The sequence below is a fragment of the Microcaecilia unicolor genome, chromosome 8 (genome assembly GCF_901765095.1).
Source record: "Microcaecilia unicolor chromosome 8, aMicUni1.1, whole genome shotgun sequence".
NCBI classification, from domain to species: Eukaryota; Metazoa; Chordata; class Amphibia; order Gymnophiona; family Siphonopidae; genus Microcaecilia; species Microcaecilia unicolor.
Genome location: NC_044038.1, coordinates 128,649,017 through 128,793,195, shown reverse-complemented (window position 1 = coordinate 128,793,195; position 144,179 = coordinate 128,649,017).

The window sequence follows — 144,179 nt, the reverse complement described above, 5'->3', positions numbered from 1 at the left end:
TTGAAAATATGCCTCAACGTCAGATAACACGGGATCCCCTCTTGTTATTAAGCCTAGATGCCGAAAAGGCATTTGATAAAGTACAATGGGCCTACTTATTCCGTGTTCTTACACATATCGGGCTGGAGGGATGGTTCATGGAGGCCATTGCAGCATTATATCACTCGTCCTCAGCACGTATAGTGGTAAACGGGATCCAGTCCTCAGCATTTACTGTGCAGAGAGGGACCAGACAGGGCTGTCCCCTCTCACCCGCGCTATTTCTTTTGTATCTAGAGCCACTCCTGAGAACTATTTTAGCAGATCCCGGAATAAGGGGGATTTCCCTTCCTCAGCAGTTGGTGAAGGTATTGGCCTTTGCCGACGATATCTTGTTGACACTCACCCACCCGACCCAATCAGTGAAGTACTTGCTGGAAACATTGGCTGAATTTGAGTTCTTAACGGGATTCACTTTAAATTTCCAAAAATCCATAGCTTTGCCCATTCAGCATGAGATCCAAAAAAATTGGAGAAGTAATTTCCCATTTCAATGGGCAAGGTTGGAAATTAAATATTTGGGTGTTTATATTCCAGCAGACCTATGAAAACTTCATAGTTTAGATATGGGATTTTTGAAACAGCGAACAATCGAACTCTTCCACAGGTGGCAGGCGCTCCCTATTACATTGACAGGCCGCATTGCACTATACAACATGATATTATTTCCAAAATGGACTTATGTGTTTCAAATGCTGCTTTTGTGGTGGCGGGGCAGAGAAGATCGGTGGCTTGGGAAGCAGTTAAACTTGTTTCTATGGCAGGGTAAGAGAGCTAGGCTGCCTTTGGCATCAATAAAGCTTCCCAGGACCAAGGGAGGGTTGGGATTGCTGGACATACGCCTGTTCGCCATTGCCAGTAGTCTCAGGCACATCTCGGATTGGTTATGTGCCCAATGTTTTTTCTTTTGTACAAATATTGAGACCTCGTTATTTAAACCACTATACTTTGCATATTGGCTACAGGCTCCCCCGGGGAAAATGCCCAGTCTGGGCCCCTACAGATATATTTTTGCACCTTTGAGAGCCTCTTGGAGGTGGGTGCGTAAGAGGGGTGGTAGAAATGGGGAGATTTCCCTGTTGCTGCCGATCCAAGGAAATTTGGCTTTTCCAGCGGGAATCTCCTCAGCCACTTTTCGGAGGTGGGCCTCCGCTGGAATCCATTATTTATATCATGTGGTATCAGAGCAAGGGGTCATTAAATCATTTAAAGAGTTGTGTACTGAATACGGTCTGGGTGCGCAGGACCTTTTTGCATATTATCAGATTCGGCATTATATTGGCTGCCTTCTTCAGGCAGCGCTGAGTCAGTAGTCCTGGGAAGACCTGGATGAACTGTTGGGTCTTGAAGCACAATTACGGATTCCTTTGAGATACTTTCACAAACATCTTAGAGACTCATTGTGTGATCTTGATGTATCTAAAGCGACACAGGGGTGGAAACAGGAGTTGGGCCTTCACCTGTAGCATGAGCAAATAGCAGCGTGTCTTCGGTCTGCATTCGGTCTCACCGATAATGTAGCATGGTGTGAGATCCAATACAAATTTTTGTTACGTTTACACATCTCCCCACATAGAGCATATCGGGCTGCTCTTTAGGCGACAGACACCTGCTTGAAGTGCGGGAGGGGTGAAGCCAATTTAGGGCACATGTTCTGGCACAGCCCAAGTATTAAATCTTTTTGGAAACTGTTGTGTTCCCATGTGTCGCGGATGTGGTCCTGCAGATGGAGTCTTTCCCCAGAACAACTATTTGATATTTTTCAGATTCAGAGCCCAGTACCCCCAGGATACAAATCATTTTTAAAACTCACCATTCTGATGGCAAAACGAACAATTCTCCAACAGTGGTTAGCCATTGAGGGTCCCAGCGTGGCTCACTGGAGGATGGCCATGATTCAATGTTGCTCGTTGGAGAAGAGGGGAATCAGAGACTTAGCCTCCAAGAGAGGTGACATGTTTTGTAAATCTTGGTCTCCATTTTGGGATACTCTCACTCCAGTAGCCAGAAGTAAAATTTTGAATTGTTAATTAATGGGTCGGGAGGGGTGGAGGGGGGCCAAGGAAGGGGGGGGGGGGGGGGGGAATTGAAGATAGGCATATCAAAAAATTATCCAGCTCATGTTTAACCTGTTGGTTCAATTTTGTATGATGTCACTTGTTCTGGTTATCAATAAACAGATATATAAAAAAACATAAACAATATTTATTAATTTTCAAGCAAATGATAATAAAACAATTTCCACATTAAAAATGACTTTACACAACATTGTGTTTTGGCCAGATGGCCTACATCAGGAGTCTTGATGCTGATGACAGCAGTAAAAATAAGATCATCAGGTGACGTGATAATGAATTTTCAAATCACAAATAAGAGGTGTGCAGATCAGGATATTAAAAATGGTATAAAAATGCCAAAAGCCAGCTTGTGTTGTTGAGAAGTTCTTGAAAAATGCTTCAGAAAGCTGAACTTTCTGGCTGACCCCTCCTTGCCCGGCTGGCTGGATAGGCGCCTAGGTGCGAGGCGAGCTCCGTCTGTCTGCATGTTAGCTCTTAAAGGAGCGAGGCGAGCTCCGTCTGTCTGCCTGTTTCCACCTAGGCGCCTATGTTAGTTGGAGTTAATTGGCATTAATTTGGATTAACGTGTGCACCTGCCTATGCGCTATTCTATAAAGTTGCACACCCAAAGTGTCTCATGTGCACCCGAAAGGGGAAGTGGCCACGGGGCATGGGCAGGTCATGAATGTTCAAAATATTTAGGCGCAGTGTTATAAAATACCAGGGTTATGCTACTCCCTCCTCCATCATTTCAAGGTACGGGGGTGCTAGACCACCATGGGGGCACTAGACCACAAGAGTGGGGGGTGCTAGGCTATCGGGAGGCCTGGAGGTTCACTGAACCTCCAGCCTTCTTGTCTGTCGGGGAAGAGCTTGCCCACTGAGCCACTAGGGACATTTTTTTGGTGTTGGGGGGTGGGGAGTCTAGAGGTCCTCAGGACCTCCAGCCCCTTGTGCCCTTGTGTCGAGGAGGGGACCCCCAGGATCGATGGTGGCAGCCTGGGCTGCCTGGCTTGGACTGGGGGAGAGGAAGAGAGGAGCTGCCCAAAGTGTGTGTCGGAAAGTCAATATGTTAAGTAAAGCCAATACTATAGGTGTGGGAGAGAAACTCTAGCCAGATTCAAGGAAAGAAGGTTAAAATCCGTTAAAAGAATCAATGGCGGAAAAAGAAATGCTGAGTTCTGCAACAAAATACATTTAATTAATCCCATGAAGATGTAGCATTGGGGGGGGGGGGGGGGGGGGAGGGGAGAGGTGGAAACTAAGGGCCAGGTGGAAACTATTGGCTCTGGTCTTAAAGCAGAGAATATCGACATCCAAAAAGGGCAGCGATTGAAAAGAGCAGTTGAAGGCAGAGAATGTTGATGAATAGAAGAAGAAACATGCCTCCCCCGCGCCGAGCTAGGCACAGGAAGTGAGTGAAGCAATAGTTAGGGAGACAAGCATCAATCATAGAGCATAGGAGCCAACTTTTCAAAGTGATTGGGGGTGCTGAATTTTTTTTTTTTTTACAGGCAGTGCGTTCTCTCTCCCCCCGCCACCTTAAAATCCTGTCTGCTGCAGTCTTCACCTGGGCAGTGGCAACGCCACTCATAGGCTGCCTGCAACCTGTACCAGGACTTCTTCCCTGAACAGTCCCACCCCTCAGTCCCCCTGTACTGTGCAAATATAAAGAGATGCAAATTTCAAAAACTGACATATTTCAATCACTATACTATAGGTTAACAAATACAAATAAAACAAAAAATGGAAAATATGATAATATCATTTTTATTGGACTAAATACATTTTTCAATTAGCTTTCAAAGGCCAAAACCTCTTTCCTCAGGTCAGGACAGTATACTGCTGTTATGGTATTCTGTTCTGACACGAGAAAAGAGGGTTTGATCTCCAAACATTAGTCAAAATTGTATTAAAATTAGTCCAGTAAAGATATCACCTTACTTCCATTTTCTGTATTTATTAACATAGCTACCACACTATCCTAAACTAAAAATAAAATTCATTTTTTCCTACCTTTGTGGTCTGGCTGTTTACTGTTTCTAATTGTGTTGGTCCCAGTCTCTTGTTTCTTCTTTCCTCGATCTTAACTCTCCCCCCATTCCATCCAGCGCCTGCCCCCCCTCTCTCTCCCCTTTCCATCCAGCATCTGCCCCCTCTCTTCTCCCTTTCCATCCAGCATCTGCCCTCTTTCTTCCCCCTTTCCATCCAGTGTCTGCCCTCTTTCTTCCCCCTTTCCATCCAGTGTCTACCTCCTCTCTCTCCCCTTTCCATCCAGCATCTGCCCCCTCTCTTCCCTCTTTCCATCCAGCATCTATTTTCTCCATCCATGTGTAGTTTTTCTCCTCTTTTCCATTTCCCTCATCTCTGTCAGTATGCATCTCCTTCCTCTTTCTTCACTCCCCTCCATACATATGCATCTCCTTCCTCTCTCTCTCTCTTCCCTCTCCTCCATCCATGTCTACCATTTTTCCTCTCTCCCCTCCATCCATGTACATCGCACTTCCTGTCTTCTCTCCCCTAAATCCATGTCCAGCAACTCTCCTCTGTCCCCTCCATCCATGTGCATCTCCTTCCTCTGTTTTCCCTCCCCTCCATCCATGTGCATCTCCTCCTGTCTTCCCTCTACTCCATCCAAGTCCAGCATTTCTCCCCTCTTCCCTCCTCTCCATCCATGTGCATCTCCTTCCTGTTTTCCCTCTGTTCCATCCATGTCCAGCATTTCTCCTGCCCTCCCATGCATCCATGTCCAACAACTCTCCTCTCTCCCCTGCCCTCCCCTCCATCCATATCCAGCAACTCTCCTCTCTCCTCTGCCCTCACCTGCATCCATGTCCAACAACTCTCCTCTCTCCCCTGCTCTCCCCTCCATCTATGTCCAGCAACTCTCCTCTCTCCCCTGCCTTCCCCCATCCGTGTCCAGCAACTCTCCTCTCTCCCCTGCCTTCCCCTGCATCCATGTCCAGCAACTCTTCTCTCTTCCCTACCCTTCCCTCCATCCATGTCCAGCAACTCTCCTCTCTCCGCTGCATCCATGTCCAGCAACTGTTCTCTCTCCCCTGCCCTCCCCCATCCGTGTCCAGCAACTCTCCTCTCTCCCCTGCCTTCCCCTGCATCCATGTCCAGCAACTCTTCTCTCTTCCCTACCCTTCCCTCCATCCATGTCCAGCAACTCTCCTCTCTCTGCTGCATCCATGTCCAGCAACTCTCCTCTCTCCCCTGCCCTCACCCATCCACGTCCAGCAACTCTCCTTTCTCCCCTGCCCTCCCCTCCATCCATGTCCAGCAAATCTCCTCTCTCCCCTGCCTTCCCCCATCCGTGTCCAGCAACTCTCCTCTCTCCCCTGCCTTCCCCTGCATCCATGTCCAGCAACTCTTCTCTCTCCCCTACCCTTACCTCCATCCATGTCCAGCAACTCTCCTCTCTCCCCTGCCCTCCCCTCCATCCATGTCCAGCAACTCTCCTCTCTCCGCTGCATCCATGTCCAGCAACTGTTCTTTCTCCCCTGCCCTCCCATGCATCCATGTCCAGCAACTCTCCTCTCTCCCCTACCCTCCCCTCCATCCATGTCCAGCAACTCTCCTCTCTCCCCTGCCCTCCCCCTCCATCCATGTCCAGCAACTCTCCTCTCTCCCCTGCCCTCCCCCTCCATCCATGTCCAGCAACTCTCCTCTCTCCCCTGCCCTCTCCTCCCCTGCATCCATGTCCAGCAACTCTCCTCTCTCCCCTGCCCTCCCTTCCATGTCTAGCGATTTCTCCTCTCTCCCCTCCCTACCATCCATGTCCAGCGATTCTCCTCTGCCCTCCCCTCCCCTCCATGTCCAGCAATGCTCCTCTGCCCTACTCTCCATGTCCAGTGACACTCCAAACCCCACCTGCCCCCGAGTTCCAGTTCCACCCCCCCGCCTGACCTGCCCACCCTCTTCTCCCTCAACAGCCCTCCTTGCCTTCCTGCAGCCCAGCCAGCGCTTAAAACTCATGTTACTTGACTGAAGTCGTGACTGCAAAAGAAGCAGAGTACAGCAGACTCACCTTCAGCCTTCCCCTTCTCTCTCAGCATCCCGCCCTCATTTCCTGTTTCTGCAAGGGCGGGACATTGAGGGGGAAGGCTGAAGGCGAGCCTGCTCTATTCTGCTTCTTTTGCAATCACGACTTCAGTAAGGTAAAATGAATTTTAAGCGCTGGCTGGGCGGCAGGAAAGCAAAGAGGGCTGTTGAGGGAGAAGAGGGCAGGTAGGTTGGGCTGGGGACCTTGGAAACGGAACTTCGGATGGCTGATGGCCGAGAAAATATTGGGGGTGCTCAAGCATCCACAGCACTCACGGAGTCGGCGCCTATGACTGACGGCCGGGAAAATATTGGGGGTGCTTGAGCACCCACGGAGTTGGCGCCTATGTCATAGAGGACGTATCTTCCGGCTGCAGCCATGATTCAGTGATGCAAAGAATAGAAAGTATAGTACTGGAAGGCAGATCTGAGACTAGAAGGCCCTTATGCCTCAGTAAGAGAGAGTTAAAGAGTCTGGGAACTTGATATACTGCCTGACATGCTTTTTTATGGCTCGCAGTCTTGAGTCAGTAAACTGGTCCACACCACCGTTACCCGCAATTACATACTGGAATGTTCCCATGGTAAGAAACTGCAGGACAGTCAGTAGCTTCACCAGCCCAGGTACAGCATGAGACCGAGCTCTTGGTGGATCAGTATCAGCTCTGATCTCCTCTTAAAGGTCATAAATAGCAGTGCTGTTTAAACGGTAATCCTCAACTACTTTATTGTCCAACATTTGTTCCAAGTCCACCTATGTGCGATACAGGGCTGGGGCTGGGCATCCAGAAGCCGAATCACTGGCTGCTGTACCTCTCTCCTATCCTCATCCTCTTCCCTCGGTACACCATCTTCACGGTCCTGTAGAAAGTGCAGGAAGAAACCTTCATTCATGTTTTCTGCTCCAGGGGAATGTAACCACAAAGTACATGTGGAAGACAAAAGCACATGATGCACTCACAAACACATTTGTAAACCATAGGCTTCTATTGTAGCGCTTTTTTCATTGGCGAGAAAACAATCCTATAAGCCTTTGTGGCACTGTGCCATTATAAAGAAAAGTATAGACGGACGTCATATTTTGCGCACCCATCAATGTGATGTCACATGGGTTTTTGTTTTTTTGATGGATACCATGACAACTTTCACATCCCGGGGAGAGGCGTCTACTAATGTTTATGAATAATACTTCAGAAGTACCACAGATCTCTGTCAGGAGGTTTTTAAAATATGCTACTACAGTTTCACCTCCTGTTAACTATTGTTTAACCAAAGACCTCAACGGTTCCAGTTACTGAAATAGATCTCAAAAACAGTAAGGTTTATGCATCCACTTCCTCATCGGTCTAAGGTGTTAATGATTTTTTAATTTTTATTTTCTCTTTCCTTTTTTCTTTTCTTTATGTTGTAATCAAAAATTTCTCAATCTATTGAGCAAGAATACTCAACTTAAGGCGAAACAGCCTGTCGGACTAAATAATCCCCTGGCTGAGAGTTCCTGTATTCATCTAAAGATGAGTATTCTTGCTTAATTCATCTTATTGAACGGTGTTATTTATAAATAGATTGTGAAATTTTTGATTACAACATAAAGGAAAGAAAAGAACAAAGGAAAGAGAAAATAAAAATTAAAAAAATCATTAACACCTTAGACTGATGAGGAAGTGGATGCATAAATCTTACTGTATTTGAGATCTATTTCAGTAAGTGGAACTATTGAGGTCTTTGGTTAAACAATAGTTAACAGGAGGTGAAACTGTAGTAGCATATTAATGTTTATGTGCATGTATGAAGGCCACGTGTGTAGCTTTTGTTTCAGGAAGGAACACAACTGTGTGTGCCATGGACGTTCCTCCACAACATGCTTCAGCCTTTTTTTTTTTTTTTAAAGTTCCAGGACAACTTTTTTACAGTTTCTTTTTTTAGGGTTCCATGACAACTTTCACGCTGCAGTGTGTGTGTGTGTGTGTTTATTGTTCATATGTTCATGTATAAAAGGCATGTTGTGGATGATGGATGAACATCCACAACATGCTTTAGCCTTTTTTTTGTTCCATGACAACTTTTTCACAGTGTTACATGCGGGACACATGCACGTGGCATATTTAACACACAAATACTGCTCTACTGAGAAGTCGCTGTCATGCTACCACAGCTCCAGACCTCCCGAAAAATTTCACAGATAAAGGTAGGCGCTCCTTTCTGTGCATCACTTGGAATGCACATTTTAATACTAATCAGTTCGTTGTCATACATTTGCATAAGATTATCGTTGGCTGCTACCGCGAACAGTAAGATCAACACAGAACCCCTTTGTGCACTACTTGCTAAATAACATGAATGCTAAACTGGCTAGAATCAGTCTAAATCAGACGTTACAAGCATGGTAAGCTTTGTGCATCGGCCCCTAGGTGGCACCCTCATGCATCTGCTTTGTTGTTCAAATATTAATAAATAGCCTGTCTAACTTCATAGATTTTTACAATAATGTATCTTTGGTTGACAATTAGAGAACCAAATCATAATGACTTTGAAGTGGAAGAACACTCACATAATGTGGTGACACCTCAGCTATTTATTAAAACAAACCTCACTAAAGATGGTAAATCTGGCTGACTCAGAAGACAAATGCACCATTTTCAAGGTTGGCACAGCATATGATAGATCTTTTATACTTTAATGAATGCGTCTATGTGCTTAGAAAGATGATAGTTTTTTTTTTTCATTTAATCAGTTCCATGTTGAATTAACTGTTCACATCTCTCTGAGGTTAACAGGTGAAGGGAAACTAAGTTGCCCTACAAATACAACTATGCACAAACAATCCTGGAGAGCTGCATACATAATGATAAATTTGAGAAGTCTTAACTCTGCAAGTGAGACAAAGTTATTGCCAGGGTGGCAAATTATCTAGATAGTGGCCACTATCTGGCCACTACCTGTCTTAGGTTATTCAGATAGTGTTGGATATGGCACATTATCTGGATCTGAACATTTTTTTTTCTAATCAATATCTGGATACCATGGATGGTGACCGTTATACTCTGATATTCAGCGCTGATATCCATATTTGGCCATAAGTGAATATTTATATTTAAATGGTGTAGTTGGCTTTTAAAAGAAACTCTGACCACTGAATTTAACTATTACCTCGACTATTATCATTATCATCCTAATTTGCATAGCATATACCAAATCTATGCAGCACAGTGGAGATTCCTCTAAAGCTAGTAAAGACAGACAAACAATGAAAAACAAGTAGGAGGCATTGGATAAGATAGCAAACATTCATTGTGGTTCTCCCCTTGCAGGTAGTGGTCCTGATTTGTGGATCAAACTACCAAATAGTATCAGAACGACCAAATGCTCAATCCAAAAATTTATTTGCATGATTCTTGGAATGAGGATATCCAGAGAAAGTGATTCAGAGAGCATTTTTTGAGAGCTAGGGGGTCCTTTTACTGAGGTGCGCTGAAAAATGGCCTGCGCTGGTGTAAACACATATATTGGGTGCATGTAGGTCTATTTTTCAGCGCACCTGCAAAAAAGGTCTTTTTTTTTGCTGAAAATGGACGTGCGGCAAAATGAAAATTGGTGTGCGCTCATTTTAGGCCTGAGACTTTACCGCCACCCATGACCTAGCGGTAAGGTCTCATGTGTTAACTGGGTGGTAATCATGAGCGCACATATAATGCCAATTACTGCCCGGTTAGCACTGTGTGACGGAAAAGAAAAAATATTTTATGGCGCATGTAGCGGATGTGGGTCAAAAATGAAATTACCACCTGGGCCACGCGGTAGCCAGGCAGTAGTTCAAAATGGATGCGCATAGTAAAAGGGCCCATAGATTTGCTCAAAAAGATCTATTATGTTACCAACAATATTAAATATAAATATAAATATAAATATAAATATTTATTTATTTATTTATTTGTAACATTTGTATCCCACATTTGCCCACCCACTAGCAAGCTCAATGTGGCTTACATATTACCGTAAAGGCGATCGCTAAGTCCGGTGGGGGTAAACAAAAATGATTTGAAGTAAGGGTCAGGTAATGGGAGGGTATTAAGGTACAATAAGGGTCAAAGATAGTAAGGAACATATAACCTACTATAATAAAACTCACCCTCAACGTTCTGAAGACAACGTTCTGAAGTCACTCTGTCACTCCCTGAAGGGTTCATGGATTCATGGTGGTGAAGCCACAACACTGACCATGTCTCTCTGCCCCGCCCTCGCATGACGGACCAATCAGAAAAAACACCCTCAACATTCTGAAACACAAAGGACCATCACAACACCGTTCCCAGGCAACACTAGGCAACGGACCAATCAGAGGAAACTACGTGACAGTAAGGGAGGAGCATTCCCCAGCAGAATGGCTCATTATCTGTGCAGCACGGAGAGCACAGAACCACCGCTGGAATGAGAGAAGAATATTCCTGCTGTGGGTATGTGCAAAAATAGACCGGGGGGGGGGGGGGGGAGAGAAATTTTTAAATGCCTAATGCCAGTACTGAAGAGTGCCAAAGGGCCTATAGCACAGACTATATTTGGGATCGCTTGACATGGAGTCAGAGGAGCCGGAAAACAACGTGCCCGTCACCATCTGGGACGTGGGCAAACAGGATAAGCTGTGGCTCAGCTGGAAGGATTACCCGCGACCCAGGCAGCAGCAAACAGCGACCAAGGACAGCACAGCACATCCCCCAACCCCCAAGCAAAAAACAAAACAAAACAAAAAAAGACACACATCAACAACCTGCACACACACCGCACCCTCACACACTCACACACACACACACACAAACACAAAATAACTCTGTGACACATACACACACACACACAAAAAGCCACATGCTAGCGCCCGTTTCATTGGTTTCGGAAACGGGCCTTTTTTACTAGTGTCCAATACAATCTAAGGTTTTGTTGTATTGCAGAGTTGAGGCATTTAAGTTGGGTCGGTTGAGTAGGCCTTGTAGAACAGGTAGGTCTTTAATGATTTCCTAAAGTTTAGATGGTCATAGATCGTTTTCATAGTCTTTGGTAATGCATTCCACATTTGTGTGCCTAAATAAGACAAATTGGATGCATAAGTTGATTTATATTTGATTCCTATGCAGCTTGGATAATGGAGATTCAAATAAGTACGTGATGCTCTGGTCCTGTTTCTGATTGGAAGATCTATCAAGTCAATCATGTACCCTGGGGTTTCACCATAGATAATCTTGTGGACCAAAGAGCAAATTTTGAAGGTAATATGGTCCTTGATAGGGAGCCAATGCAGTTTTAATCGGAGAGGTTTGGCGCTATCAAATCGTGTTTTGCTGAATATCAACCTGGCAGCTGTTTTTTGGGCTGTCTGGAGTTTCTTCATAAGCTGTTCTTTACATCCTGCATATAATCCATTGCAGTAATCTGCGTGGCTCAGAACCATAGATTGAATCAAGTTACGGAATATTTCCCTCAGGAAATAAGGTCTTAGACATTTAAGTTTCCACATAGAATGAAACATCTTCTTTATCATGGAGTTAACTTGGCTCTCTAGTGTAAGGTAGCGATCAATTGTAAAACCTAAAATTTTGAGGCTATCAGAAATAGGAAGAGAATGATCAGGAGTGTTTAGGGTTGCGGATTTATAATTATTGTACTGGGATGAGAGGATAAGACAATGTATTTTTTCGGTGTTTAGTTTCAATTGAAATGAGTTTGCCCATGAGTCCATGATGTTCAGACTTCACATGATATCGTTGGTGATTTCAGAAAGGTCGTGTCTGAAAGGGATGTAAATTGTGACATCCTCTGCATAAATGAACGGGTGAAGACCTTGATTGGATAAGAATTTGTCCAGAGGGGACATCATTATATTGAACAGTATTGGTGATATGAGACTGATAGATTAGTTGCAGTACTTCCTTTTTCTCACCATGAGCTTGAAAGTTACAGAGTTAATATATATTCATTGGAAGGTGCTACAGATATATGATCATTTTGAGGAACATCAAATTTGTGCATTTAAGCAAAATAAGACATTAGGAGAACATTTGTCTTATAGATGTTAAATTATTTGGATACATCTGAGATGGTATTAGAACAATGTGATAAGTGCCAATAGTGTTCTTTAACTATAGAAGGAATGGATAGGGTGTGTCCATCCACATCACAACGTTTAACATCTTGTTCACATACATTTAAGAATATTGTATATATTATTGTTTGCCCCTGTAATTTGATATACGCGGGGTGATCAACCAGATCAGTGAAAACTCGTCTAACAGAATATAAATCAAGGATCGTAAATACGATTATGTCTGCCCCTTTGGTTCAACACTGGTTGGATTATCAACATTCTTGGCAAGATTTTAAATGGTGAGTGATTTGATAGTGTTCAACTAGGGTGGGCAAGCTGAACAACTACTCAGTTATAAGAAACAATGCTGGATCTATCAACTGAAACCTATACATCCTTTTGGATTAAATGCAGAACTGGAATGGTGGTCACTAGTGTGAACTTCCACTTAGGAATTGTGAAAAATTAAATAACAAGGACTGTCTGGAAATTGTGATGTTGTGTCCAACCAATGATGTTTCTGTTTGCTGATCACGTGATGACAGAGTTGTATTTTAGGGCGGCACAAAAACCTTGCCGCCATCTTAGCTGTTGCGAAGTTATGCTGCAAGAATGCTATCGTATGTTTTGTCACTGTGAAGTTTATTTTTGAACGTGGAAAGATTTTAATGTTTGATATTTCTAATTTCAGCAGACTGCTACCCTGAGGAAGTATGTGAAACCTGACCATGTTGGCAGTAGGTCCATTCTGATAGCAGCATAAGCTAAACATCATTTGGAAGTAATTGTGTTTTAAGCAAAATAGATATTAAATCAAAAAATAAACCAAAGTAAAGTATGAAGTATATTATCAGGACCAATGATGACTGGGCATTGATTGCTTAAGAAAATTGAAGATGCTGTCTAATTGCCATATTTTCAGATGGTCCAAATTTTTTTTTCTATTATAAATAGTAACCCTATATTATAAGCAGTGACATTTGAATTGCTATAGTAAATAAATTTCTGCTGGGAATATTTGTATTACTGCACGCATGAAAGCAGAATTAGAACAAGAGGGGACAGCCGCAGCTGAATGTAGGTGCTCCAGCAAGAGAAAGAAGCAGCCACCATTGAAGTCAAAGCCACGGCCCTGGAAACGGGTATAAGGCAGGATGGCGGGGAGAACCAGCTCAGACACATAATTGCAGAAGATTCTGCCCAGTGAGCAGCAGCATATGTGAAAGTTCACACGGAATCACAGAGTCACAGTCTGACTCAGAAGAGTCATCAGATTCTGAGCAAGCACATTCCTCTAGACCAGAGTCTTACTCACCTGAGAGGAGCAAGCCAAAGGCAAAGTATGCCATGGAAGCGAGCCATTTGAAGATAAATCGCTGTTCCTTCTGTAGCATTATTACGGAAAGAACAGCAATTTATCTTCAAATGGCAAACTGTATCACCCAGGGGTTTAAATAAGGAGACTGAATGGCCATAAAATGAGAGAGGGAAAGTGTAGGAGTTTAATAGCGCATGCGCCAGCGTTCTGCTAGTGTTTGTGGAAGAGAGAGAGAGAAGCAGTCTCCATTGCAGGTCAGCCAACAATGTATTTGATATTTACAATGTAAGACTGATATATTTTTTTCCTTTATAGTGATACAGTGGAGGTTAAAATCATTATGGTTCATTTTTAGCTAACGTTCTCCTAATGACGCCATTCATGGTGAAACATGCCAGCATGTAGAGGATGAAGAGGAATTAAACGACTGAAGACGAGTCACAGGAATGAGCACTTTTTCATGGAACACTATTTTGAGTGCAGTTTAAAGAACCCAATTCAGGAGCGGGGAGAATTGATTATTGAAACTGCACGAAGGATAAACCACACCTACATATAAGTTGAACTTTGACAACAGAATATCCATAGATTAGTTGAATTATTTATATTTCTTTACATATTATTATTATTTTTTTGTTTGAAGTGAATACGATGCTGTCATTATTTATTTTGCAATTTCTTTTTTCTATTGATGATTTTTATTGATGTATCTATATATATTTTTTATTGATGTATTTATATGTTTTTATTAATAGACCCCTGAGGCAGGCGCCTTTTTTCACGGCCCGTGTCGGGTCTTTGGTTAATAAAGTACTCCTGTTGTCCCATTCTTGAAGGCCCAGTGTTGCTTTTTTCTTTTTAGTTTCTCTGATTGTATACTGTATTACCCTCTCTGTCTGTACTATAATTACTGGTGAGGGATGGCCTTTAAGAATTGGGACAACGTGTTGAGTTATCCGGAAGAAAGGCTGCACAACTTCCTGCAAGAACCAGCATTTTTTGAAGAGGAGGATGAGGAATCCCTTCAAGATCAATGGAATCAACTCATTGACCTTAGACAAAACTCTGTCAGATGTGAATTACATTATGCAACATTAATTCAATATTGTAGAGTTCAACGTATTCCAAGAGGTCTCAGAATTAATAAGGAACCTCAGCTCTTTAGAGACAACAAACCTTTTATTGAAAAATGGTGCTCTATTTTAAATAAGTGCTCTCTCGATCTAATGATACTCCTTATTGAAACATCTAAAGAAAAATTGGATGACAACAAAAATGAAATAAAAGATAAAACAGATATTCTTAAACGTGAAGATCCAAACTTTGATAGCAATGTCACAGCACTCGATGCTAAATTAGATAGCTATAAAAGGGATATTAAAAAGACTAAATATGACAAATATAAAAGGGATGAAGAAGACTATAAACACGGTTTTGTGTATCCATGGGTCAATAAGATCAAACCCCCATCAATCAGAAATAAGAAAAGATATCAAAGAAAACCGTCAGTTAACTTATACACCACTGAGGATCGTATGATGGAAAGAAATCCAGAGGAAGGTACAAGTTACAACAGAGAAAGAGCACGCAAAAGAATATGAAATGACTCAGATGAACTCTTCATCTCACCATGTTCCACTCCCATCAATGATTCTACCATGATACCAGGTAAGCAAAGTAGTTCCACTTTTTTAGACACACTATGGGATTCAAAATTCAAAAAGAAAAAAGAAGAGAGATATTACTCTCAACATCCACAGTATCAACAATACAAGACCAGAGAAAGGTACCAGGAGCACGAACACCATCCGATTCCCAGGATGGAATTTCGAGGAAGAGGGAGAGGACGCGGCAGAGGAAGGGGCAGGACATATTACCAACGTCATCAATCACACAGGAATTAGATATTCCAATTATCAACCTGTCAACAAAAACCTTAACTAACGCAGAAATCTCAGTTCTCAGAAAAGGATTAAAATTTGTCCCCTCATGCAACTATGACCCGTTACAGACAAGAATTGACTTGAACAAATTTGAAAGGAAACTTAAGATCCAACATTTTTTTGGGGACAACTCCACCAATCCAGATCCCTCCATTGTCAAACCTCCATCAAAATGGCTTCCCCCGGGACCCACTGACCCAATTATATCAACATTCAATCAATGTGTTCTTAGAGATATCGAGATATTAGAACATAAGTACATAAGTACATAAGTACATAAGTACATAAGTAATGCCATACTGGGAAAAGACCAAGGGTCCATCGAGCCCAGCATCCTGTCCACGACAGCGGCCAATCCAGGCCAAGGGCACCTGGCAAGCTTCCCAAACGTACAAACATTCTATACATGTTATTCCCGGAATTGTGGATTTTTCCCAAGTCCCAAGTCCAAAAGAAGAAAAGACAGTTCTACAACCTCTCTACAGCTGAAAACAAAGCATTACATGACCTGAAAACCAATGAAGAGATTACAATAAAACCAGCAGACAAGGGAGGTGGAATAGTCATTCTTAATACAAGTGACTATATCAGAGAAATCAATCGTCAATTATGTGACACTCAATATTACCAAAATCTGGATAATGATCCAACAGAAGAACTTCAAAAAGAAATTAATTTTTGGGTCAATTTTGGGTTTGACTCGGGATACCTCACCAACAAAGAAAGAGACTTTCTTATTACAAAACATCCTACAACTCCTGTCATATATACCTTACCTAAGATTCACAAGTCTCTAATCGATCCCCCAGGAAGACCGATAGTATCAGGTATAGGCTCAGTTTTGGAGCCCCTCTCTATTTTCGTGGATACCTTTCTAAGACCCTTCATCCCGCAAGTAAAATCTTATATCAGAGACTCCTCCCATGTGATCAATTTCTTAACAGAATATGATGATGACCTTTCAGAATTAACCATGGTCACCCTGGACTTGGAATCACTCTACACTAATATCTCACACCAACCGGTTTTAGACATTATCACTGATGTACTAAATGATAGAGACAACAATCTTAGAGTACCTACGACTTTCATCATTCAGCTGGCATCCATAGCATTGCAAGAGAATTTTTTCAGTTTCCAGAATTCTTTTTACAAACAGATAAAAGGCACAGCGATGGGAGCAAGCATGGCTCCCGATCTGGCAATACTCTACATAGCTTTTTTTGAGCATCAACACCTGGAAGATCACCCCTTTAAGGAGGAGCTCAAGCTATGGAAACGCTATATAGACGATATTCTTATCCTCTGGAAAGGAAGCACCGCTAGACTTGAAGAATTCCACGGGTGGTTAAATAACCTCAATCCACACTTACACTTCTCTATGAAATATGATAAAAAAGAAATACCATTTCTAGACATCCTCATTAAAAAAGATACACATCACTTCGCAACAACGATATATAGAAAACCGACTGACAAGAACCATTTTTTGCATTTTCAGAGCTTTCATAACAGAAGTCTGAAAAAGAATTTACCATATTCACAATTTCTCCGATTAAGAAAACTTTGCAGTAACTACAATGACTTTGAAAATCAAGCAATACCCATGATGGAGAGGTTTCTTTCAAGAGGCTACCCTGAGACACATGTTAACAAAGGACTCAATATGGCAAGAATGTCAAATAGAAACACATTGCTACAAGGCCAAACACAAAGAAAAAATCCTGACATAGTATGCAGCCTTAGATTTTCAAACCTGTCATCCGATATACAAAGAATTTTGAGAAGACATTGGCACATCTTAGAGAACCTAGACTGCTTCAAGAACAAACATCTAACTGTAGCACACCCGAGAAACAGAAACATCAAAGAAATTGTAGCTCCCTCTGCCTTGCCCATCACAAGATCAATAACTAATCCTCCAACTGGACATAAATCATGTGGATCATGTTCGGTATGTGCATCTTCTATGAACATCAGTACTTTTATACACCCTATCACAATGAAGCATTATCCATTGAACCACTCATCAGATTGTAATACAGAGGGTGTAATCTATTTAATCTTATGTCCTTGCAACCTGATTTATATAGGAAAAACAATTCGAAAAGTGAAAACCAGAATGATAGAACATAGAAGCAATATCAGGCGTATGGACACTTCGGCACCATTGGTAAACCACTGTCTGGAACAATCTCACAGCTTCGCTGACCTCCGTTTCTGTGTCTTTAAAGTCATATCAAAACCGTGGAGAGGTGGAAACTTAGACTCAATGCTACTAAAACAAGAGCAAAAAACTATTTTCCAGCTAAATACATTATATCCAGTAGGACTCAATGCAGAATTGGATCTAACAGTTTTCTCTTGAATTTTTAATTTTTATTTATTATTTTTTCATAATTATTATTACTTTTTTCGCATCCTTTCTTCCCCCTTGTTTCAATAAGGAATATCAGATTAATAGACTCATCTATAATTACTTCACAAAAATACCATTTATCCCTTATTTCATCATCATTCCATGAAGCATCGTATCCAATCTTTTATGTATCAAAATATGACCTCTGATCATTGTTCTATCTTATTATTTTTTCTACTTCAGTATTCTATTATCTCTTCTTTCTAAATACATATATCATGATTGAAATCTTCCTTATAACTCTTTCTTCATATAATACGTTTGATTAATACTTTGATTTTTACTAAATTAAAAATTTCCTCCATTATTTATATTCATTATGATATGCAATATATGTTTCATCACATTTATTCATGCTATATTATCTAATTGACTTTATTTTCATTGATGTTTAGCAACCTAAATTAAGTACATTTATCAATAGAAAACTATGTTTATGGTTACAATTGTTTCACAATTGCATTATAGCTGTTCATGTTAAAATATAATCATATGCTGTACTGATAATCATTACATTTGCAAACGCCATGCCTGACAGCTCCCCAAATGGTGCTCTGTCTCTTTTACAACTCACTTCCGTATTAGAAAATGTGACGTCATCACGTTAACGTCTTTATGACGTTCACGCAACCCTTCACAAACGTCTTTTCCTTGGCGTTCTCTTTTTGCCGCCTTTTTCGCCAGTTTATATAGAAAGGACCAGACACCAAATACCCATTTATCTCTCTGGACCAAGCAGGAGAAGGCTCCCTCGCCGGAGCCCGCTTTTTTCGCGCTATAGCGAAATCAACGCAAGTCACCCAGGCTTTTTAAAGGTAAGAGATTTTATTAATCAGTCCAATCGGCGGTTTTTTCGCCTTTGGCGTTTCTTTTTCTTTCCCATTTCTTATATATGTCCAAAGCATGGTATCTGTAACAAGTTAACCAAATATCGGAATTCCCCTTTAATTACTAAGGAGCGCTCCATCAATCATTAGGAAAGGCACTGCTATTTCTGCACGCTATATAATTAGATACCTTTTCTTGAGGGGGCCATGAGCACTTGCCAGTTCCCCTTCAAACATATATATAATCCTTCAACTTTTATATATTTTAAACTCCTGTTTATTCATTTTGTAGGCACTGACAACCTCAATTCCGAACGATTGCTATATTTACAAATTTGGAAAGAGAGATTTTCTTTACACATACACATTGTTAATCATACCGATGACGTTGCAGCCATTGCACATAATAAGATCGGATAAACCACATTATCTTACTTAATAGAACCACTATATGATATATGCTTTCAACAAAAAACATTATCAATTTTTACAGTTTTGGAAGTATATTTGTGTATATATATCTATGTATCTATATATGTGTACGTCCATCACCATTACAAAAATTTTTTAAAAAAACACAACCTTTTTTAAAACATTACTACATGTCTGCCCATATCTTAAAATTGGTTGACATTACGCCAGCTTATATTTTAAAACATAATTTATCGAAGCTATCTCTATGATTATCATATGGTTGCTGGAAGATTAAAAAAGTCTTTAAACTTTTAAATTAATATAATTTTCTGTAATATCAACGTTGTATTTTTTATATTTCTTTACATATTATTATTATTTTTTTGTTTGAAGTGAATACGATGCTGTCATTATTTATTTTGCAATTTCTTTTTTCTATTGATGATTTTTATTGATGTCTATCTATATATATTTTTTATTGATGTATTTATATGTTTTTATTAATAGACCCCTGAGGCAGGCGCCTTTTTTGGCGCCGAAACACGGCCCGTGTCGGGTCTTTGGTTAATAAAGTACTCCTGTTGTCCCATTCTTGAAGGCCCAGTGTTGCTTTTTTCTTTTTGGTTTCTCTGATTGTATACTGTATTACCCTCTCTGTCTGCCATTCATGGTGAAACATGCCAGCATGTAGAGGATGAAGAGGAATTAAACGACTGAAGACGAGTCACAGGAATGAGCACTTTTTCATGGAACACTATTTTGAGTGCAGTTTAAAGAACCCAATTCAGGAGCGGGGAGAATTGATTATTGAAACTGCACGAAGGATAAACCACACCTACATATAAGTTGAACTTTGACAACAGAATATCCATAGATAAGTTTGATTAGTTTGAATCATTCCAGAATATAATTGTTTATCTACTGTGGATTGTGGATATTGGCAGGGTGGTGGATGCTGATTCACTATATTTAAAGAAAAGCACAAAAAGATATATGTGAGAGGTTTCTATGGATGTTCATTATCAAATTTTAACTGCCAGACCCTCAGCCATTCTTCTAATGCTTGGAGATCCCTTCTCAATGTTTCTACTCCCTCCAGGGTATCCACTCTATTGGCTATCTTTGTGTCATCCGCAAAAGGGCAAACCTTTGCTTCTAACCCTTCAGCAATATCTCTCACAAATATATTAAACAAAACTGGCCTCAACACCGACCCCTGAGGCACTCCACTGCTCGTCTTCCTTTCCTCTGAGTGGATTCCATTTACCACCACCCTCTGCAGCCTGTTGGTCAACAAGTTTTCTATCCAGTTCACCACTTTGGGTCCTAAGTTCAGTCCTCTCAGCTTATTCATGAGCCGTCTGTGAGGGACCATATCAAAGGCTTTGCTGAAATCCAAGTAGATTACATCTAGCACGTGTCCTTCATCCAGTTCTTTGGTCACCCAGTCAAAGAAGTCAATAAGATTCGTTTGGCAGGATTTTCCTTTGGTAAAGCCATGTTGCCTCGGATCACATAACCTGCTGACTTTAGAAAGTTAACTATCCTGTCTTTCAGCAGTGATTCCATTATTTTTCCTACCACTGATGTGAGACTTACTGGCCTGTAGTTTCCCACTTCTTCCCTGTCTCCGATTTTGTGAAGGGGGACCACATCCGCTCGTCTCCAATCCCATGGAACCTCTCCCATCTTTAAAGATCTATTAACTTCCTTTGTTAGTTAAAGAAAAAAGAAATGTCTCTAGAAATCAAAATCACTGCTGTATGTAATAAGTACATAAGTATTGCCATACTGGGACAGGCCAAAGGTCCATCAAGCCCAGCATCCTGTTTCCAACAGTGGCCAATCCAGATCACAAATACCTGGCAAGATCCTAAAAATGTTCAGTACATTTTATGCTGCTTATCCCAGAAATAAGCACTGGATTTTCCCCAAGTCATTTTAATAATGGTCTATGGATGTTTCCTTTAGGAAGCTGTCCAAACCTTTTTTAAACCATGCTAAGCTAACTGCCTTTACCACATTCTCTGGCAACGAATTCCAGAGTTTAATTACACGTTGAGTGAAGAAACATTTTCTCTGATTCATTTTAAATTTACTACTTGGTAGCTTCATTGCATGCCCCCTAGTCCTTGTATTTTTGGAAAGAGTAAACAAACAATTCACGTCTACCCGTTCCACTCCACTCATTATTTTATAGACCTCTATCATATCTCCCCTAAGCTGTCTTTTCTTCAAGTTGAAGAGCCCTAGCCGCTTTAGCCTTTCCTCATAGGGAAGTCGTCCCATCCCCTTTATCATTTTCGTCACCCTTCTCTGTACCTTTTCTAATTTCACTATATCTTTTTTGAGATGCGGTGACCAGAACTGAACACAATATTCAAGGTGTGGTCGCACCATGGACTGATACAAAGGCATTATAACGTCCTCGGTATCCTGGGATGTATCCCATCTGGCCCAATAGCTTTGTCCACCGTCAGATTCTCAAGCTGTTTATAAATACTTTCTTCCGTAAACGATGCAATATCCACTCTGTTCCCAGATATTCCCTTGGCAGCCGATTGTGGTACTTCTCCAGGATTTTCTTCCGTGAACACCGAAGAGAAGTAATTGTTTAGCATGTTCGCTTTACCCTCATCACTCTCCACATAGCTATTCTCATTATCTTTCAGTCTTGCGATTCCATTTCTATCTTTTCTACTTTTGCTAATATATCTGAAAAAGGTCTTGTAACCTCTCTTTACTTCTTTAACCATTTTTTCTTCCATCCGTGCTTTCACTAGCCGTATTTCCTTCTTCGCTACTTTGAGTTTAATCCAATAATCTTTTCCGTGATCTTCTCTTTGCATTCTTCTGTATTTCTTGTACGAAGCCTCCTTTGTTCACGGGAATAAAGTTTGAAATATCCACTATCAGGTTTTTATTTATTTATTTTATTTGTTACATTTGTACCCCACATTTTTCCACCTATTTGCAGGCTCAATGTGGCTTACATAGTACCGTCAAAGGCATTTGCCCAGTCGGATGATAACAGATACAAGGTTGTGTAGTGATCGAATGAGGCAGTGGCGTTCCTAGGGGGGTGGGGTGGGTGCGGTCTGCCCCGGGTGCATGCCGCTGGGGGGGTGCTGCACGCCTGTCTGCTCTGTTTGTTCCGTGCTCCCTCTGCCCCGGAACAGGTTACTTCCTGTTCCGGGGCAGAGGGAGCATGGAACGAGCGAAGCCGACAGGCGTGTGGCAGCCCCCCAGCAGGTAAAAATGCACCCGGAGGGGGGGTGCGATGTCATTTCGCCGGGGGAAGGTGTCGTTTCGTGGGGGGGGGGGGACTGCACCCAGGGGGGGGCGCATCGGCGATCCGCCCCGGGTGTCAGCCGCCCTAGGAACGCCACTGGAATGAGGTATATGTGGAGGGTCGAAGGGATGAAGACTGTGTTGTCCAGTACGAACATTAGTCATGCTGTGTTGCTGGGTGAAGAGGTTCACATGGAATTTGTGAGGATTGTGTATAAGGCAGGGCTTCCCAAGTCACAATGAATGAGTTCAGTTTGCATATACTGAATCTCTAATGCGTGTAAATTGATCTCATGCATATTCATTGCGGATATCCTGAAAACCCGACTGTCTGTAGAGAGATCAGATCTGGAAAGCCTTGGCATAAGGTAAAAAATAATGGGGCCAATATTCAGAACACTTTTCAGGGATGGAACAGCTCCTACCAGACAAATCCAACTCACTGGGTTCATATACAGATATTCAGTCTGCTAACCAAGTAACTTGTTTTAATTACCCCTCTCTAGACCTCCGGGGGACCCGTGCCCATGGAGGTGAAGAGTGGGTTTCAGAAGGCTCAATTTAAGTCTGTTATCTAGGACCTCGGCTTTCTGATTCCTAGTGTCTAAGTATATCTTTGGGCATCTATCCTCCCACATAATGCACTAATGAGCAGGAGTTTCCTTGCTTATATGTATACTATGGGGAATAATTTATGTAGGTGTGCTCACAGAAATAGGTATGCAGTCAAGAAATTTAGGCACAGATTAGGAGGATAAGTGTTAGAAATGATCTTTATTCTCACCAATTGGAACTTCAATCAATCTGGCACACTCATCAGTCAGAATCTCAGATGGACCGACCGTAGTTCTGCCCTCTGGGTAGAGTTGGGGAAAATTCCAAACTCCGTCTAGATTTGCAGATCTTAAATACTTTCTTCTGCCCATTAAACTCAATGGGCACACAATTTTTTTCATATGTGAATCATACTTTCTGACAGTTTGTTTAACCGCAGATCGAATGCCCACCTTCTCCCTCCTTTCACCTATTTCTTCATAACTGTAACTTCCTGAAGTGTAAACAACTTTCCTAACATGCAGAGAATAGTATTCATATCTCATGAACAGGACGCCATCTTTACAAAAGCAGACTCCATTTTATGAACCTAACTTCTTACTATTTTTGCTATTAATTTCTCCATCTTGGCCCTTACACTGTATTTGAATGTCACACCAGATCCTAATAAGGCTTGCCAAGCGGTCCTGCTTCCGCAGGCACTCAGCTACAAGGCCATCATCAGATTTTCAGGCCTAGTCAGTGCTTTTCAGCAGTCTAGGCTATAGAGCTCGGCCCACCACTATTCCAGTGGAGGGGTCTCAAGTTGTAACACATATTAACATTCCCCTCTTCACCCTATCTCATAGGGTGACACTTGAGTTGTCTTGCTTGGTACCATCCATTCCAGAAGGTATCCTGTAAAGCTATCAATTTAGAGAGTCTGATTGAAATCTGGTATGGCAAAAATTTTGGAATCCTAGTCACAACATGGATACCATCTCTGTCTCATTCTAACCCCTCTTGGGACTAACCCATATCTGCGATTGAGCAACAAAATACAATTACAAGGGTAATATCTTTTAACCTATTAACATGCAGGTTTGATTATATTCTTCTCTAACAGTATATGCATATATTGCTAAAAAGTATCAAGCTGATTAATACATAGGTTATGTACTGATTATATGCTGATTATACATTTGTATTGGTTACATGATTATATTTCTTCATTACCCTCTTAGCCTCAATCATGATGTCACCCCTCTTGAGACTTGCTCTGTCTCAGTGGTGTTGGGAAGGAATTGCAGTTTCGATTAAGCATTGTTATGGACTCAACAAATATACGACTAGTGCTCTGATTGTAGGCCGTCTTAGGTTGCAGGTATCCAGAATCCCTAAGCTGGTTGGAATGATTATGAAACTGTATTGGAAGAGAACCTAGGAAAATGTATACTAAGAAGGGCCATACATAGATCTTGACATATGCATAATAACTTGGGAACCTGGGAAGCATTTTATATATCCCTTACCCCACTTGGAGCTTAGCCAAACCTACAGAAAGATATGCAACCGAGTCTATAAATATCTACTCTGTTATACCATAGTATTATAGGTTTTGGTGTTATCCTGATTAAAGCAATATCAGTTTGAATTACATAAACAGAAATAACGGGGAAACTCTTAGAAAAACGATAAGAACAATAAGGAAATAATAGGAAAATAAAAAAAACCTTTTCAATATATAGACAGGATTACTGCTAAACTAAAATAAAACCAAATATGAATCTATAATATCCATAAACAGCAACTGTGAATCTCAAATTTAAGTATCTGTTGGTTCTGAATTCTCTTTTGTCGATCGTGGTTGAAGCGGTAGAAGTTCTGAAGAATCTAGATGGAAATCTGGAAGATCTAACAGGACTGGATTTTCACAGCGACTTGGGCAAGGAATCAGTAGAAGTGACAGTCGCTGCTGGCCTGCTGAAGGAAGTGGCTGGTCTTGAGATGGTTGGGCTGGTAACATCTGGTTCTGCGGCTGGGTAAACCCGTATATCTTTCACATGGACCCAAGACTTGTGGTCCAGTAGTTTGCAAGATGTAAAGATTATTGTCACGACCTTGGGAGATCTAACATCATTTGGGCCTGGATAGATCTTGAAGACGGAATACTTGCGGTGTACAAACTTGGATCTTTCCATGTCATTATCCTAGGCATGCACAATCATAATTAGTCCATCAAGAGTCAGAGGTTGGCAAAGGAACAAGTTAGTCTCAAGGCATTGTATGATTGAAAAAGCAAAATAACTGTATGCCTGAATGATACCTAAATATCTATAGCCTCTATAACATGTGATATCTGCTAATACATTGCTATCTCTTGGTGGACATTGGCAGCCTGAATTGAATAAGCAGAAGTAATACATATATTTCAAGAAACATGCTAACATGAAAATACACTGTTAATTAAATGTAAAACCAAAAGGGAAACCATAAAGGCCATTTACAAAGGACTCGACTGAAGTAATTAAACATGGGAAAATAAAATTGAAGGAAAGATGAGTCCATTAATAGCAATAATGGAAATGAAATTATTTATCTCCTGATTAATTGGGGTCAAAAGGCAAAGTCTCATATTGTTCAAGGAACAGGGGTTTGCAGACAGGGATGGAACAGCTCCTACCCAGACAAATCTAACTCACTGGGTTCATATACAGATATTCAGTCTGCTAACCAAGTAACTGCATGGATAAAGTCAGGACAACAATTTTATCTGGTTATTTATCCGTGTACTGGTGCTGTATATCTGAGTATAAAAACAATGCTGACCATGGGCTGAATATCGGGGGACCTTGTTTCTTGGAATGAGGATCCACTACATCTGTGGAAATATTCCATTCTTTGTAACTTCAGATCTATTCTAGATAAATATTTCTTATATTTGAGCCTAGTTATTGGTAAAAAATAATAATAAAAAAAACTACTATACAACACACAGTTCTAAAAGAGTAGTCAAAAGTGAGCCAGTACCTTAGCAACAGCCCAACATAGCAGACAATCCAGTTAAAGAGGCAGAAACGTGACTGAGGGCCAAGCTAAGTTTCAAACCAGAGAATAGATCTGAGATGAAGAAGAGAGGAGAGCAAACACTAGAAGAAAGGAGTGGAGAAAGAGCCTAACAGTTAGAACAGAGGGTGATGAGCAGGAAAGCCAGGGTTCAAATCCCACTGACCCCCCCCCCCCCCCTTAACACTTTTGTGCAAGCCATTTAACCTGTCATTGCTTCAGATAAAACTTAGGGCCCTGTTTACTAAGGTGTGCTAGCGTTTTAACACTAGAGACACCCATAGGAATATATGGGTGTCTCTAGCGTTAGTGCATGCTAATTTTTAGCACACGCTAAAAATGCTAGCGTACCTACAGCACAGCTTAGTAAACAGGGTCCTTAGATTGTAAACCCTCCAGGAATAGGGAAATACCTAGTACAACTGAATGTAACTTGCCTTGCGCTATCACTGAAAAAGGCATGAGCTACATCGCAATAAAATAGGATACCTACACCAGGCCCGTAACCTCCGCTCACAGGACAAATCCCTCCTCTCAGTACCCTTCTCCACCACCGCCAACTCCAGGCTCCGCTCATTCTGCCTCGCCTTACCCTATGCTTGGAATAAACTTCCTGAGCCCCTACGCCAAGCCCCCTCCCTACCCATCTTCAAATCTTTGCTCAAATCCCACCTCTTCAATGTTGCTTTCGGCACCTAACCTTTATACCTTTCAGGAAATCTAGACTGCCCCAATTTGACTGCCCCTATTTGACTGACTGTACATTTGTCCTTTAGATTGTAAGCTTCTTGAGCAGGGACTGTCCTTCTATGTTAAATTGTACAGTGCTGCATAACCCTGGTAGCGCTTTAGAAATGTCAAGTAGTAGTAGTAGTAGTTCTGGGAGTCAGAGCCAGACAGACTTTCAGAATATCCACAATTAATATGAATGAGATACATTTGTGTACATTGGAAACATGTATGTATAATAATTGTGGGCATTTTGAAAACCAAACTGGTTCTGGGATCCCCCAGAGCAAGGGTAGGATGCTCTAAGCCAGGGATGGACAACCATGATCCTTCAGGGCCACAACTCAGTCAGGTTTTCAAGATTTGCACAATGGGCTTGATTTGCATGTACTGCTTCCATTGTATGCAAATAGATCTCATGCACATTTTTTTGTGGAAATCTTGAAAACGTAACTGGGTTGTGGCCCTCAAGGACTGTGGTTGTTCACCCCTGCTCTAACCCATACAAGGTGTATGAGCAGGAAGTCAAGCTTGAACTGGAAGGTTAGATAATTCAGTCATCAATGCTAGCCGAATGTATTGTCAGAACAGGCAGGTACATGTAGCTTCAGTTAGAAGACATGACAGTGGTGGGAAACACAGCCATCTAGCAGAGTAGTACATTGCTATACTAACTGTACTGGGAAGCCCTGGGTTGCCAGTTTAAGGTTAACTGGACCTAACAATCTATGTATATTTTTCTTAGATATTTGAGCAATTCACATAATGTAATTTCCTTTGTTGTTCTTTTAATATGTTCCACGTATCCTGCTTACTCTGGGACCTAGATGAAAAACAAGCTTTTCATTTTAATCTGGTGTTCCCAGTCAACAAAAATGTAAATGGAAGAATTAATTAATTAATTCTTCTTATCTTAGTGTGTGAGTTGGGGTTGCTAAATGGTACTTTGTAAAGTAATCAGTTACACACCATTAATTACCAGCTTAAAAAAAGAATCTGCTCCATACTACATGCTTTCAAAAAGCAAGCTCTTAAAGGCTGGTGATTACTTTTCAATTGCTTTTTGTGGGAGAGATGCAGGATGAGGAAAGACACTAAATCTTGGTGGAGACATTTATTCAATTATGATTATATCTTATCAGTACTGGACTTATGAGCAATTCCAGGCAGATTTCAGCTAGGCTCATCTGTCAGAAAATTGGATTTTCCACAGCAGATTGGGAGCAAATCCAAAGTGGATCTGAAAAGTCCACTGAGGATTTTCCAGAGATCTAAAATGGAATTTCTGATGATTCGACACAAAATCTGAAAATTCTGCCTGAACTCACCAGCAATTCAAAATCCATTAGAAATGACACACAAAGGGGGCAATTCTATAACTGTGAGCTAAAGACAGGCGCCTGGACCCAGTGGTGCTCAGTGCGAATTCTATAATGGCGTCTGAGTGCCATGATTCCATTTTAGAATACTAGCATAAATCAGCATTTGCATGCCTACAATTGGGCTTTTTATTAGACTTGATTTTTTTTATTTGTTCACATTATATACTACTTATCACAATGAAGCATTATGTTTATTAAACTCTTGATATGCTGCCTTTCAATAAAAACAAGAAAAGTGGTTTACAAACAAAAATGTCTTGAAAAAGGAAAAGAACTACAATAACCAAATGACAGAGAAAAGACGAGGAGAAAAAGGCACTGCCTCTGGTGGGCCACAACTACCAACATCAACTGGTCTCCAAAGGCTAGAATGGAAAGAAGAGTTTTCGAGGCGGCCCAGAATTTCAGATGTGATAATTCAGAACACAAGGAATGAGGATGAGAATTCCAAAATGAGGGAACGATTCAAAGAACGCACTGCATCTGCTCCCTCTCTTCTCCTCTCTCTTCTTTCTTCTCCTCTACTCATCTTTCTTCTCGTTCACCAACCTCTCCAGATATTTTGTTGCTATAAACTGCATACAATAAATAAAGAGCAAAGAGAGTATATAGGGGCATAAGGATTACATAGAGGGGCATAATCGAACAGAAACGCCTATCTCCATGGGTGTTTATCTCTGAGAACGGGTCCGTGAAGGGACGGGCTGAACCGTATTTTCAAAAAAATGGACGTTTTTGAGCTGGGCGTTTTTTTTTTTAACGATAATGGAAATTAAAAACGCCCAGCTCAAAAACGTCCTAATCCGAGCCATTTGGTCATGGGAGGGGCCACGATTCATAGTACACTCGCCCCCATGACATGCCAGGACACCAACTGGGCACCCTAGGGGTCAGTGCGGTGGACTTCAGACAACGCTCCCACATGCATAGCTCCCTTACCACGGGTGCTGAGCCCCCAACCCCCCTCCCCCAAAACCCACTACCCACAAATGTACAACACTACCATAGCTCTTAGGGGTGAAGGGGGCACCTACATGTGGGTACAGTGGGTTTTGGAGGCCTCCCATTTACCAGCACAAGTGTTACAGGTAGGGGGGGATGGGCCTGGGTCCACCTGGCTGAAGTGCACTGCGGTACCCACTAAAAGTGCTCCAGGGACCTGCATACATGCAGGCCTCTAGGACTTGTTGCTCTTGTATAACATTGGCACACCAGTTGACACCTGAAGACTAATCTCTCCGAAAACGTCCTTTATTGGAATAACCGCCTTTACTCACAGTTAACTGCAGATCAGAGGTTGTGCCCCACTGGCAACGAGTCTCCCTGGTACAGAGATTAGCAGTAGGTCAGAGCTGGCAGAATGCTGTACAATGCCCTCTTTCTGCCACATTCAAGGTAAGAACTAAGTTCTCTAACGTGGCTAACACAGGAAAGGGAACTAAAACTGGCTTACAAAAATGGCCACTACCGTATGGACTACAACAGGAAACACAACAGGGCACACTCTGACCCAGTAGGCAGGCGGAAAAGCACCATGGGAGAAGAGCCTACCAACTACCAACATTGTGAGACTGTAACACAAGCTAATGAAATCACGGAGCTCAATACCCTACACCCACCACAATGCAATGCTGATGTGACCCTGTAGTGCACCCGAGAGCCACATCTGACCCAGGGAAAGGCTGTGAGAGGATCAAACACATTCTGCTGTCATGGAGGTGGGTACGGCATTTGAGGCTGGCATAGAGGCTGGAAAAAAAGTTTTTAAAGTGGTTTTTTTTGGTGGGAGGGGGTTCGTGACCACTGGGGGAGTCCGGGGAGGTGATCCCCGATTCCCTCCAGTGGGGCACTTTTTTTGGGACCTGTTCGTGAAAAAAAAGGGTCCAAAAAAAGTGACCCAAAATCGCGGTACAAACGCCTTTTTTTTCGATTATCCTTGGCCGATAACACGCCCCAGTTCAGCCTTCACCACGCCTATGACACGCCCCCGTCAACTTTACCCGTTTCTGAGATGGATTGCAGTTGGAAACGCCCAAAATGGGCTTCCGATTATACCGATTTGGGCGCCCACGGGAGAAAGACGCCCATCTCCCGATTTGGGTCCCAATATAGGCGTTTTTCTCTTTCGATTATATGCTGGAGAGTAACATAGTAAATGACAGCAGATAAAGACCTGTATGGTCCATCCAGTCTGCCCAACGAGTTAAGCTCATTTTACTTGGTATGTGATACTTTATATGTATACCCAAGTTTGATTGTCTTTGACATTCTCAGGGCACAGACCATAGAAGTCTGCCCACCACTCTTGTACTAAGTTCGGAAGCTAACGTTGAAGCCCCTTAAAATTTACACTCCAGCCCACCCATATCTATTCAGTCATGATCAGGGCGTAGACTGTAGAAGTCTGCCCAGCACCAGTTTTGTTTCCCAATTACTGGCATTGCCTCCCAATCTCCGCTAAGATTCCATGGATCCATTCCTTCTAAACAGGATTCCTTTGTGTTTATCCCATGCATGTTTGAATTTCATTACCGTGTTCATCTCCACCACCTCCTGCGGGAGGGCATTCTATATACCCACCACCCTCTCTGTGAAAAAATACTTGCTGACATTACTCCTGTGTCTGCCCCCCTTCAATCTCAATTCATGTCCTCTAGTTCTACCACCTTCCCAGCTCCGGAAAAGATTTGTTTGCAGATTAATACCTTTCAAATATTTGAACGTCTGTATCATGTCACCTGTTTCTCCTTTCCTCCAAAGTATACATTTTCAGGTCGGCAAGTCTCTCCTAGTGCGGTTTGCAACGCAAATCCCATACCATTTTTGTAGCTTCTCTTTGCACTGCTTTCCATCTTTTTACATCTTTAGTAAGATACGGCCTCTAAAACTGAACACAATACTCCAAGTGAAGCCTCACTAATGACTTGTAGAGGGGCACCAACACCTCCTTTCTTCTGCCGGTTATACCCCTCTCTATGCAGCCTAGCAACCTTCTGGTTACGGCCGTTGCCTTGTCACATTGTTTCTTCACCTTTAGATCCTCGGACACCAACACCCCAAGGTCTCTCTCCTGAGTCGAGCTTACTTATCTCTCCCCTAATCTCTTACAGATGATAGATAAAAGGGAATTCTTGTGTAAAGAACTTTATGGGAGAGTGTTAAAAGTTTATGCTGGATTCGGAAATCAATGGGTAGCCCGTGATAATGGACCAGGAGGGGGGGGGGGGGGTGATGTGGTCAAAATGTTTAGCACGAGACAAGAGGCATACTGGGTTTGATTCCCACTGCAGCTCCTTGTAACTCTGGGCAAGTCACTTAATCCTCCATTTCCCCAGGTACAAAATAAGTACCTGTATATAATATATAAACTACTTTGATTGCAAGGTGGTATATCAAATCCCATCCCATTTCCATTTGAGGAGAGCAGAGTCCTGCACATAACATTACAGTAATCCAGCCAGGTGGCAACGAGCATAAAGCAATGTTGCATAAGCCAAATCATCATTAATATAATTGTGAATAGTGCCAATGTGCTGAGATATCAAAACTCAGTTTGAAATCCAGGTAAATCCCCAAATATTTAAAATAATCAACACGAATTAGTTGGGAGCCTCACAAAGTAGGTGTAAGTATCAAATTCAAAGGGCTGCTAGTTATTCATGAGGCAACTGTCTTTGCAGGATTAAGAAGTAAGTTATGAGACCATAGCCACCTACGAACCCATCTCCCCAATACATATTCAGGAGACAACGACATCGACCCAGACTATCATCTCCTACCTTACTCCCTTTTACATTGCCTATCTCTACCTACTTATTTATTCTACTATTCTGTTATACTTAATTTTTACTTTCTCTAAAAATATTCTGTATTCCCTATTACTATGTAACAAAAACAAAAAAGCACCAAGGGCCTTCAAGATAAAAGGGAATTAAAGTCTTTAATCATATACATGGATAAAACAATGCTTGAATGGACCCAACACGGTCCGTTTTTCGGCACTCAGCGCCTGCGTCAGGGGTCGCAAGAAACAGCTGACAACATTCAGTAGTATTGTAAGAACAATACAATGTACTGCTACGCCGTGTGATCCCCTTCACATAAATTTGAAAAGATAGTTAGATTTAAGGAAACGCAGTCCTTCAGTCGTGATTGAGTCCACGACTGAAGGACTGCGTTTCCTTAAATCTAACTATCTTTTCAAATTTATGTGAAGGGGATCACACTGCATAGCAGTACATTGTATTGTTCTTACAATACTACTGAATGTTGTCAGCTGTTTCTTGCGACCCCTGACGCAGGAGCTGAGCGCCAAAATACGGACCGTGTCGGGTCCATTCAAGCATTGTTTTATCAATGTATATGATTAAAGACTTTAATTCCCCTTTATCTTGAAGGCCCTTGGTGCTTTTTTGTTTTTGTGTCTTGGCTTTCTGTGCTTTGCTTCCCCTCTCTCTGTTATACTACTACTATGTAAGCCGCATTGAACCTACTTTGAGTGGGAAAGCGTGGGATACAAATGTAATAATAAATAAATAAATACATAAATAGCCATGCATCAATTCTGTCTAGACAGATCTGGGTTACACAGATTCTGTATGGACACAAGAAGAACATCATCTATGTAAAAATAAGCAATGACAGCAGCTTCTTCAATTAGAGCAGCAAGAACATAAGAATAGCCATACTGGGTCAGATCATTGGTCCATCTGGTCCAGTATCTTGCTTCCAACAGTGGCTAATTCAGGTCACAAGTACCTGACAGAATTCCAAATATCAATGAAGAAAAGGGGAAACAACCATCAATATGATTTACATACTAATGTTCCTCAAAAATAATCATATATCAAAATGTAACAAAAGATCCTGTGATGCGAAAAAAGAAGGAGAAAAAAGAAGGAGGAGAAAAGGAGCCAGGGGCATCAGATGTATATCAGTTCAATTTCAACTAGATCCACCCAATAAATGTGACAAAATCAGAAAATGTTCAGACTTAGCTTTTTAAACAGGACAAGTTGCACTTTTGTTCCTGTGAATCATTCACACCAACTGTGGCCAGAGTTTCGCTATTTCAGCTGTCTCAAGGCATGAAAAGACATTCAGCATATTTTGGCACAATCTTCATATCACTCGGATACGTTGACAATTCTGACCCAACATGGGCTGTGTGTTGGCTGAAAGCATTCCTCAGGGGTCCTTAAACATACACAAGCAAAATAAACAAATATGCAGATAACACAAAAGTGAATATTATCTATAGTATGTTCAAGAAGAAAAGGGGGTCCACTCAACTTCCACAAAAGTAAAAAGTCACAGCAACGAGGGGTGGAAGGAAAAAATACTCCAAAAGACTCAGACAAACTGTAAAGTCTTGAGTTTTAAAAACAGTTTATTGCCGAGGAGTCACGTGACGCTATGTACGGGAGCGGTCGCTGATAGCTCCGCTCTGTGTACCTCTTTCAAATCCCGTTATTAAACCCCCGAATCGAGCAGCTTTGGGGAGCAGACTGAACATTGGCGTCTTCCCCAGATTTGTTGCACTTGAATTTGAGCTGGTGGGGAGCGATGGCAGCTAAGACGCTGCGAAAAGACAAAGAGAAAAGCAAGGCTCTGGAAGACAAGCACCAGGCCACCCACCCAGCACCAGGCCTCCCTCCCTCACACCACCAGGCCTGCCACCACCCAGGCCACCCAGCACCAGGCACCAGGCCTCCACCCACCCAGCACTCCCACCCAGTACCAGGCACCAGGCCAGCCTCCCACCCACCCAGCACCAAGCCTCCCTCCCACCCAGCACTAGGCCGGCCTGCCTCCCTCCCACCCAGCAGCAGGCACCAGGCCACCCACCCAGCACCAGGCCACTCAGCACCAGGCACCAGGCCACCCAGCACCAGGCACCAGGCCTCCCGGCCACCCAGCACCAGGCCACCCACCCACCCAGCACACCCACCCAGCACCAGGCCGGCCTGCCTCCCTCCCTCCCACCCAGCGGCAGGCACCAGGCATACCTCCCTCCCACCCAGCACCAGCCCACCCAGCCTCCATCCCTCCCTCCAAGCACAAAATTTTAAAGTCTTCCCTTGTCCGCGTTAAGGCGGCGTCAGCAGTAGCAGCAAAAAGCGTGCTGCTGGCTTGGCGTGCCTCCTTCAGCCTTCTGTCTCTCAAGCTCTGGTCCCACCCTCATTTCCTGTTAGGGCGGGACCAGAGCTTAAGAGACGGAAGGCTGAAGGAGGCGCGCCAAGCCAGCAGCACGCTTTTTGCTGCTACTGCTGACGCCGCCTTAACTCGGACAAGGGAAGACTTTTAAATTTCATGCTCGGAGGGAGGGATGGAGGCCGGGCGGGCTGGTGCCGGGTGGGAGGGAGGAAGGCCTGGTGCTGGGTGGGTGGGAGGGACGACGGAGGGCTGGAACTAGCTGAGGCGACGGCCAGCGTGCGTGCCCTCTCCGGCACGCATGCCATAGATTCGCCATCACTGTACTAGGGAGTGATTGACATGGCTGAAAGGGATGTGCAGTGCTAAGGGAGTGTGACAGGATAGAAGGAAAGTGTGGGTTGGGAATATTTGAAAGAAATTCTGAGTGTTTGGAAAGAAAATTGGATTGCTTGGGTTGAAGTAGCCTGGAGCTGTGTTGTGAGTGGAAAAGATTTAATGGTGTGAGTTGATAGTGAGAGAGTTACAAAAATCTGTATGTTGCTGACTGGATTGGTTGCAACAGTGTATACAGGCTGAGTGTGTCTAATAGAATAGGGAAAACAAAGTACAGACTAGGTTTTAGGTTTTCCCACTACTAAATGGACTTGGGAAAAATCCACAATTCCAGGAATAACATGTATAGAATGTTTGTACGTATTGGGAAGCTTGCCAGGATTGGCCGCTGTCGTGGACAGGATGCCGGGCTCGATGGACCCTTGGTCTTTTCCCATTGTGGCATTACTTATGTACTTATGGAATTGTTTGGTTACTTTTATTTCCTGCAAGTTTACTGAGGCCCAGTATTTCTGAAAAATAATTAAAGACACCTAGGGAAGTGATTGTTAAGGCTAAGGAGTTAGGGTATTGCCTCCATTTCATTTGGTTAAAGTTGAGGTGAAGGGAAAAGAAACCGAACAGGAGGACGAGAACCTGGAACCTATCCTGGGCCCCCACACAAGAAAGATTATAGCAGAAAACAACCTAAAACAAAATCAACTACAGCTAAGTTGCAACACGGTTGAATGACAATGAAAAGACAGATACTTACCTGAGTTGAGATGTTGGGGTTTCACTGAAGTTCTGTGAGAAAAACAAAAAGAGTGCACAAAGTATCAATTTATTTCAACTAAGATAAACTTAAAAAGTTGAGAAAGGAGTTAAACATTGGGAATAGTTAGGGTCTTATACTTATCTGATAGTATTCCTGGTAGCGGTTACTGGGAAAGGATTCTGTAAAGAAAGAAAAGTCAAACAAAACCTGTAATATAAATGGGGTATTGAACCAAAGTATAAATGTTGAGTTTATATTGAAATATTGGGAAATTGGAACATTGGAAAAGAAGAAATATTGATGAATCTAAATGCTATAACTTACTCACCCTTGGTGATAAAGGTTGATTTGAATATATAATTATATCACTTTGAGCAAAAATTTTTTTGTTACATTTGTACCCTGTGCTTTCCCACTCATGGCAGGCTCAATGCGGCTTACATGGGGCAATGGAGGGTTAAGTGACTTGCCCAGAGTCACAAGGAGCTGCCTGTGCTGGGAATTGAACTCAGTTCCTCAGGACCAAAGTCCACCACCCTAACCACTAGGCCACTCCTCCACTCCTAATATTATTATTAACTAATATTATTTTTAACTATTATTAAGTTTGGTTCTTCCAGAAGCAGGACAAATCCTAATTTAGTTTATTTTCCCCCTTATTCTTCGAGGTTGGGAGGCGAGGTTAGTAAATTGTACACTCCGCCGTCCTCAGTGAGGTGACTCTGGGTATTGAGCATGATTGCTGGTACTCAGAGATACATCCTACACTGAAGTACGGGGGGGGGGGGGGGTGCATAACAGGACCCCTGATTATCGAGCGGGCACATCGTGTAGGCCTGATGAGGCCAAGGGTGGTGATCTGTCGGCTGCTAAACTTTGCCCATAAAGTAAAAATCCTGCAAGCCTTGAGAGGAGGAATGGGGCTAAACTATAACAATCACAAAATACTCTGTTTCCAGGACTATTCAACAGCAGTAGTGGCGTAGAGACAGAGTTTCTCGCCAATCTGTTTGCAGCTGGTGCAGCGTAAGATCAAGTTCGCTTTATTATACCCGGCGAAGCAAGAAGCGCAGGAGTTTATGAAACAAATCTTCAGGGGTAGAGATGAGTGAATTACGGAGGTCTGGGTATGATCACAAAATCTGGAAACCTGAGGCAGCAGCCTACTTTGGATTACAATCGTCTGCCGACATAAAATTAATACAGGTGTAAGTAAGACAAAGTTGTTTGGAATACGTTAATACTGTGTGGAGGGTGAATAATTCTTGTTAGGAATCACAGATGTTGGGCAGAGCAAGATTGTGAGGCTGAAGGGGTTCGGTGGAATGAGCTGACCCTGGAGAATCCAGGCTGATGTGTGACCCAGAGGTTGTTGGATAGGCTACGATGACAAACAGGGTGGTTAAGATGCTGATATAATCGAGGAGCCCCTTTCATCATGGACATACACTAGAAATAATCTGCTGAAGGAGTGGGCGTAGACCCATTGGCCGCTGAGGAGATGGCTCTGAAGAGGCCAAACACTGGACAAGGCGCTCTGGCAGCTAATATAAAGGTCCGGTGTTTAGCCGGTGGCAATGAATGTGAGGTAGCTGCAGCTGTGCTTGGTAAGATGGCAAGCCCTGGTTTATTCTCTCCTGATAATCAAAATAATCTATTCCAATCAATATTATGTGCGAATGGGAGTGGGAATGGTGAACTGATGTAAGAGCGTGGAAGGATGAGAGTGTCAAGCGTGGGGGGTGCCTGGTGGGATTTCACTCACTGGCAGTGGAAAAACTGGAACAGTACACTTCCAAACAAATATGTGCAGCATTTTGAAGGGTCGGGTGGTGTTTGGGGTCAGAGGGATGTTCTGGTTAAAAAGAATTTACTGTTCACAAGTTGAGTGCTGGTTGCACCTATTGAAGCAACGGGTAGACTCGCTGCAAGTTGTAACTCTGATTTAAAAGTTATGCATGGTTATTTGAATTTGCTCCAGTGGTAAAAGATTTGCTGGGGACTTGATCAGAAGGACATGCAGCAGTAGGGAGCATAGCAGGGGAGGGGAAGGTAGGGCTACTTCATTTAGGAGACTAGTTAGTGGTTAATGAGCACATTTGTGGGGGTTTGGGAGGAGGGGCGTTAAACGTGGCTTGTTCAATAGGAACAGCGAGGAGGGTGACTCAATGGGGGGTAGAAGAGGGGAGGGGAAGGGGGGCAGTTGGTGGAGATAGGGGAACTGGCAAGGAGTAAAAGTCATAGTAGGGATGCCTGGTTTAGGGGAAGAAGGAAGGGTAACAATATTCAGAGGTGTACTAGAGTCACATATGTGAACGGGGAAGGGGAAGAAGGGGGAGGTCATAGGCTGGGATGGCTTCCTCAGGAGGATGGGAGATAGGTGTGGCAGCTCGGGTGCTTCCATGTTCCATGAGATGATTAAAATAGTTACCTGGAACGTGGGAGGCATTAACTCCCCTATAAAACGCTCAAAAATGTTGAAATACTTGCAACGGATTAAGGCGGATGTAGCCTTCCTGCAAGAAACACATTTATCGGACATTGAACATGCTAAGTTGGTTAAGTGGTGGGTAGGGGAGTGCGTTGCTTCTCCTACAAATGGGAAGAAAGGTGGAGTGGCTATTCTAATTAGGAAAGGAATAGTGACGCAGATCAGTAATGTTGTGAAAGACCAAGAGGGCCGATATATTATTTGCAAAGCCTTGCTGGCTAAACATAAGGTGGTATTAAGTAGTATTTATGCTCCCAACCACATAGATGCCAAATTTTACAAGCAACGTTTAAGTCATCTAACGAAAGTAGACTCGGCCCCTTTGGTCATAGGAGGGGATTTCAATATGGTATGGGATCCGCAGATGGATAGATCTCACGTTACTCCCACATCAGCTCTCTGGTCAAGTACAGGACTCCCAAATTTTTGCTCAATGCTGGGCCTTTTGGATGTCTGGAGGGTCTTGCATCCTCAAGATAAAGATTATACGCACCTGTCAAGGGCCCACAACACACAGTCGAGGATAGATTACCTGCTGGTGTCACGATCTCAGCTCATATAGGGCCGTATGCAATATCCGATCACGCTGAAGTATGGATGTCATGGCAGCCAGTTGGTATGGGAGCTAAGGCACGGCAATGGTCATTCCCAAGCTACCTAGTCAAAAATGCTGGTTTTCGGGATCACTTGTTGGCCTGTTGGGCGGATTATAAATCATTTAATGAATGCTCAACCCTCAACGCGGTGATGTTTTGGGAGGCGGCGAAGGCGGTGATGCGAGGCGAAATAATCAGCTATGTCAGTTATTTTAAAAAGGTAAGAGACAATGAAATATTGTGCTTAGAGAATCACACTAGAACTTTGCAGAGGAAATTCGGCGAGAGGTTGAGCGTTTCCCTGCGGAAGGAGCTCTTAGCTGCTCAGGTGGCTCTTAACTCACTTATTCATGAAAGAGAGATAAAATCCCAGACATATTATAAATTTCAACTGTACAAACATGGGAACAAGGGAGGGAAAATGCTGGCTAGATTAATAGCTCGGAAACAGGCCTCTCGAGTGGTGATATCACTGAAGGACCGAAATGGGCAGCTGTGTCACTCTGATGCCGGAATCCGAGACGTTTTTAAGGAATTCTACCAGAAGCTGTATGAAGGGGGGAGGGGATCAGGTCTTCAGAGTAATCTTTATTTGGATGGGATGGAGCTCCCGACTGCGACGGATAAAGAACGGAAGCGGTTGGGTGCTCCTATACACCCAGACGAAGTTCGGTAGGCAATAGGCAATAGTCAGCTGGGGAAGGCTCCTGGGCCAGACGGCTTTCGGGTGGAGTTTTATAAAATGCTGGGGGAGGCTATTGTGCCATCACTTGTTGGAACATTCAGCGGTTGGGTGGAGGAGCGAGCACTGCCTAGTCTGCTGAACATGGCTCAAATCATACTAATTCCTAAGGGAAGGCGAGATCATACCTTGCCAGAATCGTATCGGCCGATTTCATTGTTGAATTGCGAGGTGAAACTATTTGCAAAAATTTTAACTAATAGAATGAGTCGTGTGTTGCCAAACATTATACAAGAACCACAGGTCAGATTTGTTAAGGGTCGGTCAATCTCAAAAAACCTAAAGAGGATCTTGACATCATTGGAGGGGCTTGGGAAGAGGGGCGTCCCAGCCTTCATGGTCAGCTTTGAGGCTTTCAACCGTGTTGAGTGGGACTTTTTATTTTCAACATTGAAGGTGTATGGATTTGACGGCTGGTTTTTGGAGGCAGTGAAGACACTTTATACTGCGCCAAGGGCGAGAATTATGGTAAATGGGTGCTGTTCAGGGGACTTTGAGATCGGACGGGGTACTCGGCAGGGTGTCCCCTATCCCCGCTACTGTTTGCATTATATCTGGATTCGTGATTCGTGATATACAATCTACTACAGACATACAGGGGGTTAAACTTGGGAGGCATGAATTTAAAGTGGCTGCCTTTGCAGATGACCTTCTGGTCATAAGTACATAAGTAAGTACATAAGTAATGCCATACTGGGAAAAGACCAAGGGTCCATCGAGCCCAGCATCCTGTCCACGACAGCGGCCAATCCAGGCCAAGGGCACCTGGCAAGCTTCCCAAACGTACAAACATTCTATACATGTTATTCCTGGAATTTTGGATTTTTCCAAGTCCGTTTAGTAGCGGTTTATGGACTTGTCCTTTAGGAAACCGTCCAACCCCTTTTAAACTCCGCTAAGCTAACCGCCTTCACCACTTTCTCCGGCAACGAATTCCAGAGTTTAATTACACGTTGGGTGAAGAAAAGTTTTTTCTGATTTGTTTTAAATTTACTACTCTGTAGTTTCATCGCATGCCCCCTAGTCCTAGTATTTTTGGAAAGCGTGAACAGACGCTTCACATCCACCTGTTCCACTCCACTCATTATTTTATATACCTCTATCTTGTCTCCCCTCAGCCGTCTCTTCTCCAAGCTGTATAGCCCTAGCCTCCTTAGTCTTTCTTCATAGGGAAGTCGTCCCATCCCCGCTATCATTTTAGTCGCCCTTCGCTGCACCTTTTTCAATTCTACTATATCTTTCTTGAGATGCGGCGACCAGAATTGAACACCATACTCAAGGTGCGGTCGCACCATGGAGCGATACAACGGCATTATAACATCCTCACACCTGTTTTCCATACCTTTCCTAATAATACCCAACATTCTATTTGCTTTCTTAGCCGCAGCAGCACACTGAGCAGAAGGTTTCAGTGTATTATCGACGACGACACCCAGATCCCTTTCTTGGTCCTTAACACCTAACGTGGAACCTTGCATGACATATCTATAATTCGGGTTCTTTTTTCCCACATGCATCACCTTGCACTTGCTCACATTAAACATCATCTGCCATTTAGCCGCCCAGTCTCCCAGTCTCGTAAGGTCCTCTTGTAATTTTTCACAATCCTGTCGCGATTTAACGACTTTGAATAACTTTGTGTCATCAGCAAATTTAATTACCTCGCTAGTTACTCCCATCTCTAAATCATTTATAAATATATTAAAAAGCAGCGGTCCTAGCACGGACCCCTGAGGAACCCCACTAACTACCCTTCTCCATTGTGAATATTGCCCATTTAACCCCACTCTCTGTTTCCTATCCTTCAACCAGTTTTTAATCCACAATAGGACATTTCCTCCTATCCCATGACCCTCCAATTTCCTCTGTAGCCTTTCATGAGGTACCTTGTCAAACGCCTTTTGAAAATCCAGATACACAATATCAACCGACTCCCCTTTGTCCACATGTTTGTTCACTCCTTCAAAGAATTGAAGTAAATTGGTCAGGCAAGATTTCCCCACACAAAAGCCATGCTGACTCGGTCTCAGTAATCCATGTCCTCGGATGTGCTCTGTAATTTTGTTTTTAATAATAGCCTCTACCATTTTCCCCGGCACCGACGTCAGACTCACCGGTCTATAATTTCCCGGATCTCCCCTGGAGCCTTTTTTAAAAATGGGCGTTACATTGGCCACCCTCCAGTCTTCCGGTAGGGTGGCCAATGTAACGCCCATTTTTAAAAAAGGCTCAGGGGAGATCCGGAAAATTATAGACCGGTGAGTCTGACGTCGGTGCCGGGGAAAATGGTAGAGGCTATTATTAAAAACAAAATTACAGAGCACATCCGAGGACATGGATTACTGAGACCGAGTCAGCATGGCTTTTGTGTGGGGAAATCTTGCCTGACCAATTTACTTCAATTCTTTGAAGGAGTGAACAAACATGTGGACAAAGGGGAGTCGGTTGATATTGTGTATCTGGATTTTCAAAAGGCGTTTGACAAGGTACCTCATGAAAGGCTACAGAGGAAATTGGAGGGTCCTGCTTACACAACCGACAGAGTCATTATTAGCCTTGCTGGAGGTATTTAAAGAGTACAGAGATTATTCGGGTTTTATATTGAATCTGGAGAAGTCTAAAACTCTGGCCACTGACCCTAACATCTGTTCGGCCTGGCCGGGGCGCTTCCCATTGAGGTGGGCGGAGAACTCCTTTCAATATTTGGGTATCCAGTTGACACCGGGAGTAACGGACCTTTATAATCTCAATATTGGTTTCCTGCTGTCACAGACCAAGAAACAATTGGAGAGCTGGAGCGTACTGCAGTTGCCTTTGATAGGGCGAGTGTGCCTTATTCGCATGATGATATTCCCGTTGTGGTTATATGTTCTGCAAACCCTCCCCTTATATTTGTGCGTAAAGACCTAGAAGCATTTTACAAGATGATGATGTGTTTTTGTTGGGCAAATAAGAAAGCAAAAATGAAATACCATCTGTTGATGGGGGGTTGGTCGCAGGGGGGACTTGGCCTGCCTAATCTGAAGCTCTATAATATGGCGTGTCTTCTCAGACATGTTAGGGACTGGATATTTGGTTTGAACCACTACACGCTACTAGAGTTGGAAACAGCATTGTTTGCTCCTTTCCGATTGCGGTCTCTCCTGCAGTTGGGGGGAGATCAGACTCCGACCAATTGTAGGAATAGCCTGCTGTTGCGGCCACTGAGGGAAGCATGGTGATTTTGGGGGGAAAACTTACGGGTGGGGTCGGGTATCACAGAGCTAATGCCTATACGTGGAAACCCCCTGTTCCCGCCCGGTACGGAAAACACCACTTTTGGAAACTGGGAGGAGAAAGGAATGGATTGTTTGGGGGCAGTTATTGGAGAGGACGGTAGAATTAAACCGTTGGAACAACTGTTAGGGCAGGGTAACATTAAGTGGGGGGATACATTCGCTTACTGGCAGTTAAAACATTATATTCAGGCCTTAGATGGCGACAGACTTCGCCAGAAACCGGGAGCTAAGGTGAAAAGCTTCTTTGAAGAGATCTCGGATGCGGATCCCTCCATTTCAAGCCTGCACAAAGCACTGCGTTCTCACTGGGTTTCTAGAGATCTAGCGCAACTTAAAAGTCGTTGGGAGAGAGACTTGAGTTCCAGTTTAGCATCGTGGGACGTTCTTTGGCAGTTGAAGGGGATACCGCTGTTGGTCAGTGGAGCCCAATACAGGGAGTGTGTCTTTCGGGTCATACATAGGGCATACCTAACTCAAGTCCAGTTGGCAAAGTTTGGGGGGTTAAATACATCTTTGTGTCAAAGGTGTAAGCAAGCCGATAACACATTCTACCATGCCTTTTGGAGCTGCAGCTTGATACATGGCTTTTGGAGTAGAGTTACTATTTATTTATCGCAGTTGTTATCTAGGGAGGTAACGGGCCCGGCAGTTCAATTGCTTTTAGATGTGCCCGGTTCCTTTAGGGGGGCCTCGCCGGAAGGGGCCCTGTTGTTCCGGAAACTATGTTTACTGGCAAGGAAGTGTATCTTGAATTATTGGATGTCAGATTTGGCTCCAGAGTATTGGCATTGGCGTAACCTCGTGCACCAGTTGATGATGTGGGAGGCAAGAGAATCTAAGAGTTCACCATAGCGGAAAATTAGGAAGTGATTTTTCCGCTATGGTGAACTCTTAGATTCTCTTGCCTCCCACATCATCAACTGGTGCACGAGGTTACGCCAATGCCAATACTCTGGAGCCAAATCTGACATCCAATAATTCAAGATACACTTCCTTGCCAGTAAACATAGTTTCCGGAACAACAACAAACTTTTAGGAAGTTTGGGGAGCTTATATTGATACACTTACACCCAGAGGGAGGAGTCTGGTACTTAATGTTCTCTGAGGGTAAGGGTGGACTTAACGGGCACCTCATCGATTGGTTGGACCTACTCCGAGGGAGAGGGTGGGAGGGAGCAGGGGGGGGAGGGGGAGGTATTACTGTACACTGCTTTTCATACAGGATACTATCACTTGCTAGTTGGTTACAGGAACGTTTAGGATTAATATAGTTGAACTAGTAATAGAAGAAGGGGGTGGGGCTAAAAGGGTAAAAATTTGATGATATCTATTATTGTATTGTTTTGATCGAAGTGAATACTTCTTCTTCCCTATCTGGACTCAGTTTATTCAAGATGTGAATGTGCTTATTTTATAATGCCATTAATAAAAACATTGAAATGTAGAATAGGAAAGGAAATTGTATTAGTGGAGACAAGAATGATATGTCTGTATTAAAGTTAAAGTCTCTTGTTACTGAAAAGGGCAAGGATAAGGATAGCAGTATGTTATAAGTTGTAATTTGTGGTTCTTGTACATACTTTGCATAGGGAAAGGATGTATAATTATCTTTTGGTTGTACATGTTTTGAATTATCATCAATAAAAATGTTGAAATAGTAAAAAAACAAACAGTTTATTGCCAAAATACACAGATGATAATCCACAAAGATATTGGGTCACCTTCTCATATCTTTGTGGATTCCCATCTATAGTATGTTGACATTCACTTTGTGTTATCTGTTTACAGTGTATTTTGTCTAGTGAAAAAGGTGCAGGTACTCAAATGCCAGACCACCCTTCAGGACCCACCCCACAATAGCCAGACCCCCTGCAGCCAGTCACAGAATCTATGACAAGGCAGAATTGGTGTGTAGGGCCTGAGCTCTTTCATTAAAACTTGGGGACCATGGATCAATTTTAGCAGACAATGAAAAAGGTGCTGGTACTCAGTACCCCCTCAAAAAAAGCCCTGTCTGTATGCTTAGAAAGAACAGGCAAGGAGGCAATTTTGACACTACATTACTTAGGCTTGAATAATGAATCATTTTTGAGCTTAATAAAGTACATCCATCTGGTCTCAAAGAAATTGAGATGATACATTTTCTGTGAACACTTCTTTCATTGTTTATGTAATTTTATGCTTTTTTATTTTTTAGGTGTTGAGATGTTTTAGTTGCAATATTTTTATTGAAAACACATAGCAAACACCAAAAGATAACCAGCTTAAATATGTCATAGGTTAGCAACCCCCCAAACCACCCTCCTCAGAAACCAGTTACACAATGTATGTATAGGACACAAGATGATAAAGGATAGAAAAAAGTGGGGTAATCAATAGTTCAATACACGACTGCGTGTCTGATGAGACAGTCAACCAAAAAAGCTCCCAGATAGCTAAAAACGTTTTGCCTTTGGGGCTATCAACGTCGGATACTCGTAGGCATTCTATCTGCTCGATCATATAGGATCTCCTATGTTGGATAGAAGGAGTGGGCTGCATCCAGGCATGTGAAATGGACTTGAGGTCCAACAAAAGAGAAAACTGTAAAGGCACAGGGTCACACAACACATAGTGCCCAAACAATTTGTTTGCTTGTAGGGGGGCATTACGGGCTTCTTTTGCCTCTGGGGGCAACCACAGTAAGGCTTTCTGTTCAAAAAGGGGTTGCAAAAAGTGCTCTGGGACAGACTCTGGAGCCAAATATAGAGACTGAAAATGATCCAAAAAAATTTGTGCAATATGATCACTACAATTAGTAATGCCCCCAGAAGGCTCCTTCAACAAGAGAATTGCGCGAGAACCCCCCCCCCCCCCCCCCCCCCCCGAGCCAGATGTCGACCTGCTTTATTTCCATGTCTATAAAACTTATACCTATGATAAACCAGACTATGTGTGGTCTGCTCATGCATGAAGCTGTGCAAGACCACCTGGGTTGAAACTAAAGTATCTTTATGGGCCTGAGTAGGGAATCGCGTAACTAAAGTATCTTTATGGGCCTGAGTAGGGAATCGCATGTAGGCTTGTTGGGCTTCCCACAGCTGCCTTTTCAAATGCAGAATCCCAGCCACAAGCTTTTTCCACCTTAAACTTGTGTAAGCAATGATATATCCCCTTAGCACAACTTTTACCATGTCTCAAAATAATTGGGTTTGACCTAGATATTGTGAATTGTTCCTTAAATAATCCTCCCACCTATCCTGCAAATACTGGCCAAAATCTGGCTTGTGTATTAAGTAAGAAGGGAAACGCCATCCAGGAGCTACATGGTAATGGGAAAGGGCCTCTAGCTCTACCCAAAGCATTACACGGTCTGATATAGTCGCAAGGCCTACCTCTGCAGATCTTACAAATTCAAACAACCCCTGTGACAGAAAAACATAATCCAGTCGAGACTGGGAATCATGCACCTGGATAGATGGGTAAATTCTGAATCTGTTGGGCGAAGGACCCACCAAGTGTCAACTAAGTCCAATGCCTGTGTAAAGGAAGCAAGCATCCCCCATCCCGCCCCTTCCATAACCTCTTACTGATCACTGAGGTTTACAATCCAAGATGGGATCCATCACAAGGTTCATATCACCTGCCACAATTAAGGATTTATCCGAGTAAGGGAGGAGACACTGTAGAAGCTCTGGGTAGAAAGAACTATCATAGGGCGTGAAGCTGTAGGCTCCTGTCACAACTGTCAGGAATGGTGAGCCCTTGGACCAAAGCCGGAGCTTTGGCAGACAAATCACCTGGGCTGGCACAGGCAGGAATCAGAACAGACTGGACTAAGATAAATTAACAGACTCAACAAGGCAGGACAGAGGTAACTATCTAGATTGTAAGCTTTTTGAGCAGGGACTGTCTTTTTGTGCATGGTGTACAGCGCTGCGTATGCCTTGTAGCACTATAGAAATGATAAGTAGTAGTAACTAAACACCATAGACAAAACAAGGACCGGATCCAGACGAGGCAAGGAAAATAAGGCAAAGGGGCGAGAACTGGAACCCAGACAGGACAAGGCAACACACGGAAGTAGATTAAAACTGGGTCCAGAAAAGGGCAAGACATGGACAAGGTAAGAACTGGATCCGGACAGGACTAGACTGAAAGAGACAAAACAAAGCACAACTAGACAGGCAAGACAGGGCAGGAGCTAGACAACAGAATAACAGACGCAAGACAATACACAAGGAAGGAACAGGATTCAGGATACTCAAACAGGATTCTCAAACAGGCTTGGCTGGAACAGGATTCAGGATTCTCAAACAGGCTTGGCTGGAACAGGATTCTGGAACAGACTTGGCTTGGCTGGAACCGGATGCTGGAATGGACTTGGCTTGGCTTGACTGCAACCGGAGTCTGAAAGGGACTTGGCTTGGCTTGACAGGGAACAGGATACTGAAAGGGACATGGCTTGACAGAGAGCAGGGACAGAAACTAGCTCAAATACATAGCAGGGGCAGAACCTGGCTCAAACACACAACAATTAGGGACAATGCTGGCTTCTACAGACTCTCAGAATTAACAAACAAGAACTACACACACAGGAAACAGAACAGGGAAAACAGAAAACAGGAACAGAGCTTGGCTAAACAAAGAGATTGGCTTAAACACGGAGCTTAACTATAGCAAGAGTCAAAAGCAGGACTAGACTAAAAATAGGTTCCAGGGGAGATCCAGGAAATTATAGATCGGTGAGTCTTACGTCGGTGTCAGGGAAAATGGTAGAAGCTATTATCAAAAACAAAATTACAGAGCACATCCGAGGACATAGATTACTGAGACGAAGTCAGCATGCCTTTTGTGTAGGGAAATTTTGCCTGACCAATTTACTTCAATTCTTTGAAGGAGTACTACTACTACTACTACTTGACATTTCTAGAGCGCTACTAGGGTTATGCAGCGCTGTACAGTATAACAGAGAAGGACAGTCCCTGCTCAAAGGAGCTTACAATCTAAAGGACGAAATGTCAAAGGAGCTTACAATCTAAAGGACGAAATGTCAAAGGAGTTTACAATCTAAAGGACGAAATGTCAAATTGGGGCAGTCTAGATTTCTGAATAGAGGTAAGTGGTTGGGTGCTGAAGGCGATATTGAAGAGGTGGGCTTTGAGCAAGGATTTGAAGATGGGCAGGGAGGGGGCCTGGCGTATGGGCTCAGGGAGTTTATTCCAAGCATAGGGTGAGGCAAGGCAGAAAGGGCGAAGCCTGGAGTTGGCGGTGGTGGAGAAGGGTACTGAAAGGAGTGATTTGTCTTGAGAGCGGAGGTTACGGGTAGGAACGTAAGGGGAGATGAGGGTAGAAAGGTAAGGAGGAGCTGCAGATTGAGTGCATTTGTAAGTTAATAGGAGAAGCTTGAACTGTATGCGGTACCTGATCGGAAGCCAGTGAAGTGACAAATGTGGACAAAGGGGAGCCAGTTGATATTGTGTATCTGAATTTTCAGAAGGCGTTTGACAAGGTACCTCATGAAAGGCTACAGAGGAAATTGGAGGGTCATGGGATAGGAGGAAATGTCCTATTGTGGATTAAAAACTGGTTGAAGAATAGGAAACAGAGTGGGGGTAAATGGACAGTATTCACAATGGAGAAGGGTAGTTAGTGGGGTTCCTCAGGGGTCTGTGCTAGGACCGCTGCTTTTTAATATATTTATAGACGATTTAGAGATGGGAGTAACTAGCGAGGTAATTAAATTTGCTGATGACACAAAGTTATTCAAAGACGTTAACTCGCGACAGGATTGTAAAAACTTACAGAAGGACCTTACGAGACTGGGAGACTGGGCGGCTTAATGGCAGATCACGTTTAATGTGAGCAAGTGCAAGGTGATGCATGTGGGAAAAAAGAACCCGAATTAGAGCTACGTCATGCAAGGTTCCACGTTAGGAGTTACGGACCAAGAAAGGGATCTGGGTGTCGTCGTCGATAATACACTGAAACCTTCTGCTCAGTGTGCTGCTGCGGCTAGGAAAGTGAATAGAATGTTGGGTATTATTAGGAAAGGTATGGAAAACAGGTGTGAGGATGTTATAATGCCGTTGTATCGCTCCATGGTGCGACCGCACCTTGAGTATTGTGTTCAATTCTGGTCGCCGCATCTCAAGAAAGATATAGTAGAATTGAAAAAAGGTGCAGCGAAGGGCGACTAAAATGATAGTGGGAATGGGACGACTTCCCTAGGAAGAAAGACTAAGGAGGCTAGGGCTTTTCAGCTTGAAGAAGAGACGGCTGAGGGGAGACATGATAGAGGTATATAAAATAATGAGTGGAGTGGAACAGGTGGATGTGAAGCGTCTGGTCACGCTTTCCAAAAATACTAGGACTAGGGGGCATGCGATGAAACTACAGTGTAGTAAATTTAAAACAAATCAGAGAAACTTTTCCTTCACCCAACGCATAATTGAACTCTGGAATTTGTTGCTGGAGAACATGGTGAAGGCGGTTAGCTTAGCAGAGTTTAAAAAGGGGTTAGACGGTTTCCTAAAAGACAAGTCCATAAACCACTACTAAATGGACTTGGGAAAAATCCAAAATTCCAGGAATAACATGTATAGAATGTTTGTACGTTTGGGAAGCTCACCAGGTGCCCTTGGCCTGGATTGGCCGCTGTCGTGGACAGGATACTGGGCTCGATGGACCCTTGGTCTTTTCCCAGTGTGGCATTACTTATATACTTATGTGCAGGTTGATATTCAGCCCATGATGGTAAGTAGCTTGTAAGCTGCTCACAATGTCAGAAAATGTCTGGCCTCCAACTGCTTACTGGCCAATATTCAGACCGGTGTGCAGTTAGCTTGGTATTTACTGTTAACCTTTTAGCTGTCTTAACATCTGCTCACTTAGGGGCCCTTTTACTAAAGGATTGCTGTGTAGCAATCCAGAACTATTGCCGGCCAAATGCAGCCGCCGGCGGTAGTTGTGCCTTGAACACATGCCGTTTCCAGCGCTGCAGAAAATAATTCTGTATTTTCTAGTGCAGCGCTAATCCGATGGTAATCGGCGCTGCCCGGTTACCACTAGGTTACCACAGGAACCCTTACCACCACCTCAATGGGTGGCGGTAAGTGCTCTTCCCACATGACCACGTGGTAAGAATAATCTTACTGCATGACCATGTCTTTTTTAAGGACTTTTTACCCGCTATGTTTAAAAGGGCCCTGGCACATGGCAAAAACAGTCCCTGCTGCTAACGCAGGGCCCTTTCTTCCGCAGCTTTATAAAAGGACCCCTTAACCAGTTAGCGAACTGAATATCTCTGCTAACCGACTAAGTGCTGGCACCATCTGCACTCCATCTTGACTGCTACAACCTAGCCATTTAGTGCTATGGCAGTCAGAGGGGACATTCAGCAGCACTCTCCAGTTAATTGCTGCTGAATAACCCTTTTGAATATTGACCCTGTAGTTTTACCTAACTCTGACATACCAGGTGGTAGAGAAGAGTATCTTTCACAGTGTCCAGTATTATAATCAGGGGAGCAGTTTAGTTTTGGAGGGAATCCCTGAGCTCATTTCAAATTCCGGTCTTTGGCTTTTTGCCTCCCTGACCAAATCGTTTATCATTTATTGGCTCTTAATATACCACCTTACTTGTGCTGTAAGTCAAAGCGGCTTACGATAAGGAAAAGAACTCCATAAAACCCAAGTGCCCCAGCCATCTAAGCTCGAGCAACAATAGGAGCTAAAGTAACTGACTGCCCTGGTCAGGACTGTCTGTAAGGAGAAGTCTGAGGGCTCTTCCAGTGACTGCAGCTGCTTAAGCTCTGTGCTGTGAAGGGACCAGTGGGGGCAGGGGACTTGCTGCACCCACTCTTAGAGCTACTGAGCAAAGGAGAAGGGTAACCAGACCCACCTTTCATCTTAACAGGTTCCTATAACAGCTCATGAAGCTGAGGAAACAGGAATCACTTGCAGCTACAAGCCTACTGGGAACCTTCACACTTGCCACCAGGACCACAACACTTAAAGCACAGCATTGAAATCTCAGCAACCCCCCCCCCCCTCCCACTCCCCGGAGTCTCCCAGATCGTCTAACCACAGAATCTGTAAGAGACAATCTTCGTTGATACTAACTGCTACACTGCTATGCAGAAGAATTACAAAAAGGAAAGTCACATATTCTTACCAGGAATAAAGCATAAAAAGGGAGATATAGAGACATATAAATACCGTGTGGTTTATTGCCTCTGCCAAAGGAACTGCCTCTTGTATTGTTACTGTCCCCGGTATTGGCTAGATAAGACTCTTTAGTAAACAATTTAATTCAGAAATACCTATACTGGTGCGGTCTGACTCATTGACTGTGTCAAGTGTGAAGTGTGTGTTGTGGATAACTTGCCTACAACTTTCCAGTCCTTACCAGTCCTGGCCCTGGTCCCACCAAAGAAATTAGTTATGCAAGCAGTCCCCATACCATCTCCAGACATAAGCACAGGACCCATCATTAACATGCATTCTTTACTGCAGATCTCAGTTACTTATAACTCACGTTAGCAGCATTAGCCTGTGGTAATCTACATTAGGAAATCTAGTCCTAAATGCTCTGCAACACTGACTTATTTGTTATAATGATAAATTTTATTGGCAAAGTTGAATTTTTTGTGGGATCTATAATAAGTGCAGAACATAACATTACAGGCATGATGGATATAGACATCTCGTGACTGAGTCAGTTTTGGAAACTCATTAGCACCTTCCATCAAGACCTGGAATTTCTTGCTTACTTTAAAATAATATTATTTATATTTCTTCCTAGGAGGCATGTGCCAAATGTACTTGGAGAGAGCATGTGGCTGAGATCACTGTACAATCTGGTTTGTTTTAAAAATACTTCTTGTGTCTAACTATAGATTTAAAAACCCCTAAATTAAGCAAAAATAGAGAACTAGACAGCTCATGCTGTAAAATATATACCATGTCCTGAAATGTAGAAAAATATGAAAACTGTTTTAGAACAAAGATATGAAGATAATGGTCTGATCAGATATTTCCAAAGCTTAAGTTGTGTAGCTTCCAAAATTCGCCGATCAGTATGTTTCCCATATCTCTCGGAGCGTATAATTATGTTTGTACTGATGTGATATTAGTTTCTTATATATAAATGAGGCCATATGACCATTATTTATCAGATATATAGCAAGCTGATATTATAGAAGGTTCATGAGAACTGGCAATTTTGAGAATATCTGTTCTTTAAATACAGTGCGACAGCTGCATCCACTGAAAGTACTGAGTATTAGGCAAGTGAGATTTTGTTTGTAGCTCTTGGAATGTTAATAAAGCATTCTGGGTTTCTTTACACACATCTCCAATTGTCCACAATCCACTGTTAGCCCAGACTTTCCAAAAGAAAGTATGTTTGTTAATTTGAAGTTTAGGATTGTTCTATAGAAGTACCTGAAGTGAAGAGGTAATGGGGAAGTCTACTACTACTACTACTACTACTTAACATTTCTAGAGCGCTACTAGGGTTACGCAGCGCTGTACAATTTAACAAAGAGAGACAGTCCCTGCTCAAAGAGCTTACAATCTAATAGACAAGTGAACGGTCGGTCCGATCGGGGCAGTCAAATTGGGGCAGTCTGGATTCACTGAACGGTAAGGGTTAGGTGCCGAACGCAGCATTGAAGAGGTGGGCTTTAAGCAAAGACTTGAAGATGGGCAGGGAGGGGGCTTGGCGTAAGGGTTCAGGAAGGTTGTTCCAAGCATAGGGTGAGGCGAGGCAGAATGAGCGGAGCCTGGAGTTGGCGGTGGTGGAGAAGGGTACTGAGAGGAGGGATTTATCCTGTGAACGGAGGTTACGGGCGGGAACGTAAGGGGAGATGAGGGTAGAGAGGTAGTGAGGGGCAGCAGACTGAGTGCATTTGTAGGTAAGAAGGAGAAGCTTGAATTGAATGCGGTATCTGATCGGAAGCCAGTGAAGTGACCTGAGGAGAGGGGTGATATGAGTATATCGGTTCTGGCGGAATATGAGACGTGCAGCAGAGTTCTGAACAGACTGAAGGGGGGATAGATGGCTAAGTGGGAGGCCGGTGAGGAGTAAGTTGCAGTAGTCCAGGCGAGAGGTAATGAGAGCGTGGACGAGAGTTCGGGTGGTGTGTTCAGAGAGGAAAGGGCGAATTTTGCTGATGTTAAAGAGGAAGAAGCGACAGGTCTTGGCTATCTGCTGGATATGCGCAGAGAAGGAAAGAGAGGAGTCAAAGATGACTCCGAGGTTGCGGGCAGATGAGACGGGGAGGATGAGGGTGTTATCAACCGAGATAGAAAGTGGAGGAAGAGGAGAAGTGGGTTTTGGTGGAAAGACGATAAGCTCGGTCTTGGACATGTTCAGTTTCAGGTGGCGGTTGGACATCCAGGCAGCAATGTCGGATAAGCAGGCCGATACCTTTGCCTGGGTCTCCGCGGTGATGTCTGGTGTGGAGAGATACAGTTGGGTGTCATCAGCATAGAGATGATACTGGAAACCATGAGATGAGATCAGGGAGCCCAGGGAAGAGGTGTAGATTGAGAAGAGAAGGGGTCCAAGGACCGATCCCTGGGGAACACCAACAGATAAGGGGATGGGGGTGGAGGAAGATCCATGAGAGTGAACTTTGAAGGTGCGGTGGGAGAGATAGGAGGAGAACCAGGAGAGGACAGAGCCCTGGAACCCAAATGAGGACAGTCTAATATTCTAAGTTTTGTAAACATACTTATTATTACATAACAGGATTATTACCTTCAAAAGGAACATGAGACATATATATACTTATGTATAATGGTATTGGAGAAATTATCAGTTGCTCCAATTGATAGCAAACAGGTATATAGTCCTTTTCTGCAGAGAACCAATAGCAACCTTGTTGTGTTATAAATACTTTGAGAAATACCTTTCCATTTGCATAATATTGTGTTGTACTTTCCTGCTTTCGTTTATTCTTCTATTGAAAAATGTAATAAAAGTTTGTGAAAAAAGAACAAAAAACAAAGATATGAAAACCCTATGAAATTTCTAATAGTTTTGATATGGTTAATGTTGTATAACAAGAACAAAGCATCATCGTGAACTAGGGGACCAGGAGTTTGTCACTTGTACAACACTAGGGGGTCCTTTTAGTAAGCCATGCTAAAATGTGGCTGGCACTGCGTCAGCGTGTGGGTTTCCTGTGTGTTGTGGCCACTTTTAGAATGTCAGTAAAAAGGCCGCATTTTTTTTGTAATAGCCACGTGCCAATTTCCTCATTAGTACATGGCCATTACTACCAGAAGCCCTTACCGCCACATATTTAGGAGGTCGTAAGGGCTACTACTACTTCTCATTTCTATAGCGCTACTAGACATACGCAGCGCTGCACACTTGAACATGAATAGACAGTCCCTGCTCGACAGAGCTTACAATCTAATTAGGACAGACAAACAGGACAAACAAGAGATAAGGGAATATTAAGGTGAGGATGATAAAATAAGGGCTCCCACGCTACTCCCAGGCAAAATCAGGTAGCCAGCGGTAATGTGCCTGTGCTACTTGATTAGCGCAGGCATGCCAATTCTCTGCCCCCAGACACAGCTCCCACAGCAAAAAATAAAAAATATATTTTAACATGGGAATTGCACACGCTGATGACCACACTACCGCTGGATGCCTCAGCGCATCCCATGGTGGTGCCTTTTTACCGCACGATAGGCCTACCACGCCTTAGTAAAAATACCCCTAGATGAACAATAGGAGGAAATGTCCTATTGTGGATTAAAAACTGGTTGAAGGATAGGAAACAGAGAGTGGGGTTAAATGGGCAGTATTCACAATGGAGAAGGGTAGTTAGTGGGGTTCCTCAGGGGTCCGTGCTAGGACCGCTGCTTTTTAATATATTTATAAATGATTTAGAGATGGGAGTAACTAGCGAGGTAATTAAATTTGCTGATGACACAAAGTTATTCAAAGTCGTTAAATCGCGACAGGATTGTGAAAAATTACAAGAAGACCTTACGAGACTGGGAGACTGGGCGGCTAAATGGCAGATGATGTTTAATGTGAGCAAGTGCAAGGTGATGCATGTGGGAAAAAAGAACCCGAATTATAGCTACGTCATGCAAGGTTCCACGTTAGGAGTTACGGACCAAGAAAGGGATCTGGGTGTCGTCGTCGATAACACACTGAAACCTTCTGCTCAGTGTGCTGCTGCGGCTAAGAAAGCGAATAGAATGTTGGGTATTATCAGGAAAGGTATGGAAAACAGGTGTGAGGATGTTATAATGCCGTTGTATCGCTCCATGGTGCGACCGCACCTTGAGTATTGTGTTCAATTCTGGTCGCCGCATCTCAAGAAAGATATAGTAGAATTGGAAAAGGTGCAGCGAAGGGCAACTAAAATGATAGCGGGGATGGGACGACTTCCCTATGAAGAAAGACTAAGGAGGCTAGGGCTATACAGCTTGGAGAAGAGACGGCTGAGGGGAGACATGATAGAGGTATATAAAATAATGAGTGGAGTGGAACAGATGGATGTGAAGCGTCTGTTCACGCTTTCCAAAAATACTAGGACTAGGGGGCATGCGATGAAACTACAGTGTAGTAAATTTAAAACAAATCGGAGAAAATGTTTCTTCACCCAACGTGTAATTAAACTCTGGAATTCGTTGCCGGAGAAAGTGGTGAAGGCGGTTAGCTTAGCAGAGTTTAAAAAGGGGTTGGACGGTTTCCTAAAGGACAAGTCCATAAACCGCTACTAAACGGACTTGGAAAACTCCAAAATTCCAGGAATAACATGTATAGAATGTTTGTACGTTTGGGAAGCTTGCCAGGTGCCCTTGGCCTGGATTGGCCGCTGTCGTGGACAGGATGCTGGGCTCGATGGACCCTTGGTCTTTTCCCAGTATGGCATTACTTATGTACTTATGTACACATAAAAGTATTTCACAGTGGGAGCGGGACCATGATGGATGTCTGAGCTGTGAGCTCCATCCACCTATGATCCTTTTGATTGTGCAATCCACTTCCCTCAAGCTGTAACCTTCAGATGTTAAGAGGTGGTCATGATGTCAAGAGATAAATTCGTGATGGGCTCTCGGAAGAAAACAGTTGATATCCACAAGAATGTTGTGTCAAATTCTATGCCTGAGTCTTGGGAGGAGCGTGGAGCCATGGCGAGGCCAGTTGGGTCCCTGGCTGAGTGAGTAGAGGCCACTCAGGAGTCAACAGCCCAGGATTTAAATTAATTGCTACTGATGTCTCAACAGTAGCTTTAAGAATGGTTCTACAACTTTAAAACAGATATTGCAGAAGTTAAACATGTTTGTAGAGGACAGAGATCAATAAAATCAGGGGGGAAGGGAATGGGACTTGATATACCACCTTTCTGTGGTTTTTGCAACTACATTCAAATCAGTTCACATAGTATATACAGGTACTTATTTGTACCTGGGGCAATGGAGGGTGAAGTGACTTGCCCAGAGTCACAAAGAGCTGCAGTGGGAATCAAACCCAGTTCCCCAGGATCACAGACTACTGCACTAGCCACTAGGCTACTCCTCCACTCAATCAAGGTCAACAAAGTACAATAACAAAATATCATCTGCATAAACGTGAAACAAGATTCCATGATTTTGGAAGACAGTAGCTATTGAATAATAAAAGAGATGAAATAGATTCTTGTTGCATGTCGCAGTCTAATCATACAGAATTGGATGTAGTACCAGATGCCATAACATTAAATGAATGATTTAAAAGAAAATAACCAAAACATTGTAGAACTAGGTTCTATGTCCTTATCTCCCCCTGATCCAGTATCTCTTCTGTGTTCCTTATTCTGTCCTCTTCCCAGGTGTCCAGCATTGCCCTTCTATGTCCCTATTCCTCCATGACCAGTATTTCCATTCGTATGAGAACAAAAGCATTTCAATACTAGGAAAGACCAGAGGTCCATCAAGCCCATTATCCTCTTTCCAACAGTCGCCAATTCCCAAAAGAGTAAAAAGAATCTTATGCTGCTTAGCCTGCTTGTATCTTGACAGATGAGGTGAAGCGCTCCCCCTTGACAAAGCAAGAATTGCGAAACAGGCTACCTGTCGGGGTTTGTGAGCACACCCGTTAGAAACAAGCTAAGATAAGTAACACATTGCCTGATCTTTACATACAATGTTAAGAATAAAAGAATAAATAGTAAAGTTTTCAGGCATCGGTAGGTCGGGGGTAAGAGTCTATGATTATAATATTGTACGGCAATAGGTTCACCGAGGGAGTGAAGTGACACCAGCCGTTAAGCATATATGAGACTTGCCCACGTATGAGATCGTAACATATTGTATTTTTTGTGTATCCTCTACTACATTTATTAGTTTTGAGTGTATATTTCAGTAGAGAAGTGCCCATTAATTTTTGATAGCCTAGAAATAAGCAGTGGATTTTCCCAAGTCCATCTTAATAATGACTTATGAACTTTTCTTTTAGGAAATTATCCAAACCTTTATAAAACACTGCTAGGCTAACTGCTTTTACAACATTCTCTGGCAATGAATTCCAGAATTTAATTACATGTTGAGCGAAGAAATATTTTCTCCAGTTTGTTTTAAATTTACTATTTGGTAGCTTCATTGCATGCACCCTAGTCCTAGTATTTTTGGAAAGAGTACACAAGCGATTCAACTCTACCCGTTCCACTCCACTCATTCTTTTATAGACCTCTATCATATCTCCCCTCAGCCTTCTCTCCTCTAAGCTGAAGAACCCTACAAACTTTAGCCTTTCCTCATAGGAAAGTTGTCCCATCCCCTTTATCATTTTCATTGCCCTTCTCTCTACCTTTTCTAATTCTACCATATCTTTTTGTGAGATGGAGTGACCAGAATTATACACAGTATTTGAGCCTGGTGCGGTCACACCATAGAGTGATGCAAAGGCATTATAACATTCTCGCTTTTGTTCTTCATTTCTTCCTTAATAATTCCTAACATTCTACTTGCTTTCTTAGCTGCCACTGCACACTGACCAGAGGGTTTCAACATATCATCATCGATGACACCTAGATCATTTTCCTGGGCAGTGACTCATAACATGGAACCTTGCATTATGTAGCTGTAGTTTGGGTTCCTCTTTCCCACATGCATCACTTTGCACTTGCTCACATTAAACATCATCTGCCATTTGGATGCCGAGTCTCCAAATCTCGTAAGGTCCTCTTGTAATATTTCACAATCCTCCTGTGATCTAACAACTTCGAATAACTTTGTGTCATCAGCAAATTTAATTACTCCACTAGTTATTCCCATCTCTATATCATTTATAAATAAGTTAAAAATCAGCAGTCCCAGCATAGACCCCTGGGGAGTACCACTATCTATCTTTCTCCATTAAGAATACTGATCTACTCTCTGTTTTCTATCTTTTAACCAGTTTTAAATCCACAACAGGACATTACCTCCTATCCCAAGACTTTCTAATTTCCTCAGGAGTCTTTCATGAGGTACTTTATCAAATAAGAACTTAAGAATAGCCATACTGGGTCAGACCAATGGTCCATCTAGTCCAGTATCCTGTTTTCCAAACAGAGGCCAACCAAGGTCACAAGTATCTGGCAGAAACTCAATTAGTAGCAACATTCCATGCTACCAATCCCAGGGCAAGCAGTTTCTTCCCTATGTCTGTCTCAATAGGAGACTATGGACTTTTCCTTCAGGAATTTGTCTAAACCTTTTTAAAACCCAGATACGCTAACCACTGTTACTACATCCTCTTGCTTAGAGCTTAAGTATTCGTTGAGTGAAAAAATATTTCCTATTTATTTTAAACTAGTAAAAAAGGCCGTTTCTGACGCAAATGAAATGGGCGCTAGCAAGGTTTTCTTCAGAGTGTGTATGTTTGAGAGAGAGTGAATGTGCGAGTGTGTGTGTGACAGAGAGAGAGTGAGACTGGGCATGAGTGTGTCTGTGTGAGAATGAGAGTGTGTTTGCCAGGGGCCTCCCTCCTCCCCTCTCTCCCCCTTCCCTCCCCCTCTCCCTCCCCTCTCTCCCCCCGCCCTCCCCTCTCCCCGAGTTTCAGGGTCATCCCCTCCTTATGATGCCAAAAACCAGTACAGTATGGTGCGAGCCTTGGGGTTGAATGGGCTGGAGGCAATGTCCCGGTGGTGCGTTGGCGGCGGGAGGGAGGAGGTTTAGGCAATTCTTTGTTTTTTAGTGGGTTGGCCAAGCATGGGGTTATCAGTGGGTAATAGGAGGCTAGCATGAGGGCAGGCTCCGCTGGGTAAGGGCGGTTCCCGACGCTCAGGCGGCGCGTGTTATTTTGTGGAGGCTAGGCCAGCCCAGTTCTATGGAGATGCTTGTTGCGTGTATTTCCGCGGGGGTCGCCCTCTGCCGCCATCCCCACATATTTATGAAATCTCCGCTGCCGTTCCTGAAGGGCTGTGTTTGAAAAAGTGGAATTGTGTGTACAGATAGGCCCCCTCCCTGTGAAGTTTTTAAGTTATCTTCACTCCTTCACTTACCTGTTCAGGTTGGGAGGGCGGCTAATTCGGGAGGCTGTTGAGCACGTGAGGGGGGGGGGGGATCTAGCATTGTTGGTGAGCTGGGTGTGTCGTGTGTCTGTCAGTGTTCCGCCCTCAACGTCATGACGTTGTGATGCGAGGGCGGGGCAGAGAAACACGGTGAGTCGGATGGCTTCACCATTACGAACCCTTCACTGAAGCCTCGGAGTCAGCTTCAGAACGTTTTGGGTGTGTTTTATTATAGTAGATGTATTTCCATTTAACTTCCTCAAGTGTCCCCTAGTCTTTGTACTTTTGGAACAAGTAAAAAATTGATTTATTTCTACTCGTTCTTCACCACTCAGGATTTTGTAGACCTCAGTCATATCTCCTCTCATCCGTCTCTTTTCCAAGCTGAAGAGCCCTAACCTCTTTAGCCGTTCCTCATACGAGAGGAGTTCCATTCCCTTTATCATTTTTCGTCACTCTTCTTTGAACCTTTTCTAATTCCGCTATATCTTTTTTTAGATACGGCAACCAGAACTGAATGCAATACTCAAGGTGCGGTTGCACCATGGAGCAATACAAAGGCATTATAGTATTTTCAGTCTTATTCACCATTCATTTCCTAATAATTCCTAGCATCCTTTTGAAAATCCAGATACACAATATCGACTGGTTCTCCTTTATCCACACGTTTATTCACCCCTTCAAAGAAATGTAGTAGATTAATCCATGCTTCTGCATGTGCTTTGTAATTTTGTTCTCATTCTCTCTCTCTCTCTCTCCTCTCCCACTCATTTCTCCCTTTCCTGGTGGTCCATCACTCAGTGTCCTCCCCCCCCCCCCCAGGGCCCTACCATGTCCAATACCTCTTTTTTCAGTGGCCACTGGAACACATACCTTGGATTCACAAGCTGCTTTAGCAGCACCAAGACATAAAATAGAAAGTAAGTGTGAGGCCTGCCTTGAGGATTTTGAGCCCAGAGCCCATGTGTTGCATCCGGCCACCTCTGATGTGAACACTAGAAGGGGCAGGATCGGCAGAGCCACCTCAGTGCACTGATGAGATCAATTCAGGCCCCTCACTTCCTTTCTGTTTTAAGTGCTGGCACTGCTGCCACAGATCCTACTTAATTCATTCAGAAAGTTTGTCCAGCACCTACAAGTCTACTACTACTACTACTACTACTACTACTATTTAGCATTTCTATAGCGCTACAAGGCATACGCAGCGCTGCACAAACATAGAAGAAAGACAGTCCCTGCTCAAAGAGCTTACAATCTAATAGACAAAAAATAAATAAAGTAAGCAAATCAAATCAATTAATGTGGACGGGAAGGAAGAGAGGAGGGTAGGTGGAGGCGAGTGGTTACAAGTGGTTACGAGTCAAAAGCAATGTTAAAGAGGTGGGCTTTCAGTCTAGATTTAAAGGTGGCCAAGGATGGGGCAAGACGTAGGGGCTCAGGAAGTTTATTCCAGGCGTAGGGTGCAGCGAGACAGAAGGCGCAAAGTCTGGAGTTGGCAGTAGTGGAGAAGGGAACAGATAAGAAGGATTTATCCATGGAGCGGAGTGCACGGGAAGGGGTGTAGGGAAGGACGAGTGTGGAGAGATACTGGGGAGCAGCAGAGTGAATACATTTATAGGTTAGCAGAAGAAGTTTGAACAGGATGCGAAAACGGATAGGGAACCAGTGAAGGGTCTTGAGGAGAGGGGTAATATGAGTAAAGCAACCCTGGCGGAAGATGAGACGGGCAGCAGAGTTTTGAACCGACTGGAGAGGGGAGAGGTGACTAAGTGGGAGGCCAGCAAGAAGCAGATTGCAGTAGTCTAAACGAGAGGTGACAAGGGTGTGGATGAGGGTTTTGGTAGAGTGCTCGGAAAGAAAGGGGAGGATTTTACGGATGTTGTAAGGAAAGAAACGACAGGTCTTGGCAATCTGCTGGATATGAGCAGAGAAGGAGAGAGAAGAGTCAAAGATGACCCCAAGGTTTCGAGCTGAGGAGACAGGGAGAATGAGAGAGCCATCAACAGAAATAGAAAACGGGGGGGGAGCGGGGAGGTGGGTTTGGGGGGGAAAATGAGAAGCTCGGTTTTGGTCATATTTAATTTCAGGTGGTGTTGAGACATCCAGACAGCGATGTCAGACAAGCACGCTGAAACTTTGGTTTGGATGCAAGGTGAGATATCAGGGGTAGAAAGGTAGATTTGGGAGTCATCAGCATAGAGATGGTAGGAAAAGCCATGGGATGAGATTAATGAGCCAAGGGAAGAAGTGTAGATAGAAAAGAGGAGGGGACCAAGAACAGAACCCTGAGGTACGCCGACAGGCAGAGGGATAGAAGTAGAAAAGGATCCACCAGAGTGAACACTAAAGGTGCGAAGGGAGAGGTAGGAAGAGAACCAGGAAAGGACAGAGCCCTGGAATCCAAGTGAGGACAGGGTATCGAGAAGTATGCTGTGATCGACAGTGTCAAACACAGCGGAAAGATCAAGAAGAATGAGGATGGAATATTGGCCTCTGGATTTAGCCAGTAATAGGTCATTGGAGACTTTAGTAAGCGCAGTTTCGGTTGAGTGGAGAGGGCGAAAACTAGATTGTAGTGGGTCAAGAATAGCATGTGAGGAGAGAAAATCAAGGCAGCGGCGGTGAACAGCACGCTCAAGTAATTTGGAGAGAAAAGGAAGGAGGGAGATGGGTCGGTAATTAGAGGGACAAGTAGGGTCGAGTGAAGGCTTCTTAAGGAGAGGTGTGACCACAGCATGTTTAAAGGCAGCAGGGACAGTCGCAGTGGAAAGTGAGAGGTTGAGAATGTGACAGATAAAAGGAATAAGAGTAGGAGAGATGGCATTAAGAAGGTGGGTGGGAATGGGATCAGAGGAACAGGTGGTACATTTTGAGGAAGAAAGGAGAAGTGTAGTTTCCTCAATAGTAACTTCAGGAAAGGAGGAAAGGGAATGAGGGGAAGGAGAGAGAGGGGAACGGACTAGTGGAGGGAGAGCTGGTGAGGTAGAGAAAGCAAGGTTTATCTTTTGAACCTTGTTGTGAAAGAATTCAGCAAGGGTCTGAGGAGATAATGAAGGGGGAGTTGGGGGAGGGGCACCTTGAGGAGAGAGTTCAATGTGGTGAAGAGAAGTCGAGGATTAGAGCCAAGAGAGTTGGTCAGTTGGATATAATAATCCTGTTTGGCACATAAAAGAGCAGATTGGAAGGAGGTCAGCATGAACTTAAAGTGTAAGAAATCAGCAAGGGCCCGAGATTTCCGCCAGAGGCATTCGGCGGAGCGGGTACAGGAACGTAGGTAGCGGATATTAGAAGTCAGCCAAGGTTGGGGTTTTGTACGCCTTACAGGGCGGGTCATCAAAGGTGCAAGAGTGTCTAAGGCAGAGGATAGAGTATTGTTGTAAGAAGAAACAGCCTCGTTGACAGACGTGGATGGTGCCACAGTAGAGAGGAGGTTTGAAACATGGGAGGATAGAGATGAAGGGTCAATATCGTGAAGATTCCTAGATAAATTAGATAGGATAGGACGGGACTGGGAGGGAGGAGATTTAAGTGTGAAAGTTATAAGATGGTGATCCGAGGAGGGATGATCAGAGGCAAGGAAACTAGAAGGTGAACAGTTGGAGGAGAAGATGAGATCAAGACAGTGACCATTTTGATGAGTGGGGGAGGTGGAGCATAGTTGGAGATTAAAGGACAACGTTAAAGCGAGTAACTTGGAAATATAAGAGTTGGAAGGATCATTAGCAGGAATATTAAAGTCACCAAGGATGAGAGAGGGGGAGGAAGGATCATGGAAGAAGGCAAGCCAGGCGTCAAAGTCACTGAGAAAGGATGAAAGGGACTTATCAGGGGGACGATAAATGACCGCTATTCGAAGAGGCAGAGGAGAGAAAAGGCGGATAGAGTGGACTTCAAAGGAGGAAAAACAGTGAGATTGAGGTGGAAGAAGTCTCATAACAATATGGTATATTCCCTTATATCTTTTCAAAATCGCTATGTATGCACATCCAATCCTTTCTTCATTTTTCAGTTTACATAAAATCAATTTTTTGATGAAACTGGCAACTTTAGTGATCGAGAAGAATTATTTTCTCTTTAATGAGACCTTTTTTTTTTTTTTACAAGCAAAGGGAGTGGCTATGGAGGCATCCCTAGCCTCCCTCAGCAGCCACTCTCTTTGTTGCCAAATTTGAAGAAAAATTCCTGTATTCGTCTAATTGGTTCACTAAAATCAAACTGTGGCAACATTTTTTAGACAATATTTTTTTCATCTGGGATGACTCAGTTGACCTTTTGAAGGAATGTGTCTCTTGGCTTAACTCCTTAACTAATTCATTACAGTTCACTATGAGCCATGATAAGCAACAGATTGAATTTTTGGATGTTGTAATTTATCGTGATGATGCTTTAATTCAAACAACACTATATCATAAGCCAGTAGAAAGAAACAAATTACTACACTTTACTAGTTCTCATCCTTACAGCCTGAAGAAAGGGTTGCCAATAAGTCAGTTCTTACGTATTAGGCATAATTGTTCCACCAATGATCAATTTAAACTACATGCTACACAGTTAAAAAAACATTTGATTAAGAGGGGTTACTCACAATCTATTATTAAAAGGGCTTACCAGAGAGCAAAATTTGCCAATAGAGATTTATTATTATAGTATAACTCTAAGGATCCAGAAGACAGATTAGTGGCGGTACTCCCTTATATTAAGGGTGCTACTTTTGTTACTTCACTTTTACATAAATACTGGGAAATATTATCCATACATCCCTGTTTCCAGGAGCATCCTATAGTAGCATACTGTCGTGGTAGGGCCATAGGTGAATCCCTTTCTTACAAACATTTTGATTATAATATTCCATCTCAATTGATAGGTCAGATGGCATGTATGCACTGTCAATGGTGTACCCTGGCTATTATTGGTAAAAGCTGGACTGTTCCAGGTAGAAACAAGACTACCTTTACCCGAGTTAACACCACATGTGAAACGGACAATGTTGTGTATACAATTCTCTGTCCATGTGATTTAATCTATGTGGGATGGTCGTCGTGCCCGATAAAACAGAGATTAGCAGAACACAAATCTCGCATCCATACTCAGACATTATCAGCTCCAGCATTGGATAGAAAAAGCACATAAAACATCTGATTTACAATGGAGAATTATTGATACAGTCTGTGTGGGAAGGGAGGGTTGTGACATTGATAAAATTCTTAATTTTAAGGAGCAGCGCTGGATCTTCGTTTTAGATACTTTGCCTCCTCTAAGTCTTAATAATCAATTGGATTGGGGATCTCTCCTCTAACATATTTAATTGCAGAGATTTGATAGGTTCAGTTAGATAATACTCTGATTGGTAGGATTCGTGGGCAGGGCTATTTAAAGTTTAATGACACTGACGCCATCTTAGAGTAAGAGTTTGATGATGACGTCTTTGATAGTAAGTGTTCTTTATGATACATAGGGGTGGATAGAGGATCTAATATTGTAACATTGCTATTGTTCTAATATAGGGTATTTTTCCTTACTTTCAGAGAACCTGACCCTGACGCAGCATCTGCGAAACATGCCGCATGTCGGTCCTGTCTACTATTGGTCCTGTTATTTATTAACAAACAACTACTAAAAGCTAAGTTCTAAGTAATTTAGTTATTTAAATGAGTAAGGAGTAATGGGCAATGAATAAAACAAAAATTAATATATTGAATTATGGGTGAACCCATGAAGAGCCAATGGCGTGTCAAGAGTTGAGAGCAATCGGGTCTCTTGACAAATGAATCGCCACTGTTGCACTCATTGTGCTACTGAGGTCCATTAACCAAATTGATTTTATGTAAACTGAAAAATGAAGAAAGGATTGAATGTGCATACATAGCAATTTTGAAAAGATATAAGACTTGTAGGTGTTATGAGATTTGTAGGTGCTGGGCAAACTTTCTGAATGAATTAGGTGGTATAATACAGCCCCCGCATTTGCAATTGTGATTAGAGGAGTCCTCACAATAGATCCTACTTAGGCATGGCAGCAGCGATGGTGGCTGGAGGATCAGATTAAAGTAATTGGCAGTGGGCAGTTCCACTAGCTGGTTTTCTGTCTTGCTGGCCATTGGCCTCCCTTTTGTAAAACCAGCCAGGCTCGCCAGATGACTGGCAACCCTACAAATAACTGTTGAGATATAAGGAATGACAAGGGAAGTCATTAAAAAGGATAAAGAGAAACAAACATACTAGAAAACTAAAGACAACACCAACTATAAGGCAGAAAATGGGAAGAATACAGCATTGTCAAGGCCTGTGGGAATAGCTAAGACCAGAAATTAAGAAAAGCTTTGTCTCTGTTATCTTCTAAATGGAATTCCAGTAAAATTCTAGGTCCAGTTGTGCCCTTGAGTCAGGTTTGACTTCTGGTGATGGACCCCTCTCCCTTGTAGTTATCTTGGCATGGAGTGATTTCAGGAGTAATTTGCCATTGCCTTCTCCTGAGGAATATATTAAGTGACTTGCCCAAGGTCACAAGGGCCTGCTGCAGGATTTGAACTTGGGTTCTTCTGATTCCCAGTCTACTGCTCTAACCATTGGGCTATCATCTGCTCCCCTCTAGGAAATGAATGTTTTTGCAGTATGAACAGGACTTAACTGGGGATTTTCATCAGCAAGTAATTAATCCTTAATTACTCCAGGTCCTTTGCAATTTATTGAGAAGCAAATAAATAATAGCCTAAAATATATCTAATAAAGTTGAAGGACTTTGTATTAGTTTAAGTATCCTTACTCCTCTAGGAACTTTAAATAACTAAGCAATTCAGCTTAATAGTAAGGTATAGACACCAGCCCAGCAGCAAAATGGGGCCTATCCAGTGTTTTGCATTGAGTGCTACATGTACAATTATCTCCAGGCTCATGAGACGTTGTATGTGTGTGCTTAGTGAAAAGAACTCCTGGCTTTCACAGAATTAGTCCAATTTTGGAGGCTAGAATAGCAGATATAGAGGAGTTGAGGCAGACAGAGAAGTGTATATAAAGGATATCTTCAGGGACATAGCACAGAAGCCCCACCTCCAGTCTGTCAGCCTCTGCACTGCCTTGAAGAAGAAAGGTCACCTGGAGAAAATGCATTACCTTGGTGTGGCAGGAAAAGATCTTGTAGCCAGGATACTTCTGCTGCATATAGCTAATTTACTGACTGATTGCTGTTCTAGTTACTACCTCATGCCATGTGAATAAAGATATATTCTACAGTCACTGTCTCAGTCATGCCTAAATTATTTTTTAGCTCAATAGATTTGGTGCAGGGTTATCTTGAAGAGGAAAAGAGACATACTTATCAGCAGCATTTGCTATACAAGTGTCCAGTAGGCATCAGCCCAAGTGCTGAAAGCTGCAGACAACTTACTGTTCAGTTAGTTGAACACCATTACCATTAACGTACATATGGTTTACTTTGAGATCTTTCTGCTGTAGGTAGAAATATACATTAATAGTGACTTCTGCATGTTCCATCAAAATGGAGGTTGTGTTTTGTCATTACTGACTACTCTCCTGCTACTGGCACAGAATACATACTTCTCAAAGCAGCAAGGAACTCTCTTCAAGTTAACTGAGGGTAGAATCTGCCTGGGTATTGTCCTGCTTAATGGTTAACTTACCTCACTATGCAATACCTTATCTTCATGTCAAGCAAAGCATTCCTTTCATTCTGAAAGCCTTACTAAAACATTGCTTAAACTACGTTTGGGTGGAACCTCATTGGGATCTTTCCTAAAGCAGAGCATCTCTGAAGAATGTTCATACTTAATAAAGTAGACTGAAGGACTATACCGTTTTTGACACGGGATTCCTGCACTGGTTAATTCCTAAATCTATATTAGCTATACACCACTAGTGACAATGCAAGCTTTACAATTTATTTTGGTTAGAGTGGGAGACAAGCCCTCCTGTTAGCTTCCTTAAATCTCTTTCTTATGAAGAAGACGATGCTTGAGGTGGTTTGAGTTATGCTACCACAATGATCAGAGAAGAAAGTTCTAGTTGCTATCCTAATGACACACCTAGCTATCCTCAGTGCTTTTTTTGTAGGAAAAAAGGTACCAGTACTCACACAGGCCCAACCTTAAGAGCGGGGTCACAATCCATGGCTCCACCCCTATAGTAGCCACACTCATTTTACTGGCCATGCAGCATATAAGTACAGAAGTATTGCCATACTGGGAAAGACCAAAGATCCATCAAGCCCAGCATCCTGTTTCCAACAGTGGCCAATCCAGGTCAGAAATACCTGGCAAGATCCCCAAAAGTACAAAACATTCTATACTGCTTATCCCAGAAATAGTGGATTTTCCCCAAGTCCATTTAATAATGGTCTATGGATTTTTCCTTTAGGAAGCCGTCCAAACCTTTTTTAAACTCCACTAAGCTAACTGCCTTTACCACATACTCTGGCAACGAATTCCAGAGTTTAATTACACGTTGAGTGAAGAAACATTTTCTCTGACTCGTTTTAAATTTACTACATTGTAGCTTCATCGCATGCCCCCTAGTCCTAGTATTTTTGGAAAGCGTAAACAGATGCTTCACATCTACCCGTTCCACTCCACTCATTATTTTATAGACCTCTATCATATCTCCCCTCAGCTGCCTTTTCTCCAAGCTGAAGAGCCCTAGCCGCTTTAGCCTTTCCTCATAGGGAAGTCGTCCCATCCCCTTTATCATTTCCATCGCCCTTCTCTGCACCTTTTCTAATTCCACTATATCTTTTTTGAGATATGGCGACCAGAATTGAACACAAAATTCAAGGTGCGGTTGCACCATGGTGCGATACAAAGGCATTATAACATCCTCATTTTTGTTTTCCATTCCTTTCCTAATAATACCTAACATTCTATTTGCTTTCTTAGCTGCAGCAGCACACTGAGCAGAAGGTTTCAATGTATCATCAACGACGACACCTAGATCCCTTTCTTGGTCTGTGACTCCAAACGTGGAACCTTACATGACGTAGCTATAATTCGGGTTACTCTTTCCCACATGCATCACTTTGCACTTGCTCACATTAAATGTCATCTGCCATTTAGACACCCAGTCTCCCAGTCTCATAACGTCCTCTTGTAATTTTTCACAATCCTCCCGCGATTTAACGACTTTGAATAACTTTGTGTCATCAGCAAATTTAATTACCTCACTAGTTACTCCCATCTCTGGGTCATTTATAAATATGTTAAAAAGCAGTGGTCCCAGCACAGACCCCTGGGGAACCCCACTAACTACCCTTCTCCATTAAGAATACTGACCATTTAACCCTACTCTCTGTTTTTTATCTTTTAACCAGTTTTTAATCCACAGTAAGACACTACCTCCGATCCCATGTCCCTCTAATTTCCTCTGTAGTCTTTCATGAGGGACCTTATCAAACACCTTCTGAAAATCTAGATACACAATATCAACCAGCTCACCTTTGTCCACATGTTTGTTTACCCCTTCAAAGAAATGCAGCAGATTGGTGATGCAAGACTTCCCTTCACTAAATCTATGTTGACTTTGTCCCATTAGTCTATGCTTTTGAACGTGCTCTGTAATTTTGTTCTTGATTATAGTCTCTATCATTTTGCCCGGCACCGATGTCAGACTCAACGGTCTATAATTTCCCGGGTCTCCTCTGGAACCTTTTTTAAAATATCGGTGTTACATTGGCCACCCTCCAATTTTCCAGTACCAAGCTCGATTTTAAGGATAAATTACAAATCAATAACAGTGGCTCCACCAGCTCATTTTTTAGTTCTATCAGTACCCTAGGGTGAATACCATCTGGTCCAGGAGATTTGGTACTCTTCAGTTTGCAGAACTGTTCCATTATGTCTTCCAGATTTACAAATATTTCAATAAGTTTTTCCAACTCTTCAGCTACGAATACCCTGTCCGGCACCGGTATCCCACCCTAATCTTCCTCGGTGAAGACCGAAGCAAAGAACTCATTTAGTTTTTCTGCTATACCGATTCTTTTGCCAGTTTCCTGCTTTTAATGTATCTAAACAAATTTTTTACTATCAGTTTTCGCCTCTAACGTTATCTTTCTTTCAAAATCCCTCTTTGCTTTTCTTATCAGCGCTTTGCATCTGACTTGACATTCCTTATGCCGCTTCTTATTTTCCTCATTCGGTTCCTTCTTCCATTTTCTGAAGGATTCCTTTTTAGCTCCAATAGCCTCCTTTATCTCACTTTTTAACCACACTGGCTGTCGTTTGGTTTTCCATCCTCCTTTTCTGATACGTGGAATATGTTTGGCCTGGGCCTCCAGGATGGTGTTTTTGAACAGCATCCACGCCTGTTGTAGGTTTCTTACCCTTTCAGTCACTCCTCTAAGTTTGTTTTTTTTACTGTTTTTCTCATTTTATCATAGCTTTGTTTTTTAAAGTTAAATGCTAACATATTTGACTTCCTATGTTTACCTTTTTGAAAGCAAATTTCAAAGGCGATCATGTTATGATCACTGTTGTCAAGCGGCCCCAGGACCGCTACCTCCCGTATCAGATCATGCGCTCCCCACAAATGACTAAGTCTAGAATTTTTCCTTCTCTCGTCAGCTCCTGTACTAGCTGCTCCATAAAGCTGTCCTTTATTTCATCGAGGAAGTTTACCTCCATAGCGTGCCCTGATGTTACATTAACCCAGTCTATATGGGGGTAATTAAAATCACCCATTATTATTGTGTTGCCTAATTTATTTGCCTCACTAACTTCCTTTAACATGATTGCGTCCGTCTGCTCATCCTGGTCGGGCGGATGGTAGTACACCCCTATCACCATCCTTTTCCCCTTTACACATGGAATTTTGATCCACAATGATTCCAAGAGGTCTTTAGTTTCCTGCAGAATTTTCAATCTATTTGATTCAAGCCTCTCATTAACGTACAATGCTACTCCTCCCCCAATCCGGTCCACCCTATCACTACAATTTAATTTGTACCCCGGTATGACAGTGTCCCACTGGTTATCCTCCTTCCACCAGGTTTCAGAGATGCCTATTATGTCTATTTCTTCATTCAATGCAATATATTCCAATTCTCCCATCTTATGTTTTAGGCTCCTAGCATTTGCATATAGACACTTCAAGCTAGACTTGTTATTCCTTATCACATGTTGATTACTTGACAGTACTATTTTAATGTCTGGATTTTATTATTTTTTTTTAAGGACATTGAATCTACTACGGTATCTTTTGCAACCTCACTATCAAGAAACCCTGTCTTCCCTGTTTGGGCGATATCTTTGCAAGATACCTTATTCTGAACCATACGCTTTTGTGCGACTGTCGGCCTTCCCCCCATTCCTAGTTTAAAAGCTGCTCTATCTCTTTTTTAAATGATGATGCCAGCAGCCTGGTCCCATCCCGGGTTAAGGTGGAGCCCATCCTTTCGGAATAGGTTCCCCCTTCCCCAGAATGTTGCCCAGTTCCTGACAAAACTAAAACACTCCTCCTTGCACCATTGTATCATCCACGCATTAAGACTCCGGAGCTCTGCCTGTCTCTTGGGCCCTGCGCGTGGAATGGGTAGTATTTCAGAAAACACCACCCTAGAGGATCTGGATTTGAGCTTTCTTCCTAGGAGCCTAAATTTGGCTTCCAGAACCTCTCTCCCACATTTTCCTTCATCATTGGTACCCACATGTACAAAGACAGCCAGCTCCTCCCCAGCACTGTCTAAAATCCCGCAAGTTCATTTTTCAGTTCTATCAGTACTCTGCGATGAATACCATCTGGTCCAGGAGATTTGCTACTCTTCAGTTTGTAGAACTGCCCCATTACTTCCTCCAGGTTTACAGAGAATTCATTAAGTTTCTCTGACTCATCAGCTTTGAATACCATTTCTGGCACTGGTATCCCACCCAAGTCTTCCTCGGTGAAGACCGAAGCAAAGAATTCATTTAATCTCTCCACTACGGCTTTGTCTTCCCTGATTGCTCCTTTTACTCCTTGGTCATCTAGCGGTCCAACCGATTCTTTTACCGGCTTCCTGCTTTTAATATACTTAAAAATTTTTACTATGTGTTTTTGCCTCCAACGCAATCTTTTTTTTGAAGTCCCTTTTAGCCATCCTTATCAGCGCTTTGCATTTGACTTGACATTCCTTATGCCATTTCTTATTATTTTCAGTTGGTTCCTTCTTCCATTTTCTGAAGGATTTTCTTTTAGATCTAATAGCTTCCTTCACCTCACTTTTTAACCATGCCGGCTGTCATTTGGTCTTCTGTCCTCCTTTCTTAATAAGCGGAATATATTTGGCCTGGGCTTCCAGGATGGTGTTTTTGAACAGCATCCACACCTGATGAAACATTTTGACCCTCGCAGCCGCTCCTCTAAGTTTTTTTTACCCTTCTTCTCATTATATCATAGTCTCCTTTTTTAAATTTAAATGCTAACATATTTGATTTCCTATGTATACTTACTTCAAAGCTAATATCAAATCCAATCATATTATGATCACTGTTATCAAGCGGCCCCAGCACCATTACCTCCCACACCAGATCATGTGCTCCACTAAGGACTAGGTCTAGAATTTTTCCTTCTTTCGTCAGCTCCTGTACCAGCTGCTCCATAAAGCAGTCCTTGATTTCATCAAGGAATTTTACCTCCCTAGCATGCCCCGATGTTACATTTATCCAGTCAATATCGAGGTAATTCAAATCACCCATTATTATTGTGTTGCCCAGTTTGTTTGTGTCCCTAATTTCCTTTAACATTTCTGCATCCTTCTGTTCATCCTGGCCAGGCGGTCGGTAGTACACTCCTATCACTATCCTTTTCCCCTTTACACATGGAATTTCAATCCATAGTGATTCCAAGAAGTGTTTTGTTTCCTGTAGAATTTTCAATCTATTTGATTCAAGGCTCTCAATATACAATGCTACCCCTCCACCAGTTTGATCCACTCTATCACTACGATATAATTTGTACCCCGGTATGACAGTGTCCCACTGGTTATCCTCCTTCCACCAGGTCTCAGAGATGCATCACTTAAAATAGTCCACCAGTACCTAGGTCCAACAAAAGAACTCCCAAGAGTGACCATAATCTAATAAAATATGTAGACAAAAAAATCAGCTGAACCCCCCCCCCCCCAAAAAAAAAAAAATAAAAAAATAAAAACTGGACTCTGGCATGCAGGATAACACCAGAACAACAAAAATATTTTTCCCTGTACTACTATAAAGATAGCAGACGTAAATTTCAAAAACTGACATATTCCATTCACTACATTACAAATTAAGAACTACAAATAAAACAAAAAATTTACACTACTACCACACTACTTTATTTAAACTAATAATAAAATTCTTTTCCCTAGCTTTGTTGTCTGGCCACAAACTTTTTTCCAATTGTGTTGGTCCCAGTCTCTGGTTTCTACTTTCCTCGTCTTCTCATTTTTCTCTCCTCATAAGAACATAAGCGTTGCCATACTGAGACAGACTGAAGGTCCATCAAGCCCAGCATCCTGTTTCCAACAGTAGCCAATCCGGGTCACAAGTACCTGGCAGAATCCCAAGGAGTAGCAAGAATTCAAGCTACCAATCCCAGGGATAAGTAGTGGCTTTCTCTATGTCTATCTTAATAGCAGATTATGGACTTTGCCTCCAGGAACATCTCCAAACCTTTCTTAAACTCAGATACGGTAACTGCTGTTACCACAATCTAGAAAGCTATCTTTTGCCGCCAAGGTCATCTAGATAATGGATGTTTAAGTCTGGACATCTACAATTTCCATATATATTATAAAACGCTCACTGACTGCAGAGCCTTTTGTCAAATATGTATAATATGTAGGTAAATCTTCAGCTGAAAATTTAGACTCCTAAGTTTAGCTAAAAATAGGGAACAAATTTAGGGGGTCTTTTACAAAGCATTGGTAAGACCGTGGGCTTACTGAATGCTAAATCTGAACTACTGCCATACCAACACACCCGTTGGCGGTAGTTCCACCCTGAATGCACCATTTACGGGGGAAAAGAAAACCCCTGGAAAGGGCTTGTGTGGTGGTAACCCAGCAGTAATCAGGCATCACTATGCACTGTCCAAATACCGCCAGGTTACCGTGGGAGCCCTTATCACCACTTCAGTGGGTGGTGGTAAGAGCTCCCCGCCACATGGCTACGTAGTAAGAGTTCTCTTACTGCATGGCCATATTTGTCTGGGGGGTTTTACCCACTGTTGTAAAAGGGGCCCTGGCACTTGGAAAATATGGCCCTCGCTCCTTGAGTGTCCCCTAGTCTTTGTACTTTTGGAACATGTAAAAAATCGATTTACTTCTACTTGTTCTACACCACTCAGGATTTTGTAGACCTCAATCAAATCTCCCCTCATCCGTCTCTTTTCTAAGCTGAAGACCCCTATCCCCTTTAGCCTTTCCTCATATGAGGAGTTCCATCCCCTTTATCATTTTGGTCACTGAATCTTTTCTAATTTCATTATATCTTTTTTGAGATACGAAAACCAGAACTGAATGTAATACTAAAGGTACGGTCACACCATGGAGCAATACAGAGGCATTATAGTATTTTTCAGTCTTATTCACCATCACTTTCCTAATAATTCCTAGCATCTTGTTTGCTTTTTTGGTTGCCACCGCAACTAAGAAGATTTCAGTGAATTATCTACGACACCCTGATCTTTTTCTTGAGTGCTGACCCCCAAGGTGGACCCCAGCTTCAGGTAACTATGATTCGGATTATTCTTTCCAATGTGCATCACCTTGCATTTGTCCACATTAAATTTCATCTGCCATTTGGATGCCCAGTCTTCCAATTTTCTAAGGTCTTTCTGCAATATTTTACAGTCAGCACGTGTTTTAACAACCTTGAATAGTTTTGTATCATCTGCAAATTTGATCACCTCACTTGGTAAAAGGACCCCTTAGGAACCTAACTTTATGGCCATAATATTCCAAAAATAAATTAATAAAAAGCTGAGCTCCAAAATGTAGGCACCAGTTACGATGGTAGTATTAAACTTAAACGTGCTACAGACTATCAGCTGCATTAACATATTAGCTCTGCATATAAGATATTTTCCTATTTTGTGTGGAAGCTTTCTACATATTATAAGTAAATTTAGCCTTCTTTTTTCACTTTGTTTTCTTGGAAAAACCTGACAGGCCAGTGCATCAGTAGCCAAAAGTGGTCCCAACACATTACGAGTCAATCATTACAAGAACACAGCCTCTTGAAGGTACTCCAACATTGATTTTCTACCCTCTCCTACCCCAAGCAGATTCTGAAGAAACAGAAAATAGTCCTGTGTGGATGAAAATGTTTATTTAACATTTTATATACTACCTTCCCCTCTACAGCTTCAAAGTGGTTTCCAAAGAAAAAGAGCAACACAACATACTGTAATATCAAAAAAGCCATATAATTTCAATTATTGCTTTTCTTCTTGTAGTGTTGAATATAGGGATCTAATCAGATTGTGGAGGTCATTTTAGAAAGGTTTTTTTTACATGTAAAGCCTATCATACAGGGGTGTAGCCAGACCTCATGGTGGGAGGGGGCCAGAGCACGAGGTGGGGAACCACATTTTGGGTGCCGCACCACCGCATTGCCTGCCCTGCTCTGTCTAACTTTAGGTGTGGCCATTTGCATCAACTGAAATGTGGTGCAAATGCACATACCTAAATTGGGCGCGTATCCCTCGTATTCAACATACAACATACGTATATACCCATGACCCTCCCAATTCTGTGCCCTGTTTTTTACTTGCATGTAAAATTTAGGTGTAGATCCTACACCTAAATTTACATCTGTAAGTTCCAATTAAATCTAATTAGTGCCAATAATTGTTAAAAAGCCAATTATTGGTGCTAATTAGCTCGCTATTCAATTAAAGCTGCACGGGCAATTTTTGATGACTTATAGAATTACTACTACTACTACTATTTATCATTTCAAAAGCGCTACAAGGCATACGCAGCACTGTACACCATACACATAAAGACAGTCCCTGCTCAAAGAGCTTACAATCTAGATAAGACAAACAGACAGAACAATTAAGGGTAAGGGAAAAAATAGGTGAGTTTAAAGGACAGGGCAAGTGAGTAGTGGTTAGGAGTCAAAAGCAGTGGTAAAGAGGTGGGCTTTAAGTTTGGACTTGAAAACGGCCAAAGATGGGGCAAGACGCACAGGCTCAGGAAGTCTATTCCAGGCATGAGGTGCAGCAAGACAAGGAACGGAGTCTAGAATTAGCAGTAGAGGAGAAGGGGGACGGATAAGAGAGATTTATCTACAGAACGGAGTACCCGAGGGGGGGCGTAGGGAGAGACGAGAGTGGAGAGGTACTGGGGAGTGGCAGAGTGAATACACTTATAGGTCAATAAGAGAAGCTTGAACTGAATACGGAAACGGAGAGGGAGCCAGTGAAGTGACTTAAGGAGGGGGCTAATGTGAGCATAGCGACTTTGGCGGAAAATGAGTCACGCAGCAGAGTTTTGGACTGATTGAAGAGGAGAGAGATGGCTAAGAGGGAGGCCAGTGAGAAGTAGGTTACAATAATCAAGACGAGAGGTGATAAGAGTGTGGACAAGGGTTCTGGTAGAGTGCTCAGAGATGAAGGGACAGATTTTGTTAATGTTATAGAGAAAGAAAGGACAGGTTAAGGGGATAACTGCCAATTAGTGCAAATTAGTACCAATAAATGGCAATTACTGGTTGTTAAAACCAGTTAGCATCAAATTAAACAATTTAACCCCCCCCCCCCCCCCCCCCCCCCCGGTTTACAAAGGTGCACTAGCGGCTACTGTGCAACAACACTGACACAGTCCACTCAAAGTGAATGGGCTAAGTCGGCATTATTGCACCAACAGTCACTAGCATGGCTTTGTAAACAGGGGGGTAATTTAGGTGTGTAACTGTTCTATATATTGCATGAGCAACTTTGCATGCCAAGCGTAAACTTCGACATCCATCTTTACAGAATTTGGGTGAAAGTGTATTATGTTAATTGAATAAAAAAAGATATCAGTTATATGATTAGTTTTATTAACCTTCATTCCATTGTTACATTCAGAAATCACATTTGTTTCTATGACTTCTCTTCCTTTAGGAGACCAGTCAAAGAAAAGTGCAAGAACTGTGACTTTCCATTTAAGTAAGATGTGTTCCTCCTAGCCAAAATAAGTTTCTGAAAAAGCATTTCATCTGTCCCCCAGGGCACCATATCAAGTGGAAGTCCAAGCCCTCGTTCTTTAATACAGACTTTCTTTTGCTAAAACAATCGTACAACTTCACTTCAAGCAGATTGCATTTCATTGATTACAAGGAAAAGGATCAAATTCATTGGGCCCCTTATAGACTTAATTTTCTTTTTAATGCCAGTTTCACATTTCAGCCTGAAATTAGTTTTAGTACATTTGCCCCAGGACACATCATCGATTACCCAGAATGCTCATGATTTGGTTAGAAAACCTGTGTTTTACTAAATCAATATTTATAATAGAAATGCTGACCCGCATAGCCTTAACTACTGTGGTGTGACTGAAGCTACCTCAAAACTTTTTTTTATGACATTTAGATGCATATTCATTGCATACAAAGGCCATCACTTTTGATCAAATAATGGAGTTACCTGAAATCAAGCACAGTGTATATGTGGTGCAATAACCTCCAAATGTCCTTCATACATAGAAAGAATTGAGTGAACTGACTGTAACCTGGTCAAATGTTGGTTGACCTTTAGTCTGTCCTAGGTCAGTCCTGTGCATTTTTCAACCAGATCCTAACTCAACAAGCACCAAAATCCAAGTTTTTTAAAACTGGTTGAATGTATCAAGCTTACTTCCATTTATACAATTAAGCAAGTTATTTTGGATTCTCTTATTCCCTTATTTGGCAGACTTACCCCATGTGGTGCATCCTAGAATGCACTGCACAGGGTCATGTGTCACGATTTTTGAAGATGGCAACATGGAGGCAGGAGTGAGTAGGCATCATTCCTGGGTTTTTTTTAAAGGTATGCTCGAGAGAGAGGTCGAGGAAGGGCCCAAGGGAGGGGGGTGTCAAGGGGTTGGGGTTGCACTACAGACCAGGGCCTTGTTTTGGGAGGATTAGGGATGGCGGTCAATTAGATGCCAATTTGTTTGGGAGACTTGAGGGGGGGGGGGTCAGGGGGTTGAGGGGTAGCTGGTCAGAGGGTCACCTCGGAGTGGTGGGGTCTTGGAGGACCCAGGCAAAGGATGTAGCATTTCTGGGGGGGGGGGGGGGGGGGGGGGGGCATAGGAGAGGTCACATTAGATGCCAGGGCAATATGTTTGAGGGATTATGGGACTGGAGGGTGGGGAGATCATAAGATCAGAAATTCTTTTTGGTGCTTCCTCAGACAGCAGCAATTTTCTTTTTTCAAATGCTTCTCTTCCTGTCAGTGCATGAGACAGTCACAGTTTACACACTGACAGGAAGGGGGCCATTTTGGCAATGAGCTCCAGATTACTTCAGTATTATGTATTGTTTTTTTCTGATAGCGTACACTTTTAACATGGCAGTAATATACATGGTCATTGGTTACTGCATTTTTTGTGGAAAACTTGCATTAGAAGAAAAGCCGTAGGAAGTTAATCTGTAGGGTGTGAGTTAATAATCTGATCAGAGAGAGAGAGAGACAGACAGACAGACAGACAGAGAGGCTGCAGTGAGTTAATCTGAGTAACACAGGGACAGAGAAAGAGAGAGAGAGAGAGAAAGAGAGAGAGAGAGTTAATAATCTGAGCAGCACAAGGACAGAGATTTGCAGTGAGTTAATAATCTGATCAACAGTACAGAAGGAGAGATACAGAGAGAGAGAGAGAGAGAGAGAGAGAGAGAGAGAGTTAATAATCTAAGCAGCACAGAGATTTGCAGTGATTTAATAACCTGAGCAGTACAGACATGCGGATGATCAAAGTCAACGCAAGCGCACAAGCCCATTAGTGTCGTTTTTGCGCACGCACTTACCAACGTGGGATGATCAATGGGGTTACCGCCAGGCACTTGCGCACATGACATGTAAATGTAGCAAGTCTCATGTAAATAGGGTCATTTCGCATTCCTCGTGGATGATCTAAAACTAGCGCCTCATGAACACAGGTGTTGAACCGCGTTATGCCAAAAAACAGCGCCGCAGAATAATGCCAGGTCCTAGCTGGCATTCTTGTGGGGCAGGTCCCATCAGAGCTAAAAAAAAAAAAAGTTAATTTCCTCTTTCTTCCCACACGTGAGCCGGAAGTGCAAAGCTGGAAGACAAATTATAGAACGCATTGTTCCGGGTGTGGGAGAGTAATTTGTCTGTACTGCTTTTGTCTACTTTTCTTTTTAGCAATGTGTGATGGTGGTATATTAGTAGTGCTTGCCTGCTATCGCATGCTTACAGAAGCGCAGGTAGGAGTGCAGGAGGGAGACCCAGCGAGGGCGGGGGTTGACCTCCAGCAGGTCTTCAGGCCGCTACCTCGGCAGCGTGTATACCATCAGCGTGCATACCACACAAGGATCTCGTTGGAGGAAATGTCTGATACGGAGATCGTCAATATGCACCATTTGAATAGCGAGGCTATTTTAGAACTTTATGCCAAGATAAAATGTGATATTGATTCCCGCACTGCGCGATTACATGCTCTCCCTGGACTGGTTAAACTACTGTGCACATTGCAGTTCCTGGCTAAGGGTTCTTTCCAGCACGTGGTTGGGGCTTGCTGTGGTGTGGAGCAATCAACATTTTCAAAGCATCTAAAAGTGGTTTTGAATGCCTTAACTGCACGTCACAAGGACTATACCCGCTTCCCGCGGAGTGAGGTAGAATTGCAGGAGTTAAAGATGCAATTCTTCAGTATAGGTGGCTTTTCCAATGTTTTGGGGGCCATTGATTGCACCCATGTCCCATTGGTCCTACCATCAAAACAGAATCGGTGTACCGCAACAGGAAGTCGGCCTACTCCATGAACGTACAGGCTATTTGTGACGCCAGGCTGAGGATCATGGACACTGTTGTGCAGTTCCCGGGGAGCTGCCGTGACTCATATATTTTGTCCAACTCAGACATAGGCTGCAATTTCGCCAATGGCACATATGGTGAAGGCTGGCTTTTGAGTGAGTAGCTTGACTGTTTGCACCACTGCGATGTCCCCCCCACTCTATGCCCGCAAAAACAGGGGTGTAGGAACATTGTTGAGGGAGATGGTGGGGCAAATCAGGTGGATGGGTGTGATGGGTTGTGATGTAAAAAAAAGTAAATACTCTCTCTCCGTTCCTGTACTTTTGGAAGCCAGAGGATTCCAAAAGTAGCGATGGGCCTGGCTTATACCAGCAATAGGGAACATTGATAATGAACATATGTGCATTGTTTTTTGTAGGGGATGCCGGATATGGCTGCAAGCCGTGGCTTTTGACACCCGTGCCGGTGCCGGTGCCACGTTCCCCCGAGGAGGAACATTATAATGCCTCGCATATCAGAACTAGGAATGTTATTGAGCGTACCTTTGGTGTGCTGAAGCGCAGGTTCCGCTGCCTACATCTTTCTGGTGGTGCACTACTATACTCCCCGAAAAACGTTATGCTATTATTGTGGCATGCTGTATTCTGCATAATATTGCGCTACGCCATGGGATTCAGATGGACATAGATCCAGCATTGCTACCTGTGGTGGGACACCACCTACGTCCTGCTGATGGCATTGGGACAGAGGCAATGAGGGGGAATCAGACGAGGAGAAACGTCATACGACAGTACTTCTCATGTAAGTTACACAGACACATGTTTTGGCCCATTTGCATTAGTTTTACTTCCTGTTAATTTTCATTCCTCCCCTCCCCATACAATTTTGGGGTAAGCTTACAGCTGCAATGAACACCCTTGCTGCATTTTGGACTCTGAAGATCAAAAATGTTCATTGCGTGCCAGAAAGACAAGCTTCTTGGCATTGACTAGAGAATGACACGGGGACAGGGAACCACAGTAACCACGGGGATGGGGACGGGGACAGAGGTCACGGGATGGGGTGAGGACGGGGACAGAAGTCGCGGGGACGTGGTCGGAAGAGAATTGGAGGGAAGGGACAGAGCTACTGGAGGTGGGAGGAAGAGGAGGTGATCTGAATGGAGAGAGTTGCTGGAGGTGGGAGGAAGAGGAGGAGGGGACTGGATGGAAGGGAGAGAGCTGCTGGAGGAAGAGGAGGAGGGGACTGGATGGAAGGGAAAGAGTTGCTGGATGTGGGAGGAGGAGGGGGCTGGAGAGAAAGAGTTGCTGGATGTGGGAGGAAGAGGAAGAGGGGATCTGGATGGAAGAGAGAGAGCTGCTGGACATGGGAGGAAGAGGGGGAGGAGAACTGGAGGGAAGGGAGAGAACTGCTGGTACAGCACAAGGAGGGAGGGAAGGGAAACAGAGATACCAGACCAAGGAGATGAAGGAAAAGGAAACAAATACTAAACCTACAGTGTGAGGGAGGAAGGGAGGGTGGGGTGGGTGGGCAGGCAGGCAGGCAGGAAATCAAGCAACCAAACCGTGGCAATCTGTAGCTTTGACCGCAACTCACATGCAAAATGTATGATAAAGAGGTCATTATGTATTTCTTCTCGATGACCACAAATGTGCCCAATGTGTCAAACATGGGTGACTGCTTGTAGGTGTGCTATTTTTATCAGCCTGTAGGTGTTAGACCAGTGGTTCCCAAACGTCCTGGAGGCACCCCAGGCAGTCAGGTTTTCATGATACCCACAATGATTATTGAGGAGAGAGAGTTGCATGCACTGCCTCCACTGCATGAAAATCTGTCTCATGAATATTCATAGTGGATATCCTGAAAATGTGACTGGCTGGGGTGCCTCCAGGATCAGGTTTGTGAACCATTGTTACTCTATTCCTGCATGGAGGATTGTGTGATGATCACATAATAGAGCGGGAATTGGTTAGCATTCTCTACTCGTTATTGATGGATTTTACATTTGAACTGTTGTGACCATTTTGTGAGCTGCTTTATTGGGTTATCTGCTGTTGTGACACTCCTTGTTTTCTCTTTAATTGTAGGATGTGCCGTCGACAATTCGACTGGATGTGTCTATACACTTGTTACCATTTCATACAACATCTGTGATTTGCCATGCAGTTGCCTGTTCATGTACTCAAGTCCTCTTGCCTTCTGTTGGGTCCTGCCCATCGAGACCTTTTTCCCCGCAACATTGGTTCAAGAATCCCACTTTACTGTGGGAAACGGAAACACCTGTATTAACTGTTACCAGAGTAACAATTGTCTGCTTGTCTCCTTCTTCGAGGTCTCAGGGTGTCTCCGGGGCGGTCTCCATCTGGGTAATATCCTCACGCCCTTGACCACAGCTGCTTCCCTCCTTTTGCTTCCCGCTTTTCTTTACCCCACCAGTCCACTCAAGGCTCCAGACACCAAAATGCAGTGCACAAATTCTGTTTATTCAGTCATATGAGACACAGTAGCACTGATCACAACTGTCCCCCCCCCCCCCCCCCCCCCCCCCCCAGCTGGCTGGGAAAACCCTCACCCCTCCCTAGGTTTACCATATTTTGTCCTCTCAAAAAGAGGACACATGTCCCGCCCCTGCCCTGCCTCTTTTGCATCCTCACCCCGCCCCCTGTCACATATTCCCCTCCCCCGGGTCACATATTCCCCTCCCCTGCCCCCCCCATCACCTCCGCTCCCCTTACTTACTATCTACTGCCCTGGTGGTCTAGTGACCTCTTTGGGGCAGGAAAGAGCCCCCTCTTTCCTGCCCGGAGCTCTGTTCTTGCCCTGCATCCTGTTGCTGTGACGGTCTCAGGATTCAAAATGGCCACCGAGAGTTGAAGTCTCATGAGGCCGTTTCAACTCTCGGCGGCCATTTTGAATCCCGAGACCATCACAGCAACAGGATGTAGGGCAAGGCAGCGCTCCAGGCAGGAAAGAGGGGCTCTTTCCTGCCCCGAAGAGGTCACTAGACCACCAGGGCAGTAGATAGTAAGTAAGGGAAGGGGAGGCTAGGATAGGCCCGCCGCCCGCCCGCCCGTCCGTCCATCCAGAAATCCAGACAAAAGGGCGGACTGGCAAAACCCGTCCGGACGCCCGGACATGTCCTCAAAAAGAGGACATGTCCGGGTAAATCCGGACATATGGTAACCCTCCCCCTCACTTCCAGCTGAACACAGTCCAGGCCCGAAAGAGTCCCCAAGCACTTCCTTGCAGTGCACAGGTCCAGGTCATAATTCAGAAAAAAAAAAAACCTCCCCCTCCCCAAACAATCCTCCAAGGCACAGTCTCTGTCCTAATTTAGAACTCCAAGCACTGCCCAGCAAGGTATAGGTCCCCAGTCACAGTTCACACCTCTCCTTTTACCTCTCACCTTTTCCTGGGAGGTAGCAGCTGCTGGATTCTTCTTCCCTGAGCCCACAGCCTGGCAATCAGGCTGGCTAGGACACCTTTTAGTTTCCTTCCTTGTACCCGTGCCACTGCAGCCATGTCCATAGACTCATATGCCTCTGTTTCCCTTGCTGGAGTCGCCTCCCATTCCCCTCCTCCCTAGTCCATTAATTCCTCTCCCTTTATGCTGCCCAGCTGTTCCTTCCAACTCTGATTATCCCCATTACCCAATCACTCCCCTCCCCCTCGACCCCTTGGGACTTGTAGTGCTCCTTCTGCTCCCTTTTCCCTCCTCTGTAACTTGCATGGGTTCCTGGGACTTGTAGTCCTCCCTCCTCTTTAGGTCTTTATGATACTTATCCCTTCCCGGAGGGGTGGCCTCCCGTCCCTTGGGATCCTGGGATCTGTAGTTAGACTCAGGGCGGGTACACCTTCCTGTCCTACTCCCTTCCTGGCTCCCTTCTCCCTGCATCCTCATGGGTTCCTGACATACCCTCCCCCTTAAGCGATTGCCTGACCTGAGACCTAAAGCCCTAGGGTCGGCAATCCTTGATAATGCATCAGCATTTCCTAATAATTTCCCAGCCCTATATTCTACTTTATATTGGAAGAGTTGTAGGGCTAAGTACCAACGCATTAGTCTGGCATTATTGTTTCTCATTTGGGTTAGCCATTTCAAGGGAGCATGGTCGGTCACCAATCGAAATGGGTGGCCTTCTAAATAATATTGGCATGATTGTATGGCCCATTTTATAGCCAAACACTCTTTTTCAATGGTGGCGTAATGCGTTTCATGCGGGAGTAATGTATGGCTTAGATACATAATAGGATGTTTCTCCCCCCCACATACCTGGGATAGCACTGGCCTAGCCCGACTCCCGAGGCATCTGTTTGCAAAGGAAAAGGCATACAAGTCCCACGGCCCGCAACACAGGTTCCTGACATAGGGCTACCTGAAGTTTCCTGAACGCCTCCAACTCACCCCTATCCCACCCCAACTGATTGGACTTATGGCCCTTCAGCATATTAGTTAAGGGGGTAGACAGAGTTGCAAAATGGGGAATAAACCGCCTATAGTACCCAATTAGCCCCAAGAAACTTCTCAGCCCTTTCTTGGTCGTGGGACAGGGGAACTCTCTAATGCTCTGGACCTTGTCCAACAAGGGCTTCACCTCCCCATTTCCCACCCTGTACCCGAGATACTTGACATAGGCGGTCGGTGGCCCAACGTTTGGGGAGGCTAAAGGGGGCGGGGTTAGGGGTGGGGCCAGGGGTGCTTAAATGCATAATTGTCTGATAACACACAGAAAAAATAAATAAATAAAAATAAAAGTCACAATTAATACCTTTTATTAAATTTAGATATTAGATATGTATCATATGTCAAAGAATAAAGTGGTTGCTCAAAGCATATACTAACCACAATCGTTCAACTGCAAAACACTATGCACAACTTTGTCCAAAACACACTCAGAACCTTACTGTACCATAAATATTACACTGGGCAGAACCTAATACAACCAATATACCACCCATACGGAAAATGCAGACCGTCAAACAATATGAAACAAGGATCATAATATCACAATTCTCATGTAGAGCCACAAAACATCTAATTCATGTTTAATGTGGGATAAAATTCCATATATAAGTAAATAAATATAAACATTTAATGTTGAGCACCTGATTCTCAAAGTGGACATATTCCAAACACTATAATGAAAATAATGCAATTCCGCAATTCCGCATTTTTAGGTATAACTTGTCTGGAATGTTTTTATGTTTGGGGAGCGTGCCAGGTGCCCTTGACCTGGATTGGCCACTGTCGGTGACAGGATGCTGGGCTAGATGGACCTTTGGTCTTTCCCAGTATGGCACTACTTATGTACTTATGTACTTTCTACCTTTGTTGTCTGGTGACTTTGTTTTTCTGATCATGCTAGCCCAGTATCAATTCTGCTGCTATCTGTCCTACTACTACTACTTAGCATTTCTATAGCGCTGCCAGGGTTACGCAGCGCTGTACAAGTTTAAACATGGGGAAGGACAGTCCTGCTCAAGAGAGCTTACAATCTAAAGGTAACAAACTATGTAGTCAGTGTAGGTATCATGAATGGGGAAGGTGGTTAGGCGCCAAAAGCAAGGGAAAAGAGATGGGCTTTGAGTAAGGACTTGAAAATGGGCAGGGAGGGCGCATGGCGTATGGGCTCGGGAAGTCTGTTCCAGGCATAAGTTGATGTGAGGTGTCCTCTTAACTCTGTTTCCAGGGCTTCCTTTCCATTATTTCTTTACTTTCTGCCTTTCTTCTTCATTTCTTGTCCTCGCTCCCTTGCCCCCCCCCCCCCTCCAGCCATCCACACCCACCCACCCATTGATGTTCTCCTCTCCTTTCTGTTCCCGGGCAGATTTTCTAACAGGAGCTGCTCATCCAATCAGAGAGCTCTATTTGAATGCAGATTAACATGCAGACACTCTAATGGGGAATTTTTAGTCAAAACACTAGCTAAACCCTTCGTTTTTGGATCAAAGTTCACATTTTTGATCAGAGCCATGCCCTAACATTAAGGCTGTAAACATTTTCAACAATTTTTACCCATAAATATGCAAATGAGAACCTCCCAAAAACGGACTAATTTGCATATGGCTTGAGCAAATTTGAGTACATAGCATACCAATCCCACTTCCTAGCACCTAAATTCTGCAATTAGATTTAATGCAAATACTTTTTAAAACTTATTTTTAGCACTTTAAAATTTCAGGGGTCAGTGCAAGTCTCTTTGGTGTGAACTGCTCATGTGCAGGAATTCATAGTAAATATCTCCCTGGCAACCCAGGACACCTGCAGCTAATCCCCCTGCTCTGCTCTCCCAGCAGTAAGATAATCAAATTACAACTGGTTTACACAAGGCTAGGGACGACTTTCACTGCTGCTATTTAAACCCCCCAGAGATGCAGGACTCGCAGGAGAACTACTACTAATACTATTTAGCATTTCTATAGAAACAGCTGATCCATCCTGCTGTGGCTGGGGAGGCATAGCCTCCCCAAGCCTCTTATACCGGGCGCCTATGTACATGACTTCCCATTGGGCAAAATGACATTTTTTTGGATTTAACGTGAGGCCCGCCCTCCGAAAAGAGCTCAGGACTATGAATTATCACAATCGTCCATGTATGCCGCAGCGTATTCCTGGAGGGGCCGCAGCAACCTATCCAGGAGGCGTTGGCAGCTGGCTGCCGCCAAATTTAGGCCAAAGGCATGCGCTTAAATTGGTAGAGGCCAGCGGAGTGCTCAAAGCTGTCTTAAAGCGTGCTTCCGCTGAGAGTGGAATCTGCTAATACCCCTTGGTCAAATCCAAAGTGGACAGATACCGGATGTTCCCAACCTATCCAACAATTCATCGAACGAGGCATTGGATAGGCATCTGGAATTGGTCAGGACATTCACTTGCTGGAAGTCGATACAAAATCGCCAAGTCCCGTCCGACTTGGGTACCAAGCCACTGGACTTGACCAAGGGCTATATGACTCCTCAATTACTCCAAACTCAACCATTCTCCTTCACCTGCCTTATGACCTCCTGTTTTTTCTGTGGAGATAATTGGTAGGGCCTCTGCTTTACTACCTTCCCCATTTCAGTTACTATCACATGCACTAGCACGTGGGTCTCCCCGGGACAGGGGGTCAACACATCTTGGAACTCCTCTAAGAGTTCCTGCACTCCTTCTGCTGGTTAGACCTTAAGGCCGCCCCTATATGTGGCTCTACAGGTTGAATCTCTAAAGTTTGGGGACCCAACTCTTCTTCTGGTTCCTCCTCCGCCGTGGCCATCAAAACCTCCCTCTCCCGCCAAGACTTCATCACAATTAACGTGATAAGTCTGACTTTTCCCTTTTCCATTACTCACTTCATAGGTAGTGGGCCCTAACTTCCTCTGCACAGTCCAAGGCCCCCTCCATCGGCTAGTAAATTTATGTGGGGAGTCCGGTATCATAATGAGGACTCTGTCCCCAATTCCAAATCCCCCTCCTTTTAGCTCCCTGATCATAATATGCCCTTTGGGACTCTTGGCTGCCTCTAAGCTTTTCCCTGGAATATTGCCCCATCCGGCGGAGGCGCCCCCTGAAATCATGGAGGAAGGACACCACTGATCGATCCCCCGGATTGGGAGGTACCCATTGCTCCTTCAGAACGTCCAGAACCTCCCGGGGAGAATGCCCATACATTATTCAAAGGGGAAACCCCCCAAGGAGGCCTGGACAGTTTCCCTACAGACATAGAGCACAAAAGGTAGAAGCTGATCCCAATTTTCATAATTTGAACCCAACCCCTTCTTGAGGAGGGCCTTCAGGGTTTTATTAAATCGCTCCACTAACCCATTTGTTTGGGGGGTGGTAAGCAGTTGTTCGAATATGGGCGATATCGAACGCCTCCCACACTTGGGTGAGGGTGTGTGACAGGAATTAGTACCCCGGTCTGTCAGGACTTCTCTAGGAAACCCCACTTCACAAAAGATACGCACCACCTTAGCTGCTATGGCTTTAGCGGAGATATTGCGTAATGGCATGGCCAATGGAAATCGAGAAGCCATATCCACAATAACTAATATATAGGCTTAGCCCCTACTGGACTTGATAATGGGCCCTACAATGTCCATCACCACCCGTCCCATGGGCTGGCCAATACGTGGAAGGGGCACAAAGGAATGTGCCCGGGCCCTTGCTCCGATACCTTCTGGCAGTTGGGGCAGGAGCTACAATAATTCTCAATCTCCTTATACACTCCCGGCCAATAAAAAGCGGTTCAATACCTTAATTAAGGTATTTTGCCCTCCCTGGTGCCCCCCCCAAGTGGATGATCATGGGACAACCTCATAACCAGGGGCCAAAATTCTCTGGGAATCACTGTTTTTTTTCATTCCCTCTCCTCCCGTCCCAGGGGCTAAGCTAAATAACAAACCGTTCTCCACAGTGAATCGGGGATACCCTTCCTTCTCTTCCCCCTCAACCTTCTCCCACACGTATTTTAAGGCGGGATCCAAAACCTGCTCCCTTGAAAAATTAGTGGTTAGGGTGGTGGACTTTGGTCCTGGGGAACTGAGGAACTGAGTTCGATTTCCGGCCCAGGCAGCTCCTGTGACTTTGGGCAAGTCACTTAACCCTCCATTGCCTGCCGCATTGAGCCTGCCATGAGTGGGAAAAAGTGTGGGGTACAAATAATAAAAAAAAAAAATACGGAAACTGTCCCTTAAGGGTGTCCGGGTCTGTAGGGAGTTCCCCTCCTTCCTCCACTCCCTTCATTGCTTGCCTCCATGTTCTTTGATTCTTCCTTTTAAGAGGTCTCCCTTTCTGGGTCTTCCCTGGCAGAGCCAGAATATCCATATGAAGGGAAACATTTGGGCCAAAGAGGGTTCGGACTCTTGCCTGCCCTTCCTGAGCCCTAATGGTCACCATGGCCTCCTTTTCCCTGAGGCATTGAGAAAAAGGGGACCAGTCCCTTCCCAGTATAAGCTCTTGAGGCAGCCTCGGAAGGACGGCCACGGATACCCAATTACTCCCCCTGGGTCCCGTTATCCGTACCCAATGTAAATCATATCGGGTCATAGTACCATGTATGCACTGAATGCCCACCTCCCCCTTGTAAGATTTCGCTTTACCCCCCCCCCCCCCCCCCCCAAATTTCTCCTTCACTTGCCTCCACAGCCCTTGGGACAGCATGGTCTGATCCGCGCCCGAATCTAATAGGCCCTCCACTGGAATTCCCTCCACCTCCACCCTGATAGGCGTGGGAGGTCAGGCCTACTCGCCCGTGGCACTCCCGCTCATCAGTGACCCCTCTTCCCGCACCTATAACACAGTTTTTCCTTGCTCCTTTCACTTCCCCCTAGTCTGCGCTCCCCTTCCTCTTGCAGGGGTCTAAACGGAAAGGGTCTGTTACCTCCTCCTTTGAGTGGTCCCTCCCTAGGCTTCGCCAGGTGCCGCAAATCCAAATAGCATTCCATGCTTCCTATAGCCTCCTCCAGCATTTTACAGCCCCTCCTCACCAAATCTACTCTTAGTTCCCCCGGCAAGCTTCCAAGTATTGTTCCAGGACCAACTCTTGCATTATCTGGAGGACTGTTTTCCTCTCGGGCTCCAACCACTTCCCCGCCAGATCCATCAATTTCTGGGCTAATGCCCTGGGGGTCTCCCCTTCCACCCAACCCAACTCCCTGAATGTTCTCCGATATGTTTGCCTGCTTAGTCCACATTGATCCAGGATCGCCCCCTTCAATCTAGCATAATCTCTCACCTTAGCCGGGGAAGCCACCTGAAAGCCGCCAGGGCCTCCCCAGACAAGAAGGTGGCTAGGCGGAAAGCCCATTGTTCAAGGGGCCACCCTACAGTTGTGGCTACCCTTTCAAAGCACCCAGGTAGTCCTCTATGTCATCCGTGTCCGATAGCTTGCCACACGACAGCCAATTAATATTCAAAGGTCCTACCGCAGCAGAGGCTCCATCTAATCCCGTGTGGGCAGGGACTGGTTCCACTGGCCTAGCAGTACCACCCGCTCTCAAAAAGTCTTGCAACAAGTCAAGCAAGGGTTGCTACTGTGCCCGGTTGGCTGCCAAGGACTCTTCCATCAACCAAGGGAAAATGAGAGACAACGGTTACCTTGTGTCAATGGTATCCGGGACACAGGATAGGGAGAATAATGTATACTGCTCCTCATTTCACGAGCACCTGCAAATATAGACCCAGAGTGTTGGTTGCGGCCACACTCTATCTTTTCTGCTCTGAGCGATGGAAACTATGGGACTCTACCTACCGGGACTGCTGGGGGTCCAGTGCGACTGTTGGTCCAGGCCTGTGAGTGGTTGACAGGGAAAGAGCATTTTTAGTCCAGCACAGCCATTACAAATGCTTATGTAAGCAACACATAGAAAGACACGAACCTTGTCCCACAGAACTTTGAGGTGAGAAAAATGGTACAGGAACACTGCTATAGGGCCCTGTGGTCCACCTTGCTGGGTTCCCTGTGCAAAGTAGAAGTACAATGACAACGTTCCACACACAAAAGGTTGCTGAAAAAGGGTACAAGTGAAAAGGGGCTCACCTTTGAAAGTATGGCAGTTTGGGAGGCATTCGAGTACATGATGTCAGCCATCCTCCGAATCTCTGTGACGATCTCCCACAGTCCGTCATGCATCTCACTTCGCATCTTCCGCATCTCGTTTCGCATCTCACTTCTGAGATGATCGACAGAATGACACAAGAGACGCATCTGTCGCAACATACTCCTGAGGAGATGATGTATAACACAGTTCCAGTCTGTCTGCCTTTCCAACATACTGTCAATAGGCAAGACACACTGTCCCGCTGCATCTTGGGATAGCGATACAGGGGAATCAACACTGTCAGTTCTCAGCGTTCGCCCGCAACACATGGCCCACATGTGGAAGACTCCACTGAAAGGGACCCACTTGCAAAGGAGGGTTCTCTGCTGGTACTGCCCTGTGTCTGCTGTACGTCCTCAGACACACATTCCGACAACACAGAGCTGAACCCCATGGAAATTGCAGAGGAGGGTTCTCTGCTAGTACTGCCCTGTGTCCGCTGTACATCATCAGACACACATTCCAACAATGGAAAACTGCCTTGCCAAGATATGGGAGAGGGTATACAGGCAATTTCTTCCTCCGCTTAAATCCATAATTGTCTTATAACACACAGAAAAAATAATAAATAAAATAAAAGTCACAATTAATACCTTTTATTAAATTTAGATATTAGATAGGTATCATATGTCAAAGAATAAAGTGGTTGCTCAAAGCATATACTAACCACCAATCGCTCAACTACAAAACACTATGCACAACTTTGTCCAAAAACACACTCAGAACCTTACTGTACCATAAATATTACACTGGGCAGAACCTAATACACCAATATACCACCCATACAGAAAATGCAGACTGTCAACAATATGAAACAAGGGATCATATCATCACAATTCTCATGTAGAGCCACAAAACACCCTAATTCATGTTTAATGTGGGATAAAATGCCATAAATAAGTAAATAAATATAAACTTTAATGTTGAGCACCTGATTCTCAAAGTGGACATATTCCAAACACTATAATGAAAATAAAATGATCTTTTCTACCTTTGTTGTCTGGTGACTTTTTCTGATCATGCTGGCCCAGTATCCGTTCTGCTGCTATCTGTCCTCAATGCAGGTCAGGAAGTCATCCTCCTTAAATATCTCCCTGGCAACCCAGGACACCTCCAGCCAACACCCCTGCTTTCCCAGCAGTAAGGTAAACAAACCATAAACCAATTTCTACAACTGCTAGAGGGCTTTGACTGCAGCTCCTGCTGTGAGGATGGAGGTAAATCAACAATTTAATCCCCTCAGAGCAGCTGGACTCCACAGCTGATCCATTCTGCTGCAGCAGGGGGGAGGCTTAGCCTCTCCAAGCCTCTTATACCGGACGCCTATGCATGGACCCCACATTTTAATGAAAGATCTCAGGCTCTACACACCAATTCTGCCTTGTCATAGATCCTGTGACCGGTTACAGGGGGCCTGGCTATTGTGGGATGAGTACCTCAGTGATCACACCACCCCTGAAGGGTTGCCTAGCATTTGAGTACTGGCACCTTTTTTTGCTAGAAAGAATGCATTGTAGATAGGTAAGAGAGTAAGAAGAGTTTGACTGATTTAAAGAAAGTTATACATGAGGTCAGACAGATGGTTAAGTATTATCTCAGCTAGGGTAGGAGTGGGTAAACATGTCCTGCTGAGTCACTCGTGTGTGAGAGTGAGACTAACAAGTAAGTTACTTCTTCTGTTAAAGGCCTGGTTGAAGAGCCAAGCATTAACCTGCTTCCTGAAGTAGAGATAGTCTTTTGTTAAGCGGAGCCTTTCAGGCAGTGCACTCCAGAGTGTGGGGACTACTCCGAAGAAGGCTCGCTTGCGGGTATCACATCGTGTAATGTCTTTTGGAGAGGGTGTGGTTAGGGATACCCCTTGAGAGGACCTTAGTATCCTTCGAGGTGTGTAGAGGGTCATCCTTTTCTTCAAGTACTTGGGGCCATTTCCTTTAAGGGCCTTGAAGATCAGACACAGAGTTTTAAATTTAGCCCTATATTGTTCTGGTAGCCAGTTAAGTTTTTGCAAAAATGGTGTGATGTGGTCACGTCTCTTGTAACTTTCTATGAGTCTTGCTGCAGCATTCTGAATTAATTGGATCTGGTGCAGACCCTTTGTAGTCAAACCAGTGTAGAGTGTATTACAGTAATCCAGCCTTGATGTTATCATGGCATGCACAACTGGGGGCTACTCCGGAGAAGGCTCGCTTGCGGGTATCACATCGTATAATGTCTTTTGGAGAGGGTGTGGTTAGTGATAGTTCTTGAGAGGACCTTAGTGTCCTTGGCGTTGTGTGGAGGATCATCCTATTCTTCAGGTACTCAGGACCATTACCTTTGACGGCCTTGAAGATCAAACATAGAGTTTTAAATTTAGCTCTGTATTGTACTGGTAGCCAATGAAGTTTTTGCAAAAATGTTGTGATGTGGTCTTGTTGCTTGCAACCTTCTATGAGTCTTGCTGCTGCATTCTGAATCAACTGGAGCTGGTGCAGGCCCTTTGTAGTCAGATGATTGTATAGTGCGTTGCAGTAATCCAGTCTTGATGTTATCATGGCATGCACAACTGGGATAAGATTTCCTGTCTCGATGTAAAGAGAGAGGCAGCGCAGTTGTCATAAATAGTAGAAATAGCTCTTGAAGGTTGCTTGGATTTGGGGAATCACAGTAAGTGTTGAATCTAACTGTATTCCAAGGTTCCTGACTTGTGATTTGAGGGGAAGTTCGTACTTCCCAAAAGGGATTTTGATGTCAGGTATGTATCCTCTTGTGTTAGGGACCAAGAGAAGCTTGTTTTACTTGGGTTTATGCAAAGTTTGATGTGTTTAGCCCATTCTTGAATTGATGTTAGACAGGTAATCAGTTTATTCAAGGCTGTAGGTAAGTCAGGTTCAATGGGTATGAGTAGCTGCACATCATCCGAATAGATGTAGAACTGAGTGTCCATTGACTGAATCAGCTCAGCTAGTGGCTTGAGGTAGATATTGAACAGAATAGGTGACAGTATCGATCCTTGTAGTACCCCGAAGGTCAGTGTCCATAGTGGTGATGAGTTGCTGCCAAACATTATGGATTGTTGCCTGTCTGATAGATAGGATCTGAACCAGGCAAGTACTGTTCCATTGATACCTGTTTCTGTCAGTCGTGCTAGCATGATATCATGATCCACAGTGTCAAAAGCTGCTGAGAAATCTAGCAGTACTAACATCGAGGCAAATCTCCTGTCTCGATTTCTGTGAAGATCATCTAGTAGGGATACGAAGACCGTTTCTGTTCCATAACCGGATCTGAATCCAGATTGACGTGGATCTAGCCAGTTTCTCTCTTCTAGCCAATCATTAAGTTGAACACAGGCTGTTTGTTCTATGAGTTTACCTAGAAATGGGATGTTGGATACTGGCCTGTAACTTTCAAGTTTGTCTTGGTCAAGGTTGTTTTTCTTTAGCAAAAGGTGAACCACTGCCCTTTTTAATGCTGTTGGTAGTTGCCCAATTTTTGTGGCACCTTTTGAAAGGCCCCTACTTGCCTGCTGCACTATCTTTGATGGGCAGGGGTCGAAGGAGCAAGTAGTTGGTCAAAGGTGTCTTAGGATTTTGTCAAGGCTCTCCTCTGTCAGGTTAAAAGTGTCCCATCTGTCTCTGTCAGGAGGGGGTGAATTTGTGCACCCCTGGTTGACTGGTTGGGGACTGGGTAGGATTGCCTGTAAATCCTAGTGGAGATTTTTAATTTTGTTGGCAAAGTATGCAGCAAAATCATTGCAGTTCAGTTTAGACTGGGTAGGCTGATTCTGTTTTATGGGTTGCAGTAGGCTGTTTACTATACTGAACAACTGCTTGGTTGAATTGGCAGCCTGTGCAATGCTTTGAGAGAAATACTGTTTTTTGGTTGCTGTTAAGGCTTGGTGGTACATTGCCATGTGCTTCCTACAATTTAGCCTGTCTTCATCCAGGTGAGATTTACGCCATCTCCTTTCCAGTTTCTGTCCTTCACGTTTAAGGATCCGAAGCTCTGGAGAAAACCAAGGTGAGCGTTTGGGGCATAAGGCCTTTTTTAGTGGTGCTGTTTTCTCTAAGGCCTTGGTTTAGTGTGTATTCCAGATGTCAACGTGAAAAATGGAGGAGAAGATAGTCTCTCAATGTCAGATGAACGTTACGTAAAGGTAATTCTAACAAGTATTGCATGTAAAAGTGGCATTTTCGATATGACATCTAAGTCCACATTTGGACATTTTGTTTTTTTTATTTGTACCCCGCGATTTTCCACTCATGGCAGGCTCAATGCAGCTTAGGTACTTATTTGTACCTGGTGCAATGGAGGATTAAGTGACTTGCCCAGAGTCACAAGGAGCTGCCTGTGTCTGCAGTGGGAATTGAACCCAGTTCCCCAGGACCAAAGTCTACCACTCTAACCACTAGGCCACTCCTCCACTCCATTTTGTGGGAGAGAGACAGACTTTGACGCCGGGCCCCCTTAGAGGCTGGGGAGGAGCAGACACAGGATTCCAAATTGGGTTCGACTTCGGCGCCTCTGGTTTGGCTGGCAAGGGGTCCCCAAGGCCCGCCAGCAGAAATCTTCCTCCAGCACTGTTCTCCACCACATTGCCTGCCCTGCAGCTACTTTCCCCTCATGTAGCACATGCTCAGTTTTGATGAAATTAAACATGAACAACGTGATGGGAAGCACTGAGCAGGGCAGGCAATGTAGCAGAGAACAGCGCTAGAGGAAGGCTTCTGCTGGCGGGGCTTGGGGACCCCTGCCAGCCAAGGTATGTGGAGTTGCAGCAGGGCTCAGGGAGGTGGGGAAAAATGTGCCCTCCCCTACACTTTGGGTTCCGTTCCCCCAATTTTTTGAGGTCTGGCTACACGGCATACTGGGGGTGGAGGGGGGGGGGGGCAACAGTGGCAGTCCTGCCCCGTTCCCGGCTCAGTCTCTCAGCAGCCCTGTAATAGCCCTTATGGGTGAAGGGGCACCTATATATGGGTTCAATGGGTTTCTGGTGAGTTTTGGAGGGCTCACATTTTCCACCACAAGTGTAACAAGTAGGGGCAGGAATGAACCTGGGTCCACCTGTCTGCAATGCACTGCACCCACCACTAGATTACTCCATTGACCTTTACGCTGCTCTACTGGACCTGAGTAATAGCATCTGAGGCTGGCATAGAGGCTGGTAAGTAACGTTTTTAATTACATTTTTGGGGGAGTGGGAGGTGGTTAGTGACCACTGGGAAAGTAAGGGGAGGTCATCCCTGATTCCCTCCAGTGGTCATCTGGTCATTTAGGGTATGTTTCTGTGGCTTATTCGTTAATAAAACAGGTCTAGATCAAAACATCCAACTTATAGCCCTAGATGTTTTGTTTTGTTCCATTATGACAGAAAAAATGTCTGTGTTAGGAACGCCCAAATCCTGACCTTAACATGACCCTGACATGCCCCCTTGTGATTTGCACTGTGTCCAGCATTGCCCAGGACTGTCTGCACCTGTGCACGTGCCCCTACACCGGCATACCCTCCACTCACTTGCTGGGTCCGGCTTGACTCTGGACAAGTTTTCCCACCCACAGGTTATTTCCCCAATGGTTTCTAGGGGCACTGGAGCTACAATCCTAATAGTCCCACAGTTCCTAGAAAACACCCACAGACCGAGAACACAAACTGCCAGGATTCTTAGTCAGTCCAGGACAATAGAGCAAACAAACTAATAGGTTTATTATCAAAAAACAGTAGAACAGAGAACGATAAAAGTTTAAACAGCAAAATTGGACAGGTAAGATTTGGTGTTAAATCTAGCTGAACACTTTTTACTACCTAAGTAGTACTTGGGAGGTCAGGAAAAAGAAACTGCTCACAGGAATTGAACAGGGCATCAGCACAGAGATCTATTCCCTGCACACTCCCAACTGAGACTGAGGAGTTATAGTACATTCTGGGCCTGGTCTTTGGCTTCAGGGCCAATCAGGGCACAGAGCATTAGCATTAAGGATGTTTGACCACTGACACTGCAGGATACTATTTCCTTTTGGGGAATGTAGCTAAAAAGAAAACAGACCTCTGTTACAGCTATAATGCACAGGTCAAACACAATCTGTTGGCCAACCAAGGGAAATACACTGAAAGGAAAAAGTCATAGGGCAGGAATACAAATCACAAAGCATGGAAGCCTCATGTTCTGCCACACCTCCCCCCTTCAAGAGAGACCTCGGACTGCAGCCTGTTCAGGCCGCTAGTCGGGTCTCAACAGTACAGCATCAGGGCAGTCCTGTCTCTTCCTTCCTGGAGAGTCCATAGGCATTTCCATGTTTACTGCCCTTCCAGTGCTATATGGTGAAGTTGTACATCTGTAGGGACAGACTCCACCGAAGTAGCTTCCCATTTTCTCCTGAGACTCTTTTAAGCCAGACCAATGGATTGTGATCTGTGATGACAGTAAAGTCTTGCCCATACAGATATGGTTGCAGTCTTAAGGGTCCACACTAAGGCCAGGCATTCTTTCTCAATAGTGGCATACAATACTTCTCTGTCCAGGAGCTTGTGGTTCAGATCCACAATGGGGTGCTTTTCCCCTTTGCTATTCACTTGACTGAGCACAGCCCCAATGCCATATGTTGAGGTGTCAGTCTGTACCATAAATCTTTGATTGTAGCCGGGCCCAGCTAGTACTGGAGCAGTTGCTAATGCAGTCTTTAATATTTGGAAGGCCACTTCATACCATGGCTACAAGGAAATGATTTGGGGCAGTCTATTTCTAGTCAGGTAAGTCAGGGGCTTGGCTATGGTGCTATAGTGAGGCACAAACTTTCTGTAATACCCTGCTGTCTTGAGGAAGGCCAGTACTTGCTTTTTTTTTTTTTTTGTTTGTTTTTTTTGGGGGGGGGGGGGCAGCGCCAGTCTTAGCAATTGCAGGGCCCTGTGCAGAAAGGTTTGGTGGACTCCCCCCACTCCCTGCTTAGCCCTGCCCCCTTTAGACATGATGTTCATTTTTTAATTTTTCTATTATGTGCACTGAAATTTTTTTTTTTAAGTAATAACTCTAAAATAATATTAACCAATGTGGAAATCACCTTCAGGAACTTTACAAAGTATTATCCTCTAAAATAACTACCACAACAATGAATTTGAAATAAGAACAGCTGAACATTGCAGAGAACATTATTCAATTAATTTTAAGTGGTGTTCTCTAAAAAATAATTACTACTTCAATAGATTTAAAATAATTGCCACACCAATGGATTTTAAATAAGAGAAGAGAACAGCATTGTAGTGATATTGTTTGGATCCCCAAAAAAATGACAAAAGAAAGAACAAAAACAAAACAAAGTAAACCAAGAATATAAACTAACTTGAAAAGTGCAAAAGAATTTACAACTAAGCCAATAGCCAAATATATTATAAACCACATGGCTGGTGAAACCAAAAATCAAAGTACTTTCTATCTGCAAATGATAACAGCAGAGAATCAAGAGATCTAGTACTATTATCAGAACAACAACAGAGACTGAAGAGGTTCCCTCTATGTGCATTACTGTTCTGTTTCTTATTCAGTTCACAACCATAGGGCCTTACCCCCGGGCCATAACTTCAGTTTACTGATAAGAACATAAGAATGAGAACAGCCATAGAGTTCATACATCTGTGTCTAACCAACCTCACTCAGCCCCAAGAAATATTTTCTAACCATGAGTTTACATAGGCTAAGTCTCATATTGTGGCTTCCTGGCTGGCAGCAGCAGAAGATTTCCGCCTTCTCAGATGTGCTCCAGGCCACCTCAGCCTATCTCCTAATTCTTTCAGACTCAGATGATATCTTCCTGGAGAAATTGATTGGTAGGGAACGTTTGCCCTGCCTTTTAAATTGCTGTGTTCATCTTTTCCAAAATAAGTTTGCTTATTGTGCATTATCTATACATAAGAACATAATAGCCATACTGGGTCCATCTAGCCCAGTATCCTGCTTCCAGCAGTGGCCAATCCAGGTCACAACAGTATTTCCAAAAGATGTAAGCGTAGAAAATGGTTTGAAATTAAAATAAAATCTACTAAAACTCTAAGCAAATAATGGTTTCTATTGGATACTTATAGCAATTAAGAAAAAATAACTTTCTACTACTACTACTACTTAACATTTCTAGAGCGCTACTAGGGTTACGCAGCGCTGTACAGTTAACAAAGGACAGTTCCTGCTCAAGGAGCTTACAATCTAAAGGACGAAATGTCAAGTTTGGGCAGTCTAGATTTCCTGAATAGAGGTAAGGTGGTTAGGTGCCGAAGGCGACATTGAAGAGGTGGGCTTTGAGCAAAGATTTGAAGATGCTTCTGGGTCAGAGTCAGACCAATGGACCATCTAGCCCTGTATCCTGCTACTGATGAGTCAATATCAACCAAAATAGAATTATGTATTATTACATTTGTACCTCGCGCTTTCCCACATACAGCAGGTTCAGTGCGGCTTACATAGTAAAAAGCATTACAGAAGAAACATGTAAGAAGAACATTATAAACTGTGATAAGCATATCTGCTTAGATAGTAAAAAGTATTACTAAGGACATATAAGAGGAGTAATATAAACTGTGAAAGACACATTGGCAGCAGTGCCCAAGAATATATGAATTGGGATAGGGAAGGTAGGCAAGGATAGGATAGGTAAAAAGGAAAGGAGATAGGGAGGGATGAGGTAAAAAGAATGTTAAAGAAAAGATTGGAGATAGGGTATAAGGGTGGTATTAGTAATGTAAATAAATGTAATGCAAATAAAGTTAAAAAACAATTTTATTCTTACCAGTGCCTGTGCCAGTGCCACCCACATAATCAAAACGGGATTGGTGGCAACTTAAGTTCTGTGGTGCCACCACCACACCACAAGCCTATCAGTGGCCTGAGAGGCGCAGCACAGCAGGCCCAGGCTGAGAGCTTTTCTTTAGTCTTTGATCAAGGATATACCTAGTGGCTCAGTGAGAATCTCTGGGAGCACGTTTGTCACTGTTGCCCAGAAGATTAGTTTTCATGGGCTATGGTTTTGGCTATGCAGCTTCTATAGTCCAGGCACGTCTCCAGCCTGTGGTCCCAAGGCTATGGGTTTAGTTCCTAGTGAACCTGTTACCTGACAGTTGTGCAGGTGCTCACAATTTTAGCCACTTCAATTTCCAACACCAGTTCAATTGCCAACACACAGCAACGTCATCAAGATAGGCCCTAGCGTGCTCCTGGAATCCATCTAACCAAGAACTGAAATGTACCAGGGGCATTTTTCATTCCAAATAGCATCACAGTAAATCCATAAAGGCCAAATAGGGTAATAAATGCTGATCGCTCCTGAGCAGCAGCCAATAGGGGAATAGCCAGTACCTTCAAATAAGGTCCATTGTGGTCAGGTACTGGGCCCCAACTAAGTGGTCTACCAACTCGTCCATCTGGGGCATCGGATAGGCATCAGATACAGTACATGCATTAAGCCTCCTATAATCCGTACAGAAGTGGGTTGTGCCATCTTTCTTAGGGACAAGAACTACAGGGGAAGCCCAGGGACTATGAGACTTCTTTGTAACACCTAGGCCTAGCATCTCATCAATCTCTTATAGAAAAAAAAACGTAATGATCTAAGCATAATAAGAACAGTGCATATATGGTTTCAGGTGCAGCTTGAGGTACCTGCAGCGTGATCTGCCCTGGATTTTAAAACAACAACTTCCTATGGAGTTTCCAATGGAAAATGTGTTTGCAGACCCCATGCAGGGTTTTAAAATTGCCCTTTTGAAGGTAACACCCTTTCAAACACCAGTATTCCTTCTTTATAATGATTGAACACTACATACATCTCTCTTGGTGGTGGAAAGGGTTGAAAGCTGTGTATGGCGTAATATGTTGCTACAGAGCAGGACTATCTCTGCTTATAAAATGGATGAACTTATTGTTTTGTGCTTATAAGAGCATTACTTACAATTGTCATGCTTTACCTGTCTCTATTACTATGCGATATTTCTGTTGAGAAAGCAGCATGCATTTGTGCAATAAAAGCCTATATAAGCTATCATGTAACCCAGAGAAAGCAATAAAAGCCCCCCAAAAATAGATTAGAAGCAAACAAAAGAAAAAACATTAGTCTCCACACAGCTGAACAACCACTTGGTGGAAATGAAAAGCTATGGCCTGCCTATGTGGTGTATGTCATCCAGATTATATCTGCTCAGTTTGTATCTTAAGCATCAGTTTTTACCCCGCTAGGACTGATTGCCAAGTTTTTATTTCCCCCAGAGACACTGAATAGAAGAAAAGTTTTAATCAATCAGATCATTAATTACTGCAAAGTAACATAGATTTTGAACTTTATGAAAGGCTAGTAAAACAGGCCTGTTTCTGGACACAAATGAAACGGGCGCTAGCAAGGTTTTCCTCGGAGTGTGTATGTTTGAGAGAGTATGTGCGAGATTGACTGTGTGAGAGAGAGAGAGAGTGAGTGTGTCTCCTCTGTCCCCCCTCCAGCCACCCAGTGATTCTACTTTTCCCCTTGCCCCCCTCCAGCCACCCACTGATGCTCTTCTCTCCCCTGCCTCCCCTCCAGCCACCCAGCAATTCTGCTCTCTCCCCTGCCCCCCCCCCCCTCCAGCCACCCAGGTGCTAGCAAGGTTTTTCTTGGAGTGTGTATGTTTGAGAGAGTGTGTGTGAGAGTGACTGTGTGAGAGAGAGAGAGAGAGTGGATGTGCGAGTGTGTGACAGAGAGAGAGTGAGACTGTGTGCGAGTGTGTCTGTAAGAGAGAGAGAGTGTGTGTGTGAGAATGAGAGTGTGTGCGACTGGAGCAGCCTCGGATCCCCGTACACACAGGATCACCCCACAGCTTTTGAGACGCACAACACTCGTGGAATTACAAATGCTGGTCACTAAGCCACCCATGACTTTTATACTGTAAGAGAAGTATAGCAGCATAAAAAACGTGCAAGCATTGCACTGCAAAGGCCCTATTTCCACTCGCGGGTCATATGGTAGGTACCCCAGCCTCTACTCCCTGCAAAGACCGGAGCACTGACAGGCTGCCGTCGGGACCCTCATTCCTTACCTGCGGTCGCCGAAAGCGTCCTGCTCCTGCGCAGGTAGCACCAGTGAGGTCATAAAGAACTGCACAGGGACGCCAGCGACCCATGCGCGCACACAGCCCACAATTCCCAGTATTCCTGCCTACCACCTTCTACCCCGCTGCTGCCTGCGTGGCATGGCAGCGAGTGCGGCAGGGGCGGGGCCTCGTGCTGGTAGCTTACGGTTGGTCAGTGCTGTGTGTGACGTACACAGAAGTACGTTATGCCAATTCAGGAGATGGATACAGCAGGAGCACAAATGCTTCAAGGCTTCACTTTCTCAGCTTCAGAACGTTGGAGGTGCGTTTTATTATATAGGATATGTCTATTTGGATTGTACAGTGTATTGTTTTTATGTTTTGTTATTTTTATCTTTTATGAATGTTCTCTTGTAACTCGCTCAGAATTTTGGATGGCGTGGGATAGAAATTTGTGAAATAAATAATGTACTGTTCTAGCAAAGCATAGTGTAGCTTAAACAGCCAGCATAAACCATCCCCAAGCAGAAGCTTCACAGTAGAGACTCTCAGTTCTTAAGCAAATCTTCTTTATTGTAGTTCTCAGAATAAACAAAGAAAATCCAACTTACAGTTAAGTTGCTTGTAAAAGAATTGTGGCCTTCTGCCCACAGAGTCTGTATCTAACCACCTTAGAGACAAGGAGATGGCCAGAACCACAGCCTAGCTGAGAGGGGAAAGCTGTAACACTCAAGGAAAATAAGGTGGAGAAGTCAGAGAAAATGATTTGGGGAATGATTTGGGATGATGATTTGGGACAATGGTGAAAACTCTTGATGAAATTACAGTAGATTAAGGAGGGATCAGTCCCTAAAACAGCTGCTAATGACAAAGGCATGCTAGGAAGATTGGGCTCTCTCTCTCACACAGCCTGCAGGGGCAGTGAGGGAGGGCTGGCCCTAGTTTAGAGCTACAGCCAATAAAGAAAGCTCACAAGGAGTCAATCACAGGAACAGTGTTGCCAGGTGGGCGGTTTTACCGCTCATTGGGCGGTTTTCTGCGACCCGCCACAGGAAATTTTTGCCAGCGGCGGGTTGCGGTTTTTTGGGCTTCTTTGGGGTCTTTTGGGCGGTTTTTAAGCGTTTTTCTCGGCCACGGGGGGCGGGGTTATTGACGTTTCGGGCGGGGTTATTGACATTCTGGGCGGGGCCGATGACATGGGAGGCGGGGCTGATGACATGGGAGGCGAGGCCGATGATGGCGGGGGCGGGGTTGATGACAGCGGGGGCGGGCGTGATGATGCAGGGGTGGGGGTGTCAGGGGCGGGGTTTGACTTTGGGCGGGTTTTGGGCTGGATTTGGGCTCGTTTGGGTGGGAAAAAAATTTTCCACCTGGCAACCCTGCACAGGAACTGCAAATTATAGGAAAAGCAGTCCTAATACACAGTGCTATCTTTACACAAACAATGCAATTAAATACAAATAATACTCATATTAAATATACACAACAATACACCCTGCCTCCATGAATATGGGGGCAGAACAAATAAACTCAAACTTTGGCCTTGATGTACTAAACAAAATTTGAACAGATTTAATTGGGCAGCACAGGCCCCTGCCTGGTTAAATTATGCTGGCTGGGGCAAACCTGGATATTCAACAGCTCTTACCTGTATAGTGCTGCTGAATATCTGGGCAGGCTGCTTTGGCATGCTTAGTTCATATGCGAGAACTGAGCATGTTTGCAGTTCTGGAGTCAGTGACAGAACTTTGAGCTCCTGACAGCCGCGCTTTAGGTGATCAAGACAGATCCAGATTTCTTCAGTTGATGGGGTTTGGAGACTCCCATCAGCTACAGAATGATTCAGCTGCTGAATGGACCTGCAGCAAAAATGGATGGGCCCAGGCCAGCCCTGGCCCAGACATGGCAATGCCCCCACAGTAGCTACAGAGTTTGTTGTAATAAATGATACTGTAATGCCATTTTTACGAGCGGTTCAAATTTTAGAAGCACAGCTGGGATAAAAGTTTATTATTGACAGATCAGTTGAAGTGAAAATAAAGTTTATTGAATGACATTCAAATATGGCGCTCTCCATTGTGAGAGGAGGAGTAGAATTCCTCTCTATTTCATAAGAAAGAAGTTTGGTCGCTGTACACTGTATTCATTTTATATTAGATCATATTTACCCCTGATGCAGGGCGCTGTGCGCTGAACACGCCCGTGTCGGGTCCATACTGGAATACTGACTTTATAGTTAAAGGAATTGTGTCCCATTTCTGAAGGCTCTTGGTGCTTTTTGCTGTATTTTAAAACGTTTATTATTGACAGATCAGTTGAAAGTGGTACCAAATGCTTCTTTTAAAATGACATCTGCTCTGCACATTACGCTATGTTTAATGATTTTCGCTTTGTACTCCAGACAATGATCCTTAATATTCAGGATTACTGTAATTCAATATATTTAGGTTTGTCAAAAGTTCCAGGCAGTCTTCTACAGTCTGTGCCCAGAAAATGGCATGGACAGATCAAGATCAAGTATGCGTAAGTTTATATTGTTATCATACCATACGCTTTGAGTTTATCTTGTTAGAGCCGACTGGCAATCAGAAACAGTAGGTATTTTCAAAATGTTTTGGAATCCTTTGAATGTGTATAATTTACTGGTGGTATCTTCTCTGAGCACTGTGAGACTTTCTGCAACATATACTACAGTGCTGGTGGTGGCTGGTGATGTTAGATCAGAGTGGGTTTTATGGCAGATCAGGAAAAACATGAAAGCATTTTATTGAGGGAAACTTTTGGGAAGGTTAAGCCCATTCATTTTTGGAGGAAGGGAGGGGAGAACAGTCCTTGTACTATTTGGCTTTAATAATGTAGGTTTATTGTGATGAAGTGTAATGTAGTTTTATGTGCTGTTTGTTGTATTATGTGATTTTTATGTTTTATTGTAAACCTCATTGAATGGTTTAAATCAGTTTTCCACTATATGTGTAACCCGGGTCTCACCAGCAGCTCAGTTATGCAATCCGAACTGGGACACATAAGAAACAACCAAAACCACAACTTCTCTTTTCCAACTCACTTTTCACATCTCTTCCAGTCCTCCAGAATCGAGCTTGGATGCACGCCGGGGCCAGATAAGGATCCGGAAGGCCATAGGATGTTAAGCTGGGCTTATTTATGAATATCTCTCACAGTCCAGGAGTAGCCCTTTACAAACACATGCTCTCTCTCTCTCTCTAAGGAATACTCAGTACACCAAGAAGTTGTGATTTTTTTGCAAAATCTTTATTTAACTTCTGCAGAGGCAGTGAATCCAAACCTCAAACTCTTTATATACAGTCAGCATTTGGTTTAAGAGGTTCTTGCTCTTATTTCAACTAAAGCCAAGACTATTTGATACAGTCTCATCCACTATTTAATGATTCTTTATAGCAATCCAGAATTATGTACAAATATACAACTCATCTAGTTTATCACCCATCCCTTCGGGTTTTAAAATCCAAGGCTGCTCCTGATGACTTCCCTCCTTGTCTGTCGTCCTTCCAGCAAATGTACCTCTCCAGGCTACACCCTGGCCTTGAGCGGGCTACACCCTGCTCCAACTCTTGCTCCTGGGCTGGGTTCCTCTTACCCACCCAGAGCACTTTTCACCTTCACAGTTACTGCTTTGAGAAGCAGGAACGCCTCTTTATTTTCAGCTTCAGTTTATTCGGCCTTTCCAGATAACCATCTCCTCCTTGGGTCCTGGCGGGGTGAAGGCAACCAAACACCATGAGCTTAAACAAACAGAAACTGTTATTACCTTCAAACTCTACCTACAGTGTCAATCATATACAAACCCTTTTTCTCTCTGCAAGTTATTTCACAAAACTCCCCTTGGGCCGGGCTTTCCTCCCACCGAGACTATCCCACATGGTCTCCCCAGTGACTCCAGGGAAAGATCAATGCCACTCAGTAATCCCCATATAATATGCAGGGAGTAGAAAGAATGTTGAAGAACTCACTGTTACAAAACTTGAGTTTAAGAGGTGAAAATAAAATAGCATACAACAGATGTTTGAATGGCATAAATAGTGACGGTCACACATGGAGCCCATGTATATCTTTTTCAGAAAACCAGTATAATAAATTGCAAGCCCAGTTGCTTTTCTAAATGCTAAAACGACATTTTCTAGTCAAAGAAGAGTGCAGTTCTGTATACCCCATCAAATATGCAGTAGGGGGTTTCTGCCAGTAGAGAGTATTCAGAGAAGCCAAGAGGTGTTGAGTGATGATCTAGTGGAGAGACAAAAGATAAGGCTGCTGTAAGCTCAAATGCAAAAGTTCTTTGAGCAGGGACTGTTTATTATATCTATGTGCACAGTGTGTATGTCCAGGTAGCACTATAGAAAGGATAAGTAGCAATGAGAGAGAGAGAGAGAGAGAGAGACTTTCATAGGAGATGGGCAAAGGAACTGAACTGAAGCAAGAGAAAGGATTTGAAGAAGTTGTTCCTCTGATATAAAATCTTCTGTGAGCTAAGGCCGGATATATCCATCTTAGGAAAAGTGAAGAAGATGAAAGAATCTTATCTCTGCATCTACATGTCTCAGTTCACATAAGAACATAAGAAATGCATGCTGGGTCAGAACAAGGCCATCAGTTCCAGCATCCTGTCTCTCACAGTGGCCAATTCAGGTCCCTAGCATTTTCCCCAATAGATTCCAAAGAATAGATCCATTTCTTACAGTTCCCTCCCAGGGATGCTCAGTAGCATTCCAAGGTCTATCTGACTAATTATTGTTTAAAGATTTTTCCTTTAGGAATTTGTCTGACCCATTTTAATGCTAGCCATGATAGTTGCCTTGACTACATCTTTTGGCAGTAAGTTTTACAGCTTAATTATTCACCGAGTGAAAAACGTCTTCCTCCAATTTATTTCAAATCTGCCATGGCGGGTAAGAGCTCAAGCAGTAAATAGCCCCATGCTACTTTATTTTACTGCACGGCCATTATTGCCCCTATTTTAAAAAGTCTTTTTCCCAGTCATGGTAAAAAATGGCCCAGTGTGCGCCAAAAACACACACTCACACTACCGCAGGCTACTTTTTACCGCAGCTTAGTAAAAGGACCCCTTTATTTCGTATATTGACAGCTGGGCAGTCATTTTTTATGCCTGATAAACAAAAGACTAAGCTACTTGTTTGGTGAAACATATTCCAAGTAGTTGGAATATGCTCACCAAACCAAAGTAGCTTAGTCTTAGTCATGTAAGTAGCTTAGTAGTTATACGGTTTTGGCTTCAGGTGAAATTTTGAAAAACTGAGGGTTTCTCCGGAGTTTTGGGAGTCACTTTTGATTTTACTCTTTTATTTGAGAAGCAGATCAGCGCTTTGAATAAGATATATTTTTTTCAAGCTCAGCCAATTATGAGCGATTAGATCTTCCTTACAAAAAGACGACTTTAGACTTCTGGCTCGGGCTATTCTCCTTCCTCAGTTGTACTCCTATAACTTGCTATACTCTCAGGTTAATTGGTAAATTGAAAAAATCGGTTGCAGTTATTACAAAAATACAGCTGCCCAATGATCTTTGGTTTGGGGTCGGTTTGATACTGCTTTACCTCTTTTGAGAGAGCTGCTGCATTGTTACCTATTGAACAGCGTGTTAGATTCAAGATGATAAGTTTAATTTTCAAAGCACTCTCTGGGGCAAATGCAGAGGGTTTTGTGGATTTCTTAGAGATGTCTTCTTCTAGGAGAATCTTGCTATTATTGAACATTAACATTACGTTAACCTGCAAAGAAAAATATTAGATTAAAATCAATTATTGAAAGATCATTCCTTCTTAGGGGGCTCAACTTTGGAATAGTTACCTTTGAATATGAGGTTACAATCTTCGTATTTGCTGTTTAGGAAGATGCTAAAGACTCATTTATATGAATGTTAAGAATTGGACCTGTATTAGTCTATTCTGTTTTTGTAACTTTCTCCTTATTGTTAGGATATCCTTTTTTGTGAACTGCTGTGAATCCTATTAGGAATAATGGTCGGTATGCAAGACCTATATAGAATAGAATAAAGACTGGATAAAGAATGAATGAAATCTGAATGGATAGAGAGGTAAAAAACAATAGAAGAAACCTGAAGAAAACAGTCAGTGGTGGAGCTGGATATGGTGGAGGTAAAAAAAAAAAACAGGAGAGAAAAAATGACAAATGGACAGTACACCCTAGAAAGAGAGTTAAAAGAAGAAATGAAACAGGAACCTGACACGATTGTGGCCATGACCCCTCTTTTGCCTCACCTTTTCTGCTGGTCAGCTCATGAGCTGGCTACTGTCTGCATAGTTGTGTTTGTCCTGTGTGTTCCAAGCCTCACTTCAGTGTTCAGAGTGTAGGGTTTCTACTTCCTATGTAGTTCCAAGCCTCACTTCGGTGTTCAGTGTGTATTTCCTGTTTCTGTCCTGTAGGGTTTCCACTTCCTCTGTGTTTCAAGCCTCACTTTGGGTTCTGTGTATTTCCTGTCTCTGTCCTGTTATAAGGAAGTGGTGCACTTTCATTCAGGGCCTTTGCAATGCCAAAGGTCCCCAGGTTAGTCTGTGTGTAGTTGCACTTCTGCCTTGTTCTAGTCTGTGTGCCTGTGGGCACTTCTGTGTCTTGTCTTCTTAATTGTGGTGCCTGTGTGGCACTTCTGCCTTTAGCCTTAGTTCTGTTGTTTGTCTGTGTGGGTTAGCTTTGTGTCCTGCCTAGTCTGCCTTGCTTGTTCTGGACCCTTCTACCTTAGCTTCAGCCTTAGTTCTGTTGTGTTGTCTGTGTGGGTCAGCCTTGGTTCTGTCCTTGCTTGTCTGTCTTTACCCTGGTAGTCTTTAGCTCCAGTTCCTTCCTGCTTGTCTCTGCCTTGCAAGCCTTCAGCTTTGGTTCTGTCCTGCTTGTCTGTCTTTAGCTCCTGTCCCCTCCCTGCTTGTAGCCAAGCTTGTTCCTGAATCCAGGTCCAGTCAAGCCAAGCTTGTTCTTGAATCTGGTTCCAGTCCAGCCAAGCCAGTCCATTCCAGCATTGGTTCCAGTCCAGTCAAGCCAAGCTTGTTCCAGTATCTGACTCTAGCCAAGCCTAGTGCATCCTGAATCCTGCCCAGTCTTGCTTGGGGGGGGGGGGGTTGCCTCCTGCTGCCGCTCAAGGACAGTAGGCCAAGGGCTCACGTTTTTCCAGAGTTCGTGCCTGGTTGTTCAAAGCCTGGGACGTGACATAACCGAAGACTGAAACCAACACAGATAGAAGAATTAAATGGCCAGACAGACAACAAAGGTAGAAAAACAGAATTTTATTTTAATTTACTGTGAAGTAATGTAGTAGCCATCTTAATACTGGCTTACGGAACTTTTCTTTTGGAAAATTATCCAAACCTTTTTTATACCCTGCTACGCTAACTGCTTTTACCATATTCTCTGGCAATGATTCCAGAGTTTAATTACATGTGGAGTGAAGAAATATTTTCTCTTTAATTACATGTGGAGTGAAGAAATATTTTCTCTTGTTGAAATTTACTATGTAGTAGCTTCATTGCATGCTTCCTAGTCCTTGGAAGAGTAAACAAGCAATTTACCTCTACCATTTCCACTTCACTCAGTATTTATACACTTCTATCATATCTCCCCTCAACCATAGGCGGTCAGTGGCCCAACTGTTTGGGGAGGCTAAGGGGGCGGGGATGGGTAGGGGCCAGGGGTGGAGCTTAAATCCATAATTGTCTGATAACACAGAAAAAAAATTAAAATAAGTCCAATACCTTTTATTAAATTTAGATATTAGATATGTAGCATATGTCAAAGAATAAGTGGTTGCTCAAAGCATATACTAACCACAATCGCTCAACTGCAAAACACTATGCACAACTTTGTGCAAAAACACACTCAGAACCTTACTGCACCATAAATATTAAACTGGGCAGAACCTAATACACCAATATACCACCCATACGAAAAATGCAGATCGTCACAATATAAACAAGGGATCATAATATCACAATTCTCAGGTAGAGCCACAAAAACACCCTAATTCATGTTTAATGTAGGATAAAATGCATAAATAAGTAAATAAATAAATATAAACTTTTAATGTTGAGCACCTAATTCTCAAAGTGGACATATTCCAAACACCATAATGAAAATAAAATGAACTTTTTCTACCTTTGTTGTCTGGTGACTTTGTTTTTCTGATCACCATTTTAAGTTGCACCAGGAGGTGAAACTTTACTTCAGCAGCTGCTGCAGGCTGCAGCAGAGAAGGCGAGATTGCTGCTGGGCTGAGTGTGAAGTTGGAGGAGGCAGAAGACTGCAATCCTCCTTCCTGCACTAGACCCTCACATTGACATCAAGGCATAGCCTGCTTCCGACTGCCCCATAGCTCTATTCTCCTGACATCATGCTAGGAGGAGGCTGGGCTTTGCTCCCAGGCTGAGGAGGAGGATGATCTTGTGCACCTATTCTAAGAAGGCCAGTTTGGAAAACAAGGATTATCAGTCCACATGCTAAGGGAGGTCAGACTGGGGAGGCAGGTTGATTTTGTTCCCGTGTTGTGCTGAGGAGGAAGTTAGGATAAAATACTACTGCCCCCCTCCACAATCTGGAGGCCAGGCTGCTGTTTACTCTCAGCGAGTTTGACATCCAGCTGATCCTTGATCCCACTGCTAGAGCAGGAGGAGGGACGCACAGCTAACCTCAAAAGCCACCTTAAAAGAGCAAAACCACGCTGCAGCCGGCTTGATTGCAGGAAAGAGGGCTGTTGCACTTGTCTTACATGACGGCTGAACTTTCTTGCAGCTCTGTGTTATGTCTTTTGTTAGGTTTGGCAGCGACGGCTCACCTCCGTTCCAGGCTGAACTTTCTTGCAGCTCTGTGTTTATGTCTTTTGTTAAGGTTTGCAGCGACGACTCACCTCCGTTCCAGGGCTGAACTTTCTTGCAGCTCTGTGTTATGTCTTTTATTAAGGTTTGCAGCAACGGTTCACCTCCATTCCAGCCTTTCCCTTCTCGCTCCAGTGTCCCCGCCTTCCTCTGATGAGGGTATTTCCTGTTTCTGCGAGGGCGGGACACTGAGCGAGAAGGGAAAGGCTGGAACGGAGGTGATTTTAAACGCCGACGGCCATGACAGGAATGGAAAGGGTGGGGAGCTGAGGGCGGCCTCAGCGGGGGGTGGATGGCGGCGGCGGAAAAGGGTGAGGAAAGGTCACAGCTTGGCTGGGGAGCTTAGCCTCCCACAACCTCTTATATGGGGCGCCTATGCCCTCAACTGTCACTTCTCCAACTGAACAGCCCTAGCTGTTTTAGCCGTTCCTCATAGGGAAATCGTCTCATCCCCTTTATCATTTTCATCGCCTTTTCTAATTCCGCTATATATTTTTTGGAAATTCCACAGAAGAGCCAGTGCAGCTCCTTCAGAATCAGGTAAATCCACTTCTTGAACTGATAAGAAGACATGACAAGTGTAACTGTGATTTGGATCAACTGTTCCCAATAGGTTCTCTCTGCTGGCAGCCCCCAAAACCGAGCATAGCAGTAGTCCCAGTCTTGCTAATAACATAGATCAGTATAGCAAATGATTCAAAAGCAGCAACAAAAGAACAAAAATGTTAAAGTAAACAGACCAGGGCAAGAACAAGAGCCAAAGATCAAATAAAGGATAACACAAGTCCCTGCATAAAAAGAAATGCAGGTGCAATACCACCCCTCAGTCACTGGGAATTGCAGACAATAAAAAAAAGGGAATCCAATCAGCAGGCCTCCAATCACACAGAGCCTGAAGTCATATACAATAACTGCTGAAAGTAATCCCCAAGCCTTCTGTGATAAAAATCAGAATGTGGAATTAGAGTGCCAGCAACAAGCAATTGATGGTTTGCACGGTTATCCCATGATGCAGGAAGTCAATAGAGCTGCTGTGAGTTATGTGGAGAACTCAGGGGGCATTTTGGGTCAATGCCGACTGATTGCAGTTTTTAATGATCAGGCCTATATTCAGAGAAGCAGATGGGAACTAATCATAAATCACCCGAACAGAGACAGGGATTGCCTGCAAACACTGCTGGAACAATAAAACACTTTAAGTAATCAAATAAAAAAAAAATAATAAACAGAGTCCATCACTCTTGATAACAGCATTCAAGAACCACCTGACATTTTTTCTGTTAAAGTTTTGTTATGGCAGAGAGAGGGGTCAGCAGGCCTGACTTCTGAGTAAAGCATGGTTAAAGTGCTGTTTTAAATAAATTTGACTGTATGACTCCATGCAGAAAGGAAAAGAGAGACTGAAGATAAAAATGCACAATCTTTCTTAAGTGGGAAAAACGATGAGAAGGAGGTGGTGGCATCCCTAATCTGATAGGTTACAGCTGGGTATCTCATGTAAGGTTTTTCATGCTGGGTTAGGTGCTGCACACAGGAGGGTAGTGGAGCAATGAGCATGACCTTTGCTAAACGGAAAGCAAAGAGGAGATGGCTTGCAGAGAGAAGAGAATCAGAATAGGCGGGGTGGAAGGCGACAGCAGCTACCTCCTCCTAGCTCAGAAGAAAATCAGTGTGCAGTGTTGGCTATGGCAGTTTGCTTTTCTTCATAATGTCACACGTGATGTCTCTAGCTGCAGTATGAAGAAGCCTGAAGCCTTTTGGGGATGAGATGCAAATTCTGAAGCAGATGATAGAAGCAAATAAGGAAACAGCAAGCACAATCATTTTATGTCCATCAGCCCAACTTACACAAATGACCATCTGAGGAGCAGTTCATTGCAAGGTCCTTAATGACACTTAAATCACAGGGAAGGTAATTTTCAGAAAGAGCAGGAAGCTTACAGGCCCGTGGGCACAAGCTGAGTTTTAAAAGGGAAACTCCTTCTTTTGAAAACTGTGTGAGCTTCAGGAAAGAGGGTGGTAGGGTCCTTGTGCAAGAGAAGATTTTGGAGTAGGGTTGCCCACTGACTGGTATTTGGTCTCTTAAGCACATGCTTCCTATTCAGTAATGAACCTGCTATTGTGGGGCCTGTCAACCTGTTAGACTTACCAGCTCTATGCTTATGACTACTGTCAATACAGCATGAAAGGGGTTTGCAGAGGGCACCAAAGAGGTAGCACAATCCCTGAGATGAGAAACTGATGAAAACTTGGATATAGTGAGAAAATGTCACAAGTTTAATTTATGTTGTTACTATTAACCAAATTTGTTTTTTTGTTTGTTTAAAATAGTTGTATCTTGCCCATCAACTACAGTCCTTGGTGTGTGTGTCACAAACCTTAAAATACAAACATAAAACAACAAAACCAACATAAAACTTTAAATGAAAACAACAAGGAAAATAAAACAAATGCTTATGATTAGAAAAGAAAAGCTTGAGCAAGACAAAAACACCTTATGTTCTTTCAAAACACTAATCTCAGTAATAAACCAAATATGAATCAATTCCAGACATGGGACATTCATGGAAATACTCTAAGAGTGTGTGGTGGACTTACTAACCACCATCACTGAGGGCACCATGAGACAGCTTAGCAAACAAGCGTAAAGCAGATGGGCAGCTTAATGTATCTGCAACAGAGATCCAAAGTAAATTGAGGACATATGATACAAAACTTAAACACCAGTGACACACAGCTTAAAGTTAATCTGACAATAATTGACAACCAGTGCAGTTCAATCCACCAGGTGTAACCCCCCAAGGTCTCTCTTGTGTGCTGAAGCTCTCGGTGGCTCCTGTCCAGACTCACATGCTCTCTGCCAGCCTTACCAGCGCTTGGCTTTCAGAAAAGGACTCCAACATGTCTCCAGTATGGCTTCTTGTACAACCTAGCCTCAAGGACTGGGGCTCCTCCTTCACTCAGGGTACCCCCCATTATCACCACATCTGTGAATCCTTCCCTCCTATATCCTCCTGTAATCGGCCACACTTCTAGCACTCCGGCAGGGCCCCTTGACACCATCTTTGGGGAATATAGCCCTGGGTTCCGTTTTCTATTTCTGTTGATGGCTCTCTCATTCTCCCTGTCTCCTCAGCTCGAAACCTTGGGGTCATCTTTGACTCTTCTCTCTGCTTCTCAGCTCATATCCAGCAGACCGCCAAGACCTGTCGTTTCTTTCTTTACAACATCCGTAAATCCGCCCCTTTCTTTCCGAGCACTCTACCAAAACCTCGTCCACAACCCTTGTCACCTCTCGTTTAGACTACTGCAATCTGCTTCTTGCTGGCCTCCCACTTAGTCACCTCTCCCCTCTCCAGTCGGTTCAAAACTGCTGCCCGTCTCATCTTCCGCCAGGGTCGCTTTACTCATACTACCCTCTCCTCAAGACCCTTCACTGGCTCCCTATCCATTTTCGCATCCTGTTCAAACTTCTTCTACTAACCTATAAATGTATTCACTCTGCTGCTCCCCAGTATCTCTCCACACTCTCCTTCCCTACACCCCTTCCCGTGCACTCCGCTCCATGGATAAATCCTTCTTATCTGTTCCCTTCTCCACTACCGCCAACTCCAGACTTCGCGCCTTTTGTCTCGCTGCACCCCTACGCCTGGAATAAAACTTCCTGAGCACCTACGTCTTGCCCATCCTTGGCCACCTTTAAATCTAGACTGAAAGCCCACCTCTTTAACATTGCTTTTGACTCGTAACCACTTGTAACCACTCGCCTCCACCTACCCTCCTCTCTTCCTTCCCGTTCACATTAATTGATTTGATTTGCTTACTTTATTTATTTTTTGTCTATTAGATTGTAAGCTCTTTGAGCAGGGACTGTCTTTCTTCTATGTTTGTGCAGCGCTGCGTATGCCTTGTAGCGCTATAGAAATGCTAAATAGTAGTAGTAGTAGTGGTTCCTCTGCTTTCACAAATATGCAAATTCACTCTACATTGAATGCAAATCCACTTTATTAGTTCCAGTCTTGTGGGGAACAAGTTCTTTCAAGCTTATCCTTCAACTTGCTTCTGCTCCACTGAGCCCACTTATTTGGGAGACCTGGTCTCAGTATAAAACAGCCACCACCCCTGGATAGGACTTTCTTCACTCTAACTCTACAGTCCTATCCTCCACTCCACGGCTGTTAGCCAACTTCACATAATACACAGTGTCATTAATAACATGTCCACAGTCAGGTAAGTACCTCCTGTGTTTTTAAGGGAACCTTCTCTCTCCGCTTCCAGGAGTTCGCCTCCAGCAGGTCTCTTCCTTCACTTTCTCACTCTGACCTCCAGCTCCATTTATTCCAGGTCCCCCATCTCCCCTCCCTCTCTTGTCTTGGCTCCCTTTCTTGTCTTGGAGAGCGCACTTTATAGGGTGGTTAATTATCCTCCCAACCTCTTTAGGCCCCTTCCCCTGGTTCCAGAAAGGTCTAGGCCCAGAATTCTCTCCAACTTTCCATCTCCTATTCTGAGAGTTCCCCCTGGTGGCCTCTTCAGAGAAGAGCAGATCCTATACCATGAGCACCCCCTAGCTGTCCCTTCTGGTCATTACACTGGTGTACTCCTTTTGGCTCCCTCTAGTGACCAGATCAGGGCATTTTCCAGACTTTCGTTAGGAGAGCGCCCTCTGGCGGCCTCCTTAGGGTAGGGCAGTCACTGTATTTATCACACAGGGAGTAGCATGGTGTACGTCCTTTGCCCTGACAATAGCTTTGCTATCACATTTGGGACAAGCTATAAAAGCCTTAACTTTAAGTCTGACTGGATGTCAGGTCACAATAGCATTGGGAAACTGGAACATAGTCACATAGTATGTGATGCCAGATATAGACCCACATGGTCCATCTAGTCTGCTCAATAAGGGCCTGAGCCGCATCTGCCACACCATAATAAGTCAGTCCACAATCATGGAAGAGTGGTTTTATAATTTTGGTTGCAGTATAGTCACATTCATTGCCAATACTTGATTAAATCAGCAACCCACCAATGTTACAAACTGACAACTTTTTAATTGCTATCAACCTTAAGGTGTTTCCCCTCCCCCCTCTGACATACAATCACAGCATGTGATATGAATGCAACACAAAAAACACACTTCTTGATCTGTCCCTGTTATTCTTGGCTCACAGACCACAGAAGTCTACCTGGCACGGGTCCTTCTTCCCAATTGCTGGATTGGCCATCAAAACCCATTCCAGCCCATCCAAATCTGTCTTTCCATAATCAGGACACAGACCATAAAAGTCTGCCCTGTTTTGCCATATTTGGGATACACACAGTAGACGTCCACTCAGTATTGGTCTTACTTCTCTACTACTAGAATTATTCCCTTAGAAGGCAGAGCTGGCCCTCTGTGGAGGGCATATCACCCCTTTATGGTCTGGGCACCCCTTAATCCAGCACAATAGTGATATATGACTTTTTTGGGTTTCATGATTTAGGTGTTCGATATCACTTTTATGCATATAATATTCAGTTTTATTTCCTATGGAGAATGATGATTTACATGGTGATTTGAAGGGATATATGGATGCAGTGAGAGGTTGGATGAAGAGAGAATAGACTGATATTGGATATACAGAAAACTGAAATTATGAGATGGGGAGTTGTAAAGAGAATATATGGCCTGATTTTGTGAAGTCTATGATATAACGTTGCATTCAGTTCTGGTCACTGTATCACAAACAGATATAGTGGAATTAGAAAAGGTTCAAAGAAGAGCAACCAAAATAATAAAGGGGATGTAACTCCTCACATATGAGGAAAGGTTAAAGAGGTTAGTGTTCTTCAGCTTGGAAAGAGTTGGATGAGGGGAGATGTGATTAAGGTGTACAAAATCCTGAGTGGTGTAGAATGAGTAGAAGTTAATTGATTTTTTACTACTTCCAAAAGTACAAAGAGTAGGGGACAAGGAAGTTACATAGAAATACTTGTAAACAAACTCTTTGCCAGAGGATATGGTAACAGTGGTTAGCGTATCTGGGTTTTAAAAAGGTTTGGACAAGTTCCTGGAGGAAAAGTCCATAGTCTGCTATTGAGACAGACATGAGAAAGCTACTGCTAGCCCTGGGATTGGTAGCGCCCGTCTTCCTTGCGCCCTGTGTGGCGTCACTTAGCCCTCACGATGTCCTGGGAGGCCATGGGGATCTGGATAATGGCTTATAGTTTATATAACTTGATATACCATGCTTCATGAATGCATAACAAAATGGTTTACAATCCAAAAATAATTTTAAAAAGGAAGGAATGCCATAATACATAGTAGGCGCTAGGCTAACCGCCTTTACCACATTCTCTGGCAACAAATTCAGAGTTTAATTACACATTGAGTGAAAAAATTTTTTTCCCGATTTGTTTTAAATTTGTTCTTATGTTCCAGTGAAAAAGCAGTTAAGATCACTGGGGGTCATTTTGGACTCCCATCTGACAAAAACAAAAAAGAAAGCAGATGTATGAAGAAAAAGTAGCCTTTATTGTTCATCAAGGGCCCTTTTACTAAACCCCGTAGGCACGTACACGCATCCTATGTGCGCCAATTTTGAATTACCGCCCGCTACCATGTGGCCTGGGCGGTAATTTCATTTTTACATGCATCCACTACATGCACCAGAAAAGTTCTGATGCGTGTCCACTACATGCGCCGGAAAAATTCCGGCAGCAGCACTAACCGGGCAGTAATCGGCATTGTACGCGCATAGACCATTGCTGCCCGGTTAACGCGTGAGACCTTACTGCTAGGTCAATGGGGTGGTGGTAAGGTCTCAGGCCCAAAATGGACGCATACCAATTTTTTGGCGCACACAGAATAAGAATGATGCATATAAAGTTGAATGTTAACCTCACCTGCTAGTTTTGTTCAGGACAACAGGAGAAAAAAGTGAACAAGATAAAAAATTTAAATCATAAAAAAATAACAAAAATGTATGCAATACTAGAATGAGTTTTTGTAGGTTTTGTTGGTGAACTGAGGATCGATCCTAGCCGACCCAAGGAAGTCTGCATATATACTTCTTTTAGAACATTGTCCTGGTTCCGGCATCAACTGAGGCTCTTTTTCCTCTGCCCACAAGATATTTAATGTTCATTTTAACTTCCTGAACATGCTAGCAGGGTGGTTCAGATCACTATCTTTTTGAATTTAGTGAAAACTGATTGTTAAGTGATCTTTTTCTTCAGTGAGTTTTTGATATGCAGTAGTAAAAACAAATTTTAAGAAACCTTTGAAAAACACACTTGTTTGTGCCAGCATTTAAGCAGGATAGATGAAAAGGAGGTTCAGTCTAAACTATCACTTGTACAGATAAAGTTTGCTTATTGATCTGTGTCCCTCCTACTTGTTAAAAGACATTCCTTCAGAAATAGTTACTTTGTTGACTGTTCTGGTAAATAGCCTATTTAAAACAGGAAATTTTCCCTCTGACTTAAGAAATTTAACATTAACACCAATCCCAAAAGTCAGAAGGTGCTGATTTGTCTGTTGTCTCTAAATTTTGCCCTGTGGCAAGCATACCCTGGATGGCAAAATTAATGGAAATCTTGTAGCATCACAGGTTATGTGTTTTCTGGATTCTTTTCAATGCTTACACAGTTCTCAATATGGCTTTAGACCAATGCACCGCACAGAATCTCTGCTTGTAACATTAATCTAAAAGTAAAATCATTACTCAGTCAGAAGATCCTGTTGTTTTTTACAGTTTGATGTATCTAGAGCATTTGATACAGTTGACCATGTTTTGTTATTAAATAGGTTAATAGAACTTGGATTCTTGGGAAGGTTCTGGAATGGTTTAGTGGTTTTCTCAGGAATAGGAAATATTGTGTCAAAAAGAATGAGGCTTTCTCAGGAAGTTGGAGTCCGGACTCTGGAGTGCTTCCAGGGTTCTCCATTGTCACCAATTTTAACTTAATATTTTTATGAGTTCTTTAGGGGATCCTTTTACAAAGGCATGCTGAAAAATGGCCTGTGGTAGCAGTGGTGTAGGAAGGAGGGAGCGGGAGGGGCGGTACAACCTGGGTGCACGCCGCTGGGGGGGTGTCGGCTCCGCTGGTTCCCTGCTCCCTCTGCTCCGGAACAGGTTACTTCCTGTTCCGGGGCAGAGAGAGCAGGGAACCAGCGGAGCCGACGCAGTGCCCAGCGACGTGCACTCGGGGCGGGCCGGCCCGCCCCCTTTCCTACACCACTGGTAAGAATGCACTCCGGGGAGGGGGATGCGCCGAGGGGGGTGCGCCGCGCTCCACCCGGGGGGGGGTTGCGCAGTGGTGAACCGCCCCGGGTGGCAGCCGCCCTCGCTACGGCACTGTGTGGTAGTGTAGACATGTGTTTTGGGCGCACACAGAATCATTTTTCAGCGCACCTGTAAAAATGCCTTTTAAAAATTTTTTGCTGAAAATGGACGTGCAACAAAATAAAAATTGCCACATGTCCATTTTGGGTCTGAGACCTTACCGCCAGCCATTGTCCTAGCGGTTAAAGTCTGACATGGTAACCGGGCGGTAATGGTCTATGCACGTAGAATGACGATTACCACCCGATTACTGCCTGCACGCCAGAAAATAAAATATTTTCCAGTACGCCTAGCAGACTGAAATTACCGCAAGGGCCACGTAGTAGCCAGGCGGTAAGTCAAATTGATGTGCATTGGGCACGCATAGGCGCCTACACGGCTTAATAAAAGAGCCCCTAGGTTCTTTTTTAGAATCATGTCAATACTATGTTTCTTCTTATGCAGATGATATTTTTTCTTGTTTCTAGGTTTAGATTATGTTAATACTCAATTTTAATTTGGATTGTATTGATAAAACTCATCTCTGGGCATCTCAAAATTTACTAAAGCTTAATACTTCTAAAACTAAATTGTATTTTAATACTACTTTATCAGACATTCCTGAAATTATTACTTTAAGGACCGGTAAACAAATTAGTTATGAGACATCTTCAAAGGTTTTAGAATTAACATTAGATTCTCAGTTGACAATGGAATGCCAGGTTAATAACCCAAGTAAAAATATTTCCTTTAAGTTGCGTCAGCTAAGGGCTATCAGATCCCTTTTTTTCCCAGAACACTTTTGCCTGTCAGTTCAGGCTATAAATTTGTCTCAGATTATTGTAGCGCTTTCTGTGCTGGCATGCACCAAAAACTCTATAACAGACTACAACTCCTGCATGACTACTGTGGCAGAATTTTGAACCAGGGATGGAATTAAATCGTAAACCAGTGAAGAGATGAGAGCAGAGGAGACGCAAAATCGAATCTTCATATCTTACAAACAAAGCGGGCAGCTGCTTTCTGTAAGGTCTGTATTCAACACAGTTGAGAAGTGGGAAGCCCTGCATAGATCACAAAGGCATGGATCAAGGTATGAAGATCGGAAAAGTCCAGAAATTTAGAAATAGACCACAAATGATGGAGAGAAAAGAATCCATGCTGGAGAACAGCAGACGCCTGAGGACAGAAAGACAGAACAGAATTAAAGACAACATCCAGGTACCTAAAAGATGCCACAATAGGAATTGGGGAATCAAACAAAGAATGAACCATAGAAGAAGCAGAAAAAGGACCAGAAATCCAGCAGGTGACAGAAGTATTTAGAAGTTTTGAAGATTCGATTTTGCGTCTCCTCTCCTCTCATCTCTTCACTGGCTTCCAATTAAATTCCATCCCTGGTTCAAAATTCTTTGTCATACACATAAGATGCTTCATTCCGGCTCATCTGCTTATTTGTCCTCCCTTGTCATTCCTTACACACTTTTGTATGCCCTCCATTTACTCGACTCTTTCTGCCTGGTTTTACCCTCACTAAAACAAGCACATTACAAATTACAAGCCGATTGTTGGAGAGCCAAAGGGAAACGGCAACTAAGCAAGATTGTAGACGGCTAAGATCAGGATGAAAAGGAGAAGTAGGGATGAGCAAGAGGATATCACCAGTGTAGATAAAGAATTTTATATTGAAATTCGGAATCAGTGTGGCATGAGGACTAAGGAAGATATTAAAAAGAAGGGGTGAAAGAACAGAACCCTGAGGGTCACCTCAGGAAAGGGGATAGAGTTCAAGGTGGAATGCCTAGTGCAGTGCCGTAGCGAGGGCTAATGACACCTGGGGCAGGTCGCCGCTGCGCATCCTCCCGGGTGCAGCACTGCGCACCCCCCTCCGGAGCGAAACCCCCCCGGAGCGCATTCTTACCTGCGGGAGGGCCGATCCGCCCGAGTGCACGTCGCTCGGAGCTGCGTCGGCCCCGCTGGTTCCCTGCTCTCTCTGCCCCGGAACAGGAAGTAACCTGTTCCGGGGCAGAGGGAGCAGGGAACCAGCGGGGCCGGCACCCCCCCCCCCCGAGCGCGTGCACCCGGGGCGGACCACCCCTCCCGCCCCCCCCCCTTTCCTACGCCACTGGCCTAGTGTTTAAAATCATTAATGGTTGTTGTCCTTTTGCTCGTGTTCAGCTATTGACCATTTCTGATGCCCGGTCTTCTCGCTTTCAGTCTTTATTGAGATTGGGTTTTCCTACTGTTAAACGTGTTCATTTCATACACTTTCATGATAGCTCTTTTAATTACCAATCGAGTAAAATCTGGAATCTGATTCCAGTTCAAATTCAGAGTTTGTCTATTTGCAATTCCGAAAAGTGGAAATGTCCATAGTCTGCTATTGAGGCAGATATGGGAAGCAACTGCTTGCCCTGGGATTTGTGGTATGGAATGTTGCCACAATTTGGGTTTTTGTCAGGTACTTGTAACCTGGCTTGGCCACTGTTTGGAAAATGGGCTAGATAGACCATTTGTCTGACCCAGTATGGCTACTCTTATGTTCATATGTTCTTATGCTCTTATGAAAGGTTTTAAAACCTTTTCTTTTTAGTAAATATTTTGATTCTGTTTTGCAACTGTTTTATTACAATTTGTATTACAATCCGCTTTGATTTGAAGCTGATATAAGTGGGATATAAATGTTGGGAATAGAATAGAATACTGGAAGATTTCTGTGTTCTCAGATTATTATGTTGATGATTTAAATGGCCAGGAGAGGCTTCTGAGCATTTAAATCATTTGTCTAGAGTTAACTGGGCATATTGAATGGCACTTAACTAAATAATGCCACTGAATATACCTGGTTAGCACCTAAACCAAAACTGGCTGCTTTGTGGGCTGTCTGGGGGCAGAGTCGGCAATTATGCCATTCAACACAACCACAGAAGGTATCCACATAAACAGAACCACAGAAAACACAGTCCTATCTTTATGTGGTTTACATTATGCGATTAAGTGCTGAATATTGCACTTAACTGCATATGTGTTAGCCACATAAGCTCAGATATTCAATGCCGGTGTAACAGGCCAGAGTATACCCCCCGCCCAGACTATACCCGGGGTTAAAGTGGCCTAGGCCAGAGTATACCCCGGGTATATTCTAGCCTAGACCAGTTTATCCCCGGGGTATACTCTGGCCTAGGCCACTTTATACCCCCCTCAGGCCAGATTATACCCCGGGAATATAAATTGGGGGCTAGGCCAATTCATACTCCCTGTAAAACAATATAATGCAATTGTAACATAATGTTCAACAAATTTGACTATTCATAATATAATAAAAGTAGCCTAGGCCAGAATATACCCCTCCAGGCCAGAATATACCATCTGTGCTGCTTCCTTTAACACTTTCTCAGCCTGTCTCTGATTGGTTGCTTCCTCTAACACTTCTCAGCCTATCTCTGATTGGTTGGGAAGCTGCTTCCTCTGTTGTCACTTCCCTGGTTTTCTCACCCTGTCTCTAATTGGTTGAAAAGTGCAGATCTCTTTTTATCATCCTCATACACACAGCTGCTTCTTCTAACACCAAACTCTTTACTTTACCATTGTTGACAACCATGGAAGACCAACAGTATAACCAACTTTTGACATTCTACACTGCAGCACAACAAAAGTACCCCCTGTGGATCTACGATCTACCTCCAGAGAAACGTCTAAATGCCAAGACCCAGTTCAGACAAACAGCTAAGCCATATCGAGCAAGACAGAGGGATTCTTTTCCATGGGGAAAAGGAGGTTCTAACTAAAAGACAACTGCCAAATATCCTTAAGGCCTGTCATGACAGCCCAATTTCTGGTGGCCATTTTGGCAGAGATAAAACATTAGCCAAAATCTCTGTCCGTTATTACTGGAAGGGAATGAAGAACGACATTCACCAACATGTCAAAGCCTGTCAAAAATGTTTTGTTACAAATCCCAAAATCAGCAAGGAGGCTCTGCCACTCAACAGTATACCAGTGCCTGGAAAAGTATGGAGCTTAGTCGGGATTGATATGATGGGTCCTCTTCAGGAAACATCGAATGGCAACAAATATATCGTTGCTGCCACTGATCATTTCTCAAAGTGGACTGAAGCTACAGCTGTTCTAGATAAGAGTGCCAAGTCAGTAGCAAATTTTTTGTACTCCGTTTATTTGCCGCCTTGGCTGTATGGACACTGTCATAAGTGACCAGGGACGAGAGTTTGTGAACTCGATTATCGACAACCTGATGGAGCATTTTCAAACAGATCACCGCATTTCATCTGTCTACCACTCACAAACAAATGGCCAGCGGGAACGTGACAATCGAACACTCAAGGAATCTCTCAGTAAGCTTGTCAATAAACAAGGAAACAACTGGGACCAGTTCATCCCTGGTGTTTTGTTTGCCTATCACACATCTGTGCATGCCTCAACCAAGTGCACTCCATTTGAGGTCATGTATGGACGGAAGGTCAAGCTTCCTATGGACCTCAATCCCTCAGAATATGACGCTATGGACACCATGCCCCTTTCAGATGATGCCAACCCTGATGTGCTAAATACACTGACAACCATTCATAAAAAGCTCTGCTCAGCTGTCAGTACCAATATTCACTCTGTCCAGGAACACCAGAAGCGTGCCTTTGACCATCGACACAACAGCCAAAAAGAAATCACTGCTGGAACCATCGTTTACATCAAGAATAAGCAACGTATTCATTGCATGGGTTCAAAGATGGAACCACGCTGGATTGGACCCTACTTTGTTGTGGAATCCTTGACCAAGGGACGAGTAAAACTTAAGAACAATAAGACTGGCAAGATACTGAAGAACACCGACCATGCCAGCAACCTTAAGATTTACCAGGATGAAGAGACTTGATGATTGTCTCAGTGACTCTGCTGCACAGAAACATAAGCAAACCAAGACTTTCAACCCACTACCAAGTTCAGAAAGAAAGTATCTTAGCACAACTCTTGGCCTTACATTTGGTAAGGTTGTGTATTGTGGATGCACAAGGGACCTTGGACAACCACGGCGTACATATAAAACCAAAGGTGATGGCAACTGCTACTTCCGGGCCATCAGCTACTTTCTGACAGGAACAGAGGACAACCACTCCCTGCTGAGAAAGAAAGTCATCCACCACATGAAAAATGACTTGAGAAGAAAACTACAGGACTACTTGAACCAAAAGGTAAATGAATATGTGAACATCTCTGGAATCTACCGTGATGGAGTATGGGCAACTGATGCAGAGATCATGGCCACAGCAAATCTGCTGAGTTGTGACATTGTCATCCACACAAAAGTTGGTGACTCCATGGACTGGTTGACCTATCCCGCAAGTTTCAATCTGCAGTCAACAACAGAACACGCACTTTATCTTGAAAACAAGCATGATCATTTTGATGTTGTTATCAGTGTTTAACTTTGAACGTTTATATTAAAGTGAGGAGCTCCTAGTCTTAGAAGATGAAGTTTCAGGATGTTATGACTTTTATTATATTATGAACAGTCAAATTAATTAAACATTATGTTACTAGGTATAAATTGGCCTAGGCTGTACCCCCTAGGGCAGGATATACCCCAAGGTGGGGTTACCATATGGCTCCAGAAAAAGGAGGACGGATTGAGCCAGCCGGGTTTTACTTCCATTGCTTTCAATGGAAGTAATTGAGCCAGCCAGGTTTTACTTCCATTGCTTGAAAGCAATGGAAGTAAAACCCGGCTGGCTCAATCTGTCCTCCTTTTTCTGGAGCCATATGGTAAACCCTAGGCAAAAATAGGATATATTCTTCCCTGGGGGGGGGGGGGGGGGGGGGGGGGGGTATATTCTGGCCTAGGCTACTTTATCCCCCTGGGCATAGATAGTGTATTCTGCCCTGGAGGGGTATATTCTATTCTGCCCTGGAGGGGTATATTCTGGCCTAGGCCACAGTAAAGTCCGAGGTATATTGTGGCCTAGAGGGATATAGTCTGGCCTTTAGGCCAGTTTATCCCCCCCCCCCCCCCCCCGGGTATACTCTGGCCTAGGCCACTTTAACCCTGGGTATAGTCTGGGCAGAGGGTTAATGTGGCCTGTTACACCCGGCATTGAACATCAAGGGATAAAGCCACAGGCTGAATATCTATCCTGTGGTTTTTATATTGCATATTAAACTGCAGAACATCATGTTGTGTACCTTCTTAAGTAACTTTGGCCCTGGAATGCGCATTTTCTAAGCCCAGGCAACTATTGGGAAAAGTCCATTGATTCTTAAGGAAGAGAAGCAGATAAGTATTACAGAGATGAGGCAGCCAGTGACAGAAGAGACAGCAGCCTAACTTTGCTCTGATATTCTCCTCTGCACAGTCTCCCTGCCTGTAACCACAGGAGACTGTCACCTGACTGACTTTGCATGTCTGAACAGGGTAATGAAGGTCATATTCAGTGCAGTGAAGCTGATAATGCATTCTCAGGCTTCTGGCTGACCCAGTCCCAAATGCCTCATTTTATGGATATTACAGCGCAAATTGCTGCTCTTTGGCCTTCCATGCAGCTTCTCTGCGCAAGCTTTGAATTTCATTTTTAAAAATTCACCCAGCAATCCGAAAAAGCGATTTGCCACAACCTCTTTTCACTCTCAAATTAGATGACAGATTCCCTCCCCCCCCCCCCCCACAAGATACAAAGTGCCCTTTATGACTGCAAAATAATGAACTTCATGTCCGCATTCCATACCACCTTCTTATAAGGAGTTTAGAGGAGTCTGTGGATCAGTTTGCAACAGATTAGGTTCAGCCTTTGTAAGGCTACACATCTTCACAACAGTTATTTGACCTGTCAGTGTATGATATATAATATTATTCATATTGCATCAGTGCAAATTGGATAGAAATAGAAATGCCTAGTCCAAGATTAAAGTGCAGTGAGAGAATGTCTCCTCGGAAGTTACAGGCGAATCTATGGCTGCTTGATCAAGGAAACGCAAAAGTGTATGTGTGTCTTTGCTATAAGATGTTACCTTACTCCCCCCATCCCCCACCTCCTCCACCCGAAACAGCATGTGAGCATGTGATATGACAAAACAGCACAGTCGTCCCATGGTGTGTTTACCTTCATTACACTCCAGGTGTAACTCTTATATAAAATATTTACTTTTTTAAATTGTAAGATGTTTATTTGTGTGTCCATGGTGTTTCCCTGCAAGTAAGTGAAAAAATACATTACAGAAAATACTCTAATATTAACATATGGACGGTTGTCCATGCACACAGAGCACAACACTGTGAAAGAAAAGTCACAGAAAAAGCTTATGGCCTGAATGTGAACACAGGGATATGAAAGGGCCAATGTACCCAAAGAACTCTTTGCAATTGAAAATGGAAGTGTTTTTGTGTTCACATTAAATTGCAAAGAGTTACCTCACAGTAAGAGCACAGTTAACATAAATAAACTAGCTTGTGTAGAAAAATATAGAAAATAACTATTAATACCAGGCTTGTCCAATATTTTCCTGTTGGGGGCTACATTTTATTTGTTTTAACATTGGAGGGTCAAAACATGTACCATCATATTTTACCAACTTAAAAAGACCTACAATCTTAAGGTGGGGACTATTCAACAATATACAGATCTTCTGTCCCAGACCTCCAATTTTTAACTAACACAGTTCAATTTCATTACACTCTATTTATTCACTCAATTTTTTCCGGGGATCATCAGATTATTCCTTCAGCAGTTCCCATTTGGGCACAGCGTCCCATCTGTCATGGCGCTGTGTGCATCCTCATAGATCAACCTGATATATTTTTTTTATATATATGTGTAATACTCTCAAACATTTCTAATTTTCAGTACAATTTTCAGTGCAATTAGTTAGGTACTTAGCTTTAGCTTTAGCAGCCGCCCTGCAGTTCGATCAAACCTCTGCCAACAAGGCCAAGTTTCGAGAATCTTCATCAGGGTAGAGGTTTGCTGAAATAAACATAGATCATTAGTATTTGCTGCTATAATCTTCCACAAAGAAAACAGATCCTTATTATTATTTTATCTTTTCTCCATAGTCTTTAAGAACTGTGACTCCCGTACCTCATAGTCTGCTCTTACAGAATTGAAAAAATGGCTGTGGCGTCTGACACGGGATACATCAATTAAATAGCTCCCAGCTGAACAAAAAAATTCTACTCTGATAGGACCTTATTGCTGTCACTCAGATTAGTGACCACCAATCTATTTCAGAGTTTAGCCCACCTGGACTTAAGGTCTTCAAGTAAAATATCCATCTCTGTTCTTTATAATTTAATATAGGACCAGCATTCCCTCCTTCCCAGCCCAACTGGACATAGTCAATAATCCGCCACTGGATCTCTTCAAGGCAGGGCCGTGCCGATGCGGTAAGCAGGGTAAGCACCGCAGGGGGGCGCCCACCTCTGGAGGGAATGCTGGTCCTATATTAAATTATAAAGAACAGAGATGGATATTTTACTTGAAGACCTTAAGTCCAGGTGGGCTAAACTCTGAAATAGATTGGTGGTCACTAATCTGAGTGACAGCAATAAGGTCCTATCAGAGTAGAGTTTTTTTGTTCCGCTGGGAGCTCTTTATTTGATGTATCCTGCATCAGACGCCACAGCCATTTTTTCAATTCTGTAAGAGCAGACTATGAGGTACGGGAGTCACAGTTCTTAAAGACTATGGAGAAAAGATAAAATAATAATAAGGATCTGTTTTCTTTGTGGAAGATTATAGCAGCAAATACTAATGATCTATGTTTATTTCAGCAAACCTCTACCCTGATGAAGATTCTCGAAACTTGGCCTTGTTGGCAGAGGTTTGATCGAACTGCAGGGCGGCTGCTAAAGCTAAAGCTAAGTACCTAACTAATTGCACTGAAAATTGTACTGAAAATTAGAAATGTTTGAGAGTATTACACATATATATAAAAAAATATATCGGGTTGATCTATGAGAATGCACACAGCGCTATGACAGATGGGACGCTGTGCCATCATATTTTACAGCATGTTTCATCAAATAGTGGCAAAATATGACAGTGCATCGTCCCCTCACTAGCTTTTCCCAGTCTCTCTCTCATTCAACCTTCCCATCTTCACCCAGTTTCTCTCTCATGTAACCCCCCCCCCCCAGCCTTCACCCAGTCTCTCTCACTCATGTAACCCCCTAATCCTTCACCCAGTTTATCTCACTCATTTAACCTCCCCATCCTTCACCCAGTCTCTTTCTCATTTAACCCCCCCATCCTTCACCCAGTTTCTCTCACTCATATACAGGGCCGGTCTTAGGCCGAGGCGACCGAGGCGGCCGCATAGGGCCCCGCGCTTAGGGGGGCCCCGCGCGGCGCGCCTCAGTCAGCCTTGACCTAGTTTCGCCCGGGGATCGCCGCCGCTCGTCCGAACTGCCCGCCCTCTTCTCTCCCCCACGATCGATCACCGATCCCTTTCCTTTTTCGCTTTTAAATTTACCTCCAGTCCGGCAACGTCAGTGAAAGCGCTCCCAGGCAGTAAAAGCGCTTCTCTTCGCTGTGTCCCGCCTTCTTCTGACGTCATGATGTCAGAAGAAGGCGGGACATAGCGAAGAGAAGCGCTTTACTGGCTGGGAGCGCTTTCACTGACGCTGCCAGACTGGAGGTAAATTTAAAAGCGAAAAAGGAAAGGGATCGGTGATCGATCGTGCATCGTGGGGGAGAGAAGAAGGCAGGCAGGGGAAAGAGAGACATGGATGGGATGGCAGGGCCCAGGGAGAGGAGAAATTGCTGGAAATGGAGGGGAAGGGAGAGGGGACAATTACTGGATGTGGATGGAGGAGGGAAGGGCAGAGAGGGCCAAGGATGGACTTGGATGAGATGGCAGGGCCCAGGGAGAGAGAGGAATTGCTGGATACATGGGTGAATGGAGGGGGGCAGGGGAGAGAGGAACAGATGGGAGGGCAGGGCCCAGGGAGAGGAGAAATTGCTGGAAATGGAGGGGAGGGGAGAGAGGAGACTTGCTGGATGTGGATGGAGGAGGGAAGGGTAGAGAGGGCCAAGGATGGACTTGGATGGGATGGCAGGGCCCAGGGAGAGGAGAAATTGCTGGAAATGGAGTGGAGGGGAGAGAGGAGAAATGCTGAATGTGTATGGAGGGCAAATTGTTGAATTTAAGGGCTGGATCGGAAACACTTTGAAGGCAGATGCTGAAACTGGAGAAAGGATAGGGACAGGGGGCTACAGATGGTAGATAGAACACATAAGGACACAGGAGGATGGTGGACACGGTGAGAGAAAAAATATCAAACGGAAAGAAGACACTGCATAAAACAGAAGACACTGGGACCAAAGCGAATAGAAAAACTAAATGATCAGACAACAAAGGTAGAAAAAAAGTATTTTATTCAGAATTTATTAATTGGAATATGTCAGCTTTTAGAAATGTGCATCTGTGATATTTGCATGTAAGTTTCAATTTTTCTAGTATTGCTGCATGCTGAGTCTGACTTCTTGAGGTAACTTTCCATTCAGTATTTTGCCTTCATATTTGTTGTGTCATGTGTTTTACATGTGTAATCAAGGTACAGTATCCTGCTAGCGTGTAGTATTTGAGGCCCTTTTTTTTTTCACAAGGTAGTGTATTGGTGTTATAGAGCCTGGTGTAATTACAGTTCTGCCTTTCCATGCATAAGGTTGTAGCTCGTCCTGTCCTTGGAATTAGTGCTGTTATGGTTCGGTAAGGTTCTGACTGTGTTTTTGCACAAGTTTGTGTATAGTGTTTTGCAGTGGAGAGATTGTGTGTCCGCACCTCTGACCCCCCGGAGTTATGAGAATTTGAACTACTAATTGTGGACTTGAATAATTTCTTGGGAGGGGGGGGTTCATGATAGCATTGTGCTTATTATTTCAATCAGTTGTTCTGTACTAGTTTAGCTTCATTTGTCTTTATTTGAAATTTCATAAATAAAAAATTTTTCTAAAAACTGAATAATCTTATCAATGGGCGGGGGCGGGGCTAGGATAGGGGCGGGGCTAGGATGGGGCCCCACCAAATTGGTCTGCATAGGGCCCCGCACTTGCTAAGACCGGCCCTGCTCATATAACCCCCCAATCCTTCACCCAGTTTCTCACACTCATGTAACCTCTCCATCCTTCACCCAGTTTCTTGAAACTGTAAGATCAGCCCAAACTTCTAGCACTACATGACTCATGCTTACAGAGATCCGAGTCATGGTGGGGAAACAGAATTCTGCTGTTAAGTACCACAAGAATTACTAAGCTTCTGAGGGCCAGATAAAAGCATTTAGTGGGCCGGGTTCTGGCGCATGGGGTGTAGGTTGGACAAGCGTGATTAATACCTTCAAAATTATGGTGTAAAATGAGAAAAATGTAATGCAGGTGATTATCACAAAAACAAATAACTATACATGGTGTCCAGAAAAACAGGATCCCCAACATTTTTCCAAGTAACTGCAGCAGAAACTTCTGCCTGAAGTTTGAGACATTTCTGAGTCAACAGGATGGAACTCCAACGCACCGAGCTCGCAAAACAGTTGAGCTCTTAATTAATTAAACCTCAGAATTCATTGAGACAACAACTGAGGGACAGCAAAGATTTGTGAATGTGTCAAAGTTTAAGGAGGACACTTGAACATAAATTATGAATTAACTAAGAAAACCCCCTATTATACTAATGTATTTTCAAAGGTCATACTAAATGTTTAAACAATTACAAAGCATTTTGAAACTATGCAAGGGGTCCCATTTTTTCAGACACTGTGTAGATCAGGGGCGTAGCCAGATCTCATCGGGAGGGGGGTCCAGAGCCTGAGGTGGTGGGAGGGCACAGTTTAGCCTGCCTCCCACAGCCGCCGACCCCCCCCCCCCACTGCCCCTCCCCCATCACCACCAGGTACTTTTGCTGGCGGGGGTCCCCAACCCCTGCCAGCCAAAGTCGTCTTCAGCGCCAGTCGACTCTGGCACCTTTGCTGATGATCTGTTTCTGACTCCTGACATCCTGTGTGCACGTCCTGTATGTAGCCCCGTGCAGGACGTGCACGCAGGACGTCAGGAGTCAGAAACAGATCATCAGCAAAGGCGCCGGCGTCGACCGGCGCTGAAGAAGACCGGATGGTGGGGGTTGGGGACCCCCGCCAGCAAAGGTACCTGGCAGCGGTGACGGGAAGGGTCAGTGGCGGGAGGGAGGTCCAAAGTAGAGGGGGCCAGAGCTTAATCTGTGGGGGCCCATGCCTCCATGGCCCCACCTAGCTATGCCCCTGGTGTAGATAGACAAATATAATAATATTTTCGCATTACCATTCACCTTATTGCATGTAACTTTGGGTCCCTGTTACTAAGCTGCGTTAAGCAGCTGATGCAGATTTTACTGCACAGTAGATATTAAACCAACACTGATGCCTACTGCGCTATGAAAGAAGTCAACGTGGTAAAAAATCCATACTAACTACCTAATGTGGGAGTGGGCAGGAGTTTGGCATGTCATGGGCAGGTCAGAGGAGTGGTCGGCTGTGGCAGCTATTGGGTGGGTCATGCTGATTGCTAGCTGTCATGACTGCCGATAGCATGGCTACACTTACCACCATCTCAAGGGGAGCCAGTAAGTGCAGCCATACTGCTTGCAATGTAGCAGTGCAGCCACAGCCCTAATCCTGATCAACAACTTGGTGCTCAGAAGGTAACTCCAGTAATTGGGAAATAAGGCCAGGGCTAGTGTTGGCTGTACCCCTCTCGCTCTGTCACAAGATGTTATCAGAAATAGAGCTCCAAATTTTCAGATGGCAGTAGTCGTGACTTTGGAACTCTACCTCAGAATGGAAGGGGTAAGCTACAAAAACTAACCTCTCCTCATAATCCCTAGGACCATGAGGGGAAAAAAACTAAATTCAGGATTATCCCTTATTTGAAGGAGTCAATAAAACTCTATACTGTTTACTATAAATAGAACAAGTTTATTTAACCGATTCTTTTAATAATAAAGACTAAGAACAATAACATTTTAATTTCTAATCAATTTTCTTTCTATTCTTATCACTATACTAGCTAAAGAATTTTTCAGATCAGGTTTAATATATTAACTTGTTTCTCTGATCTTTTTCTTTACAGGAATCACGTTTATACCCAAGAACTTTCAGATAAGTATCTAAAAAAACATTTCTCAATTTCTTTTAAATTGAACCAGATAACAAATAAGCTATACAGTAGATTTCTAGAATTGATACTTTGTGTGTTCTTTGTTTTTGTTTTCACAGGTACCTGTCTTCACTCTAGAGAAGCTATCAAGGTAAGTATATTTAGTGTTGTCTTTGTCTTTCTCTATCTTTTCTTTTCTATCTTTTTCTTTTTTTCCTCAATAGTCACTTAGCTGATAACATTTCACTGGACGTGTAGTCTGTCTTGCGGAGGGGCCCTTGTAGATTCTCCAACTTCCAGTTTCTTCTTCCAGGTCTTCTCCCTAAACCTATTTCTTAAAAACTTAATAGGAAGAAAAACCCTATCTATTCTCACACGTTGTTGATATTTTTAGTTCTAGTGAATTATTAATTAATACTTAGGGCCAATTAAACTATTGAAAAAAAATTACATAAAAATCCCTGCTCTGCTTCAAGCCTATACTAATCACTTATTTCCCTAACCTGAAGAGGCTGATAACCCTTTCAGTCCCTTGCATCCCAACATTCCTTAATCACTTTCTTATTCTCACATGTATTCCTACACTTTCCCCTATCATTCATATACTTCACTATCAAAATCAATCACACTTCATACCATCCCCCCCCCAAGTTTATGATAATTGATCAAAAATTAAATAAACTCCCTTTTCTGGCTTTTCCTTACATTCACTATCACTCTCACACTTTTTACTCTCACACTAAATCACTTTTTCACTTCCAATCACCAAAAATCTCACACTTTCTCTCCCACACTGAGCTGCGCTTCCGCTCTCTTCAGTCACCAGCCTCTCACTGCCACTGTCAGTTAGCCTCATCTCCTAGGAGACCAAGCTTTGGCTTGGGATTCCGAGCAGTGCTGACCAATCCCAAGCCTTTTCCAACATTCTAAACTCCCTAGCTGACCAGCGGAATCTTGAGAAGCACAGCAAAATCTCCATTTTATTTTATAATTTCCCATAGAGTTTAATGGGAAATTATAAAATAAAATTATAACTCCTTCCCAATTTCTCCAAAACACCCCAAATTTTCCCTGCCACTAAACCCTGAATCCTCCCTCTAACCATGCTTTTAAATTTTAAAAATACCCCAATTTTCCTATCCGTCGCACAATATCCCCTCTAACACCCCTCCAAAATTACCCAAATTTGTAAAACCCATCTCAAAAATTAATATACCCCTTCCTTAATCTACCCTGTCGAATTTAATAATTTAACCCTTTATTAACCCCTTCAAACTAGCACCCCTCCAAAAAACCCCCTAAAAATATTTAAATTCAAAAAACTAATCCGATAGAAAAATCAAGAAAAATCCCCTGAACATGAATCTAAAAACCAAATTAAAAAAACTTAAACCCCTGATTTTTTAAAAATCAAAAAACGAACTTATACAATTTAAAAATAAATAAATGGAAATTTTAGGTTAAAAAACCCCTTACCTTGTCCGTGATTTTCAGCACACTCGATGCCTTCCCTCGGTTCCGGTCCCGGACGTCCTGGTACAAAAACGGATCCAAAAATAAAAAAGAACCGAAGCCGGCCCAAAATTTAGGCCCCGGCTTCGGCCTACTCGCGAAGACGCGCGTTCGCGATTCGTGCATGAGGCGCGCCGCCTCATGCACACTCGCGCCGACGTTCTTTACTTGCCGGCCATTTTCTTTTCTTAAAAAACAATTCTCGGCGCCCTCCCTCAGCCGGCAAACTTCAGCGCTGCCTCCTGCAGCGCTCCTCCGGCCTCCGGTTTCCCTCTTCGGGCCCGAAAAAGATCTTCACTCCCGGGGTTGCGCGCCATCGGCCCTCGGGAGTTAAAAAAAAACGCAACGTCGCTTCCTGCCCTGTCCAGCGTTCCGATTCCCTTTTGCAAGCCCGGGGACTTCCCAACCATCCCCGGACCCTGGAAAGTGCAGTGCCTCGTCCCCAAAACTCCCGGAGCCCAGGAAAGTATTTTTTTAATTCCTTTCTTTAACCCTAGGTTACATTCGCCCATGCAGAAAAAACATAATATTGTCCCCAATATTATTCACTCTCACATCTCAATCCTCTCCAAATATCCATACACTCATCCCCTACCACTCCCAATGCCAACCCTAATCCATACACACCTCATTCAACTAAAGGAACTATTTATTCTCCCTCCCACTAAGCAAACCTTTTATAACTAAATTTTCTCAACTTAACCATCCTTTCCCAAATCAACCCAAAATAAAATTGTCTTTAAGAAATGAGGAACATACACCCTTATTACATCTGTTTGAACTTCTGATTTCGCCAGTGTTTACCGACTCATGTATTTCCAGCAGAATTAATTGTTATCTCAGTGTACACAATATAATCACATAAACTCTTTCCAGCTACCCTCTCAGGTACTGGTAAACTCACATTTTTATCAATTTTTTCAACCTGAGTTGGTGTCATTACAATTTCTTCCACCTCCAAATCGTATTTCTTTACCAAATCTCTATGAACAGTTTTCTTCCCGAATTTATCATTTTGAATCGTTAACACATTACCGGTCTCCCCATACATTTGGACCACCCTATAGGGACAAGTTTCCCAAACATCCTGGATCTTGTGTCTACCCGGGAATCTCTGTCTCCGGAGCAAGACCCAATCCCCCACCGGCAGCACTCAAGACATCTGTGAGGAACCTGGACCAGCATCCTTTCTTGTGTCTGGAGGAGATACATAAACTCGGGTTGAATTTCTCTTTGCTCAAGGACGATTCAGCCGCTGGACCCTGTCTGGCTCCACTGACAAGACGACCAGAATGGGTAACTGTCCCAGCCTTCCTTTTCAGTTCTACCGCCTCAGCCTCTGCGTGCTTCTTGTCTAAAACATCCACTCTTTCAGGATATTCTTCAGAACTTGTATCATCCAGAAATGGGCGGTTAAAATCTTGAAGACTTAGTCCCATGACTTGTTTAATGTTCACGTCTTCTTTCAATTTTTGAGCCTCCAGTTTCAGGGTACTCTGTCTCAGTGTTTGCTTCCGATTCCGTCCCTCCCTCTCACATTCCAGACCATACTGCTGCAGCCAGACCATCTCACTCTGGAAACTTGCAGACCTCTCGTTCTCTTTGCTCTCTTCAAACTCTTTGGTCATGTCCATGATGTTGGAAGGATCAGGATCCTCTTCACGTGGTACCACCAACTCTGCTATTCCCAACAACTCAAAGTTACCCAGCACTTTATGTATCTCTTTCTCTTCATATTCAGTGTCCGGGCAACTGATTAGCTTTTCCTCTTTCTTCTGTCCAGAAACCAGCATTTCCTTCTTGCTCGTTTCCAAGCCAGTCACGATCACTTCTTCTTTACTCTTTTCACAACAAGTACCTTTTAAGTATTTATCACTCTCTGCTTCAGTTTGTCTTTCCCCTTGCTTCTGCATAATCAGGGTATTAGCTACTAGGCTCCTCTCGGGTAAGTGCATCTTTTTGGTAGCAGAAGCCAGTGCCGCTGCTATACTCTTCCTAGTTCGTTGACCAATCAAGAACTTTTCTGACATTACCGGTATGATTTTGCTCACATTTCCCTGCATCTTTATCACGCCAATAGATTCCCTACTTTTGTTGCAACGCTTCTGGGAAATGCTGGACCGAATACTCGCAATCTTCACGGGCTCGCCCATCAAAGAAAACAGGTCTCTGAATAATCCTTCCAGGTACCGAAGGACATTCATGCCCACTATGCCATGTACTGTCTGATCTTCAACTTGCCCATTGCAAAAGTTGTCTTTTACAACAAATATGCATCGTTCCGGTACCACTTGTCCCATACACTGTACATCCGCGTCTATATATCCCAACACAGGCAAGTCTGTTCCATTTACGGCAACCAAAGTTAACTGGCTTGCATCTTTTAAGCAGTTGGTATCAGCAAAGTTTTTGTAAAAAAAACTCGCAAGGATGGTGGAAACACTAGAGCCCGTATCCAGTGTGCAAATCGTTTCCACACCATTTATTTTTACTTTGAGCACTGGACTCTCCCCAATGGCTCTTTCTCCAAACAAATTTTCTTCCAGAACTCCCTGTTGTTCCAAAGATTTCTGCATCCTTACTGCAGGTTTCGCCTCACCTCCCTTCTGAGGGGCAGAATCGGCCTGCTGGCTATTAGGAGGAACATAATTGCCACTAGTGCTTGGTCTCTCAACATTGCTTCTGTTGGTTCCACTGTATGTTCTATTGGCCCTCTCACTCTGGCAGTTCCTGGCTATATGGCCAGGCTCCTGACACCGGTAGCAAATCATTTCACCTGTAGGAGTTCTTGAGGGAGGTCTAACATTAGGATTATATCTCTGGTATTCTCTTTGAACATTTGCAAACCTTGCACTATCCCTCTCCATTCTTTGCCGTCGCCACTCCTCTTCTTGGCGTTCACACATTTTAGCAAACATATTGGTTAATTGCTGCATCATGGCAACAGTTGCAGACTGCTCCGGACGGCAATAATCTCCTGCATCCTCTCTTGGCCTCTGAAGAATTTTCTTCGGTGTCAACTCCCCGGACAACAGACCTCTTTCCTCTCCAGCCCAACGGATGGCAGCTTGCATTAATTCAGCGAATGACAGTCCCGGATTATCTTCACTTCTTTTTGACATCTCCCTTTTCAAAGTTTCATCCCGGAGGCCTATAACAAACTGCTCTTTCAAAGTTTCATCTGGATCGCCCATTCTTCGACGATCCCGGGACATAATGGCCTCTAGCTTCTCCTGAAGCTTGTAAGCATATACCCGAATAGAATCCTTCTCTCCCTGACGGATATTATAAAATTCTTGTATACGTAGGCCCAATGCCACTTTGTCCCCATATACTTGCTTCAACAGATCAAAAATATCTTCTGCTGAACAGTCTTTTGGCAGCGAGTACTTCACCGTGTCGAGAGCAATGCCTTTCAGGTGATCGCGCACCACTTCCACCTGATCTTCTGGCGGAACCCTCATTAATCTCATCCTGGACTTCATTTTATCTACCCAGTCTTCGATTTTCAAGTCTTCCGGAGTCCTGGGGAATCCACTAAAATCTGGCACATTCCTGTCTTGCGGGATGATCACTGTGTGTGTGTGAATCTGAGGAACCGGAGTAGCCCTACCTCCAGAAGCTTCACCTTCCATTCTCTTGTCTCTTTGGAGTCAGGTACTATATGGATGTTGCCACGGAAACAGAGACTCCCGGGAGAACCCAAAACCCGGTCTACCTTGTCACCCAAGAATACTTTTCAACAAAAAAAAATTTTTTTTTTTTTTCCACACTTTATTGTAAATGGTCCAACACCTAAAATTCCTTCAGAATGTTACTCTCAGCTTTTGGGGACCCTCAAATTCAGGGAAGAATCCTGCCGACTACGCCAATTGTTGGCTGTACCCCTCTCCCACACTGAGCTTCGCTTCCGCTCTCTTCAGTCACCAGCCTCTCACTGCCACTGTCAGTTAGCCTCATCTCCTAGGAGACCAAGCTTTGGCTTGGGATTCCGAGCAGTGCTGACCAATCCCAAGCCTTTTCCAACATTCTAAACTCCCTAGCTGACCAGCGGAATCTTGAGAAGCACAGCAAAATCTCCATTTTATTTTATAATTTCCCATAGAGTTTAATGGGAAATTATAAAATAAAATTATAACTCCTTCCCAATTTATCCAAAACACCCCAAATTTTCCCTGCCACTAAAACCCTGAATCCTCCCTCTAACCATGCTTTTAAATTTTAAAAATACCCCAATTTTCCTATCCGTCGCACAATATCCCCTCTAACACCCCTCCAAAATTACCCAAATTTGTAAAACCCATCTCAAAAATTAATATACCCCTTCCTTAATCTACCCTGTCGAATTTAATAATTTAACCCTTTATTAACCCCTTCAAACTAGCACCCCTCCAAAAAAACCCCCTAAAAATATTTAAATTCAAAAAACTAATCCGATAGAAAAATCAAGAAAAATCCCCTGAACATGAATCTAAAAACCAAATTAAAAAAAACTTAAACCCCTGATTTTTTAAAAATCAAAAACCGAACTTATACAATTTAAAAATAAATAAATGGAAATTTTAGGTTAAAAAACCCCTTACCTTGTCCGTGATTTTCAGCACACTCGATGCCTTCCCTCGGTTCCGGTCCCGGACGTCCTGGTACAAAAACGGATCCAAAAATAAAAAAGAACCGAAGCCGGCCCGAAATTTAGGCCCCGGCTTCGGCCTACTCGCGAAGACGCGCGTTCGCGATTCGTGCATGAGGCGCGCCACCTCATGCACACTCGCGCCGACGTTCTTTACTTGCCGGCCATTTTCTTTTCTTAAAAAACAATTCTCGGCGCCCTCCCTCAGCCGGCAAACTTCAGCGCTGCCTCCTGCAGCGCTCCTCCGGCCTCCGGTTTCCCTCTTCGGGCCCGAAAAAGATCTTCACTCCCGGGGTTGCGCGCCATCGGCCCTCGGGAGTTAAAAAAAACGCAACGTCGCTTCCTGCCCTGTCCAGCGTTCCGATTCCCTTTTGCAAGCCCGGGGACTTCCCAACCATCCCCGGACCCTGGAAAGTGCAGTGCCTCGTCCCCAAAACTCCCGGAGCCCAGGAAAGTATTTTTTTAATTCCTTTCTTTAACCCTAGGTTACACTAGGCAGACTTCTACGATCTGTTCCCCGATTATTGTGGGCTTTGTCAACTCCAGTAGTTAACATGTCCAGTGCCAGGCAGACTTCTATGGTCTGTGCCCTGAAAATGGCAAGAACAGATCAAGATCCAAAATATATATGTACACATGTATGGGGTTTATCTTCTTGGGGGCCTTTTTACTAAGGCGCGTAGGCACCTACACACATCCAACGTGCATCAAATTGGAACTCCCACCCGGATACTGTATGTCCTGGGCGGTAATTCCATTTTTGACGTGTGTCCAAAACTCGTGTTAAAAAATATTTTCTATTTTCTATCGCGTGGGGCTTACCTGGAGGCAGGGGCGTATCTGCGTGGGGCCACAGGGGCCTGGGCCCCCGCAGATTTTGCCCTGGACCCCCCTACTGCCGCCGTGGGTACCTTTGCTGGCGAGGGACCCCAACCCCCACCAGCCGAGGTCCGCTTCCTCCTGCTGCTGCGAGGTTTTTTAAGTTCATCGGGATTCGTCCTCCGTCACTCTGTGCTGCTGTTCAAAGAAGCTGCTAGCTGAATGCAGTTTTCGGACTGAGTCTGACATCGCTGCTGCATGTTGTACACGAGTCTGACGTCCTGCACGTACAACATGCAGCAGCGACGACAGACTCAGTCCGAAACTGCATTCAGCTAGCAGCTTCTTTGAACAGCAGCACAGAGTGACGGAGGACGAATCCCGATGAAGAACTTAAAAAACCTCGCAGCGGCAGGAGGAAGCGGACCTCGGCTGGTGGGGGTTGGGGTCCCCCACCAGCAAAGGTACCCACGGCGGCAGGGGGGGGGGTCGGAAATGGCGGCGGCGGCGGCGGGGGGGGGGACTATAATGTGCCCCCTCACTCTGGCTTCGGCCCCCGCTACCGCCGACTTTCAGATACGCCCCTGCCTGGAGGTAAGCGACAGTTTATGCACGCTGATGATTACCGCCCGGTTAGCACGTGAGACCTTACTTCTAACTCAATGGGTAAGGTCTCAGGCCAAAAATGGACGTGCGCTGGTTTTAATTTTGCCGCACGTCCATTTTCATCCACAAAAAAGGCCTGCGCACATTCAAAACATGTGCCTACACCAGCACAGGCCATTTTTCAGTGTGCTTTAGTAAAAGGGCCCCTGGGAAGACTGGATGGACCATGCAGATCTTTATCTGCTGACATCTGCTATATTACTATGTTACTCTTATGCCCATTGACCAGTATGTCCACCTTTCTAGCAACACGGGGTCACAAGCGGCAGGGAACTGCTGTGGCCAAAGACTCTCTTCCAGTGCTGCTCTTCCTATAACTCAGAAGCATCTGATTTGAGGCTTGTGGGCAAAGTGTGGCCCACCTGACCTTGACATGCAGCCGACTTGGGATTTTTAGAAAAAAATTAATTAGCTAGCACACAGGACTTTGAAGCACCAAAGAGAGCTGTTTGTTTGATATGAAGTCAGAATTTCAGAAGAGGGTCACAGATAGAATGTTGGGTATTATTAGGAAAGGTATGGAGAACAGATGTGAAGATGTTATAATGCCGTTGTATCACTCCATGGTGCGACCGCACCTTGAGTATTGTGTTCAATTCTGGTCGCCGCATCTCAAGAAAGATATAGTAGAACTGGAAAAGGTGCAGCGAAGGGCGACAAAAATGATAGCGGGGATGGGACGACTTCCCTATGAAGAAAGACTTAAGGAGGCTAGGGCTTTTCAGCTTGGAGAAGAGGCAGCTGAGGGGAGACATGATAGACCGCTACTAAATGGACTTGGGAAAAATCCATAATTTCGGGAATAACTTGTATAAAATGTTTGTACGTTTGGGTAGCTTGCCAGGTGCCCTTGACCTGGATTGGCCGTTGTCGGGGACAGGATGCTGGGCTTGATGGACCTTTGGTCTTTTCCCAGTATGGCATTACTTATGTACTTATATGATCTGGATGAGTATAAAATCATGCAGCCTGCATGCATTTGGATCACTAATTATGTTGCCCAGTATACAAAAATTCATGCAACCTGTATATACGTGAATTTTTAATTCTGTGGCCCACTGCTGAAAAATTTGGATGCCCTTGCTCTACTTGCTAGGGCTGTATGAGGAAAATATTTTTGATATGTTTTCAGGTCATTTTTGGACTTTTTCCTGATTTTTGGATATTTTTTGATATATTTCACAGATTCATGTTTACTTATTAGGATTTATTTACTACCTTTTTGAAGGAATTAACTCAAGGTGGTGTACAGTAAGAATAGATCAAACATGAGCAATAGGCGATTACAGCAGTAAAAATATTCAAATAACAATACATAGTATGGCATAGTATATTACTTACAATGTCAACACAATACATAATAGAACATTTTAATTGATAGCGAAGGGTATAAGCAAAGATGGAACATATAGCTAGGAAGAGAGTAGGAAGAGTTAGAAAGTAAGGTGACTAATTTTAAAGAAATTTGCACATGAGATCAGAGAGATGGTTAAATATCTCAGCTAGGGTAGGAGTGTATAAACATGTCCTGCCGCAGTCCATGTCACTCCTTGTGTGTGTGAGTGAGACTAGCAAGTTAGTTACTTCTTCCATGAAAGGCCTGGTTGAAGAGCCAAGCTTTCACCTGCTTCCTGAAGTAGAGATAGTCTTTTGTTAAGCGGAGCCTTTCAGGCAGTGCATTCCAGAGTGTGGGGGCTACTCCGGAGAAGGCATGTTTGCGGGTATCACATCTGTAATGTCTTTTGGAGAGGGTGTGGTTAGTGGTAGTCCTTGAGAGGACCTTAGTGTCCTTGGTGGTGTGTTTAGGATCATCCTATTCTTCAGGTACTCAGAGCCATTTCCTTTAAGGGCCTTGATGATCAGACATAGAGTTTTAAATTTAGCCCTGTAGTGTACTAGCAGCCAATGAAGTTTTTGCAAAAATAGTGTGATGTGGTCACATCGCTTGCAATCTTCTATGAGTCTCGTTGCAGCATTCTGAATAAACTGGAGCTGGAGCAGGCCCTTTGTAGTCAGACCGTTGTACAGTGCATTGCAGTAATCCAGTCTTGATGTTATCATGGCTTTCACAACTGGGATTAGATTTACCTTCTTGATGCAAGGAGAGAGGCAGATAGCTGTTGCAAATAGTAGAAGCAGCTCTTGAAGGTTGCTTAGATTTGGGGAATCAGAGTAAGTGTTGAATCGAACTGTATTCCAAGGTTCCTGTCTTGTGATTTGAGGGGGAGTTCGTACTTCCCAAAAGAGATTTTGATATCAGGTATGTATCCACTTTTGTTAGGAACCCAGAGAAGCTCGGTTTTACTTGGGTTCAGGCAAAGTTTGTTGTGTTTAGCCCATTCTTGAACTGATGTTAGACGGGTAATCAGTTTATTCAAGGCTGTAGGTAAGTCAGGTTCAATGGGTATGAGTAGATGCATATCATCTGCATTGATGTAGAATTTAATATCCATTGACCGAATCAGCTCAGCTAGTGGCTTGAGGTAGATATTGAACAGAATAGGTGATAGTATCGATCCTTGTGGTACCCTGCAGGTCAGTGCCCATGCTGGTGATGAGTTGCTGTGAAACATTATGGATTGTTGCCTGTCTGATAGGATCTGAACCAGTACTGTTCCATTGATACCTGTTTCTGTCAGTCATGCTAGCATAATATCATGATCTACAGTGTCAAAAGCTGCTGAGAAATCTAGCAGTATTAACACCGAGGTGAATCCTCTGTTTCAGTTTCTGTGAAGATCATCTAGTAGGGATACGAGGAGCATTACTGTTCCATAACTGGGTTTGAATCCAGACTGACACGGATCTAGCTAATTTCTTTCTTCTAGACAATTATTAAATTGAACACAGACTGTTTGTTCTATGAGTTTCCCTAGAAATGGGACGTTGGATACTGGCCTGTAACTTTCAAGTTTGTCCTGGTCAAGGTTGTTTTTCTTTAGCAAAGGGTGAAGCACTGATTTTTTTAATGCTGTTGGTAGTTGCCCATTAGAAAGAGAGGCGTTCACAATTTTTGAGGCACCTTCTGAGAGGCTCATACTTCCCTTCTGCACTATTTTTGATGGGCAGGGGTCGAGGGAGCAGGTAGTTGGTTGAAGAACTCTTAGGTTAAAAGTGTCCCATCTGTCTCTGTCAGGAGAGGGCAAGTTTGTGCACTCCTGGTTAACTGATTGGAGACTGGGTGGGGCTGCCTGTAAATCCTGGCAGAGACTTTTAATTTTGTTGGCAAAGTATGCAGCAAAATTATTGCAGTTCAGTATAGACTGGGCAGGCTGGTTCTGATGTGGGAGTTGCAGTAGGGTGTTTACTAAATAACTGCTTTGTTGAATTGGTAGCCTGTGCAATGCACTGAGAGAAATATTGTTTTTTGGTTGCTGTTAAGGCTTGGCAGTACTTTGTCATGTGCTTCCAACATTTTAGCCTGTCTTCATCCAGGTGAGATTTGTGCCATCTCCTTTCCAGTTTCCATCCTTCGCGTTTAAGGATCCGAAGTTCTGGAGAAAACCAAAGTGAGCGTTTGTGAGTGGGGCATAAGACCTTTATTAGTGGTGCCATTTTCTCTAAGGTCTTGGCTAAGTGTATATTCCAAATGTCAATCTGTTTTGACACTGTTGTCTTTTCATCCACATGTGGATAGTCCAAGACATCTAGGAAATTCTCAATGGTCAGCTTTTTTTTTTGTCTCTGATCTCCTTCCAAACTCTGGGAGGTGCCATTTGTTTCAGGTGGTCACTTAGGGAGAATTTAAATTGGAAAATGGTCTGACCATGATAGGGGTTTTATTTCAAAACTGTTATCCCAGAATTCTGGGACACCCACCCCTTTGTAGAATACCAGGTCTAGTATGTGACCCTTTTCGTAGGTTGGAGAATTGATCACCTGTGTAAATCCTAGTGCCGTCATCGTGTCCAGAAAGGCAGCTGTGGTGATATCTGGGGATTTGATATGTAGATTGAAATCTCCCATGTTCACCAGCCTAGGGTAATTCAGGGTCACTTGAGTAATCGGGTCTAGGAGTTCTTGCACAGATAATGTGTCTTTACGAGGTGCTCAGTATACCATGAGCAGCCAGATCGATTTCTCCTCTTTAAGTTGGATTAAAAGAGATTCTGATTCATGTAGCTGGGGGGTGGATATTCTGCACAGTTTGATTGTATCCTGAATCAAGACTGCTACCCCTCCACCCCATCTTCCTGGTCTTGGTTGATGTTGGATGTTGAAACCTGTTGGGCATAGTTCAGCCAGTGTTAAACCCTCACTTTCATCTAGCCAGGTTTCATTTATTCCTAGGATGTCAAGATGCCGTTCATTTATGGCATCATGGATCACCAAGGATTTCTTTGCAGCTGATCTTGCATTCACCAGTCCTATAGTTTCCAAGGATGGTCTGGGGCTGCTGGGGGTAGCTTTCGTGTGGCAATGAGGTGATCTTTTAAGAACTGTTATGTAGGTGTTTGACCTCTTGCACTTTTGCCATCTCTTTGGTTGATAGGGATTATGGTTTCCTCTCCCACACACCACTGGGATCCTTGAGGTCTCGTGGTTTGCTAGAGCAAGGCACATAACATAACATAGTAACATAGTAGATGACGGCAGAAAAAGACCTGCACGGTCCATCCAGTCTGCCCAACAAGATAACTCACATGTGCCACATTTTGTGTATACCTTACCTTGATTTGTACCTGTCTTTTTCAGGGCACAGACCATATAAGTCTGCCCAGCACTATCTCCACCCCCCCAACCACCAGCCCCGTCTCCCACCACCGGCTCTGGAACAGACCATATAAATCTGCCCAGCACTATCCCCACCTCCCAACCACCGGCTCTGGCACAGACCCCCATACTCACCCCCATTTGGGAATCTGCTAACAGAGGCAAGTTTGAGTCTCACACCACAGTGCTAATGTGACCAGGCCGTGAGGTGCTTGCTTGGTTTTATTTATTTATTTTTATAAAAGGCAGGAGAGAGCCAGAACAAATCTCAGTCAAAGCAGACTAGGAAGGGACCAATAGGAGGAAACTGGCATCACCAGGTGTACACCTAGACCCTAAGCCCGGGCCACTTCAACCCCAAAAGTTCTACTGGGCCTGAGGGACTAGGCCAGGAGCTAAGCAATCCAGAGCCGAACGGTTATGACCATCCACCTGCTAGATATTTTTTGTGTCAGAAGTTAGTTAGGCAAATTTCACTTGGTGGCACTGCAGTCCACCCTGTGGTGTTCACCCTGTGGATCAGCAGTTTTACTAGTTGGCAATGCAGGGTTAAGGCTTTAAATAATCTAAAAGAACAGATCTTTTTTAAGTTGCATACAGTATTCAGACCAGGCCTGTGAGATCAAAGGCTTCCAGCAATAGAGAAACAAATGGCTGTACTTAGCACTTCTATGTGAATTTCCTTGGAGACTTAATGCAGAGGGAGTTGATGGTTGACTTTAGTTTTAAGGAATCTAACAGATTCTAATAAATACATGGTCAATATTCACAGCAATTTAAGTGGCCAGGAGAGGTCCCTGTTGGTTTAAATCACCTATGCGGGGTTATCTGTTGATATTCAGTGACGCTTAACTGGCTAATGCTATGAAATGTCAGCACTGATCGCTAAACTGAAATCTGTATTTTGTGGGCTGTCCAAGGGTGGAGTCGACAATATTCAGCACTTAAGCACCTAAGTTTAGCAGTCAAATCAGACCACATAAAACATATTCCTATTTTTATGCAGCTTTGCAAAGGCGGTTAAGTGCTGAA